Genomic DNA, 144,179 nt, shown 5'->3' with positions numbered 1-144,179 from the left:
CTGGGTATTTATTATGATGGAATATAGGCTGAACTGGATGGACAAATGTCTTTTTTCGGCCTTACTAACTATGTATGTTACTATGTTACTATGTAACTTGCCTCAGAGAAAATCCCCAAAGGAAAGATAGCCCCCCACAAATATTGACGGTGAGAGGAGAGGGAAATAACATACGCAGAAATGAAATCAGATCTTAGCATAGGAGGCCATACTAGCTAGATAGATAGGACAGGACAGGATACTGTGCGGTCAGTATAAAAACTACAAAAATCCACACAGAGTTTACAAAAATCTCCACACCTGACTAAAGGTGTGGAGGGTAAATCTGCTTCCCAGAGCTTCCAGCTAACAGAATAAATCCATACTGACAAGCTGGACAAAACATAGAATGCACAGGACAATTAAGTCCACAACATGTGGACAGAAAAGAGCAAAGCAAGCACTTATCTTTGCTGAACTGGTCAGGATATCAGGGAAATCCAAGCAGAGATGTGAATCCAACCAAGAACAATTGACAAGTGGCACTGGCTGAAGGGAAGGGCCAGGAATAAAAGCCGAGCAGAAAGACAATCAGTGGAAGCAGCTGCAGACTGCTAAATCCAAGGAGCAGCCATTCCACTTAAAACCACCGGAGGGAGCCCAAGAGCAGAACTCACAAAAGTGCCACTTACAACCACCGGAGGGAGCCTAAGAGCGGAATTCACAACAGTACCCCCCCTTGAGGAGGGGTCACCGAACCCTCACCAGAGCCCCCAGGCCGATCAGGACGAGCCAAGTGAAAAGCACGAACCAAATCGGCGGCATGGACATCGGAGGCAACAACCCAAGAATTATCCTCCTGGCCGTAACCCTTCCACTTGACAAGATACTGAAGCCTCCGCCTCGAAAAATGAGAATCCAAAATTTTCTCAACCTCATATTCCAACTCTCCCTCAACCAACACCGGGGCAGGAGGATCAACCGAGGGAACAACGGGCACCACATATCTCCGCAACAAAGATCTATGGAAAACATTATGAATGGCAAAAGAGGCTGGAAGAGCCAAACGAAAAGACACCGGATTGATAATTTCAGAAATCTTATAAGGACGAATAAACCAAGGCTTAAACTTAGGGGAAGAAACCTTCATAGGAACATGACGAGAAGATAACCAAACCAAATCCCCCACACGAAGCCGGGGACCAACACACCGACGGCGGTTAGCAAAACGTTGAGCCTTTTCCTGAGACAACGTCAAATTGTCTACCACATGAGTCCAAATCTGCTGCAGCCTGTCCACCACAGAATCTACACCAGGACAATCAGAAGGCTCAACCTGCCCCGAAGAAAAACGAGGATGAAAACCAAAATTACAAAAGATAGGTGAAACCAAAGTAGCCGAACTAGCCCTATTATTAAGGGCAAACTCGGCCAACGGCAAGAAAGCCACCCAATCATCCTGATCAGCAGACACAAAGCATCTCAAATAGGTCTCCAAGGTCTGATTAGTTCGCTCAGTTTGGCCATTTGTCTGAGGATGAAACGCCGAAGAAAAAGACAAATCGATGCCCATCCTAGCACAAAAGGCCCGCCAAAACCTAGAGACCAATTGAGAACCTCTGTCAGACACAATATTCTCCAGAATGCCATGCAAACGAACAACATGCTGAAAAAACAATGGAACCAAATCTGAGGAGGAAGGCAACTTAGGCAAAGGTACCAGATGGACCATTTTAGAGAACCGGTCACAAACCACCCAGATAACAGACATCTTCTGGGAAACAGGAAGATCTGAAATAAAATCCATGGAAATATGCGTCCAGGGCCTCTCAGGGACCGGCAAAGGCAAAAGCAACCCACTAGCGCGGGAACAGCAAGGCTTGGCCCGGGCGCAAGTCCCACAGGACTGCACAAAAGCACGCACATCCCGCGACAAGGAAGGCCACCAAAAGGACCTAGCAACCAAATCTCTGGTACCAAAAATCCCAGGATGACCAGCCAACACTGAACAATGAACCTCAGAAATTACCCTACTTGTCCATCTATCAGGAACAAACAGCTTCCCCACTGGACAGCGGTCAGGCTTATCAGCCTGAAATTCCTGAAGCACCCGCCGCAAATCAGGGGAGATGGCAGAAAGAATCACCCCTTCCTTAAGAATGCCAACCGGCTCAAGGACTCCAGGAGAATCAGGCAAAAAACTCCTAGAGAGGGCATCAGCCTTAACATTCTTAGATCCCGGAAGATACGAGACCACAAAATCAAAACGGGAGAAAAACAGGGACCATCAAGCCTGTCTAGGGTTCAGCCGCTTGGCCGACTCGAGGTAAATCAGATTCTTATGATCAGTCAAGACCACAATGCGGTGCTTGGCTCCCTCAAGTCAATGTTGCCACTCCTCAAAAGCCCACTTCATAGCCAACAACTCACGATTGCCGACGTCATAATTGCGCTCTGCAGGCGAAAACTTTCTGGAAAAAAAAGCACACGGTTTCATCAAAGAACCATCAGAATTCCTCTGAGACAAAACGGCCCCTGCCCCAATCTCAGAAGCGTCAACCTCAACCTGAAAAGGAAGAGAAACATCCGGCTGACGCAACACAGGGGCAGAAGTAAATTGGCGATTAAGCTCCCGAAAGGCCTCAACAGCCGCAGAGGACCAATTCGTCACATCAGCGCCTCTCTTCGTCAAATCAGTAAGGGGCTTAACCACACCGGAAAAGTTGGCAATGAAACGGCGATAAAAATTAGCAAAGCCCAAAAATTTCTGAAGGCTCTTCACAGATGTGGGTTGAATCCAGTCATGAATGGCTTGGACCTTAACAGGATCCATTTTCATAGACGAGGGAGAAAAAATAAAACCCAAAAAAGAGACCTTCTGAACTCCGAATAGGCACTTAGACCCCTTCACAAATAAAGCATTATCACGAAGGATCTGGAATACCATCCTGACCTGCTTCACATGAGACTCCCAATCATCGGAAAAAATGAAAATATCATCCAAATATACAACCATGAATTTATCAAGATAATTGCGGAAAATATCATGCATGAAAGATTGGAACACAGATGGAGCATTAGAGAGCCCGAATGGCATCACAAGGTATTCAAAATGGCCTTCGGGCGTATTAAATGCAGTTTTCCATTCGTCACCCTGTTTAATACGAACAAGATTATATGTCCCTCGAAGGTCAATCTTAGTAAACCAACTAGCCCCCTTAATCTGAGCAAACAAATCAGAAAGCAAAGGCAAGGGGTATTGGAATTTGACAGTGATCTTATTAAGAAGACGATAATCTATACAGGGTCTCAAGGAGCCATCGTTCTTAGCAACAAAAAAGAAACCCGCTCCCAATGGTGACGAAGACGGCCGAATATGCCCCTTCTCCAAAGACTCCTTAACATAACTCCGCATGGCGGCATGCTCTGGCACAGACAGATTGAAAAGTCGGCCCTTAGGGAACTTGCAGCCAGGAATCAAGTCAATAGCACAATCACAGTCCCTGTGCGGTGCAAGGGAACTGGACTTGGGCTCATCAAATACATCCTGGAAATCCGACAAAAACTCAGGAACCTCAGAAGAGGGGGAAGAGGAGATTGACATCAAAGGAACGTCACTATGTACCCCTTGACAACCCCAACTAGTCACAGACATAGTTTCCAATCCAGCACCGGATTATGTTCCTGTAACCATGGAAAACCCAGTACAACATCATGCAGGTTATGCAACACCAGAAAACGGCAATCTTCCTGATGTGCTGGAGCCATCTACATGGTCATCTGCGTCCAGTACTGAGGTTTATCCTTGGCCAATGGTGTAGCATCAATGCCCCTCAAAGGAATAGGGCTCTGCAAAGGCTGCAAGGAAAAACCACAGCGCCTGGCGAATTCTAAGTCCATTAAGTTCAGGGCAGCGCCTGAATCCACAAATGCCATGACAGAAAAGGACGACAATGAGCAAATCAAGGTCACAGATAAGAGAAATTTAGGCTGTATTGTACTAATGGTAACAGACCTAGCGACTCTCTTATTACGCTTAGGGCAATCAGAGATAACATGAGCCGAATCACCACAGTAAAAACACAGCCTATTCTGACGTCTGAATTCCTGCCGTTCTATTCTGGTCAAAATCCTATCACATTGCTTCCATAAGTATTTTTCTAGTCTGTCGTGTAGCCACAGACCAAGGACCGAATACATCTAGTCCAACGTTGGTGAAGGGAGGTTCAGAACTGAGTCTGTCGGGTGGAAGATTGGCCATCTTCGGATTTTGGAATGTGCCCCGGAGTTTGCGACACATAACACAGTCGAAGATGAGTTTGCTCACTCTTTTCTTAGCTCCAACTATCCATAGTCCAGCTGCCCTTAGGTTTCCTTCAGTGAACAAACGGCCTTGGTGTCTCACCAAGACATGATGATGTTGAATCAGCAGGGTTGTTACGTGATGACGTCCAGGAATTATCACCGGGTGCTTCTTTGAAACTTCTACCTCAGCTTCTTGAAGACGACCACCGACTCTCAGCAGCCCTTCTTGATCGACAATCGGATCGAGCTTCCTCAGCCCACTGACCTCAGGAATGGGTTGTCCCTTGTTGAGGTTATCTATTTCTCCGCCATAGGTTTCTCTTTGTACGGCACAAAGTATTATAACCGTGGCTCTTTCCAGGTCGGGAGCAGTAAACGCAAGCCTGCAGTGATGCCAACCTTTACAACGTCTCTGGCTATCAGGTAGTGCTGACATGTAGGACTGGGTTACATGAAATAGACAAGCTATAGCTCGAACAAGTGACTTCCAGGTGGAGAACCTGCTGAACCGGTGAGATTCGAGGTGGCAGCTTGAAATCTCTGTATGTAGAGCAGACACTTGAGGTCGGATCTCTTCGTCTGCGTCTTGACCCACTAGTTTGAAAGTTTCGGGCCTGCTGATGTGGGACATTCAACGGTACAAAGAGGTAGGACCTGTGAACCATGAAGTGTCCTTCAGATGACTGGGTGCAACGGATCTAGTCGCGTGGTCCGCAGGATTGTGGTGAGTAGGTACGTAGTGCCACTGATTAGGGTCGGTGGATCTTCTTACCCGAAGTACCCGGTTGCTGACGTAGACGTAGAAGCGTCGTGTCTCGTTACAGATGTACCCCAGTACCACCTTGCTATCGGTGTAGAACTCTGCATCCTTGATCTTGAGGCTCATCGCATCCGAGATCAGTTCGGCCAACTCAACTGCGAGGACATCAGCACAGAGTTCCAGTCTGGGTATTGTGTGTTCACGAAGTGGCGCCAATTTCGTCCGGCTCATAACGAACCCGATATGGCATTGTCCGCTTATGTCTGTGGATTTGAGGTACGCTACTGCTGCAATCGCTTTGACTGATGCATCACAGAAAATACAAAGTGTTTGCGTTTTGACCTCTGTGGATGGCACAGGAGCATACGGTCGTTTCACACGAAGGTTGGTCAGGGCTTCAAGAGACTTCCTCCACTCTGCCCACAGGTCAGCCTTTCCCGCTGGAAGTGGATCATCCCAATCAGTAGTGTCTTGGGTGAAGTCCCTGAGCATCAGCTTCCCTTGGATGGTTACTGGAGCTACGAACCCCAAGGGGTCGTATAAACTATTCACGAAGGAAAGAACTCCTCTGCGAGAGAAGGGTTTCTCATCTTTGCTGATCTGAAAGGTGAAGGTATCTGTCTTCAGGTCCCACAGCAATCCAAGGCTCCGCTGCATGTGAAGGGGGTCGATGCTGAGGTCTAAATCCTTTAGATCACTGGAATAGTCTTCAGAGGGAAAGGCTTCCATCAACTCTCGGCTGTTGGAAGAAATCTTGTGTAACCTTAGGTTAGACTGAGCGAGCATGTCACGAGTCCTCTTTAGTAGACTGATTGCGGCCTCACTTGTCGGTGTGGACTTCAAACAGTCAGCCACGTAAAAATCCTTTTCCACAAAGGACCTGACGTCTGAGCCATACTCTTCTTCACCCTTTTTGGCAGAATGTCGGAGGCCGTAGATTGCGACCGCTGGGGAAGGACTGTTCCCAAAGATGTGTATCCGCATCCGGTACTCTGCGATGTCTTCGTCCGGGTCGTTGTCACGGTACCAGAAGGACCTCAGGTAGTTTCTGTGTTCCTCTTTGACGAGAAAACAGTGGAACATCTGTTGTATGTCAGCCATAAATGCCACTGAATCTCTACGGATACAGAGTAATACTTCCAGAAGTCTGTTGTTGAGGTCTGGGCCCGACAGTAAGACATCATTCAATGACACGTCTTCGCATTTGGCAGTTGAGTCGAATACCACTCTAATTTGACCTGGCATCTTAGGATGGTACACTCCGAAGATGGGCAGGTACCAACACTCCTCTCCGTGTCGAAGTGCAGGTGCAATCTCTGCATGGTTGTTCTGGAATATCCTTCCCATGAAGGTAAAGAAATGTTCCTTCGTCTCAGGTGACTTCTGAAGCTTGTGTCTTAGGGAGATGAATCTGCTGTAGACCAATTCCTTGTTGTTGGGTAGACGTCTCCTCTGAGGTCGAAATGGTAGAGGTGCGACCCAACTATTCGACGTATCCTTGACTATTTGTTCGTCCATGATGTCCAGAAATATCTTGTCTTCTATAGACATCGCTACCTTGTTGTCTTCCTTCGTCCTGTGGAAGACTGTACATCCTATGTGGTCTTGTTCACCTTCACAGGCGTGGTCTTCGTTGATAGGAACTGAGAAAGGGCAAGGTAGGGGAGTGCTGCTCGGTAGTTCCTTTACCAGCAGACTATTGTGACACGGCTGGAAGAGAGATGGACGTCCATTTTCTAGTGTGCTGGTAAGCATACTGTTGACTGAGACCGGCTTGTGTGCTCCTCCTAGACAGACATCTCCTACAATGACCCATCCAAGGTCTTGCCTCTGCGCATATGGAGCATTCCGTGAGCTGTTGATATATTCTCTAGTCTTGTGGACTCGTAGTATATCTCTTCCCAGAAGTAAAGCTATTGGCGCTTCTGGTTCCAACTCAGGTATCAGGTGGTCTATACGCTTCAGGTGGGGGTGATACGTTGCCACCTCTGGTGAAGGTATCTCAGACCTGTTGTCAGGAATCTGGTTGCACTCCAGGATGGTCGGTAGTAACAGACAGGTCTGGCCATCCATGGACTCCACTTTGTATCCGGTTGCTTTCCTCCCCGCCGGGGCCTACAATGTTGAAGTTGTCAAAGAAGATGGACCTGGCTAAAGACCTATTACTTTGGTCATCTAGGATTGCATATATCTTGAGCTCTTTGTCTCTGTGGCCTGTTGGATAGACTCGGACAAGGCAGATTTTTGAGCAGGATCTTCCTCCCTTGAGTCCCTTACAGATCTCCGTACATTGAGAGGTGACCGCAGGGGTGTCTTCGTCGGTGTTCTTCTGTTTCTCATCGTGCTCCTCTGCTTGTGACAACACTCCTGGAGGTGGTCCAGGATGCAAGGCTGTATTGTGATCCGTGCTGCTGCATTCTGCACATTTCACGCTAGCTCCACAATTCCAGGCGAAGTGAGAGGTTGTAGCACAGCATTTGAAGCAGATGTTGTTTTCCTTGAGGAAACCTTTGCGATCCTCTAAAGTCTTCTCCCTGAAGGCTCTGCACTTTAGTAGAGGACGTGGTTTCCTGTGTAGAGGACACTGCTTACTGACATCCTGAGGTTTGCTCTCTTCCGTAGGGGGCTTAGTTGTCTTGTGTGGAGGACCTGTGGAATCAATATCAGTTTTATGGACTGCCACGGGTGTCTTACTGGGTTTGACACCAGGGGTAGTAGAACATGACAGAGTGAAATCAAAACTAGGGTCATTTCTGATCTTGGCTTGCTGGGTGACAAACTCTACAAATACAGTAAAAGGAGGGAATGGTACGTTATGAATTTGTTTATACCGTGAACCATGTATAATCCACCTTTCTTGAAGATTGTAAGGAAGTTTTGTACTATTGGATTGACACCCCTAGCTGTGTCTAAGAATGCCAATCCAGCCAAGTGACCTTCCTTCTGGGCGACCTGTAACTCTATCAATAAATCACTCAATTCTCTAAGTCTTTGATAACCCTTGGGCCCTATCTTAGGGAAATCATCAATTCTTTTGAATAAAGCATTCTCTATTACTTCTACAGACCCATAGCATTCATCAAGTCTTTCCCACACTTTACGTAAACCTATGTGTGGGTATTCTATGTTAATGTCTTAGTCTTTTAGCATGCTCGACCGATTCAGTTCCAAGCCACTTTACCAGGAGATCTAACTCCTCACTACTAGAAAGGTCCAGTCCCTGAATGGCGTTCTGGAACGAAGCTCGCCACGACCTGTAGTTTTCGGCTTTGTCAGTGAACTTTACAAGTCCTTTTGTTACCAGTTCTCGGCGGGCAAAGAACTTTGCCAAGTCTATGGTGGCTTGATCAGTGTTGGTACGAGCCGGTATGTTATAGCCATGTCTAGTGTGTGGTGCATCACCATACCTGTGAGACGCTCTTGGCTTCGGACAGTCTGCATAGTACCTTTCTGGTGAAGAAGATGTCTGAAGGTGAGGTGGGAGCTGTACCTTCTTCTCAGTGGAATGGTAGCTGTGGTCGACTCCTCTTTGTTGGACGTCTTCTTGTTTGTAGTAGCGAAGTTCGGGGTTGGATCGATGATAATCGGCGTAGGCTGATTGTTGTAGTCTATCTAGGGTGTTGTCCATGCTGGAGTGTCGATGAACGTACTCTGCGACGCGCTGAGCTGGATCTTGCTGCTCTAGATCTGTTCTAAGAACGTTGCTGCGTCTCTCATAATCAGGATCCTTCATGGCTTCCAAGTACTCTGCCTTAGCTATTGCAGCTGCTGCCTCTTTGTCTACCATAAGTCTTTCTAGAGACACTTGCAGGCGCGCACCTTCTGCTTCTTGCTCTGCCCGCAAACGTGCGGTTTCAGCCTGCAAACGTGCATTTTCTGCTTCATGCTCTGCCCGCAAACGTGCATTTTCTGCTTCATGCTATGCTTGTCTCAGCTTTAGATGCATTTCTTTCTCGGCGAAGGAAGACCTCGCTTTGGCTGCTTCAGCTTCAGCACGAGCGACAGCAGCCAGCTCTGCTAATGATGACCTGCTAGAGCTTGCTCGTGACCTCGTCTTGAGTGAGGATGTGCTGTTTCGAGACATTGTGCGCTTAGCTGCGTACTGCTGAGTGTTTTGGCGGGAAACTGAGTCTATGTGCGGTGAGCTTCCGCGTGGCGGGAATGATGTAGCTCTTCTTGGCGGGCTGCAGTATAGTTCTGCGGCTGTATAGCGGCTGCTGTAGTACCCAAATGCGGAGCAGTGTGGGTGTTAGCGGTTCCGTACAGTCTGATCAACTACAGCCTGCGACCGGCTATCAGTTTCACTGAAGGCAGCTAATCTGTTCTTACTTTACAAACACCGCCTGCGACTGGCGGTCTCGTTTTCCACTGTTCTGTCTTCCTCCACGTAGGATGCTGTGTGGATTCCAACATACGGCTAAACCTTCATCCACATCCCAGTAAACAGACTGTGTTGATGCTTAAGTCTTATTTATTAGGGTGATGATAACCAAAACTATAACGTTGAACAACAATGGTGGACAGTATTCATAGTGGATGATCGAATAGTGAATGATGTTGATGTACAAAGTGGATGTTCAGTGAATAATCATAGTGGATGACTGATCATAGTGGATGACTGGTGAAAAACTGTAAAGAATAACAGCATTTCAGTATATGCACATACAGGGTGCAATCACATAAATAACTGGGACATTACAGCAAGAATTATACAGAGTGCATTACACAGTAATTCTAACAGCACTGGCCTATTCTATACAAGAATGCATCTATCTACATGCAGAGTACACATTAACCTAACTGCAAGCTGCAAAGCACATCTGCCTAACTATATCTGACTATAGGAGCTGCATAGGGCTTAAATACTAACACAAAACATAAGATGCATTAAACCTTATTAAACGTACCGAGATCCGTTAGGACAGGGGTAAGGAAGTAAGCGAGACAGGAGCACGTGTGCCTCTGTTCAGATCTGAGGAAAAATGGCTACTGAAGCTTGTCTTCCACAAAAAGAATGTGGGCGAGACTCACCCAGAAGACATTGCTCTTAGGAGGGAAAGGTTGGTAAACAACATGAAAAATAGGCAACTGATGACCTCCAGTGGCCACAACTTGAATAACAAGATAATTAACTTTCTGCACATTAAGATGGGCAGAACAGAAACATTTGTTTGGAACTTTGCTGGGTCACTGCCTCATCACTGCATAAGTGTACTACCACTGTACTACACTAGTGATCCCTTACAGTGTCGGACTGGGGTGCCAAGGATCCATCAGTAACATTAACTTTGGGGGGCCCACTTTTCACCTGCATACAAATATTACACTACCCTTGTCACAAATCTACTTCTATCTCTATCTACAATATAATTGTCTAAGGGTCACTTCCGTCTTTCTGTCTGTCTGTCACGGATATTCATTGGTCGCAGCCTCTGTCATGGAAATCCAAGTCGCTGATTGGTCGTGGAAAAACGCGCACGACCATTGCCACGACCAATCAGCGACGGCCATAGTCTGGCAGCGAAATGGCCGCTGCTTTACTGCCCTCTGAGCACTCACACAGGGTTAATGCCAGCGTTAACGGACCGTGGTGTAACGCACTCCGTTAACGCAGCTATTAACCCTGTGTGACCAACTTTTTACTATTGATGCTGCGTATGGAGCATCAATAGTAAAAAGATCTAATGTTACAAATAATAATAAAGAAAGGTTATTCTCACCTTCCGATGTCGCGCGCTGTCCTCGGCAGTGCAAGCGGCAGGTTCCGGTGCCAAGGATGCTATGCGAGAAGGACCTGCCATGATGTCACGGTCATGTGACCGCGACATCATTACAGGTCCTGCGCTCATCCCAAACCTGGGACCGGAAGCGGCCGCGTGCACCGCACACAGGCGCCAGGACTTCAAGGGGCCTTTGGAAGGTGAGTATATGTTTATTTTTTATTTTAAGTCTTTTTAACCACGCATATAGTGCCCACATTGCTATATACTATGTGGGATGTGTTACATACTGCGTGGGCTCTGTTATATACTACATCTCTGTGCTATATACTATGCAGCTGGGCAATATACAACGTGACTGTCCAGTATACTACGTTGCTGTGCAATATACTACGTGCTGTGTGTTATATACTATGTAGCTGTGCAATATACTATGTGGCTGTGTCGGTTCTGTTATATACTACGTCGACTGTGCAATATACTACGTGGCTGTACAGTATACTACGTAGCTATGCAATATACTACGTGCCTCTACAATATGCTATGTGGCTATGTTATATACTACGTGGCTCTGCTATATACTACGTCGCTGACCAATATACTACATAGCTGTGCAATACACTACCTAGCTGTGCAATACACTACGTGACTGTGTTATATACTACGTGGCTGTGCAATATACTACATGCCTGTGCAGTATACAACGTGGCTCTACAATATATACTATGTAGCTATTTTATATACTACGTGGCTCTGCTATATACTACGTGGCTGACCCATATACTACATACCTGTGCAATACACTACGAGGCTGTGTTATATACTTCGTAGCTCTGTTATATACTACGTAGCTATGTTATATACTACGTCGGTTGTGATATATACTACGTCACTTTGCACTATAGTACGTAGCCTGTGCTATATACTACCTACATATTCTAGATTACCCGATACATTAGAATCGAGCCACGATCTAGTTTATTAATAAACTGGGTAGTTTGGTTAATGAATGATGAGATGTTTTTTTCTGTACAGAGTGAATCAAGTGAATTATGCCAAGTACTGCCCATACAGTGAAATTGGGGGCCCAGGTCTGCACAAGGGCCCACCGGGGGATTCCCCTGTTACCCTGTGGGCGAGTCCGAGCCTGATCCCATATATATATAATCTTTAATACATTTGTAGTGCCCTCAGTTTTTTTGTAACTACCCTGTTACACCCTGCTGGGGTACCTCTTTCAGTACCACCCCGTGTTTCAGGAGGTCCACTCTGCTTTGGCTGGAGTCTGAATGAAGGACGCTGGCTGGAATTCCTTGATTACCTGGGAGCATATAAAATATCACTGCTTCTCCACGTATTTCCAGTCTCACAACACTTTATTCACAGGACACAGAATATATCACACAGATACAGAGGGAAGACCAACAGAAAAGCAGCAGGCCAGACATACATTACAAAGGTGGGGGGAGGACAGAAGGGGGATATCTTGTCCCCTCTGCCCAGGGGCGCAGCCTGTGGGCTGATGCATCTCACATGGAACCTATTATACATACATATAACTAAACATATTCTGGGTGCTGAGTGGTTCCGTAACACGGCTCCCCTTTTCAGCGATTGGATCGGCATACACAGTCTGATCCTTAACGGATGGGTTTGGGGATTTCCGAAGTTTATGGGGTTGGTACAAGTTGTTTGTCGACTTAGATCATCGGCGTTACTGTTTTGTTTGCCGGGTCTGTAGTGGATAGTGAAGTCCAGAGGTTGTAGGGCTAAACTCCACCGCAGTAATCTGGCGTTGTCTCCGGAGACCCGATTAAGCCAAACTAGGGGATTATGGTCCATTAGGAGGGAAAACTGTCATCCATACAAATATGGTTGCAACTTTTTGAGTGCCCATACTACCGCCAGGCACTCCTTCTCGATGGCCGCATAGCTTACTTCACGGGGCAGTAGTTTCCGAGTCAGGTAAGCTACCGGGTGTTCTTGGCCGTCCGGCCTGACTTGGCTCAGTACTGCCCCCAATCCAAACATAGAAGCATCTGTGTGAACCAGGAAACGTTTAGTTGGATCGGGTGCAGCCAATACAGGGGTATTGGTGAGGGCGTCCTTTAGCTGGCGGAAGGCTTCCTCACTGTTATGGCTGGCAATCAGGCAACACAGCGTGCAGTAATCAGCGCACATACAGAGATCTGGCAATAACCAAAAACAATAGGACAAGCTCTGAGACGTGGAATCTCTGTAGACTGCAGTACCTAATCTATCCTCACACAACTATAAGCAGCAGTGGATTGCGCCTAACAACTACCTATGCAACTCGGCACTGCCTGAGGAGCTGACTAGCCTGAAGATAGAAATACAAGCCTGACTTACCTCAGAGAAATACCCCAAAGGAATAGGCAGCCCCCCACATATAATGACTGTTAGCAAGATGAAAAGACAAACGTAGGAATGAAATAGATTCAGCAAAGTGAGGCCCGATATTCTAGACAGAGCGAGGATAGCAAAGAGAACTATGCAGTCTACAAAAAACCCTAAAACGAAAACCACGCAAAGGGGCAAAAAGACCAACCGTGCCGAACTAACAGCACGGCGGTGCACCCCTTTGCTTCTCAGAGCTTCCAGCAAAAGTTAATAGCAAGCTGGACAGAAAAAACAGAAAACAAACTAGAAGCACTTATCTAGCAGAGCAGCAGGCCCAAGGAAAGATGCAGTAGCTCAGATCCAACACTGGAACATTGACAAGGAGCAAGGAAGACAGACTCAGGTGGAGCTAAATAGCAAGGCAGCCAACGAGCTCACCAAAACACCTGAGGGAGGAAGCCCAGAGACTGCAATACCACTTGTGACCACAGAAGTGAACTCAGCCACAGAATTCACAACAGTACCCCCCCCTTGAGGAGGGGTCACCGAACCCTCACCAGAACCCCCAGGCCGACCAGGATGAGCCACATGAAAGGCACGAACAAGATCTGGGGCATGGACATCAGAGGCAAAAACCCAGGAATTATCTTCCTGAGCATAACCCTTCCATTTGACCAGATACTGGAGTTTCCGTCTAGAGACACGAGAATCCAAAATCTTCTCCACAATATACTCCAATTCCCCCTCCACCAAAACAGGGGCAGGAGGCTCCACAGATGGAACCATAGGTGCCACGTATCTCCTCAACAACGACCTATGGAATACATTATGTATGGAAAAGGAGTCTGGGAGGGTCAGACGAAAAGACACCGGATTGAGAATCTCAGAAATCCTATACGGACCAATAAAACGAGGTTTAAATTTAGGAGAGGAAACCTTCATAGGAATATGACGAGAAGATAACCAAACCAGATCCCCAACACGAAGTCGGGGTCCCACACGGCGTCTGCGATTAGCGAAAAGCTGAGCCTTCTCCTGGGACAAGGTCAAATTGTCCACCACCTGAGTCCAGATCTGCTGCAACCTGTCCACCACAGAATCCACACCAGGACAGTCCGAAGACTCAACCTGTCCTGAAGAGAAACGAGGATGGAACCCAGAATTGCAGAAAAATGGAGAGACCAAGGTAGCCGAGCTGGCCCGATTATTAAGGGCGAACTCAGCCAACGGCAAAAATGACACCCAATCATCCTGGTCAGCGGAAACAAAACATCTCAGATATGTTTCCAAGGTCTGATTGGTTCGTTCGGTCTGGCCATTAGTCTGAGGATGGAAGGCCGAGGAGAAAGATAGGTCAATGCCCATCCTACCACAAAAGGCTCGCCAGAACCTCGAGACAAACTGGGAACCTCTGTCAGAAACAATATTCTCAGGAATGCCATGTAAACGAACCACATGCTGGAAGAACAAAGGCACCAAATCAGAGGAGGAAGGCAATTTAACCAAGGGCACCAGATGGACCATTTTAGAAAAGCGATCACAGACCACCCAAATGACCGACATTTTTTGAGAAACGGGAAGGTCAGAAATGAAATCCATCGAAATATGTGTCCAAGGCCTCTTCGGGACCGGCAAGGGCAAAAGCAACCCACTGGCACGTGAACAGCAGGGCTTAGCCCTAGCACAAATTCCACAGGACTGCACAAAAGCACGCACATCCCGTGACAGAGATGGCCACCAGAAGGATCTAGCAACCAACTCCCTGGTACCAAAGATTCCTGGATGACCGGCCAGCACCGAACAATGAAGTTCAGAGATAACTTTACTAGTCCACCTATCAGGGACGAACAGTTTCTCGGCCGGACAACGATCAGGTTTATTAGCCTGAAATTTCTGCAACACTCTCCGCAAATCAGGGGAGATGGCAGACACAATGACTCCTTCCTTGAGGATACTCGCCGGCTCAGATAACCCCGGAGAGTCGGGCACAAAACTCCTAGACAGAGCATCCGCCTTCACATTTTTAGAGCCCGGAAGGTATGAAACCACAAAATCAAAACGAGCAAAAAATAACGACCAACGGGCCTGTCTAGGATTCAAGCGCTTGGCAGACTCAAGATAAGTAAGGTTCTTATGATCAGTCAAAACCACCACGCGATGCTTAGCACCCTCAAGCCAATGACGCCACTCCTCGAATGCCCACTTCATGGCCAGCAACTCTCGGTTGCCCACATCATAATTACGCTCAGCAGCAGAAAATTTCCTGGAAAAGAAAGCACATGGTTTGAACACTGAGCAACCAGAACCTCTCTGTGACAAAACCGCCCCTGCACCAATCTCAGAAGCATCAACCTCGACCTGGAACGGAAGAGAAACATCAGGTTGACACAACACAGGGGCACAGCAGAAACGACGCTTCAACTCCTGAAAAGCTTCCACGGCAGCAGAAGACCAATTAACCAAATCAGCACCCTTCTTGGTCAAATCGGTCAATGGTCTGGCAATGCTAGAAAAATTACAGATGAAGCGACGATAAAAATTAGCAAAGCCCAGGAATTTCTGCAGACTTTTTAGAGATGTCGGCTGAGTCCAATCCTGGATGGCCTGAACCTTAACCGGATCCATCTCGATAGTAGAAGGGGAAAAGATGAACCCCAAAAATGAAACTTTCTGCACACCGAAGAGACACTTTGATCCCTTCACGAACAAGGAATTAGCACGCAGTACCTGGAAAACCATTCTGACTTGCTTCACATGAGACTCCCAATCATCAGAGAAGATCAAAATGTCATCCAAGTAAACAATCAAGAATTTATCCAGATACTCACGAAAAATGTCATGCATAAAAGACTGAAAAACAGATGGAGCATTGGCAAGTCCAAACGGCATCACCAGATACTCAAAATGACCCTCGGGCGTATTAAATGCCGTTTTCCATTCATCTCCTTGCCTGATTCTCACCAGATTATACGCACCACGAAGATCTATCTTGGTGAACCAACTAGCCCCCTTAATCCGAGCAAACAAGTCAGAAATCAATGGCAAGGGATACTGAAACTTAACAGTGATCTTATTAAGAAGGCGGTAATCAATACACGGTCTTAGCGAACCATCCTTCTTGGCTACAAAAAAGAACCCTGCTCCCAATGGTGACGACGATGGGCGAATATGTCCCTTCTCCAGGGACTCCTTCACATAACTGCGCATAGCGGTGTGTTCAGGTACGGACAAATTAAATAAACGACCCTTAGGGAATTTACTACCAGGAATCAAATCGATAGCACAATCACAATTCCTATGCGGAGGTAGGGCATCAGACTTGGACTCTTCAAATACATCCTGAAAGTCCGACAAGAACTCTGGGATGTCAGAAGGAATGGATGACGAAATAGACAAAAATGGAACATCACCATGTACTCCCTGACAACCCCAGCTGGTTACCGACATAGAGTTCCAATCCAATACTGGATTATGGGTTTGTAGCCATGGCAACCCCAACACGACCACATCATGCAAATTATGCAGTACCAGAAAGCGAATAACTTCCTGATGTGCAGGAGCCATGCACATGGTCAGCTGGGCCCAGTACTGAGGCTTATTCTTGGCCAAAGGTGTAGCATCAATTCCTCTCAACGGAATAGGACACCGCAAAGGCTCCAAGAAAAATCCACAACGTTTAGCATAATCCAAATCCATCAGATTCAGGGCAGCGCCTGAATCCACAAACGCCATGACAGAATACGATGACAAAGAGCACATTAAGGTAATGGACAAAAGGAATTTGGACTGTACAGTACCAATAACGGCAGAGCTATCGAACCGCCTAGTGCGTTTAGGACAATTAGAAATAGCATGAGTAGAATCACCACAATAGAAACACAGTCTGTTCAGACGTCTGTGTTCTTGCCGTTCTACTTTAGTCATAGTCCTGTCGCACTGCATAGGCTCAGGTTTACTCTCAGACAATACCGCCAGATGGTGCACAGATTTACGCTCGCGCAAGCGACGACCGATCTGAATGGCCAAGGACATGGACTCATTCAAACCAGCAGGCATAGGAAATCCCACCATTACATCCTTAAGAGCTTCAGAGAGACCCTTTCTGAACAAAGCCGCTAGTGCAGATTCATTCCACAGAGTGAGTACTGACCACTTTCTAAATTTCTGACAATATACTTCTATATCATCCTGACCCTGGCATAAAGCCAGCAGATTTTTCTCAGCCTGATCCACTGAATTAGGCTCATCGTAAAGCAATCCGAGCGCCAGGAAAAACGCATCGACACTACTCAATGCAGGGTCTCCTGGCGCAAGAGAAAACGCCCAGTCCTGTGGGTCGCCGCGCAAAAAAGAAATAATAATCAAAACCTGTTGAATAGGATTACCAGAAGAATGAGGTTTCAAGGCCAAAAATAGCTTACAATTTTTTCTGAAGCTCAGGAACTTAGTTCTGTCACCAAAAAACAAATCAGGAATCGGAATTCTTGGTTCTAGCATCGATTTCTGATCAATAGTATCTTGAATCTTTTGTACATTTACAACGAGATTATCCATTGAGGAGCACAGAGCCTGAATATCCATGTCCACAGCTGTGTCCTGAAGCACTCTAATGTCTAGGGGAAAAAAAAGACTGAAGACAGAGCTAAGAAAAAAAAATGATGTCAGGATTTCTTTTTTCCCTCTATTGGGAATCATTGGTGTGGCTCCTTGTACTGTTATGGCTGGCAATCAGGCAACACAGCGTGCAGTAATCAGCGCACATACAGAGATCTGGCAATAACCAAAAACAATAGGACAAGCTCTGAGACGTGGAATCTCTGTAGACTGCAGTACCTAATCTATCCTCACACAACTATAAGCAGCAGTGGATTGCGCCTAACAACTACCTATGCAACTCGGCACTGCCTGAGGAGCTGACTAGCCTGAAGATAGAAATACAAGCCTGACTTACCTCAGAGAAATACCCCAAAGGAATAGGCAGCCCCCCACATATAATGACTGTTAGCAAGATGAAAAGACAAACGTAGGAATGAAATAGATTCAGCAAAGTGAGGCCCGATATTCTAGACAGAGCGAGGATAGCAAAGAGAACTATGCAGTCTACAAAAAACCCTAAAACGAAAACCACGCAAAGGGGCAAAAAGACCCACCGTGCCGAACTAACAGCACGGCGGTGCACCCCTTTGCTTCTCAGAGCTTCCAGCAAAAGTTAATAGCAAGCTGGACAGAAAAAACAGAAAACAAACTAGAAGCACTTATCTAGCAGAGCAGCAGGCCCAAGGAAAGATGCAGTAGCTCAGATCCAACACTGGAACATTGACAAGGAGCAAGGAAGACAGACTCAGGTGGAGCTAAATAGCAAGGCAGCCAACGAGCTCACCAAAACACCTGAGGGAGGAAGCCCAGAGACTGCAATACCACTTGTGACCACAGAAGTGAACTCAGCCACAGAATTCACAACACCTCACACTCTGGGGTACAGGTTACCTGGCGGGGTTGGTTCTTACGGGTCAGATCAGTGAGGGGCTTGACTACGCTGCTGTAATTGGGAACGAATTTCCTGTAATACCCCGCTGTCCCTAGAAACGCCATGACCTGGGTTTTAGTGCGTGGGGTGGGCCATTTGGCTATGGCCTCAGTCTTGGCTGGTTCTGGTCTCTGTTTCCCACTTCCCAAACAGTGCCCTAAATACTGAACCTCTGCTTTGCCCACGTGACACTTGTTTGGGTTCAGGGTGATTCTGGCCTTGTGGATCCTGGGATCCTGTCTAATACTGTCTCTAGGTGACTTAGATGCTCTTCCCATGTCGCGCTGTAGATGACGATGTCGTCCAGGTAGGCACAAGCATAGTCCTGGAGACCATCCAGAAGCCGGTCAGCCAGCCTCTGGAATTTCGTCAGGGCATTCTTCATCCCGAATGGCATAACTCGAAACGAAAATAAGCCGAACGGGGTGACATATGCCGACTTGGGAATAGCATCAGGACTAAGGGGAATCTGCCAGTTGCCTTTGCATAGATCGATGGTGGTCAAATACTTTGCCCCGGCCAGCCGGTCTAACAACTCATCCACACGCAGCATGGGATACGCATCCGTCACTGTTTTCTCATTGAGCTTACGATAGTCTACACAAAACCGTGTAGTCCCATCCTTCTTGGGCACTAACACTACGGGGGATGCCCAGGGACTATCTGACTCTCCAATGACCCCTAAACGCAACATCTCTTGTATCTCTTGTCGCATCCCTTCTCGTACAGACTCAGGGACATGGAAGGGGGGTTGTCGCAGGGGGGTCTGATCCTGGGTCTCAACCTTGTGTTGTGCCAGGCGAGTGTACCCTGGTCTCCCCGAAAACATCCTCTGTCGCTGCCTCAACAACTCCTCTGCCTGCTGTCTCTCCCGGGGGCAAAGTGTACCTGGTCCCATGTTTTAGACTGGGTCCTTTCCCCTAAGACATCAGGCAAGGGAAGTCCGGCTAAATCCTCTGCTTCTGGTGCACAGATGGCCACTACCTCTTCAGGGCGCTCCCGATAGGGCTTCAGCATATTCACGTGGAACATGCGGATAACCATGGGGTCATCACAATCGGCGACATTATAGGTGGTGTCGGCTATTAACCCCACTACCTGGTAGGGCCCCTGCCATGCAGCTTGGAACTTGTTCTGCCTAGTGGGCTCTAACACCAGGACCATCTGTCCTATTTCCAAGATGCGCTCTCTGGCACTCCGATTGTACCATACGCGCTGGCGCCGCTGGGCCACCTGCATGTTCCCACGTACAGCCTGGGTCAGCTCCTGTAGGCGGTCCCGGAATTCCAGCACATAGGGTACAATAGGTACCCCTTCTATGATGCCCTCCCATTCCCAGTGTTCTAGCACTAAGTCTAGGGGTCCCCTTACCCGTCTCCCGTATACCAGTTCGAACGGGGAGAACCCCGTGGATTCTTGGGGCACCTCCCGATAGGCAAACAGGAGGTGAGGCAAGAATTTCTCCCAGTCACTGTAGGTCCTAGTAAAAGTCCCAATGAGTTGTTTTAACGTCCCGTTAAAGCGTTCACACAACCCATTGGTTTGCGGGTGGTACGGGGCGCTTCTAATGGACTTTACGTCGCACAGCTTCCACAGTTGGTTGGTCACCTCTGCTGTAAACTGGGTACCCTGGTCTGAGATAATCTCCCAGGGAAATCCAACCCGTGAGAAAACCTGGAGCAGGGCAGCCGCCACGGTCTCTGCCAGTATGTTAGGTAACGCAACCTCCTCTGGATACCGTGTGGCATAATCTACCACTGTCAATATATACCTTTTCCCTGACAGACTGGGTTTGGCTAATGGCCCTATCAGATCGACCGCTACTCGGCTAAATGGTTCCTCCACAATGGGGAGGGGGCGTAATTTGGCCTTGCATCGATCTCCCCTCTTGCCAATGCGCTGGCAACTGTCACAGGTCTGGCAGTACTAACGAACATCATAAGTTACCCCCGGCCAAAAGAAGTTTTGTGTCAGACGATGCCTGGTGCGACTGACGCCGAAGTGCCTGGCCAAGGGTATGTCATGAGAGATTCGCAGTATCTCCTGCCTATACTTCTTGGGAACTACCAGCTGTCGTTTTATAGTAGGGCTTGTCCCTGTGTGGTGCTGCTCTGTGATCCGGTAGAGGAGTTCCTGATCCATATAAACTGTTCCCCTTCCAGTACCCCTCTCCCCTCTTGTGCCTTCCCACGATATCCCTCCAATGAAGGATCCTCAAGTAACTCCCTCTTAAATTCATCTGAGGTGTCCCAAGAAATGTGCCTGGCTATGGTACTACGTGTAGGGCTGGGATGTCTTACCTGGACCTCCTCTGAGTGTGATTCTGCCTCCGCAGCTCGAGCTTGTCTCTGGGTGGTCACAGGATATGTCTCAGCCAGAGGGGCAACCGAGAAGGCAGACAACATGGGCCCCAAGTCATTTCCCAGCAAGACGTCTGTGGGCAAATCCTCCATCAAGCCGACCTCAACAAGGCCATCCCCAACTCCCCAGTTCAGGTGAATCCTGGCAGTGGGCAGTCGATGTATGGCTCCCCCTGCTACACGGACTGCCACTGTCCGGTCCGTCTTCTTTTGGTCCCGGACGAGATGAGGCTTCACAAGGGTCAAAGTTGCCCCTGAATCTCTTAGTCCCTGCACACGTTTCCCATTAACCCACACGACCTGTCAATGCTGTTGTCGATTATCTGCCCGGGCTGCCTGCACGGGGTCCACTTCATGCAGCACTTCCTCCATCTCTTCCACCCCTTGGTTAGTCGTAGCCCCCAATGTCGGGTCAGCTTCGCCTTGGTAGCAGTGTACAGCGGCCCGGCTGAAGGCAGCTGTTCCCGCCTTTGGCCACTGGGCTTGCTGAGTCCGGTTGGGACATTGTCTTTGCAGGTGGCCCAGCTAACGGCAGGTTTGGCATTGCGTCCCAGGGGAACTGTGGTAGGCCGGGTTTCTAGCTGGTCCCCCTACAATCTTCGGTAATTTGGGGCCCTCCAGGTCCATGGGCGGACCCCTAGTGACCATCTTTGATCCGGACAACTGAGGCCTCCTGGCGTCATAATGCTCATCGGCCAGACGAGCGGCTTCCTCAAGAGTCGTTGGCCGCCTGTCCCGAAGCCATTCCTGTGTCTCGGGGGTTAGTCCATTAAAGAATCGTTCTAACAAGACGAGCTGGAGGACGTCCTCCTTAGTGGTTGCTTGGCTCCCTTGTACCCACTGTAGCAGTGACCGCCGTAATTTACAGGCCCATTCAGCGTGGGTATCGATTACTCGTTTTATACGTCCGCGGTACCTGGTCGGAGGCCAGAGCTCCCCCTGGTCGCTGACTCTCCTCTCTCCGCTCTGCCATCTCCATCTTGGCCAGCTCCACTTTGGTCCGCTCTGCCATCTCCATCTTGGCTAGCTCTATCCTGGTCCGCTCGGCCATCTTTTCCTTCAGATTAGTACGCACATCAGCCATCACCTCTCGTATGATCTCTACTGCAGGGTTTGGGCCATAGAACGCCAGTCTATTCTTTACCTCCCTCTGGAATTCAGTCTCCTCCACGTTCACATTGGGGGGCGCTGCACTGTCGTGTTCCATGATGGCTGCTATCAAATCCACTTTTGTTTTGTTGCTGGCGATTAACCCTCGGGCTTCCACCAGATCTTTTAATGTAGTCCTCTTTAACTTCTGGTAGTTGTTTTCCATTCATTCCTTTTCTCCTGTAGAAGGGGTATCATATCCTGCTGTCTGCCACCAGTGTAACGGGGTCTACCAAGCTGGGGTACCTCTTTCAGTACCACCCCGTGTTTCAGAAGGTCCACTCTGCTTTGGCTGGAGTCTGAATGAAGGACGCTGGCTGGAATTCCTTGATTACCTGGGAGCATATAAAATATCACTGCTTCTCCACGTATTTCCAGTCTCACAACACTTTATTCACAGGACACAGAAAATATCACACAGATACAGAGGGCAGACCAATAGAAAAGCAGTAGGCCAGACACACATTACAATAGCCGCAGGGGGCCGGAGCCTGCCGATATTTACTGTGGGAATTACAAAGGTGGGGGGCGGACAGAAGGGGGATATCTTGTCCCCTCTGCCCAGGGGCGCAGTCTGTGGGCTCATGCATCTCACATGAAACCTATTATACATACATATAACTCAAAATATTCTGGGTGCTGAGTGGTTCCGTAACACGTAACACACCCTCCTGCATCCTGTTGTACTCATATTGCCTTCTCTGATTACAATGATTATTACTTTCTTCGCTGATAAAACCCATTTATATGACCGAGAGTCAGACAATCAGCAAAGCAGGTACAGAAATATAACAAAAGTGATGGCCCTGCCCTTCAGAGCCTACAAATCAGGAAGATATGAGGGAAATTTTTATTTTGAAAAAGAGCCAAAGATCAAAGTCTAGAATAATAAAGTATATGCTGGAACACTCCCTGCAGTCAGTAATATCGGTCACATTTGGTTTTTCAGCTCCTCAGTAGCGTCAGCGATGGCGTCTGCTGACCTGAGACACGAGCTGAACTGCTCCATCTGTAAGGACATTTATACAGATCCCATAACCCTGAGATGTGGACACCGCTTCTGCCGGGTCTGTATTGATGGATTGCTGGATACAGAGGGCGGGTATGGAGAATATTCCTGTCCTGAATGTAGAGCAACTTTTCAGAGGAGGGCTCCACTACAGAAGAACATAGCTCTGTGTAATGTAGTAGAGAAAGTCCTGTCTACTCATCCACATCAGGAGGAGATCACCGGGATCCGCTGCACTTACTGTGTGGACCCTCCTGTACCTGCTGTTAGATCCTGTCTACACTGCGAGGCTTCTCTGTGTGATAAACACCTGAGAGTCCACAGTAAAGAACCAGAACACGTCCTCACTGATCCCAGCACTTCTCTGGAGACCAGGAAATGTTCTGTGCATAAGAAGATCCTGGAATATTACTGCACTGAGGACACTGCTTGTATCTGTGTGTCCTGCAGTTTAGTTGGAGAACACCGGGGACACCGGGTAGAGATGCTGGAGGAGGCCTCTAAGAAGAAGAAGAAGAAACTGAGAAATGTTCTCCAGAAACTGATCACAAAGAGGAAGAAAACTAAGGAAACAGTCCGGAGTCTGGAGGAGCGCAAGAGAAAAGCTCAAGAAAAAGCAGCTGGAGAAGCCGAGAGAGTCACTGCCCTGTGTACAGATATCAGGAGACGGGTGGACGACCTGGAGGAGAAGGTCCTTAGTGACATCTCCAGGCGGGAAGAGGAGGTGTCACTGTCACTGTCTGATGTGATCCAAAATCTGGAAATAAAGAAGGACGAGCTGTCCAGGAAGATGAGACACATTGAGGAGCTGTGTAACATGACGGATCCACTGACTGTCTTACAGGATCCAGACATCGGTGCCTTGTGTGATCCTGAGGAGGAGGGAGGTGATGAGGACACAGGAGGACATGATGGAGGTGATGAGGACACAGGAGGACATGATGGGGGTGATGAGGACACAGGAGGACATGATGGAGGTGATGAGGCCACAGGGGGACATGATGGAGGTGATGAGAACACAGGTGAACAAGATAGAGGTGATCGGGGTGCGGAGCTGATCTCACAAATATCACACACATTATCTGCTATGATAAGAGATCTAAATGTGATCTTCCATATGCAGGATCCTGCAGACATATTACTGGATGTAAACATGGCTGCTAATAATCTCCTTATATCAGACGACCTGAAAACTGCGACCTGGACACTAACAACACAGAATCGTCCAGAAACAGCAGAGAGATTCCAGTATAATCAGGTGATGAGCAGGAGGAGATTTACCTCAGGACGACATTACTGGGATGTGGAGATCAGTAGATCTGTATTGTGGAGTGTGGGGATGTGTTACCCCAGTATAGTCAGGAGGGGGCGTCAGTCGTACATTGGAGATAATAATAAGTCCTGGGGTTTATGTGGAGGAGTGTGGTATAATAACCATTGTTCAGTGAGACATGACTGTAAAGTGATCCAGTTACCTCACCAGATCTCCAGTGATGGGGTCAGGATATGTCTGGATTATGAGGTCGGGCAGTTGTCCTTTTATGCGCTGTGTGACCCCATCAGACACTTACACACCTTCACTGCCGCCTTCACCGAGCCCCTTCATGTTGTGTTATATGTATGTGGAGGGTCTATGAAGATATTGGGGATCAGCTGTGAGGAATGATATGTGATTGGGGGACTGTTCGGCCTATGAGATACAGCAGTTGGAGGGGTCTCTTCTGCGTCCTCATGCTACACGATTATAGTGATTTTCCTATATAACGGTGTAGTGATCACTCCTCTTAAAGGGATCTCCCAGAATGTATAATTTTACACTCTCCCTGTAGTGTAATAACCCTCTATAGTAACCCGGCCTCCAGATCCTGTCTGGTTCATTTCTTCATCTTTTCTGGCTCCATTTCCTCCATAATTGCGTCTCTGCTCAGTGTGAAGATGGCGGTCCTTCCGTGATGACCATGTGACCACTATAAACTACATTTCCCATAACCCCCTGCTCTCCTCAGCTTCTCTGTGATCTGCTAATGGCCCCCGGGGCAGAGATGACGGAAGGAGACTCAGTGCGAAGGATCAATGGAGATCTGTGTGTTAGGACAGACGGGGACTAGAATTCAGCCCTGGCATCTCAAACCACAGAGACCCAGGCGGTCCTCACCACATACCCCAGATTGGGGTCTCTAATACTGATATTACCCTGCCTGGAGGAAATCAAGATTCACCACAAGACCTAGAATTCCAATAATACACTATAAAAATGTAATAATAATAATGGGTGTACATACTTTTATGAATAAAAGAGACAAAAATATTCTATTAGTGAAATCTTTCATGGCTAATCAGAGAACTTACATTTGCAGCTTTCAGAGCACAGAGGTTTCTTCTTCAGGCAGGTTTACAATGTACCACAATATCATGTTTATTGCATACCACAATTATAATAATAATAATAATAATAATCTATATAATTGTCTAAGGGTCACTTCCGTCTCTCTGACCTTCTGTCACGGTTATTCATTCGCTGACTGGTCTCGGCAGCTGCCTGTCATGGCTGCCGCGACCAATCAGCGAGGGGCACAGTCCGATTAGTCCCTCCCCTACTCCCCTGCACTCACTGCCCGGCGCCTGCTCCATAATCCCCTCCACTCACTGCTCACACAGGGTTAATGGCAGCGGTAACGGCCCGCAGTGTAACGCACTCCGTTACCGCTGCTATTAACCCTGTGTGTCCCCAACTATTTACTATTGATGCTGCCTATGCAGCATCAATAGTAAAAATAGGTCATGTTAAAAATAATAAAAAAAACAAAAAACCTGCTATACTCACCATCCGCCGCCTTTCCCGCTCCTCGCCACGCTCCCGGGACCGCTCCATTGCAAGCGGCAGCCCCGTCCCAGGGCTGGTGTGCGAGAAGGACCTGCCATGACGTCACGGTCATGTGATCACGACGTCATCATAGGTCCTGCTCACACCAGCCCTGGGACCGGAAGCTGCCACTTGCAATGGAGCGGTCCCGGGAGCGTGGTGAGGAGCAGGAAAGGCGGCGGATGGTGAGTATAGCAGGACTTCAACGGGCCTTCAGAAGGTGAGTATATGTTTATTTATTTTTTTAAGTCTCTATACTACGTGGCTCTGTGCTGGGCAATATACTACGTGACTGGGCAATATACTATGTGGCTCTGCTATATACTATGTGGCTGGGCAATATACGTGACTGGGCAATATACTACGTGACTGGACAATATACTATGTGGCTGGGCAATATACTACGTGGCTTGGTGTCACGATTCCCCTGACCGCTGTCACCAATGGGTCAGGATTCACACTGTGACCGTCACCCCTACGTCACGGATTGAGGTGACTTTAGGCCAACAGACGGCTATCACATGTGCAGGGGGGGCTTATCTTAGTTATCCCTCCACTCCACGATGTGATGAAACAACACACACAGGGCTATTGACCTCTTAGTTTACAGCAGGGGCTTATTCTAGGTATCCCACTGCTTTTCTATATACCACGAACTGCAGGGATTTATGTATATCCCGCTTACAGTTCCACTTAACACTTGCAGCTCTCTGGCGCCCCCTTACTCTCAGGTCAGATTAGGTACTGCACCCTGGGTAATTAGTCGCCAGAAAGGCTGCCTGCTATGTACTGGCTATTGGGCACGCTGCAGCGACGCGATAACTACTCCCACTCAGGCAGGAACAATAATTATTAATGCCACAGCCGCTACACCATAACCCAAAAGTCTGCACACTTCGCTGCCACCAGCTTCGATTAAACGGGTCCGAAGCTAACCCAACACAGTAGCGTAATTCTCTTCAAGAGACAGGGTACGTTTAGAGCATGGATGAACGAACTAATAAGAAATATTATATCCCATAAAAATAATTAGGCAGTGCTTTATCAAAAATAGTTTATAAAGATGTTACAAATGAGACAATTGCAAATATGTACAAGGGTAATTATAACATAAAGGGAATAAATGAGAAAAACAACACTCACGTGTTCAAAGGATGGCCGGCAACCATACGTCCCAGCTCATTTGGACGTGCTGCTGGCTTCAGAAGAAGATAAGATGTCAGGAAGAAATCTAGCAGAAGGACCCAGCTGGGGATGTGTGCAGCCAGTTATAACTTCAAGGCTGTGACATCACAGAAAGGCTGGCTTATCCAGACCCTCCTCTCTCTACCTTCTGAGTAAACTTTAAACTATTTTCTCTGATTTCTATAACTTCATTACAAAACATGTCAGAGTCCTAACATCCTCATAATTCATCTCGGATTAACGTGGGCATTCTAATGAGATCAAATATGTCCTATCTGGGATACATATTTACAGAGAAATCCCTACTTCTTTACCAGACGGAGTTAGAAGCCCGAGTTTCAAGGGATGGGTAGATACACCGAGTGGGAATACGAATATATATTTTCGTGTTCTTAACGTAAACATGGTGCATAATATCATACAAAAACCAAACAAAGGATCTTTCATGAATTTTGGAGCCATTTTTCCTGTTCTAGCTGGAGGAAGATTCTAACCTGGTCGTAAATACCGTTCGGCCATAAAACTCCCCACACTCTCTGAGAAGGAAAGCCAGGAATTGGCAGCTACAAACTGTTACTCCAAGAAGGGGGGCTTATCCCACGCAGGCTAGCAAGAGAACTACTTAGGATATTTCATACCATATCGTGACACTGGGCAATATACTACGTGACTGGGCAATATACTACGTGACTGGGCAATATACTACGTGGCTGGGCAATATACTACGTGACTGGGCAATATACTACGTGACTGGGCAATGTACTACGTGACTGGGCAATATACTACGTAGCTGGGCAATATACTACGTGACTGGACAATATACTATGTGACTGGGCAATATACTACGTGTCTGGGCAATATACTACGTCGCTGGGCAATATACTACGTGACTGGGCAATATATTACGTGTCTGGGCAATATACTACGTCGCTGGGCAATATACTACGTGACTGGGCAATATACTACGTGGCTGGGCAATATACTACGTGGCTGGGCAATATACTACGTGGCTGGGCAATATACTACGTGACTGGGCAATATACTACGTGGACATGCATATTTTAGAATACCCGATGCGTTAGAATCGGGCCACCATCTAGTGTAATATAACAGACAAATCCCACCAGACCATGAACCAATATTACTAGAGTATAGAGTGATACTGTAATACCGCCATACTAATCATTAACCAAAACTGCCATACTAGGACTGATATCACCACCATAAAGTGACCGTATAATGGTGATATCAGCTCTATACCAGTGCTGTACAGACCATATATGTGTGTACTGTGCGGGATCTCACCGATGCTGTACAGACCATATATGTGTGTACTGTGCAGGATTTCACCGCTGCTGTAAAGAACATATATGTGTGTACTGTGCAGGATCTCACCGGTGCTGTACAGACCATATATGTGTGTACTGTGCAGGATCTCACCGGTGCTGTACAGATCATATATGTGTGTACTGTGCAGGATCTCACCGGTGCTGTACAGACCATATATGTGTGTACTGTGCGGGATCTCACCGGTGCTGTACAGACCATATATATGTGTACTGTGCGGGATCTCACCGGTGCTGTACAGACCATATATGTGTGTACTGTGCAGGATCTCACCGGTGCTGTACAGACCATATATGTGTGTACTTTGCAGGATCTCACCGGTGCTGTACAGACCATATATGTGTGTACTGTGCAGGATATCACCGGTGCTGTACAGACCATATATGTGTGTACTGTGCAGGATCTCACCGGTGCTGTACAGACCATATATGTGTGTACTTTGCAGGATCTCACCGGTGCTGTACAGATCATATATGTGTGTACTGTGCGGGATCTCACCGGTGCTGTACAGACCATATATGTGTGTACTGTGCAGGATCTCACCGTGCTGTACAGACCATATATGTGTGTACTGTGCAGGATCTCACCGGTGCTGTACAGACCATATATGTGTGTACTGTGCAGGATCTCACCGGTGCTGTACAGACCATATATGTGTGTGTACTGTGCGGGATCTCACCTGTGCTGTGCAGATCATATATGTGTGTACTGTGCGGGATCTCACCGGTGCTGTACAGACCATATATGTGTGTACTGTGCGGGATCTCACCGGTGCTGTACGGACCATATATGTGTGTACTGTGCAGGATCTCACCAGTGCTGTACAGATCATATATGTGTGTACTGTGCAGGATCTCACCGGTGCTGTACAGACCATATATGTGTGTACTGTGCAGGATCTCACCGGTGCTGTACAGACCATATATGTGTGTACTGTGCGGGATCTCACCGGTGCTGTACAGACCATATATGTGTGTACTGTGCAGGATCTCACCGTGCTGTACAGACCATATATGTGTGTACTGTGCAGGATCTCACCGGTGCTGTACAGACCATATATGTGTTTGTACTGTGCGGGATCTCACCTGTGCTGTGCAGATCATATATGTGTGTACTGTGCGGGATCTCACCGGTGCTGTACAGACCATATATGTGTGTACTGTGCGGGATCTCACCGGTGCTGTACGGACCATATATGTGTGTACTGTGCAGGATCTCACCGGTGCTGTACAGACCATATGTGTGTACTGTGCAGGATCTCACCGGTGCTGTACAGACCATATATGTGTGTACTGTGCGGGATCTCACCGGTGCTGTACAGACCATATATGTGTGTACTGTGCGGGATCTCACCGGTGCTGTACAGACCATATATGTGTGTACTGTGCAGGATCTCACCGGTGCTGTACAGACCATATATGTGTGTACTGTGCAGGATCTCACCGGTGCTGTACAGACCAAATATGTGTGTACTGTGCAGGATCTTATCGGTGCTGTACAGACCATATATGTGTGTACTGTGCAGGATCTCACCGGTGCTGTACAGATCATATATGTGTGTACTGTGCAGGATCTCACCGGTGCTGTACAGACCATATATGTGTGTACTGTGCAGGATCTCATCGGTGCTGTACAGACCATATATGTGTGTACTGTGCAGGATCTCACCGGTGCTGTACAGACCATATATGTGTGTACTGTGCGGAGTCTCACCGGTGCTGTACAGATCATATATGTGTGTACTGTGCAGGATCTCACCGGTGCTGTACAGATCATATATGTGTGTACTGTGCAGGATCTCATCGGTGCTGTACAGACCATATATGTGTGTACTGTGCAGGATCTCACCGGTGCTGTACAGACCATATATGTGTGTACTGTGCAGGATCTCACCGGTGCTGTACAGACCATATATGTGTGTACTGTGCAGGATCTCACCGGTGCTGTACAGACCATATATGTGTGTACTGTGCAGGTTCTAACCGGTGCTGTACAGACCATATATGTGTGTACTGTGCGGGATCTCACCGGTGCTGTACAGATCATATATGTGTGTACTGTGCGGGATCTCACCGGTGCTGTACAGACCATATATGTGTGTGTACTGTGCAGGGTATCACCGGTGCTGTACAGACCATATATGTGTGTACTGTGCGGGATCTCACCGGTGCTGTACAGACCATATATGTGTGTACTGTGCGGAGTCTCACCGGTGCTGTACAGATCATATATGTGTGTACTGTGCAGGATCTCACCGGTGCTGTACAGATCATATATGTGTGTACTGTGCAGGATCTCATCGGTGCTGTACAGACCATATATGTGTGTACTGTGCAGGATCTCACCGGTGCTGTACAGACCATATATGTGTGTACTGTGCAGGATCTCACCGGTGCTGTACAGACCATATATGTGTGTACTGTGCAGGATCTCACCAGTGCTGTACAGACCATATATGTGTGTACTGTGCAGGATCTCACCGCTGCTGTATGGACCATGTATGTGTGTACTGTGCAGGATCTCACCGGTGCTGTACAGACCATATATGTGTGTACTGTGCAGGAACTCACCGGTGCTGTACAGACCATATATGTGTGTACTGTGCGGGATCTCACCCGTGCTGTACAGACCATATATGTGTTGTGATGCAGTGACCCCTGTAACAGGTAGGGGGCGCTGCATGGTCCCCCCAGTATGCGCACGGAGGCATATTGAGGCCGTGAGAGTGCGTGGCATTTGTGTGCATGGATGTGATAGTGAAACAGCGACTGGTCATGTGATTAATGGACGGTATGTATCGCAGAGGTGGGTGGCCCTGTGATGGAAGCCTGGGTATGTTTTGCTCAAGCAGATCTACTACTGAGGGATTTGTTTACATTGGGAAGGCTTCCAGGTGATTGGAGAGATGGGTGGGTTCAGTCACCTACAAACCCACCCAAAGAGGCGTGTCTGAACACCTAAGATGCTTTTGTGTTGAAGGACCTGTGGTGATGTCACGCTCACCTGACTGGCCATGTGACAGGTACCTGGGTGTGGTTACATTTATATAAAGAGGTGTGTGTAGCACATGGTGAGTGTTTGGGAGTCTGCAAGTGTGGACACACTTCCATGTGTCCTGGCTGGACACTGCAGAGGGGTCCTGTGTGGTCTGAGTGTGCAGACCTGGATGGTACAGGTGCAAGGTCCTGAGAGAAACCTCGGTGTTGGGTGTGCTAGCCCTGAAGAGCACATGGTGGGACTTTGCTACTGTTGGCCTGGGTATTGGACGGTCCCAGCCGGGGATGGACGTCCTGAATAGTACCCGGACTGGCCATCTGTGTGATCCCGAATAACCTGGGTGTTGGGAGGTCCTGGGAGGAGGACTGGATCCCTGAACAGCACGAGGTGAGGACAGGGATCTGCAGAGCCAGAAACAGGTCATGTGTGGTACTGCCAGTGGAAAGCCTGCAGCATTGACAAGCAGGTAATACCATGACATTGGTATGGTCAATTTACGTAGGGTGCTTAACCTTTTAGGCCCCAGGCCTGAAGATTCCCCCCCTCCCCCTTTAAACCATAAGCGGCACTAAAGCCATTGTTGGATAATTTTGGTCACAGCAGCCTTTATTAAACAAACAAATTAACATTACATAAATAACCAATCAATAAATCGGGGGTGGGTCCTTGAAGCTTGAAAATCTGGCGATTAAACAAAAACCTTAACAAACAGTGGACGAACCAACCGTAACTTACTCCCAGCCGTTACCCCCTGGCTCGGGAGCACCAAATCACCCCGAAGGGTGCCATCGTCCACTGAACCCCTGAGGATCAAGCCACCGCTGGCCAAATCTCCCCAAAATCACCAGACCAAATAACCACCACATAAGACCAACTGAGGAATCCATATACCCACGGACCCCCAGCGCAATTTAGCACCAACTTCAAGGACCCCTCCCAACTGCTAGCCACTATGACCCGAAAATAAACTAACCCTTGGAGAAAATAACAAACACAGGGCGGGCGGGACTTCTCCCTGTGCTTCAGAGCGGGAAAGTACCCCGCTCCTCCCCCCTAATGTTATAAACCCCCTAACCATTACCATAGCCACCCCCTCAAATGACTCATTTCACCCACCCCTTTCCTTCCCCAACCCCTGTCATGTTGGCTTCCACTAAGTGCCGCATGGGGGATGGGCGCCTGCTCCAGCTTGCACTGACTGTGTATTTGGCTCCAGAGCGAGCCTGAACATTGGACTCGACCAAGAGTGTATGGTCACAGTCCTGATGGAACAGAGTCACGCTGTGAACATTGTTACTTTGTTTTGCCGTGATATGAAGATTGTTGTTTTGTATTTTCTGCCACTGGGGTTTATGGGGTAATAAACCCAGTTGAACTTTTAGAAGAAAATACGGTCTTGTGTGTTAATCCCGTGCCAAGCGAGTAATCCTCTACCCGTTAGGCTACGTTCACATTTGTGTTGCGTCGGGCGCAGCCGCGGCGACGCATGCGTCATGCGCCCCTATATTTAACATGGGGGGCGCATGGACATGCGTTTTGTGACGCAAGCGTTTTTTTGGGCGCAAGCGTCAGGGCGCAGAGGACGCTGCTTGTTGCATTTTTTTGCGCTATAAAAATGAACGCATGCGTCACAAAACGCTGCGTTTTGCTGCGTTTTTGCGTGCGTTGCGTCGCCGACGCAGCACACAACAACGCAAATGTGAACGTAGCTTTAGTGAGTGCAATCTCACAGTGTGTACTGTGCAGGATCTCACCGTGCTGTACAGATCATATATGTGTGTACTGTGCGGGATCTCACCGGTGCTGTACAGACCATATATGTGTGTACTGTGCAGGATCTCACCGTGCTGTACAGACCATATATGTGTGTACTGTGCGGGATCTCACCGTGCTGTACAGATCATATATGTGTGTACTGTGCGGGATCTCACCGTGCTGTACAGACCATATATGTGTGTACTGTACAGGATCTCACCGGTGCTGTACAGACCATATATGTGTGTACTGTGCGGGATCTCACCAGTGCTGTACAGACCATATATGTGTGTACTGTGCAGGATCTCACCGTGCTGTACAGACCATAAATGTGTGTACTGTGCAGGATCTCACCGGTGCTGTACAGACCATATATGTGTGTATTGTGCAGGATCTCACCGTGCTGTACAGACCATATATGTGTGTACTGTGCGGGATCTCACCAGTGCTGTACAGACCATATATGTGTGTACTGTGCAGGATCTCACCGTGCTGTACAGACCATATATGTGTGTACTGTGCAGGATCTCACCGGTGCTGTACAGATCATATATGTGTGTACTGTGCAGGATCTCACCGTGCTGTACAGATCATATATGTGTGTACTGTGCAGGATCTCACCGGTGCTGTACAGACCATATATGTGTGTACTGTGCAGGATCTCACCGGTGCTGTACAGATCATATATGTGTGTACTGTGCAGGATCTCACCGTGCTGTACAGACCATATATGTGTGTACTGTGCAGGATCTCACTGGTGCTGTACAGATCATATATGTGTGTACTGTGCAGGATCTCACCGTGCTGTACAGATCATATATGTGTGTACTGTGCGGGATCTCACTGGTGCTGTACAGATCATATATGTGTGTACTGTGCAGGATCTCACCGGTGCTGTACAGACCATATATGTGTGTACTGTGCAGGATCTCACCGGTGCTGTACAGACCATATATGTGTGTACTGTGCGGGATCTCACCGCTGCTGTACGGACCATATATGTGTGTACTGTGCAGGATCTCACCCGTGCTGTACAGACCATATATGTGTGCACTGTGCAGGATCTCACCAGTGCTGTACGGACCATATATGTGTGTACTGTGCAGGATCTCACCGGTGCTGTACAGACCATATATGTGTGTACTGTGCGGGATCTCACCGCTGTCGCTGCTGTACGGACCATATATGTGTGTACTGTGCAGGATCTCACCGGTGCTGTACAGACCATATATGTGTGTACTGTGCAGGATCTCACCGGTGCTGTACAGACCATATATGTGTGTACTGTGCGGGATCTCACCGCTGCTGTACGGACCATATATGTGTGTACTGTGCAGGATCTCACCCGTGCTGTGTAACATACATAGTAACATAGTTAGTAAGGCCGAAAAAAGACATTTGTCCATCCAGTTCAGCCTATATTCCATCATAATAAATTCCCAGATCTACGTCCTTCTACAGAACCTAATTGCATGATACAATATTGTTCTGCTCCAGGAAGACATCCAGGCCTCTCTTGAACCCCTCGACTGAGTTCGCCATTACCACCTCCTCAGGCAAGCAATTCCAGATTCTCACTGCCCTAACAGTAAAGAATCCTCTTCTATGTTGGTGGAAAAACCTTCTCTCCTCCAGACGCAAAGAATGCCCCCTTGTGCCCGTCACCTTCCTTGGTATAAACAGATCCTCAGCGAGATATTTGTATTGTCCCCTTATATACTTATACATGGTTATTAGATCGCCCCTCAGTCGTCTTTTTTCTAGACTAAATAATCCTAATTTCGCTAATCTATCTGGGTATTGTAGTTCTCCCATCCCCTTTATTAATTTTGTTGCCCTCCTTTGTACTCTCTCTAGTTCCATTATATCCTTCCTGAGCACCGGTGCCCAAAACTGGACACAGTACTCCATGTGCGGTCTAACTAGGGATTTGTACAGAGGCAGTATAATGCTCTCATCATGTGTATCCAGACCTCTTTTAATGCACCCCATGATCCTGTTTGCCTTGGCAGCTGCTGCCTGGCACTGGCTGCTCCAGGTAAGTTTATCATTAGCTAGGATCCCCAAGTCCTTCTCCCTGTCAGATTTACCCAGTGGTTTCCCATTCAGTGTGTAATGGTGATATTGATTCCTTCTTCCCATGTGTATAACCTTACATTTATCATTGTTAAACCTCATCTGCCACCTTTCAGCCCAAGTTTCCAACTTATCCAGATCCATCTGTAGCAGAATACTATCTTCTCTTGTATTAACTGCTTTACATAGTTTTGTATCATCTGCAAATATCGATATTTTACTGTGTAAACCTTCTACCAGATCATTAATGAATATGTTGAAGAGAACAGGTCCCAATACTGACCCCTGCGGTACCCCACTGGTCACAGCGACCCAGTTAGAGACTATACCATTTATAACCACCCTCTGCTTTCTATCACTAAGCCAGTTACTAACCCATTTACACACATTTTCCCCCAGACCAAGCATTCTCATTTTGTGTACCAACCTCTTGTGCGGCACGGTATCAAACGCTTTGGAAAAATCGAGATATACCACGTCCAATGACTCACCGTGGTCCAGCCTATAGCTTACCTCTTCATAAAAACTGATTAGATTGGTTTGACAGGAGCGATTTCTCATAAACCCATGCTGATATGGAGTTAAACAGTTATTCTCATTGAGATAATCCAGAATAACATCCCTCAGAAACCCTTCAAATATTTTACCAACAATAGAGGTTAGACTTACTGGCCTATAATTTCCAGGTTCACTTTTAGAGCCCTTTTTGAATATTGGCACCACATTTGCTATGCGCCAATCCTGCGGAACAGACCCTGTCGCTATAGAGTCCCTAAAAATAAGAAATAATGGTTTATCTATTACATTACTTAGTTCTCTTAGTACTCGTGGGTGTATGCCATCCGGACCCGGAGATTTATCTATTTTAATCTTATTTAGCCGGTTTCGCACCTCTTCTTGGGTTAGATTGGTGACCCTTAACCCTGCTGTTCTGTTGGTCAAAAATGACCGACTTTGAACTTCAATATTCTTTAAAATATTCAAGATGCGGCTCTGAAACCCGTGGCCGACCGACCCATCCTCATTTAAGTCAATCAACCACAAGTTTCAGAACCGCATCTTGAACACCCCAAAAAATACCAAAGTTCAAAATAGGTCTCCCCAGACCGAACAGAACAGCAGGGTTAATATAGGGTTTTCATTGTTTCTTGGGATTTCACCTAGCATTTCATTTTCCACCGTGAATACCGTGGAGAAGAAGGTGTTTAATATGTTAGCTTTTTCCTCGTCATCTACAACCATTCTGTCCTCACTATTTTTTAAGGGGCCTACATTTTCAGTTTTTATTCTTTTACTATTGATATAGTTGAAGAACAGTTTGGGATTAGTTTTACTCTCCTTAGCAATGTGCTTCTCTGTTTCCTTTTTGGCAGCTTTAATTAGTTTTTTAGATAAAGTATTTTTCTCCCTATAGTTTTTTAGAGCTTCAATGGTGCCATCCTGCTTTAGTAGTGCAAATGCTTTCTTTTTACTGTTAATTGCCTGTCTTACTTCTTTGTTTAGCCACATTGGGTTTTTCCTATTTCTAGTCCTTTTATTCCCACAAGGTATAAACCGCTTACACTGCCTATTTAGGATGTTCTTAAACATTTCCCATTTATTATCTGTATTCTTATTTCTGAGGATATTGTCCCAGTCTACCAGATTAAGGGCATCTCTAAGCTGGTCAAACTTTGCCTTCCTAAAGTTCAGTGTTTTTGTGACTCCCTGACAAGTCCCCCTAGTGAAAGACAGGTGAAACTGTACAATATTGTGGTCGCTATTTCCTAGATGCCCGACCACCTGCAGATTTGTTATTCTGTCAGGTCTATTAGATAGTATTAGGTCTAAAAGTGCTGCTCCTCTGGTTGGATTCTGCACCAATTGTGAAAGATAATTTTTCTTGGTTATTAGCAGAAACCTGTTGCCTTTATGGGTTTCACAGGTTTCTGTTTCCCAGTTAATATCCGGGTAGTTAAAGTCCCCCATAACCAGGACCTCATTATGGGTTGCAGCTTCATCTATCTGCTTTAGAAGTAGACTTTCCATGGTTTCTGTTATATTTGGGGGTTTGTAACAGACCCCAATGAGAATTTTGTTACCATTTTTCCCTCCATGAATTTCGACCCATATGGACTCGACATCCTCATTTCCTTCGCTAATATCCTCCCTTAAAGTGGACTTTAGACAAGACTTTACATAGAGACAAACCCCTCCTCCTCTCCGATTTTTACGATCCTTTCTAAACAGACTGTAACCCTGTAAGTTAACTGCCCAGTCATAGCTTTCATCTAACCATGTCTCGGTTATTCCCACTATGTCAAAGTTACCTGTAGATATTTCTGCTTCTAGTTCTTCCATCTTGTTTGTCAGGCTTCTGGCGTTTGCAAGCATGCAGTTTAGAGGATTTTGTTTTGTTCCAATCTCCTCGCTGTGGATTGTTTTAGAAATGTTCTTACCGCCCTTCTGAGTATGTTTTCCTGGATCTTCTTTGTTCAAGTCTAATGTTTTTCTTCCCGTCCCCTCTTCTTCTAGTTTAACGCCCTCCTGATGAGTGTAGCGAGTCTTCTGGCGAATGTGTGTTTCCCAGGTTTGTTGAGGTGTAGTCCGTCTCTGGCGAGGAGTCCATCGTACAAGTAATTCACACCGTGGTCCAGGAATCCGAATCCTTGTTGTCTGCACCATTGTCTTAGCCAGTTGTTTGCATCAAGGATCCTGTTCCATCTCCTGGTGCCATGCCCGTCTACTGGAAGGATAGAAGAAAAAACTACCTGTGCATCCAGTTCCTTTACTTTCTTCCCCAACTCTTCAAAGTCTTTGCAGATTGTCGGTAGGTCCTTCCTTGCCGTGTCATTGGTGCCAACATGTATCAGAAGAAATGGGTGGACGTCCTTGGAGTTGAAGAGCTTTGGTATCCTATCGGTCACATCCTTGATCATCGCACCTGGAAGGCAGCATACTTCTCTTGCAGTTATGTCCGGTCTGCAGATGGCTGCTTCTGTGCCTCTCAGTAGTGAGTCTCCCACCACCACCACTCTTCGTTGCTTCTTGGCTGTACTTTTTGCTGTCACTTGTTGCTGTGTGCCCTTTTCTTTTTTGCTTGCTGGTATTGCTTCATCCTTAGGTGTGCCATCTTCATCCTCTACAAAGATTTGATATCGGTTCTTCAGTTGTGTGGTTGGTGATTTCTCCATGGTCTTCTTGCTTCTTTTGGTCACATGCTTCCACTCATCTGCTTTTGGAGGTTCTCTGACACTTTTTTCACCTTCTGTGACCAGTAGAGATGCTTCTGTTCTGTCTAGAAAGTCTTCATTCTCTTTGATGAGTTTCAAAGTTGCTATTCTTTCTTCCAGACCCCGCACCTTTTCTTCTAAAAGGGCCACTAGTCTACACTTCTGACAGGTGAAATTTAATTCTTCTTCTGGTCGATCTGTGAACATGTAGCACATGCTGCAGCTCACCATGTAGGTTGTCACATCTGCCATGTTGCTCCTAGATCCTGCTGACTTGCTTGTAATATAGTGATGTTTTCTATTCGCCACGACAGCACCCACTAGAGAGAAAGGATCCGCCCCTAGGAACAGGAAACCTACAGAGATAAAAGGGGCGGCCCCCCTCGATCCTCAGTTGGTTTCCTGTTCCTAAAGGGGAACCCACAGAGAAGACTCTATGGAGTACTAAAAGAAGAGGAAGGTCCACCTGGATGCCGCCTGTCTGTCTCTGATGAGCGACAGGGGCTCCAGGGAGGATAGACAGTCGGGGGTTCCTGCTGGCTCCCCCCTCATCTGCTGCGGCTTGCTGCAAGACAACAATGTTGTCTGCAGGGACGCCGGCGCATGCGCAGTGCAGCTGCGCTCCCTGAACTCCGAGGTCACAGTATCACCTCCGGGGGCGCCGCCATATTAGATTCTGTGAGCGGTTCCTTCCCCCTGAGCCACACTGCAGCGCTGGTAAGATTTAAAAAAAAAAAAGAGAAAACAGCAGGAAGGGGTGTGTGAGGTCCGGCGCTATAAATTACAGCTCAGCTGTGCAGGGGGTGCGTCAGCATGTCGTCCCATGAGGAGGTTTGTGAGCGCCCTGTGGAGGCGTTAGCTGTACCCAGCGAAAATGTCAGAAAGAGAAGTGGTGAACAATCAAAAGTGAGCGACTCCACTGACAAGTCAGGGAGGAGGTCGTCCCGTGGCACACCCCAGGCCGAGCAAAAAAGCCGAGACCCGGTATACAGAGATACTTCGGGGTGAGTGTTTATTTAGCTTCATGGAAGCTTATGTTGGTCTCCTCTCCTTATGTTTTTGTAGGCGAAGAGGACTGGGAACACGAAGCACAAGCAGTGTGTAATATGTACTGAGCCCTTACCTGATGCTTATAGTAAAAAACTGTGCCAGGCTTGTATAGATAACACCTTGCGGCAGGAAGAGTCCGTTAAAATGAATGAGATACGTCTTATGATTCGGAAGGAGCTACAGTCTTTAGGAAGCAGTCCATCCGTGAATATTGAGAGGAGAGGTAGCAGAACATCCTCGCCTAAAGCTGACACGTCGGCAGAAAGTGGGGAGGTTGAGTCAGACATCTCTCAGTTATCGGGTTCCTCAGATGAAGAGGACTATGTCTGTTTTCCTACTGATGGCATAAATAACCTGGTTAAGTCAGTAAGGAGTACTATGGAGTTTTCAGAATCAAGAGAACCTCAAACTCAGCAGGAGGTGATGTTCGCGGGTCTCTCTCAACGGAAGGGCCATGTGTTTCCGGTAAACCAGGCTATAAAGGACCTTGTCAAGAAGGAATGGAGTAAGGGACAAAAGGGGTTTGTACCAGTGTCCTGTAAGAGGCGCTACCCCTTTGATGATGAGGACTTGGCCACCTGGGCTAAAGTACCAAAAGTTGATGCGGCTGTGGCATCTACAGCTCGTCGTTCCTCTTTGCCGGTAGAGGATGCGGGTTCTTTGTCCGACCCTATGGACAGAAAATCTGACGCACTTCTTAAAAAATCATGGGAGGCCTGTGTTACTGCATTTAAACCAGCAATCTCAGCCACATGTACTAGCAGGTCCATGTTCGTTTGGCTGGAACAACTAGATCAAAATATCAGGAGTGGCGTTTCCAGAGAGAAGTTCCGGGCCTCTATTCCGTTGATTAAGGGGACTGCGGCATTTATATCCGATGCCTCAATAGACTCGGCTAGATCAGCTAACCTCTCTAATACGGCTCGTTGGGCATTGTGGTTAAAGAACTGGAAGGGGGATGCCCAGTCCAGGTCTAAGTTGTGTGCCATACCCTGTCAGGGTGAGTACCTCTTTGGAGCTGTCCTGGATGACATACTCACTAAGGCGGGCGAAAGGAAAAAGGGGTTTCCTAATCCCTTTATTCCTTCCTACAGAAGGGCGTTCAGGAAGCCGCCATTTGGAAGGAAAGGAGGCTTTAAAGACCGCTGGAGTAACAGGGAGTTCAGGCAGAAGGGCAATTTGTTCAATAAGCGTCCCTTCAGACCAGCGGATAAGTTCCGAGAACCCTATTCGACCGGTGGGCGGTAGACTACTACAATTTGTTGAACAGTGGAAAGAGATAACGGCTAATACATGGGCCATAAATTTAATTTAGTCAGGTCTCACCTTAGACCTCATCCGGACACCTCCGGATTCTTTTCTTCTTACCTCCCTAAAATCCAGGCCACAGCAAGAGGCACTGGAAACTGAAATCAAGTCTCTTTTGTCCAAACAAGTTCTAATAAAAGTTCCATAATCTCAAATAGGAAAGGGGATTTATTCTCCCTTATTTCTAATAACTAAGCCTGATGGGTCCTTTAGGACTATATTTAATTTGAGGAAGTTGAACACCTTCATAAGACCTAAAGCCTTTAAAATAGAGTCCATTCGGTCAGCCATTAAAAATTTATTTCCCAACTGTTACATGGTGGTACTGGATCTTAAGGATGCTTACTACCATCTGCCTATACACCGGTTACACCAGCAGTTTCTTCGGGTAGCAATTGTAATGGATGGTCAGGTTTGTCATCTACAGTACAGGGCAATGCCTTTTGGTCTATCAATGGCTCCGAGGGTGTTCACTAAATTATTGTTGGAGGTAATGTCCATTTTGCGTTTAAAAGACACATTGGTCATTCCGTATCTGGATGATTTACTAATAGTGGGAATAGACTCCCTACAGTGTGAGCAGAGATTAGAGGAGGTGGCATTTTCCTTACAATCTCTTGGCTGGATTATTAATTGGGAGAAATCCAGACTCCGTCCTGTTACATGTCAAAAGTACCTTGGTCTCCTTTTGGATTCGGTTAATCAAGTATGTTGGCTGCCAGATAATAAAAAAACCTCCATAATTGATAAAGTGAACTTAGCAATCAATAGGCGTAGTATGACTTTGAGAAGCGCCATGTCATTGCTGGGGTCTTTAACTTCTTGTATTCCTGCAGTTGAGTGGGCACAGTTTCATACCAGGCAGCTGCAGAGATTTATATTACAGGAGAGTATTGAAAATCAGGGACGCTTAGATCAGATAGTTTTTCTACTGTCAGAAGTGGTACACTCCCTTACATGGTGGTTGGATTGGGAAAATCTGTCAAAAGGAGTCCTATGGGTAATCACTCCTTCAAATATAGTCACCACAGATGCTAGTCCTGAAGGTTGGGGAGCACATTTTCAGGATCAGGTGGTTCAGGGTCTCTGGTCCATATCAGAGTCTAATAATTCTTCTAATGTTAAAGAGTTAAGAGCTATATATTATTCCCTGCTCCACTTTCTTCCTCAGCTGCGAGGCTCTCACACAAGGGTCCTCTCCGACAACACCTCTGCGGTGGCCTATCTAAACCATCAAGGAGGTACACGGTCATGGAGGTGGCATCAGACATCATGATGTTAGCTGAAAATCATCTGTTATCCTTGTCAGATAAGAGGCATAGACAACTTTCAGGCCGATTTCCTCAGCCGTCACACCCTTCATCAAGGAGAATGGATGCTCAACAGGAGGATTTTCAGATTGATAACAGCCCGATGGGGCATACCTCAGATAGACTTGTTCTCAACAAGGTCCAACCGTCAGGTCAGAATGTTTGCCTCCCTATGCAAACTAGACAATCCAGACATATTCGATGCCATTCAGGTACCATGGACATTCGACCTGGCATATGCATTTCCCCCATGGAATCTATTGCCCATAGTGATAAGAAAGATAAGGGAGGAAGGGGCAAGAGTTCTGTTGATAGCCCCCTTTTGGCCCAAAAGGCCATGGTTTTCATGGCTCAGAGCAATGTCAATTACAGACCCTTGGATTCTGCCTCAGACCAAGGACCTGCTGTCTCAGGGTCCGTTTTTCCATCCTAAGGTGAAGGGCATGAACTTGACTGTCTGGAATTTGAGAGGCAGTTACTAAGTAGGAGAGGGTTTTCTAGTGGGTTAGTAGATACCCTCATGAAGAGTAGAAAGCCTTCTACTACCAAGATTTATGTCAGGGTGTGGAAAAAATTTCTTGAGTTTCATACAACACAAATTTCTTCAGAGGTGCCTATATTTTCAATACTAGAGTTCTTGCAAAAAGGACTAGAGTTGGGACTCTCTGTTAATACTCTGAAAGTTCAGTTTTCAGCTTTAGGGGCCCTCTGCAGTTATGTTGTTGCAGGTGATAGATGGATATCCCGTTTTATATCTGCATGTGAACGGTCAAAACCAATAAATATTCCACAGGTGCCCCAGTGGGATCTATCTTTGGTCCTGGATGCATTGACACAGAGCCCGTTTGAGCCTCTTAATGCGGCCTCATTAAAGAACATTTCATTGAAAGCAATATTATTAGTAGCTTTGGTATCTGCTAGAAGAGTGAGCGATCTGCAGGCGTTGTCAATAGATCCTCCATACTTATCTATAACACCTGATAGGATAGTTTTGAAAACAGACCCATGTTACCTACCTAAGGTGGCCACTAGTTTTCATAGATCCCAGGAGATCGTATTGCCTACCTTTTATAAAGACCACTCATCTCCAGAGGAAGTAAGACTTCATACCCTAGATGTAAAAAGGACTATTCTGGCCTATTTAGAGAGAACTAGGGACTGGAGGAAGAGTAGGGCCCTGTTTGTGTCTTTTCAGGGTAAAACCAAGGGATCCAGAGTCATGAAGGGGACGTTATCTTGCTGGATCAGAGAAGCCATAATCTTGGCTTATAAGGCCAAAGGAAGAGATCCTCCAATGCATGTGGGGGCTCATTCTACAAGGGCCTTGTCGACTTCCTGGGCAGAAAGGGCTTCGCCTGGTACCTTTTATAGGCACTATAGATTAGGCCTATCTGCTGCTTCTGATCTAACCTTTGGGGTTTCGGTTCTTGACTCAGTTAACCCACCCAATCTATAGTCTCTGTAAGGGTACCGTCACACTATACGATTTACCTACGATCACGACCAGCGATACGACCTGGCCGTGATCGTAGGTAAATCGTAGTGTGGTCGCTGGGGAGCTGTCACACAGACAGCTCTCCAGCGACCAACGATGCCGAGGTCCCTGGGTAACCAGGGTAAACATCGGGTAACTAAGCGCAGGACCGCGCTTAGTAACCCGATGTTTACCCTGGTTACAAGCGTAAAACTAAAAAAAAAACAAACAGCACATACTTACATTCTGGTGTCCGTCAGGTCCCTTGCCGTCTGCTTCCCGCACTGTGACTGCCGGCCGTAAAGTGAAAGCTGAGCACAGCGGCTGTGCTTTCACTTTCACTTTACGGCCGGCAGTCAGTGAGTGCGGGAAGCAGACGGCAAGGGACCTGACGGACACCAGAATGTAAGTATGTGCTGTTTGTTTTTTTTTAGTTTTACGCTTGTAACCAGGGTAAACATCGGGTTACTAAGCGCGGTCCTGCGCTTAGTTACCCGATGTTTACCCTGGTTACAAGCGAACGCATCGCTGGATCGCATCGCTAGATCGCTAGATCGGTGTCACACACACCGATCTAGCGATGACAGCGGGAGATCCAGCGATGAAAGAAAGTTCCAAACGATCTGCTACGACGTACGATTCTCAGCAGGATCCCTGATCGCTGCTGCGTGTCAGACACAGCGATATCGTAACGATATCGCTGGAACGTCACGAATCGTACCGTCGTAGCGATCGAAATGTTATAGTGTGACGGTACCCTAATTCTCTCTAGTGGGTGCTGTCATGGCGAATAGAAAATACCGGATTACTCACCGGTAATGCTCTTTTATAGAGCCCATGACAGCACCCATTCACATCCCTCCCTTTTCTTTATATAGTTGCACGTGGTGCCTTTTTGGTGAGGTGTAAATATTAGGAAAATATAGTATAAGGTTGCAAATATATATGTATATACCTGAACCTATTAACTAAAACCTGGCGGTGGTTCCTCCTATTCTCTGTAAAACAACTGAGGAGCGAGGGGGGGGCCGCCCCTTTTATCTCTCTGTAGGTTTCCTGTTCCTACAGGCGGATCCCCTCTCTCTAGTGGGTGCTGTCGTGGGCTCTATAAAAGAGCATTACCGGTGAGTAATCCGGTATTTTTCTATCATAAACAGTGATGATGCAGTAATATAACCCTGATGTTTTCTGTTCTAAACAGTGTTTGATGCAGAAACTGTGTTCAGCCACCGGATGTCACCCTTGAGTAATAGATAAGATAATTACAATGTTGTTGCAGTAACTTTGTTCAGCCACCGGAGGTCACTCTTGAGTTACAGACAAGAAGATTCTGGAAACAGGACAGTTACCTCAGAGAGTTTCTGGGCGTTTGAGAAGAAACAGCGCGGTGATGCAGAGTGGGGAATCCAGATCTTGAGGCATTCCTGTTTTGTACTGTGTGATTTCAAGAAGGCTATTCTTGTGAGTTAACAGAGAAGTGTAACCGGTCACCGACTGTGTAGTTAGCTAGGGATAGCTAGATAGGAATCACAGCCTATTTAACCCCTTCATGACCCAGCCTATTTTGACCTTAAAGACCTTGCCGTTTTTTGCAATTCTGACCAGTGTCCCTTTATGAGGTAATAACTCAGGAACGCTTCAACGGATCCTAGCGGTTCTGAGATTGTTTTTTCGTGACATATTGGGCTTCATGTTAGTGGTAAATTGAGGTTAATAAATTCTGCGTTTATTTGTGATAAAAACGGAAATTTGGCGAAAATTTTGAACATTTCGCAATTTTCACATTTTTAATTTTTATTCTGTTAAACCAGAGAGTTATGTGACACAAAATAGTTAATAAATAACATTTCCCACATGTTTACTTTACATCAGCACAATTTTGGAAACAAAATTTTTTTTTGCTAGGAAGTTATAAGGGTTAAAATTTGACCACCAATTTCTCATTTTTACAACGAAATTTACAAAACCATTTTTTTTAGGGACCACCTCACATTTGAAGTCAGTTTGAGGGGTCTATATGGCTGAAAATACCCAAAAGTGACACCATTCTAAAAACTGCACCCCTCAAGGTACTCAAAACCACATTCAAGAAGTTTATTAACCCTTCAGGTACTTCACAGCAGCAGAAGCAACATGGAAGGAAAAAATGAACATTTAACTTTTTAGTCACAAAAATTATCTTTTAGCAACAATTTTTTAATTTTCCCAATGGTAAAAGGAGAAACTGAACCACGAAAGTTGTTGTCCAATTTGTCCTGAGTACACTGATACCTCATATGTGGGGGTAAACCACTGTTTGGGCGCACGGCAGGGCTTGGAAGGGAAGGAGCGCCATTTGACTTTTTGAATGAAAAATTGGCTCCACTCTTTAGCGGACACCATGTCACGTTTGGAGAGCCCCCGTGTGCCTAAAAATTGGAGCTCCCCCACAAGTGACCCCATTTTGGAAACTAGACGCCCCAAGGAACTTATCTAGATGCATAGTGAGCACTTTGAACCCCCAGGTGCTTCACAAATTGATCCGTAAAAATGAAAAACTCCTTTTTTTTCACAAAAAAATTCTTTTCGCCTCAATTTTTTCATTTTCACATGGGCAATAGGATAAAATGGATCATAAAATTTGTTGGGCAAATTCTCCCGAGTACGCCGATACCTCATATGTGGGGGTAAACCACTGTTTGGGCACACGGCAGGGCTCGGAAGGGAAGGCGCGCCTTTTGACTTTTTGAATGGAAAATTAGCTCCAATTGTTAGCGGACACCATGTCGCGTTTGGAGAGCCCCTGTGTGCCTAAACATTGGAGCTCCCCCACAAATGACCCCATTTTGGAAACTAGACCCCCCAAGGAACTTATCTAGATGCATATTGAGCACTTTAAACCCCCAGGTGCTTCACAGAAGTTTATATTGCAGAGCCATGAAAATAAAAAATAATTTTTCTTTCCTCAAAAATGATTTTTTAGCCTGGAATTTCCTATTTTGCCAAGGATAATAGGAGAAATTGGACCCCAAATGTTCTTGTCCAGTTTATCCTGAGTACGCTGATACCCCATATGTGGGGGTAAACCACTGTTTGGGCACATGCCGGGGCTCGGAAGTGAAGTAGTGACGTTTTGAAATGCAGACTTTGATGGAATGCTCTGTGGGCGTCACGTTGCGTTTGCAGAGCCCCTGATGTAGCTAAACAGTAGAAACCCCCCACAAGTGACCCCATTTTGGAAACTAGACCCCGAAAGGAACTTATCTAGATGTGTGGTGAGGACTTTGAACCCCCAAGTGCTTCACAGAAGTTTATAACGCAGAGCCATGAAAATAAAAATAAAAAAAATTATTTTCTCAAAAATGATCTTTTAGCCTGCAATTTTTTATTTTCCAAAGGGTAACAGGAGAAATTTCACCCCAAAAGTTGTTGTCCAGTTTCTCCTGAGTATGCTGATACCCCATATGTGGGGGTAAACCACTGTTTGGGCACATGCCGGGGCACGGAAGTGAAGTAGTGACGTTTTGAAATGCAGACTTTGATGGAATGCTCTGCGGGCGTCACGTTGCGTTTGCAGAGCCCCTGATGTGGCTAAACAGTAGAAACCCCCCACAAGTGACCCAATTTTGGAAACTAGACCCCGAAAGGAACTTATCTAGATGTGTGGTGAGCACTTTAAACCCCCAAGTGCTTCACAGAAGTTTGTAATGCAGAGCCGTGAAAATAATAAATACCTTTTCTTTCCTCAAAAATAATTATTTAGCCCAGAATTTTTTATTTTCCCAAGGGTTACAGGAGAAATTGGACCCCAAAAGTTGTTGTCCAGTTTCTCCTGAGTACGCTCATACCCCATGTGTGGGGGTAAACCACTGTTTGGGCACATGCCGGGGCTCAGAAGGGAAGTAGTGACTTTTGAAATGCAGACTTTGATGGAATGGTCTGCGGGCGTCACGTTGCGTTTGCAGAGCCCCTGATGTGCCTAAACAGTAGAAACCCCCCACAAGTGACCCCATTTTAGAAACTAGACCCCCCCAAGGAACTTATCTAGATATGTGGTGAGCACTTTGAACCCCCAAGTGCTTCACAGACGTTTACAACGCAGAGCCGTGAAAATAAAAAATCATTTTTCTTTCCTCAAAAATGATGTTTTAGCAAGCATTTTTTTATTTTCACAAGGGTAACAGGAGAAATTGGACCCCAATAATTGTTGCGCAGTTTGTCCTGAGTATGCTGGTACCCCATATGTGAGGGTAAACCACTGTTTGGGCACACGTCGGGGCTCGGAAGTGAGGGAGCACCATTTGACTTTTTGAATACAAGATTGGCTGGAATCAATGGTGGCGCCATGTTGCGTTTGGATACCCCTGATGTGCCTAAACAGTGGAAACCCCTCAATTCTACCTCCAACACTAACCCCCCACACCCCTAACCCTAATCCCAACTGTAGCCATAACCCTAATCACAACCCTAACCACAACCCTAATTCCAACCCTAACCCTAAGGCTATGTGCCCACGTTGTGGATTCGTGTGAGATTTTTCAGCATCATTTTTGAAAAATCCGCGGGATTTCCAGTGTTTTTTGTGTGGATTTCTCCTGCAGATTCCTATTGAGGAACAGGTGTAAAACGCTGCGGAATCCGCACAAAGAATTGACATGCTGCGGAAAATACAACGCAGCGTTTCCGCGCTGTATTTTCCGCACCATGGGTACAGCGGATTTGGTTTTCCATAGGTTTACATGGTACTGTAAACCTGATGGAACACTGCTGCGAATCCGCAGTGGCCAATCCGCTGCGGATCCGCAGCCAAATCCGCACCGTGTGCACATAGCCTAATTCTAAAGGTATGTGCACATGCTGCAGAAAACGCTGCGGATCCGCAGCAGTTTCCCATGATTTTACAGTTCAATGTAAACCTATGGGAAACAAAAATCGCTGTACACATGCTGCAGAAAAACTGCACGGAAACGCAGCGGTTTACATTCCGCAGCATGTCACTTCTTTCTGCGGATTCCACAGCGGTTTTACAACTGCTCCAATAGAAAATCGCAGTTGTAAAACCGCAGTGAAATGCGCAGAAAAAACACGGTAAATCCGCCATAAATCCGCAGCGGTTTAGCACTGCGGATTTATCAAATCCGCAGCGGAAAAATCCGCAGAGGACCAGAATACGTGTGCACATACCGAAACCCTATCCCTAACCCTACCCCTACCCCTACCCCTAACCTTACCCCTAACCCTACCCCTACCCCTACCCCTACCCCTAACCCTATTCTAACATTAGTGTAAAAAAAAAAAAAATTCTTTATTTTTTTATTGTCCCTACCTATGGGGGTGACAAAGGGGGGGGTGTCATTTATTATTTTTTTTATTTTGATCACTGTGATAGATTATATCTCAGTGATCAAAATGCACTTTGAACGAATCTGCCGGCCGGCAGATTCGGCGGGCGCACTGCGCATGCGCCCGCCATTTTGGAAGATGGCGGCGCCCAGGGAGAAGACGGACGGACCCCGGCAGGATCGGTAAGTATGATGGGGTGGGGGGGGATCGGAGCATGGGGGGTGGATAGGAACGCGGGAGGGGTGGAATGGAGCACGGGGGGGTGGAATGGAGCACGGGGGGGTGGAACGGAGCACGGGGGGGTGGATCGGAGTGCAGGGGGGGGGGTGATTGGAGCACGGGGGGTGATTGGAGCACGGGGGTGAGCGGACAAGAGCACGGGGGGGAGCGGAGCACAGGACGGAGGGGAGCGGGGCAGTGTACCGGACAGATCAGAGGGCTGGGGGGGCGATCGGTGGGGTGGGGTGGGGGCACATTAGTGTTTCCAGCCATGGCCGATGATATTGCAGCATCGGCCATGGCTGGATTGTAATATTTCACCAGTTATAATAGGTGAAATATTACAAATCGCTCTGATTGGCAGTTTCACTTTCAACAGCCAATCAGAGCGATCGTAGACACGGGGGGGGGGGGGGTGAAGCCACCCCCCCTGGGCTAAACTACCACTCCCCCTGTCCCTGCAGATCGGGTGAAATGGGAGTGTCACGATTCCCCTGACCGCTGTCACCAATGGGTCAGGATTCACACCGTGACCGTCACCCCTACGTCACTGATTGAGGTGACTTTAGGCCAACAGACGGCTATCACATGTGCAGGGGGCTTATCTTAGTTATCCCTCCACTCCACGATGTGATGTAAAACCACACACAAGGCTATTGACCTCTTAGTTTACAGCAGGGGCTTATTCTAGGTATCCCACTGCTTTCAATATACCACAAACTGCAGGGATTTATGTATATCCCGCTTACAGTTCCACTTAACACTTGCAGCTCTCTGGCGCCCCCTTACTCTCAGGTCAGATTAGGTACTGCACCCTGGGTAATTAGTCGCCAGAAAGGCTGCCTGCTATGTACTGGCTATTGGGCACGCTGCAGCGACGCGATAACTACTCCCACTCAGGCAGGAACAATAATTATTAACCCCGCAGTCGCTTCAGCATCGCTCAACAGTCTGCACACTTTCGCTGCCACCAGCTTCGATTAAACGGGTCCGAAGCTAACCCAACACAACAGTAACAGTAGCGTATTTCCCTTCAGAGACTTAGGGTACGGTTTAGAACAGGAGAACGAACTAATATATAATAGTATATCCCATTAAAAATTATTAGGCAATGCTTTATCAAAAATAGTTTATAAAGAGGTTATAAATGAGACAATTGCAAATATGTACATGGGTAATTATAACATAAAGGGAATAAATGAGAAAAGCAACACTCACATGTTTAAAGCATGACAGGCATCCAGGCTAGTGGAGTTTTTCCCATACGTCCCAGCTCATTGGGACGTGAGCAGGGCTCTTCCAGGACAGGACAAGAAATCCAGCAGCAAGTGTCTCCTCAGAGCCTGCCAGACACTTAAAACATTAAGGCTGTGACATCACAGAAAGGCTGGCTTATCCAGACCCTCCTCTCTCTACATTCTGCCTAAACTTTAAACTATTCTCTCTAGTTTCTATAACTTCACTACAAAACATGTCAGCGTCCTAAAAAGCTCATCATTCATCTCAGATTAACGTGAGCATTCTAATGAGATCAAATATGTCCTATCTGGGATACATATTTACAGAGAAATCCCTACTTCTTTACCAGCTGGAGTTAGAAGCCCAAGTGTCATGAGATGTGTAGCTACACCGAGTGGGACTACGAATATATATTTTCGTATTTCTAGCTTAAATCGTTTGCCTAATATCTAACAAAAACTAAACAAAGAATCTTTCATGAATTTTTGGAGCCACTTTTCCTTATAGCTGAACAAGAGCTTACACAGGAAATGCCAGTCGTAAATTCCATTCGGCAATAAAACCTCTCTTCCCCCATACTCTCAGAGAAGGAAAGCCAGGAATTTGCAGCTACAAACTGTTACTCCAAGAAGGGGGGCTTAGCCCACTCAAGCTAGCAAGAGAACTACTTATGATTTTTCATACCATATCGTGACAGGGAGTTAACCCTTTCACCCGATCTGCAGGGACGCGATCTTTCCATGACGCCACATAGGCGTCATGGGTCGGATTGGCACCGACTTTCATGACGCCTACGTGGCGTCATGGGTCGGGAAGGGGTTAAGTACACTCTTGCATTAAGAATTGCATACGAACTAATGGAGACTGTGTGGATTCCTGTGCTTCACGATTCTGGCTGTGGGATATTCCTGGAATTATTTGTGAACTTTAAGGGTATGTGTCCACGTTCAGGATTACATCTGGATTAGCTGCGGATTGAACGCTGCGTACAACCGCAGCGTCCAGATGTTACAGCATAGTGGAGGAGATTTTATGAAAACCCATCTCCATATCAAATAAAGTGCATATAAACAGATGTTCAACAGCGAACGTAAGCTGTTGTGAATTCTGTGGTCAAGCTCCCTCCTGTGGTCATGAGTGGTACTTCGGCTGGTTCTGTCTATGAACTTCCTTTGGTGGATGTGAGTGGTACTGCGGCTTCTGAGTTTCCTTCCTCAGGTGACGAGGTTAAGTCGTTAGGTGCTGCTCTATTTAACTCCACCTAGTGCTTTGCTCCTGGCCTCCAGTCAATGTTCTAGTATTGGTCTTGCTCCAGGGGCGGACACAGACAGCTTGGGGCCCCTGTGCAGGAAATGTGTTTGGGCCCCCCACATGCGGAATCACCGCATCCTATACATTGGACTGTGATATTTATCTTGTGGAGACTGAGCGTCTCCGCAAGATAAATAGACATGCTACAGTCTAGAAAGATGTGCCGCATGTCCGTCTCTGCAGGGAAGCTGCGGGTGCCGCTGCATACATAGTGGACATTGGATTCCTTGAAATCTCATGCACTATGCTGTAACATCAGGAGCTGCGGACTGGATGCTGCGGATGTACAAAGCGTCCAATCCGCAGAGTTTACTGACAGTGGAAACATACCCTTATATGTGTCTATGTATTGTACCTGTGTGTTTAATGCAACAGATACAGTATATGTGAAAAAGTCTTCACTGGGGGATGGGCTCAGGGGTCAGTCCCAGCCTGGATCTGATACTGCAGTGATGACTGGAGTCCCGTCAGAGAATACACCCAGTGATTTAGTGACTGTGTTCCTGAGCTCTGAGCTCTCTGGTCCCTGCTGTGTGTGGATGAAAATCCTACACTGACCAGAGAACACAAAGCTCCGGGGTCACAGTCAGTAAATCTCTGCTTCTAGTCTCTGACTGCTGCCCCTGCCTCCTCTCTGTACTCTGCAAACAATCCGTCACATTCAGACCGTTCTTTACCTCCTGTTCAGGGAGTGATTGAGGTCCTGCACACAGCTGCAGCTTCCTTCCAGGCATGAGTGTGCAGACGCCGTTCTGCACAGGCTGGAAGTGTGTGCAGGGAGAAGGTGCCAGACAGGACGAGCCGGGAGGAGGAGCAGCTGTGAAGAAGACCTCTGCGCACGGATCCCATCCTGAAGCTGCACGCCGGCAGCTTCCTGTCTCGCACAGCCGCAGCACGGAATGATGTCATTCAGCTGAGCCACTGCTGTCTGTGTGAGAAAGGAAGCTGGAAGCATCCATTCCCTGCAGATCCATTGCCATTTTCTCTTGCAGGCAGCGGAGCTGCAGGGATTGCTCCATGCCTGCCGCACATGAGGGCAATCTGGCCAGGGGGCCCCTGGAGCCTCGGGGCCGGATAGACTGGCCAGATTGCCCTCTATATTAGCCGCCCTCAGGGGTGAACCTAGCCTCTCTGCTGCCTGAGGCGAACGGAAAAATGGCGCCCCCCCCCCCACAGTCCCTGCCTCACTGCCTGTGCACACACATCCCTCCACCCGGTAATCGCCGCTCGCAGTAGCATACCAGCAGAGGTGTATCTAGGGTTTCTGGCACCAGGGACAAGAATTCATTTTGGTGCCCCCCCCTCCGCCAAGGACATATGTGATTTGCACACTCAGTCATGTACCCACGAGCTCCTCTCCCTAATGCTCTCAATGTTCAGTGAAAAACTGAGAGAAGCAGAAGAGAAGCTCGATGTCACAGGACCATAAGTCTGAAAGTCGCATATGAGTGACGTGTCCATGTGACGACTACTGGAACCTGCAGAGCTGAATCCTGACATCGCAGCTTCTGAATTCTCACAACGCATGCACTGCACACTACTAGGATTCTCCCTCGCCGGTGAACAGTCATGTCAGCACAAGCATGTGATTTGTATACTTCTGACCACATTCTGACTAGACATGCCCGGCCTCGCTCAGTTCATTTTCAATGACGGAGGCTACACATGTCTAGTCAGCACATGACCGCATGTATGTAAATCGCCAGCACAAGAGAATCCTGACAGCGTGCAGTGCGCACTGTGAGAACTCAGAAGTCTGCAGTCACAAAGAATGACTGCAGACTCATCACAAGCCTAGACATCCCCTTTAAAGCTCCTAACATGAGAATTGGTTAGTATCACAAATAACATTTACATCCAGGTACCTTATAGATGACGTCGTCTCTGGAGCCGTTCTTCTTTTCTTCATCTTGTCCAGATCCCATGATGAGTTTTCTCATCCACAGCCGTCTCTGCAGACTTCCATCTTCTCCGCTCTTTTGCAGAAAGTCTCCACAAGATGCCCTTAAAGATACAAGTGTCATTATAATGCTCCGGAATAAAAAATTGCCCCTCACGATATTGTCTGCACAAAATGACCCCCCACACTGTCCCTCTTATGGTACATGCTCTTCACACTGACCTCTCCTTTCTATACCGGTCCCCTCTTCACACTGTCCTCTCACACTGTGTCCCCCCTATAGGGCCCAGTATTTATACTCCATATTTATACTCCATCCTCCCACCCTGCGTGCATGGCTCCCCCATCCTTCTCCACTGCGTTCACGGCTCCCGTAATTCCTTCTCCCCTGCGTTCACGGCTCCCGTAATTCCTTCTCCCCTGCGTTCACGGCTCCCGTAATTCCTTCTCCCCTGCGTTCACGGCTCCCGTAATTCCTTCTCCCCTGCGTTCACGGCTCCCCCATCCTTCTCCCCTGCGTGCTGGGCTCCCCCATCCTTCTCCCCTGCGTTCACGGCTCCCCCATCCTTCTCCCCTGCGTTCACGGCTCCCCCATCCTTCTCCCCTGCGTTCACGGCTCCCCCATCCTTCTCCCCTGCGTTCACGGCTCCCCCATCCTTCTCCCCTGCGTTCACGGCTCCCCCATCCTTCTCCCCTGCGTTCAAGGCTCCCCCATCCTTCTCCCCTGCGTTCACGGCTCCCTCATCCTTCTCCCCTGCGTTCACGGCTCCCCCATCCTTCTCCCCTGCGTTCACGGCTCCCCCATCCTTCTCCCCTGCGTTCACGGCTCCCCCATCCTTCTCCCCTGCGTTCACGGCTCCCCCATCCTTCTCCCCTGCGTTCACGGCTCCCCCATCCTTCTCCCCTGCGTGCTGGGCTCCCCCATCCTTCTCCCCTGCGTTCACGGCTCCCCCATCCTTCTCCCCTGCGTTCACGGCTCCCCCATTCTTCCCCCCCTGAGTTCACGGCTCCCCCATTCTTCTCCCCTGCGTTCACGGCTCCCCCATCCTTCTCCCCTGTATTCACGGCTCCCCCATCCTTCTCCCCTGCGTTCACGGCTCCCCCATTCTTCTCCCCTGCGTTCACGGCTCCCCCATCCTTCTCCCCTGCGTGCATGCCTCCCCTATCCTCCCACCCTGCGTGCATGGCTCCCCCATCCTTTTTCCCTGTCATACTTACCTCTCACCGCGCAGCACAGAACAGAACTTCCTTCCTGGCATCTCTTCTGCAGCGTCTTCCTTCCTGTCTTCAGCGGTCACATGATAGCGCTAATTAAGGTAATGAATATTCGCATATTCATGACCTTAAATGTGCGGTACCATGTGACCGCTGAAGACAGGACGCGCTGCCGGCGCTGGGACGCAGTTGCAGCCACCGCTGGAGGAAGGTGAGTATTACGTCTTCAGGGAGGGGGGGCGGGAAGGAGGGAGGAGGGGGGGCGGGAAAGAGGGAGGGAGGAGGGGGGTGGGCACTTGACCCCGGAGTTTTATTAAAAAAAAAAAAAAACTAGCAGCGCAAGTCCAGTTAGTCAAATCGCCTAATGGTAGCAGCGTTCCTGGCTGCCCTGCAGGGGCCCCCCAGAGCCTCCGGGCCCCGGTGCAGCTGCACCGGTTGAACCGGCGGTATGTCCGCCCATGTCTTGCTCTCTCCTGGATCGTTCCTGTGGCCTGTCTCTCCTGCATAAGCTAAGTTTTGCTTGTGTTATCTTGTTTGCTATATTTTCTGTCGAGCTTGCTATATTGGTTTTTCTCGCTTGCTGGAAGCTCTGGGACGCAGAGGGAGCACCTCCGTACTGTTAGTCGGTACGGAGGGACTTTTTGCGCCCTCTGCGTGGTTGTTTGTAGGGTTTTGTGTTGACCGCAAAGCTATCTTTCCTATCTTCGGTCTGTTCAGTAAGTTGGGCCTCACTTTGCTAAAATCTGTTTCATCTCTGTGTTTGTATTTTCATCTCAACTCAGTCATTATATGTGGGGGGCTGCCTTTTCCTTTGGGGAATTTCTCTGAGGCAAGGTAGGCTTGTTTTTCTATCTTAGGGCTAGCTAGTTTCTCAGGCTGTGCCCGAGGCGCCTAGGACTGGTCAGGAGCGCTCCACGGCTACCTCTAGTGTGGTTTGATAGGATTAGGGATTGCGGTCAGCAGAGTTCCCACGTCTCAGAGCTCGTCCATTGTTATTGGTAACTGTCAGGTCACTTTGTGTGCTCTTAACCACTAGGCCCATTGTGGTTCTGAATCACCAGATCATAACAGTAAACAGTGTCATATAATATCTGCCTACTAGTCAACAAATGTATACAACATAATTACATAGACATTGCATATATACTAAAGTAACATACCAACTTGTAATAGATCTGATGATCGCTGCCATGTAGCTGAGCCGATCAAGTTGTGCCAGCTTCTAGCTTCCCATGGACGCTATTGAAGCATGGCAAAAGTTAAAAAAATGTGAAAAAAAATAAAAAAAATGTGAAAGTTTAAATCACCCCCTTTCGCCCCATTCAAAATAAATCAATAAAAAAATTGAAACGCCAGAATTACTTTTTTGGGTCGCCGCGACATTGCATTAAAATGCAATAACGGGTGATCAAAAGAACGTATCTGCACCAAAATAGTATCATTAACCCCTTAACCTCACTAACACACCCCTCCCCCTGTCTGACCACAACCTACTGACATTCTCGTCCCTCTCCTCTCCTAGTGTGCAACCCCCACTCCACAAACTCACTCACCCTCGCAGAAATCTCAAACATCTCAACTTACAATCACTCTCTGAGTCCCTTCTCCCTCTCACAGACATAGCCTCCCTTCATGACACAGATGCTGCTGCCACTTTTTATAACACCACAATAACAACAACACTCGATTCGGCCACCCCACTCATGCATAGTAAAACTCGTACAATTAACAGGCAGCCCTGGCTGACCAGCCTGACCAAAGAATTGAGACGGGCTTCCAGGATTGCTGAGCGGAGATGGAAGCGATCCCACTCTGCCGACCACTTCACTGCATACAAGCAGTCCCTCGCCAGCTTCAAGTCTGCGCTCACTGCCGCAAAACAAACTTACTTCTCATCCCTCATATCCTCCCTGTCCCACAACCCTAAACAGCTTTTCAACACTTTCAATTCTCTACTCCGTCCCCCAGCACCTCCTCCCTCCCCCCTCATTTCTGCTGATGACTTCGCCTCTTTCTTTAAACAGAAGATCGATACGATCAGAGAAAGCTTTGGCCCACAGCGCCCACTGCCCCTCTTAGCTGCTCAACCCTGCTCCTCCAAAACCAGCTTCTCCACCATGACAGAAGATCAGCTCTCCACCCTCCTGTCAAGATCACACCTCACCACCTGCACGCTTGACCCGCTCCCATCCCACCTCATCCCTAACCTTTCCACGGTCTTCATCCCAACCCTAACGCACCTCTTCAACCTCTCACTCACAACAGGTGTCTTTCCCTCATCCTTCAAGCATGCCAAGATCACACCCATCCTCAAAAAGCCCTCCCTCGACCCATCCTCTGTGTCTAGCTATCGCCCAATATCTCTTCTCCCTTATGCCTCCAAATTGCTGGAGCAACACGTCCATCTTGAACTGTCCTCCTACTTCTCCTCCTGCTCCCTCTTTGATCGGTTACAATCAGGCTTCCGTTCCCATCACTCAACTGAAACTGCCCTAACTAAAGTCACCAATGACCTACTAACTGCCAGGAGCAAGCGACACTACTCTGTCCTCCTTCTCCTGGACTTGTCTTCTGCCTTTGACACTGTAGACCACTCCCTTTTGCTACAAATCCTCTCATCCCTTGGCATCACAGACTTGGCCCTTTCCTGGATCTCGTCATATCTGACAGACCGAACATTCAGTGTCTCCCTCCCCCACACCACCTCCTCACTTCGCCCCTTGTCAGTCGGTGTTCCTCAAGGCTCTGTTCTAGGACCCCTACTCTTCTCCATCTACACTTTCGGCCTGGGACAGCTCATAGAATCCCACGGTATGCAGTACCATCTCTACGCTGACGACACGCAGATCTACCTCTCCGGACCTGACCTCTCCTCCTTGCTTACCAAAATCCCGCACTGTCTGTCTGCCATTTCAGCCTTCTTTTCTGCTCGCTTTCTACAACTGAACATGGACAAAACAGAATTCATCATCTTTCCCCCATCTCGCTCTACCCCTCCACCAGACCTATCCATCAATGTCAATGGCTGCTCACTATCCCCAGTCCCACACGCCCGGTGCCTCGGGGTGATCCTCGACTCTGCCCTCTCTTTCAAGCCACATATCCAAGCCCTTGCCTCCTCCTGTCGTCTCAAACTCAAAAATATTTCCCGGATCCGTGCTTTCCTTGACCGCAACACTGCAAAAACGCTAGTGCATGCCCTTATCATCTCCCGCCTCGACTACTGCAACCTCCTACTCTCTGGACTCCCCTCTAGCACTCTGGCACCACTCCAATCCATCCTACACTCTGCTGCCCGACTAATCCACCTGTCCCCCCGCTATTCCCCAGCCTCTCCCCTGTGTCAAGCCCTTCACTGGCTTCCTATCGCCCAGAGACTCCAGTTCAAAACCCTCACACTGACATACAAAGCCATCCACAACCTGTCTCCTCCATACATCTGTGACATGGTCTCCCGGTACCTACCTACACGCGACCTCCGATCCTCCCAAGACCTCCTTCTCTACTCCCCTCTCATCTCTTCTTCCCATAACCGCATCCAAGACTTCTCCCGTGCTTCCCCCATACTCTGGAACTCTCTACCCCAACACATCAGACTTGCGCCTACCATAGAAACCTTCAAAAAGAACCTGAAGACTCATCTCTTCCGACAAGCCTACAGCCTGCAGTGATCCTCAACCTACTGAACAGCCGCACAGCCAGCTCTTCCCTCTCCTAGTGTATCCTCACCCACCCCCTGCAGACTGTGAGCCCTCGCAGGCAGGGTCCTCCCTCCTTATGTACTCGTGTGCCTTGTTATCTGCTCATGTTTAATGTATTTGTCTATATTTGCCCCGTATTCACATGTAAAGCGCCATGGAATAAATGGCGCTATAAAAATGTATAATAATAATAATAATAATACCCCCAAGGGTGGTTTGCACGTTTTGGATTTTTACAATTCTGACCACTGTCCCTTTATGAGGTTATAACTCTGGAACGCTTCAACAGATCCCAGTGATTCTGACATTGTTTTCTCGTGACATATTGTACTTCATGATAGTGGTAAAATTTCTTTGATATTACCTGCGTTTATTTGTGAAAAAACGGAAATATGGCGAAAATTTTGCAATTTTCCAACTTTGAATTTTTATGCAATTAAATCACAGAGATATGTCACACAAAATACTTAATAACTAACATTTCCCACATGTCTACTTTACATCAGCACAATTTGGGAACCAAAATTTTTTTTTGTTAGGGAGTTATAAGGGTTAAAAGTTGACCAGCAATTTCTCATTTTTACAACACCATTTTATTTTAGGGACCACATCTCATTTGAAGTCATTTTGAGGGGTCTATATGATAGAAAATACCCAAGTGTGACACCATTCTAAAAACTGCACCCCTCAAGGTTCTCAAAACCACATTCAAGAAGTTTATTAACCCTTCAGGTGTTTCACAGGAATTTTTGGAATGTTTAAATAAAAATTAACATTTAACTTTTTTTCACAAAAAATTTACTTCAGCTCCAATTTGTTTTATTTTACCAAGGGTTACAGGAGAAAATGGACCCCAAACCTTGTTGTACAATTTGTCCTGAGTACGCCGATACCCCATATGTGGAGGTAAACCACTGTTTGGGCGCATGACAGAACTTGGAAGCGAAGGAGCGCCATTTGACTTTTTAATGCAAAATTGACTGGAATTGAGATGGGACGCCATGTTGCGTTTGGAGAGCCCCTGATGTGCCTAAACATTGAAACTCCCCACAAGTAACACCATTTTGGAAAGTAGACCCCCTAAGGAACTTATCTAGAGGTGTGGTGAGCACTTTGACCCACCAAGTGCTTCACAGAAGTTTATAATGCAGAACCGTAAAAATAAAAAATCATTTTTTTTTCACAAAAATTATCTTTTCGCCCCCAATTTTTTATTTTTCCAATGGTAAGAGAAGAAATTGGAACCAAAAAGTTGTTGTACAATTTGTCCTGAGTACGCTGATACCCCATATGTGGGGGTAAACCACTGTTTGGGCGCATGGGAGAGCTCGGAAGGGAAGGAGCGCCGTTTGACTATTCAATGCAAAATTCACAGGAATTGAGATGAGACGCCATGTTGCATTTGGAGAGCCACTGATGTGCCTAAACATTGAAACCCCCCACAAGTGACACCATTTTGGAAAGTAGACCCCCTAAGGAACTTATCTAGACGTGTGGTGAGCACTTTGACCCACCAAGAGCTTCACAGAAGTTTATACTGCAGAGCCGTAAAAATAAAACAAAAATTTTTTCCCACAAAAATTATTTTTTAGCCCCCAGTTTTGTATTTTCCCGAGGGTAACAGGAGAAATTGGACCCCAAAAGTTGTTGTGCAATTTGTCCTGAGTGCGCTGATACCCCATATGTGGGGGGGAACCACCGTTTGGGCGCATGGGAGGGCTCGGAAGGGAAGGAGCGCCATTTGGAATACAGACTTAGATGGAATGGTCTGCAGGCGTCACATTGCGTTTGCAGAGCCCCTAATGTACCTAAACAGTAGAAACCCCCCACAAGTGACCACATATTGGAAACTAGACCCCCCAAGGAACTTATCTAGATGTGTTGTGAGAACTTTGAGCCCCCAAGTGTTTCACTATAGTTTATAACGCGGAGCCGTGAAAATAAAAAATCCTTTTTTTTTCCCACAAAAATTATTTTTTAGCCCCCAGTTTTGTATTTTCCCAAGAGTAACAGGAGAAATTGGACCCCAAAAGTTGTTGTCCAATTTGTCCTGAGTACACTGATACCCCATATGTTGAGGTAAACTCCTGTTTGGGCACACGGGAGAGCTCGGATGGGAAGGAGCACTGTTTTACTTTTTCAATGCAGAATTGGCTGGAATTGAGATCGGACGCCATGTCGTGTTTGGAGAGCCCCTGATGTGCCTAAACAGTGGAAACCCCACAATTATAACTGAAACCCTAATCCAAACACACCCCTAACCCTAATCCCAACGGTAACCCTAACCACACCTCTAACCCAGACACACCCCTAACCCTAATTCCAACGGTAACCCTAACCACACCTCTTACTCAGACACACCCCTAACCCTAATCCCAACCTTATTCTCAACCGCAATTGTAATCCAAACCCCAACCCTAACTGTAGCCCCAACCCGAACTGTAGCCTTAACCCGAACTGTAGCCTTAACCCTAACTGTAGCCTTAACCCTAACTGTAGCCCTAACCCTAGCCCTAACCCTAATGGGAAAATGGAAATAAATACATTTTTTTTAATTTTTTTTATTTTTCCCTAACTAAGGGGGTGATGAAGGGGGGTTTGATTTACTTTTATAGCGGTTTTTTTAGCGGATTTTTATGATTGGCAGCCGTCACACACTGAAAGACGCTTTTTATTGCAAAAAATATTTTTTGCGTTACCAAATTTTGAGAGCTATAATTTTTCCATATTTGAGTCCACAGAGTCATTTGAGGTCTTGTTTTTTGCGGGACGAGTTGACGTTTTTATTGGTAACATTTTCGGGCACGTGACATTTTTTGATCGCTTTTTATTCCGATTTTTGTGAGGCAGAATTACCAAAAACCAGCTATTCATGAATTTCTTTTGGGGGAGGCGTTTATACCGTTCCGCATTTGGTAAAATTGATAAAGCAGTTTTATTCTTTGGGTCAGTACGATTACAGCGACACCTCATTTATATCATTTTTTGTAATGTTTTGGCGCTTTTATACGATAAAAACTATTTTATAGAAAAAATAATTATTTTTGCATCGCTTTTTTATTTTTTTGCTGATGTTGCTGTATGGTGGCTCGTTTTTTGCGGGACAAGATGACGCTTTTAGCGGTACCATGGTTATTTATATCCGTCTTTTTGATCGCGTGTTATTCCACTTTTTGTACGGCGGTATAATAAAGCGTTGTTTTTTGTCTCGTTTTTTTTTTCATACGGTGTTTACTGAAGGGGTTAACTAGTGGGACAGTTTTATAGGTTGGGTCGTTACGGACGCGGCGATACTAAATATGTGTACTTTTATTGTTTTTTTTAAAATTTAGATTAAGAAATGTATTTATGAGAATAATATATATATTTTTTTTCATTATTTAGGATTTTTTATTTTTTTTTATTTTTTTTGCACACTTGTAAAAAAAATTTTGAACTTTTTTACTTTGTCCCAGGGGGGGACAATACAGATCGGTGATCTGCCAGTTTGCACAGCACTCTGACAGATCACCGATCTGTCTCAGAGTGCTGCAGCGTTACCAAGTGCCTGTTCTGAGCAGGCACTTGGTAAGCCACCTCCCTCCCTGCAGGACCCGGATCCGCGGCCATCTTGGATCCGGGACTTGCTGCAGGGGGGAAGGTTCAAGGTAGGAGACCCCCGGAGCAACGCGATCACATCGCGTTGCTGCGGGGGTCTCAGGGATGCCCGCAGGGAGCCCCCTCCCTGCGCGATGCTTCCCTGCACCGCCGGCACATCGCGATCATGTTTGATCGCGGTGTGCCGGGGGTTAATGTGCCGGGGTCGGTCCGTGACCGCTCCTGGCACATAGTGCCGGATGTCAGCTGCGATAAGCAGCTGACACCCGGCCGCGATCGTCCGCGCTCCCCCCGTGAGCGCGGCCGATCGCCTATGACGTACTATTCCATCCTTGGGAAGTAAGGCCCACCCCACATGGACGGAATAGTACGTCTAAAGGTAGAAAGGGGTTAAAAATGCCAGCTCAGCATGCAAAAAATAAGCCCTAAACCGACCCCAGATCATGAAAAATGGAGACCCTACGGGTATCAGAAAATGGCGCAATTTATTTTTTTTAGCAAAGTTTGGAATCTTTTTTCACCACTTAGATAAAAGAACACCTAGACATGTTTGGTGTCTATGAACTCATAATGACCTGGAGAATAATAATGGCTGGTCAGTTTTAGCATTTAGTGAACCTAGTAAAAAACCAAGCAAAAAACAAGTGTGGGATTGCACTTTTTTTTGCAATTTCACCGTACTTGGAATTTTTTTCCCATTTTCTAGTACATGACATGCTAAAACCAATGATGTTGTTCAAAAGTACAACTTGTTATTGGGAAAAAAAAACAACTTGTTTCGCAAAAAATAAGCCCTCACATGGCCATATTGATGGAAAAATAAAAAAGTTATGGTTCTGTGAAGGAGGGGAGCGGAAAACGAACCCGGAAAAACAGAAAATCCCAAGGACATGAACAGGCGCGGGCTGTGCCGGGTGGCAGAAATGCATATGCCCCCTGGCCCGGTGTCTAAGCAGCTGCACAGGGCCGCTGGAGGACTGGCAGTGACTAATACATAGCGCACCTGTAGTGCGCGGTGGTGTCATCCCGCCAGCAGCCCTGACATGCAGGCTGCAGGGGTATGTGATGAGCAAGCTCCTATGCGCCACTACCACTCTGAGGGAGAGAGCCAGCAGCCAAGATGAAAGGTCAGCATACTGGCCTGTTTGTGCACGGAGCTCCGGCTTCTCCTGCTCTTATCTGCTATCCTGGCAGAGAAGGAGAGACGGGGGAGGTGCCGGGACAGTGCAGAGCTGTGAGCAGGAGAAACTGAAGAGCTGCACATGGACATCAGCCGCCCCTGCACCACAAAGGAGAGTGTGTGATGTGTGTATGAGGAGTGTGTGTGTGTATGTGTGTGTATGAGAGTGTGTGTGTATGAGTGTGTGTGTATGAGGAGAGTGTGTGTGTGTGTGTGTGTGTGTGTGTATGAGGAGTGTGTGTATGAGGAGAGTGTGTGTGTATGAGGAGAGTGTGTGATGTGTATGAGGAGAGTGTGTGTGTGTATGAGAGTGTGTGTGTGTATGAGGAGAGTGTGTATGTGTGTATGAGGAGTGTGTGTGTGTATGAGGAGAGTGTGTGTGTGTGTGTGTATGAGAGTGTGTGTGTATGAGGAGAGTGTGTGTGTGTGTGTATGAGGAGTGTGTGTATGAGGAGAGTGTGTGTGTATGAGGAGAGTGTGTGAGGAGTGTGTGTGTGTGTGTGTATGAGGAGAGTGTGTGTGTGTATGAGAGTGTGTGTGTGTATGAGGAGAGTGTGTATGTGTGTATGAGGAGAGTGTGTATGTGTGTATGAGGAGAGTGTGTGATGTGTGTATGAGGAGAGTGTGTGAGTGTGTATGAGGAGAGTGTGTGTGTATGAGGAGTGTGTGTGTATGAGGTAACTGATGTGTGTGTGTGAGCTGCGTGCGTGTGTGTGTGTGAGCTGCGTGCGTGTGTGTGTGTGAGCTGCGTGCGTGCGAGCTGTGTGCGTGTCAGAGTGGGGCTGTGCGTGTGTGCGTGTCATTATACAGTGGGGCTGTGTGTGTTTGTGTGTCATTATACAGTGGGGCCGTGCGTGTGCCTGTCATTATACAGTGGGGCCGTGCGTGTGCCTGTCATTATACAGTGGGGCTGTGCGTGTGCCTGTCATTATACAGTGGGGCTGTGCGTGAGCCTGTCATTATACAGTGGGGCTGTGCATGTGCCTGTGTCATTATACAGTGGGGCTGTGCATGTGCCTGTGTCATTATACAGTGGGGCTGTGCATGTGCCTGTGTCATTATACAGTGGGGCTGTGCATGTGCCTGTGTCATTATACAGTGGGGCTGTGCGCGTGTCATTATACAGTGGGGCTGTGCATGTGCCTGTGTCATTATACAGTGGGGCTGTGCGCGTGTCATTATACAGTGGGGCTGTGCGTGTGGGTCATTATACAGTGGGGCTGTGCGTGTGTGTCATTATATAGTGGGGCTGTGCGTGTGTCTGTCATTATAGAGTGGGGCTGTGTGTGTGTCATTATACAGTGGGGCTGTACATGTGCATTATACAGTGAGCTGCGTGTGTGTGAGCTGCGCGCGTGTGTGAGCTGCGTGCGTGTGTGTGTCATTATACAGTGGGGCCGTGCGTGTGCCTGTCATTATACAGTGGGGCTGTGTCATTATACAGTGGGGCTGTGCGTGTGTGTCATTATACAGTGGGGCTGTGTATGTGTGTGTGTCATTATACAGTGGGGCTGTGTCATACAGTGGGGCTGTGCGTGTGTGTCATTATACAGTGGGGCTGTGTATGTGTGTGTGTCATTATACAGTGGGGCTGTGTCATACAGTGGGGCTGTGCGTGTGTGTCATTATACAGTGGGGCTGTGTATGTGTGTGTGTCATTATACAGTGGGGCTGTGTCATACAGTGGGGCTGTGCGTGTGTGTCATTATACAGTGGGGCTGTGTGTGTGTCATTATACAGAGGGGCTGTGTGTGTCATTATACAGTGGGGCTGTGTGTGTGTCATTATACAGTGGGGCTGTGTGTGTGTCATTATACAGTGGGGCTGTGTGTGTGTCATTATACAGTGGGGCTGTGTGTGTGTGTCATTATACAGAGGGGCTGTGTGTGTCATTATACAGTGGGGCTGTGTGTGTGTGTGTCATTGGTGTATTCACTCTGTCATTCTTTGGACTGCAGACTTGTGCTTCTCACATTGCTGGCAGTGCTGTGGTAATTTGGCGGGTGTGTGGCTGTAAGTTTGTGATTTGCATACATGCGGTCACATGACGACTAGACTTGCATGGCCTAATGCAACTGTATTGAACAAGGCCCAAAACAGTCTAGTCGAAATGTGGCTGGGAACATATATATCGCATGCTTGCAGTCACAAGACCACCTGTTGCCGACACTAGAGAATCTTCACAGCGCACGATATGAGGATTCACACATAGTGTCTGTAGACATGTAGCATAAGATCCGACAACCCCTTTAAGGATGAGCCGCTACTCATGGGCCACTGCTGTGTGCTTGCTCCCCAGGCCAAAATTTGCCAGTCAGCCCCTGGACATGAAGGGGTTAAGGGGTCCTCTGGGGTGATGTTATGGCAGCTAGATGGTGTAACATCCCACAGGTGAAGTATATCCCCAGGGCTCCCGGTGTGTAGATGGAAGATGGTGAATGGTGCAGTAAAGAATGAGGACACAGGTTTGCAGTCTCTTTACATGGTTTACTGAAGATTTCAGCAGCCACAGTCCATGGCACCAGATCACAGGGCAGGCAGGGTCCGGCTGTCTTGGAAGTGAATCCAGAGTCCCCTTTACCAGGCAGGTAACTCGAGCCTTTTTACAGGGACACTAGCACACCCCGGGCTCTATGTGTTACTGTGTCTCAGGTGTGTGTGGCGGACAGGTAACTTGCAGTTCAGCTGTAAATCCATCTGAAGTGGTTAAATAATTTTACAAGCAGGAGCCTGCTAATGCAGCCGCCCCTGCCTGTAAAATCTGGAGAATGATTAGAAAGCATGGGAATGTAGCTTTCGGTGCTGTGACTTGCGGTGCTGTGCCCCCTGTTGACATAACCTCAGATGAACTCGAGCGTGGGAAAATATTCAGAAAAATTCCAACGCTCGAGTTCATCTGAGGTCATACCAGCAGGGGGCGCAGCACCGCAAGTCTAGGTAGCTACGTTCCCCTGCTTTCCAATCATTCACCAGATTTTACAGGCAGGGGCGGCTGCATTAGCAGGCTCCTGCTTGTAAAATTATTAATATCTGCCCTCAGTCACTGGCTTTCCCACACTGGCGGAGAAAATTGCGCGGGAGCCCACGCCAATTTTTTCCGTGAATTAACCCTTTATTTTAATAGCTAGAGCCCCCAAATTTTACACAGACACTTGGAACATTATTAGTGAGGAATATGTACAAACATAAGGGATATGAAATAGTTTACTGTATGTAACCATGTCTCATATCCTGTCGGGTTTAGGAAGGAGATGGCAAAAGCCGGCAATTGAATTACCGGCTTTTAAGCTATCTAGCGCTGCATTAAATATATATATATATATATATATATATATATATATAATCTCACTGACCTATATATAGACTGTATATATGTTTTCATGAATATTTGAGCCCATGGATCCATTGCATGTCCGTTTTGCAAGCCGGCGAGAAAATATCGCAGTACGGAGGCCATACGGATTGCATACAGAGGTTTACATGTGCAAAATACGCTGACACACCCTGCCTACGGATGACATACAGATCACTATTTTGGGAATATTTCTGCGTATAACGCATGTAAAATACGGACTGTATTTCCCTACGCTGAGTGTGACGCCGGCCTTAGAGTCCCTTACAACCTTGGTGTTCCGGCTACCGGTTATCTGCGCTTCAGGGGGAGACAGCTTGTTCGCAGCTGGTCTCCCCTGATATTCCTCTCCTGTGCTTCGCTCTTCCTCACGCTCACTGAACGATGTTCTTTCTTTCTGTATTATCTGCTTTTCCAGGGGCTGTAGTACCTCGGACTACAGGCCCCTTCAGACCTTCTGACACTCCAAGTTGGTCTGCTCTCCTCTATCTCTCTGACAATCTAATCTCACTTTCCCTCCAAACTACAATCAGGGGCGCCGCTACAATGTGGCAAGTTGAGGACTTTGCCTCAGGCGGCACTGCCTTCAATGAAGAGAGGGGGCGGCAGATTCTGCCGCTGTAGTAACTGAATTTGCGTCGTAGGCTCCCAACCTGAATGGCCGAATCCCCTCATCCAGCCCTCCCCCGGCTCATGTGACCGGTCACGTGATCGTGACATCATCACAGGTCCTCAACCTGAAGTCACTCCTCTCCTGCCTCTGCTGGGGCTGCTCATAGAAGGCTGTTCTGTGTGCACAGGACCTGTGACGACGTCACCGATGGGAGGAGTCAGGGGTCACATGATCAGTGGCCTCAGTGTATTCAGGACTCTGCTGTGTTGGTTGTCATGGTGCTGGAAGAGAGTAAGCTTATGTGTGGGGTCAGGAGGGGTTTAAAGTGTGGATGTGGTGGAGCCATGTGTGTACGGAGCGGAGCCGTGTGTGTACGAGGTGTACGGAGCAGAGCCGCCTGTGTACGAGGTGTGCGGAGCAGAGCCGCGTGTGTGCGAGGTGTGCGGAGCTGAGACGTGTGTGTGTACGGGGCGTACAGAGCGGAGCCCTGTGTGTACAAAATGGAGCCCTGTGTGTACAAAGTGTGTGAAGCTGTATGTGTACGGAGCAGAGCCATGTGTGTACGGAGCGGAGCCGTGTGTGTACGGAGCAGAGCCGCGTGTGTACGAGGTGTGCGGCGCAGAGCCGCGTGTGTGCGAGGTGTGCGGAGCTGAGCCGCGTTTGTGCGAGGTGTTCGGAGCTGAGACGTGTGTGTACGGGGTGTACAGAGCGGAGCCCTGTGTGTACAAAGTGTATGAAGCTGACCCGTGTATGTGTACGGAGCAGAGCCGTGTGTGTATGGGGGGGCGCCATTTTGCAGTTCACCTCAGGCAGCAGAGAGGCTAGGTTCACCCCTGACCACAATATATATAGGGGAGTCACCTGGGAATAGAATCAAAAGCTCCCCCTTGTGGCTTGGAGTGTGAACATGTTGTGTGCATTGTGATTACCTGATGAGAGTTATCCTTCATCGCTTCCAGGTGTAACATCACTCTCCCCGTGAGGAAAGCAATGCTACTGTGACGACCAGGCCCCTGGGGCGCCACACATACTAACAGCAACAGGTAAAAAAGACTTCAGACAAGCTGAAAGCACATATGCCTCTAAAGAAGCCAAGATGGAGACTGAGACACAGGGGGAATTAGAAGGAAGTAACATGACACCCAGCAGAGGGAGACAGGGAGCCAGAAGGGACAAACTTTATGGAAAGGGAGGATTTCAGCTATGCAAAACACAGGAACACATAGCAACAATAAACAATATGAGAGACTGCAATACAGCATGTAAAATCTATAGGACAGTCTGTAAAATGTTTCATTCATGGGACATAACAAGGCCTGTAATTGATATCATAGGTAGACCACAATTATGAGAGTCAAAATGAGAAAACAAATCCAGAAAATCACTTTGTCTGATTTTTTTTTTTTTTTTTTTTTTCAAGATTTATTTTGCAAATTATGGTGGAAAATAAGTATTTGATCACCTAAAAATATGCAAGATTTCTGGCTCTCACAGACCTGTAACTTCTTTAAGAGGTTCTTCTGTCCTCCACTCATTACTTGTAGTGATGGTTCCTGTTTGACCTCGTTATCAGTACAGGTCCTTCTCAAAAAATTAGCATATAGTGTTAAATTTCATTATTTACCATAATGTAATGATTACAATTAAACTTTCATATATTATAGATTCATTATCCACCAACTGAAATTTGTCAGGTCTTTTATTGTTTTAATACTGATGATTTTGGCATACAACTCCTGATAACCCAAAAAACCTGTCTCAATAAATTAGCATATCAAGAAAAGGTTCTCTAAACGACCTATTACCCTAATCTTCTGAATCAACTAATTAACTCTAAACACATGCAAAAGATACCTGAGGCTTTTATAAACTCCCTGCCTGGTTCATTACTCAAAACCCCCATCATGGGTAAGACTAGCGACCTGACAGATGTCAAGAAGGCCATCATTGACACCCTCAAGCAAGAGGGTAAGACCCAGAAAGAAATTTCTCAACAAATAGGCTGTTCCCAGAGTGCTGTATCAAGGCACCTCAATGGTAAGTCTGTTGGAAGGAAACAATGTGGCAGAAAACGCTGTACAACGAGAAGAGGAGACCGGACCCTGAGGAAGATTGTGGAGAAGGACCGATTCCAGACCTTGGGGAACCTGAGGAAGCAGTGGACTGAGTCTGGTGTGGAACATCCAGAGCCACCGTGCACAGGCGTGTGCAGGAAATGGGCTACAGGTGCCGCATTCCCCAGGTAAAGCCACTTTTGAGCTACAGAGAAGCAGCACTGGACTGTTGCTAAGTGGTCCCAAGTACTTTTTTCTGATGAAAGCAAATTTTGCATGTCATTCGGAAATCAAGGTGCCAGAGTCTGGAGGAAGACTGGGGAGAAGGAAATGCCAAAATGCCTGAAGTCCAGTGTCAAGTACCCACAGTCAGTGATGGTGTGGGGTGCCATGTCAGCTGCTGGTGTTGGTCCACTGTGTTTCATCAAGGGCAGGGTCAATGCAGCTAGCTATCAGGAGATTTTGGAGCACTTCATGCTTCCATCGGCTGAAATGCTTTATGGAGATGAAGATTTCATTTTTCAGCACGACCTGGCACCTGCTCACAGTGCCAAAACCACTGGTAAATGGTTTACTGACCATGGTATTACTGTGCTCAATTGGCCTGCCAACTCTCCTGACCTGAACCCCATAGAGAATCTGTGGGATATTGTGAAGAGAAAGTTGAGAGACGCAAGACCCAACACTCTGGATGAGCTTAAGGCCGCTATTGAAGCATCCTGGGCCTCCATAACATCTCAGCAGTGTCACAGGCTGATTGCCTCCATGCCACGCCGCATTGAAGCAGTCATTTCTGCCAAAGGATTCCCGACCAAGTACTGAGTGCATAACTGAACATTATTATTTGTTGGTTTTTTTGTTTGTTATTAAAAAACACTTTTATTTGATTGGATGGGTGAAATATGCTAATTTATTGAGACAGGTTTTTTGGGTTATCAGGAGTTGTATGCCAAAATCATCAGTATTAAAACAATAAAAGACCTGACAAATTTCAGTTGGTGGATAATGAATCTATAATATATGAAAGTTTAATTGTAATCATTACATTATGGTAAATAATGAAATTTAACACTATATGCTAATTTTTTGAGAAGGACCTGTATATAAGAATCCTGTCCACAACCTCAAACATTCACACTCCAAACTCCACTATGGTGAAGACCAAAGAGCTGTCAAAGGACACCAGAAACAAAATTGTAGCCCTACACCAGGCTGGGAAGACTGAATCTGTAATAGGCAAGCAGCTTGGTGTGATGAAATCAACTGTGGGAGCAATAATAAGAAAATGGAAGACATACAAGACCACTGATAATCTCCCTCGATCTGGGTCTCCACGCAAGGTATCACCCCGTTGGGTCAAAATGATCACAACGAACTAAAATGAACGGTGAGAAAAAATCTCAGAACCACACGGGGGACCTAGTGAATGACCTGCATAGAGCTGGGACCACCGTAACAAAGGCTACCATCAGTAACACAATACGCAGCCAGGGATTCAGATCCTGCAGTGCCAGACGTGTCCCCTTGCTTAAGCCAGTACATGTCCGGCCCCTCTGAAGTTTGCTAGAGAGCATTTGGATTACCCAGAAGAGTATTGGGAGAATGTCTTATGGTCTCATGAAACCAAAGTAGAATTGTTTGGTAGAAACAAAATTCGTGTTTATAGGAGACAGAATGCTGAGCTGCATCCAAAGAACACCATACCTACTGTGAAGCATGCGGGTGGCAACATCATGCTTTGGGGCTGTTCCTCTGCAAAGGGACCAGGACGACTGATCCGTGTACATAAAAGAATGAATGGGCCATGTATCGTGAGATTTTGAGTGCAAACCTCCTTCCATCAGCAAGGGCATTGAAGATGAAACATGGATGGGTCTGTCAGCATGATAATAGTCCCAAGCACACCGCCAGGGCAACGAAGGAGTGGCTTTGTAAGAAGCACATGAAGGTCCTGGAGTGGCCTAGTCAGTCTCCAGATCTCAACCCCATAGAAAATTTTTAGAGGGAGGTGAAAGTCCGTGTTGCCCAGCTACAGGCCCAAAACATCACTGCTTTAGAGGAGATCTGCATGGAGGAGTGGGCCAACATACCACCAACAGTATGTGCCAACCTGGTGAAGACTTACAGAAAATGTCTGACCTCTGTCATTGCCAACAAAGGATGTAGAACAAAATATTGAGATGAACTTTTGTTAATAATAATAATAATAATTTTTATTTATATAGCGCCAACATATTCCGCAGCGCTTTACAAATTATATAGGGGACTTGTACAGACAATAGACATTACAGCATAACAGAAATACAGTTCAAAACAGATACCAGGAGGAATGAGGGCCCTGCTGCTCGCAAGCTACAAACTATGAGGAAAAGGGGAGACACGAGAGGTGGATGGTAACAATTGCTATAGTTATTCGGACCGGCCATAGTGTAAGGCTCAGGTGTTCATGTAAAGCTGCATGAACCAGTTATTACTAGCCTAAGTATGTAGCAGTACAGACACAGAGGGCTATTAACTGCATAAAGTGTATGAGAACATGATGCGAGGAACCTGATTGTTTTTTTTTTTTTTTTAAATAGGCCACACAGGGATCGTTAGGTTAATGCATTGAGGCGGTAGGTATTAATAACCAAATACTTATTTTCCACCATAATTAGCAAAATAAATCTTCCAAATCAGACAAGGTGATTTTCTGGATTTGATTTCTCATTTTGACTCTCATAGTTGTGGTCGACCTATGATGTCAATTACAGGCCGCTCTCATTTTTTAAGTGGGAGAACTTTCACAACTGGGGGCTGACTAACTACTTTTTTCCCCACTGTATCACCCCATTGCTGCCAAGAGATCAACAGTGCATTAAAACCTTTATCTAATTGGTTTCTTATAAATAGTACAACATGCTATACAGTCATTATTAGTAAAATTGGAGAGGTAACGCTGGTTGCAAGTTTCTCTTGACCTGGGGGGTCACACGTTTAGCAAAAATTAGTGGAACATAGGCAGAGGTGTATCTAGCCTTTCCTGCACCCGGGGCAAAGGATCAGTTCGGCGCCCCCCCCTCCCCCACAGTATAAGGGGCACAAATCTGGACAGTATGGGGGCACAAATCTGGACATTATGGTCCATACTGTCCAGATTTGTGCCCCCATACTGTCCAGATCTGTGCCCCCTTTTGGACAGTATGGGGGCACAGATGTGGACAGTATGGGGGCACAGATGTGGACAGTATGGGGGGCACAAATCTGGACATTATGGGGGGCACAAATCTGGACATTATGGCCCATACTGTCCAGATTTGTGCCCCCATACTATGCAGATTTGTGCCCCCTATGGGGGCACAGATCTGGACAGTATGGGGGCACAGATCTGGACAGTATGGGGGCACAGATGTGGACAGTATGGGGGGCACAGATCTGGACATTATGTGGGCACAAATCTGGACATTATGGCCCATACTGTCCAGATTTGTGCCCCCATAATGTCCAGATCTTTGCCCCCATACTGTCCTGATCTGTGCCCCCATCACAGTCATCAGACTCATTCTCACAACAGTGAGTGAGTCTGACAGTCTCGTGATATACCCAGTTTGCAACTTGCCCCTGCCCTGGCCGCTGCTGAGCGCTCCCTCCCGGGCTCCCCCTCCACCTACAGTGAGTGACTACAAGTAATACTACACACGAGCACTGACTGCACGACGACACGCCTGAACCCCGAACGAACGAACCAAGTCTCAGTCACCGGTGCAGGGGCGCAACGAACGACCAGCAGTTATGAAGCAGCCTGCCTGTGTGAGATGTGTCACAGTGAGTCACACGCTCAGTCAGACTGTGACGTTAGCCGCAGCCGCTGCTGGCGCTTCCCTGATGCGGAAGTCAAGTGCCAGCCAGCAGCGGTCAGTGCCTGTGCCTCTCAGCGGTTGTCAGGGGGCGGGGCGCAGCCGGCCAGGTGCTTAGACTGAGAAGGAAGGGGCTCCTTCCTTGAAGCAAGCGAACCTCCAGCGGCCGGCGGGTACTGTCTAACTCACTGTACTAGCGCAGCAGGCAGCACGCACAGGCACACATTACACGCCATGGGATTATCTCACTGCGGGGGGGCGGGCCGCGGGCGGCAGAATGTGCCGGGCACCGACGAGGAGCCTGGCTTTTAACAGCTGCAATGCTGCATCACATCATCAATTCAGGCGGCCCTGCTGGTGCCCCCTGTCAGCTGCGCCCGGGGCAAATGCCCCGCCTGCCCTCCCCTGGATACGCCACTGAACATAGGGAAATCACGCCACCTGTAGATTTCTCTTTGCCTGAAGGGGAGGGGGGTAAAGGCCTTAGGAGAGGATACCACTTTAAAGTGCAAACTAGAAAGGAGAAAAAAGACAAAACATTTTTAACCCCTTTCTGCCATTAGACGTACTATTGCGTCCATGTGGGGTGGGCTTTACTTCCCAAGGACGCAATAGTACGTCATATGCGATCGGCAGCGCTCACGGGGGGAGCGCCGCCGATCGCGGCCGGGTGTCAGCTGTTTATCGCAGCTGACATCCGGCACTATGTGCCAGGAGCGGTCACGGACCGCCCCCGGCACATTAACCCCCGGCACACCGCGATCAAAGATGATCGCGATGTGCCGGCGGTACAGGGAAGCACCGCGCAGGGAGGGGGCTCCCTGCGGGCTTCCCTGAGCCCCCCGCAGCAACGCGATGTGATCGCGTTGCTGCGAGGGTCTTACCTCCCTCCCTCCCTGCTCCAGGCCCGGATCCAAGATGGCCGCGGATCCGGGTCCTGCAGGGAGGGAGGTGGCTTCACAGAGCCTGCTCAGAGCAGGCACTGTGAAGCAGCCTGCACTCCTATCAGATCAGTGATCTGACAGAGTGCTGTGCAAACTGTCAGATCACTGATCTGTGATGTCCCCCCCTGGGACAAAGTAAAAAAGTAAAAAAAAAAAATTTCAAATGTGTAAAAAAAAATAAAAAAAAATATTCCAAAATAATGAAAAAAAAAATAAAAATATTATTCCCATAAATACATTTCTTTATCTAAATAAAAAAAAAAAAACAATAAAAGTACACATATTTAGTATCGCCGCGTCCGTAACGGCCCGACCTATAAAACTGGCCCACTAGTTAACCCCTTCAGTAAACACCGTAAGAAAAAAAAAAAAAAAAACGAGGCAAAAAACAACGCTTTATTATCATACCGCCGAACAAAAAGTGGAATAACACGCGATCAAAAAGACAGATATAACTAACCATGGTACCGCTGAAAACGTCATCTTGTCCCGCAAAAAACGAGCCGCCATACAGCATCATCAGCAAAAAAATAAAAAAGTTATAGTCCTGAGAATAAAGCGATGCAAAAATAATTATTTTTTCTATAAAATAGTTTTTATCGTATAAAAGCGCCAAAACATAAAAAAATGATATAAATGAGGTGTCGCTGTAATCGTACTGACCCGAAGAATAAAACTGCTTCATCAATTTTACCAAACGCGGAACGGTATAAACGCCTCCCCCAAAAGAAATTCATGAATAGCTGGTTTTTGGTCATTCTGCCTCACAAAAATCGGAATAAAAAGCGATCAAAAAATGTCACGTGCCCGAAAATGTTACCAATAAAAACATCAACTCGTCCCGCAAAAACCAAGACCTCACATGACTCTGTGGACCAGAATATAGAAAAATTATAGCTCTCAAAATGTGGTAACGCAAAAAATATTTTTTGCAATAAAAAGCGTCTTTCAGTGTGTGACGGCTGCCAATCATAAAAATCCGCTAAAAAACCCGCTATAAAAGTAAATCAAACCCCCCTTCATCACCCCCTTAGTTAGGGAAAAATTAAAAAAAATGTATTTATTTCCATTTTCCCATTAGGGCTAGGGTTAGAGTTAGGGCTAGGGTTAGGGCTAGGGTTAGGGCTAGGGTTAGGGCTAGGGCTAGGGCTAGGGTTAGGGCTAGGGCTAGGGTTAGGGCTAGGGTTAGGGCTAGGGTTAGGGCTAGGGTTAGGGCTAGGGTTAGGATTAGGGTTAGGGCTAGGGTTAGGGCTAGGGCTACAGTTTGGGTTGGGGCTAAAGTTAAAGTTAGGGTTTAGATTACATTTACGGTTGGGAATAGGGTTGGGATTAGGGTTAGGGGTGTGTCAGGGTTAGAGGTGTGGTTAGGGTTACTGTTGGGATTAGGGTTAAGGATGTGTTTGGATTAGGGTTTCAGTTATAATTGGGGGGTTTCCACTGTTTAGGCACATCAGGGGCTCTCCAAATGCGACATGGCGTCCGATCTCAATTCCAGCCAATTCTGCGTTGAAAAAGTAAAACAGTGCTTCTTCCCTTCCGAGCTCTCCCGTGTGCCCAAACAGGGGTTTACCCCAACATATGGGGTATCAGCGTACTCAGGACAAATAGGACAACAACTTTTGGGGTCCAATTTCTCCTGCTACCCTTGGGAAAATACAAAACTCGGGGCTAAAACATATTTTTTGTGGGAAAAAAAAAGATTTTTTATTTTCACGGCTCTGCGTTATAAACTGTAGTGAAACACTTGGGGGTTCAAAGTTCTCACAACACATCTAGATTAGTTCCCTGGGGGGTCTAGTTTCCAATATGGGGTCACTTGTGGGGGGTTTCTACTGTTTAGGTACATTAGGGGTTCTGCAAACGCAATGTGACGTCTGCAGACCATTCCATCTAAGTCTGCATTCCAAATGGCGCTCCTTCCCTTCCGAGCTCTGCCATGCGCTCAAACGTTGGTTTCCCCCAACATACGGGGTATCAGCGTACTCAGGACAAATTGGACAACAACTTTTGGGGTCGAATTTCTCCTGTTACCCTCGGGAAAATACAAAACTGGGGGCTAAAAAATAATTTTGGGGGGAAAGATTTTTTTTTTTAATTTTCACGGCTCTGCGTTACAAACTGTAGTGAAACACTTGGGGGTTCAAAGCTATCACAACACATCTAGATGAGTTCCTTAGGGGGTCTAGTTTCCAAAATGGTGTCACTTGTGGGAGGTTTCTACTGTTTAGGTACATTAGGGGCTCTGCAAATGCAATGTGACACCTGCAGACCATTCCATCTAAGTTCTCATTCCAAATGGAGCTCCTTCCCTTCCGAGCCCTCCCATGCGCCCAAACAGTGGTTCCCCCCCACATATGGGGTATCAGCGCACTCAGGACAAATTGGACAACAAATTGTGGGGTCGAATATCTCCTTTTACCCTCGGGAAAATACAAAATTGGGGGCTAAAAAATCATTTTTGTGGGAAAAAATTTTTGTTTTATTTTTACGGCTCTCCATTATAAACTTCTGTGAAGCCCTTGGTGGGTCAAAGCGCTCAGCACACATCTAGATAAGTTCCTAAGGGGGTCTACTTTCCAAAATGGTGTCACTTGTGGGGGGTTTCTACTGTTTAGGTACATTAGGGGCTCTGCAAACGCAATGTGACACCTGCAGACCATTCCATCTAAGTCTGCATTCAAATGGCACTCCTTCCCTTCTGAGCCCTCCCATGTGCCCAAACAGTGGTTCCCCCCACATATGGTGTATCATCGCACTCAGGACAAATTGGGCAACAAATTTTGGGGTCCAATTTCTCCTGTTACCCTCAGGAAAATACAAAACTGGGGGCTAAAAAAATAATTTTTGTGGGAAAAAAATTTTGTTTTATTTTTACGGCTCTGCATTATAAACTTCTGTGAAGCACTTGGTGGGTCAAAGTGCTCACCACACCTCTAGATAAGTTCCTTAGGGGGTCTACTTTCCAAAATGGTGTCATTTGTGGGGGGTTTCAATGTTTAGGCACATCAGTGGCTCTTCAAACGCAACATGGCGTCCCATCTCAATTCCTGTCAATTTTGCTTTGAAAAGTCAAACGGCGCTCCTTCCCTTCCGAGCTCTCCCATCCACCCAAACAGTGGTTTACCCCCACATATGGGGTATCCGCGTACTCAGGACAAATTGTACAACAACTTTTGGGGTCCAATTTCTTCTCTTACCCTTGGGAAAATAAAAAATTGGGGGCAAAAAGATAATTTTTGTGAAAAAATATGATTTTTTATTTTTACGGTTCTACATTATAAACTTCTGTGAAGCACTTGGTGGGTCAAAGTGCTCACCACACCTCTAGATAAGTTCCTTAGGGGGTCTACTTTCCAAAATGGTGTCACTTGTGGGGGGTTTCAATGTTTAGGCACATCAGTGGCTCTTCAAACGCAACATGACGTCCCATCTCAATTCCTGTCAATTTTGCATTGAAAAGTCAAACGGCGCTCCTTCCCTTCCGAGCTCTCCCATCCGCCCAAACAGTGGTTTACCCCCACATATGGGCTATCAGCGTACTCAGGACAAATTGTACAACAACTTTTGGGGTCCAATTTCTTCTCTTACCCTTGGGAAAATAAAAAATTGGGGGCGAAAAGATAATTTTTGTGAAAAAATATGATTTTTTATTTTTACGGTTCTACATTATAAACTTCTGTGAAGCACTTGTTGGGTCAAAGTGCTCACCACACCTCTAGATAAGTTCCTTAGGGGGTCTACTTTCCAAAATGGTGTCACTTGTGGGGGGTTTCAATGTTTAGCCACATCAGGGGCTCTCCAAACGAAACATGGCGTCCCATCTCAATTCCAGTCAATTTTGCATTGAAAAGTCAAATGGCACTCCTTCGCTTCCGAGCTCTGCCATGCGCCCAAACAGTGGTTTACCCCCACATGTGGGGTATTGGCATACTCAGGACAAATTGTACAACAATGTTTGGGGTCCATTTTCTCCTGTTACCCTTGGTAAAATAAAACAAATTGGAGCTGAATTACATTTTTTGTGAAAAAAAGTTAAATGTTCATTTTTATTTAAACATTCAAAAAATTCCTGTGAAGCACCAGAAGGGTTAATAAACTTCTTGAATATGGTTTTGAGCACCTTGAGGGGTGTAGTTTTTAGAATGGTGTCACGCTTGGGTATTTTCTATCATATAGACCCCTCAAAATGACTTCAAATGAGATGTGGTCCCTAAAATAAAATGGTGTTGTAGAAATGAGAAATTGCTGGTCAACTTTTAACCCTTATAACTCCCTAACAAAAAAAAATTTTTGTTCCAAAATTGTGCTGATGTAAAGTAGACATGTGGGAAATGTTACTTATTAAGTATTTTGTGTGACATATCTCTGTGATTTAATTGCATAAAAATTCAAAGTTGGAAAATTGCGAAATTTTCATAATTTTCGCCAAATTTCCGTTTTTTTCACAAATAAACGCAGGTACTATCAAATAATTTTTACCATTGTCATGAAGTACAATATGTCACGAGAAAACAATGTCAGAATCACCAGGATCCATTGAAGCGTTCCAGAGTTATAACCTCATAAAGGGACAGTGGTCAGAATTGTAAAAATTGGCCCGGTCATTAACGTGCAAACCACCCTTGGGGGTAAAGGGGTTAACAATCACACATCAAATAACATGCAAATTAGAAACTGTTAAAAACCATACAGGAGGGAAGATGGTATATTCCATAAGGATATATCCCAAAAGGGACTTTATAAATAGGGAGCAAAATTAAGTGACTCGTTTAAACCGTCTGGTGTCATCGTTCCCAATGTAATGATCCATCTCAGTTCACACTGGGCTAAGAGTTGCCTGAAGGAACAGGAAGGAATAGAAGACAGCTAGCAGCCATGCCCCCATGTGGCCCAGCACACATAGTCAAACATCAAACCGGTAATTGACATGTTTCATCTGCTTATATCTTTTGTACTTCACCTATGTTTCTATAACTGATCATTGTATATATTGTATATATAATTTAACCTTGGGCTGCGCTTTTATCTAGATCTATGCATCCACACGTTTGTGTCCGTGTTCTCAGTTTAATTTTCCATGCTATAGGGTCTGGTTTCCGGCCCAATATAATCCCATTAACAGACAAGCCTTATATCTAATGAAGAACTGCTGGCAGTCCTACTGGGTTGACCAGGCACTATTTTACTGGTACTGGTGAAAGGGGCATCTCAGCCTGTCAGGGTTGTGCGCGACTGTGGTGCCACGTTAACGACTGTGTGGGCCACATTCTCTCACACTCCGTTCCTCCCTGGGCCTGTGTAGACAGGGGGTTTCTGTGTAAAACTGTGCCAATCTGACCTTATATGTTCCCAGGGGGTGTGGAACATCATGTTGGTGCAGGTGAGGAGACTGTATCTTGTGATCCCTCCAACGTAATAGTGACCTCAGGCATGGTGGTGACGGTTCATCGCAATTATTTTATATGGAGGACTATGGGGAGTGCATTATCCTATATGGAGGACTATAGAGGGTGCATTATACTATATGGAGGACTATAGGGAGTGCATTATACTGTGCGGAGGACCATGGGGAGTGCATTATTCTACATGGAGGACTATGGCAAGTGCATTATCCTATATGGAGGATTAGGGAGTGCATTACACTATATAGAGGACAATGGGTAGTGCATTATAATATATACAGGACTTTGAAGAGTTCATTATCCTCTATGGAGAAATATGGGGACTGCATTATACTATATAGAGGACTAGGGAGTGCTTTATACTATATGGAGGACTATGGGGAGTGCATCATACTACAATGCTCAAAAAAATAAAGGGAACACTAAAGTACCACATCCTAGATATCTCTGAATGAAATATTCCAGTTCCAAATTTTTATTCATTGCATAGTGGAATGTGTCCATAACAATAAAACATAACAATTATCAAAGTAAATCAAAATGAATATCCCACGGAGGTCTGGATTTGGAATGATGCTCAAAATCAAAGTGGAAAATCAAATTACAGGCTGATCCAACTTCAGTGGAAATGCCTCATGACAAGGAAGATATGGTCAGTATTGTATGTGGCTTCCACGTGCCTGTATGACCTCCCTACAAAGCCTGGGCATGTTCCTGATGAGGCGGTGGATGGTCTCCTTAGGGATCTCCTCCCAGACCTGGACTAAAGCATCCACCAACTCCTGGACAGTCTGTGGTGCAACATGACGTTGGTGACTGGAGCGAGACATGATGTCCCAGATGTGTTCAATCGGATTCAGGTCTGGGGAACGGGCGGGACAGTCCATAGCTTCAATGCCTTCATCTTGCAGGAACTGCTGACATACTCCAGCCACATGAGGTCTGGCATTGTCCTGCATTAGGAGGAACCCAGGGCCAACCGCACCAGCATATGGTCTCACAAGGGGGCTGAGGATCTCATCTCGGTACCTAATGGCAGTCAGGCTACCTCTGGCGGGCACATGGAGGGCTGTGCGGCCCATCAAAGAAATGCCACCCCACACCATTACTGACCCACTGTCAAACCGGTCATGCTGAAGGATGTTTCAGGCAGCAGATCGCTCTCCACGGCATCTCCAGACTGTGTCACGTCTGTCATATGTGCTCAGTGTGAACCTGCGTTCATCTGTGAAGAGCACAGGGCGCCAGTGGCGAATTTGCTAATCCTGGTGTTCTGTGGCAAATTCCAAGTGTCTGGCAAAATTATTATTATTATTATTATATGGTGTTGGGCTGTGAGCATAATCCCCATCTGTGGATGTCAGGCCCTCAGAAAATCCTCATGGAGTCAGTTTCTGACCGTTTGTGCAGACACATACACATTTGTGGCCTGCTAGAGGTCATTTTGCAGGCCTCGGCAGTGCTTCTCCTGTTCCTCCTTGCACAAAGGCGGAGGTAGCGGTACTGCTGCTGGGTTGTTGCCCTCCTGCGGCCCCCTCCACATCTCCTGGTGTACTGGCCTGTCTCCTGGTAGCGCCTTCAGCCTCTGGAAACTACGCTGACAGAGACAGCAAACCTTTTTGGCACAGCTTGCATTGATGTGCCATCCTGGATGAGCTGCACTACCTGAGCCACTTGTGTGGGTTGTAGAGTCCGTCTCATGCTACCACAAGTGTGGAAGCACAACCAACATTCAAAAGTGACCAAAACATGAGCCAGAAAGCATTGGTACTGAGATGTGGTCTGTGGTCCCCACCGGCAGAACCACTCCTTTATTGAGGGTGTCTTGATAATTGCCAATAATTTCCATCTGTTGTCTATTCCATTTGCACAACAGCATGTGAAATTCATTGTCAATCAGTGTTACTTCCTAAGCGGACAGTTTGATTTCACAGAAGTTTGATTCACTTGGAGTTAGATTCTGTTGTTTTAAGTGTTCCCTTTATTTTTTTGAGCAGTGTATATGGATGACTATAGGGAGTGCATTATACTGTATGGAGGACTATGGGGTGTACACTATCCTATATGGAGGACTATGGGGTGTACACTATCCTATATGGAGGACTATGGGGAGTTCATTATCCTATATGTAGGACTATGGGGAGTGCATTATCCTATATGGAGGACTATAGGGAATGCATTATACTGTACCGAAGACTATGGGGAGTGCATTATACTATATTGAGGATTATGGAGTACATTACACTATATAGAGGAATATTGGGAGTGCATTATAGTATATGAAGGACTATGAGGAGTGCATTATCCTATATGGAGAACTATAGGGAGTGCATTATAGTATATGAAGGACTATGAGGAGTGCATTATCCTATATGGAGAACTATGGGGAGTGCATTATAGTATATGAAGGACTATGAGGAGTGCATTATCCTATATGGAGAAAAAAACAGGATTCATAAAAAATAACCTTTATTAATATATACTACTAAAACACTCTAATCATTAAAACACAATAACAGAAATGTGCCTATATGGTCCTAGAGCGACACTATGCTTTGTCCTACCTGGCAGCGGGGGTTGGCACCCTAAATTACGCTTGGCGCCCCCACTCCACGGCGGCTCGCCCTCAGAATCCCTAGAGATCCCTACGATACAGAAAACCTGGAGCAACCTAATAAATGCCTAACGGACAAACCCTACCTGACAGTGGAGGTTGGCACCCTACTTTGAAACGGTTGGCGCCCCCACTCAGCGTCGACTTACCCTAGGATCCCTCAAAAAATCCCTACAATGGAGATAAAGATCAGAAAAATGTCCCAATACACCCTGATAACCACAAAAATAAATAAAAAATGTGAAACAAAAACATAAAAAAAATAACCTAACCAGATAATGTAGTGTAATAGAGAGATCAGTATATCACAGATTGGGCTTCAGTCTACAAAATCGGATATGCCCAGCTAGCAAATGGTATATCAGGATGCAGTAAATAAATCTCACATCATCAAAAAAAAAATAAAGATTAAAGATACTCATCTGTGAGCTGCGGCACGAGAACCCGAAATCCGGGTGACGCCATAGGAGATGATGATACAGAGATGACAAAAGCAGCACTCGATCAAAATCTTATCCCCAAAACAATGCCCGATGCGTTTCCCCCCCCATTGTTGCAAGGGGGTTCATCAGGGGTCAGCAGCACGAGTAATCCAAGCTGTGGAAAGACTCACCCAAAGCCCATTTAAAAACCGGGCTTACCGGAAATGAAAGCAGCGTGTCAGACGCGCCAGCTAGCCGTAGTCACATAGTGATGACGTAACAGTCGCTCGAGACTTGGAACGCAACAATGCGCTCCATACCCGAAAGATGAATCGCGCATGCGTCAAGGCGCGGTAACATAGTGGTGACGTAATAGTCGCGACTTGGAACGCAACCATGCGCTCCATACCCGAAAGATGAATCGCGCATGCGTCAAGGCGCGGTAACATAGTGGTGACGTAACAGTCGCGACTTGGAACGCAACCATGCGCTCCATACCCGAAAGGTGAATAGCGCATGCGTCAAGGGACGGTAACATAGAGATGACGTAGCGGTCGCTAGAACAATGGAGCGCACTAATGCGTTCCACACCAGAAAGTTAAGACGCACATGCGCCAAAATGGAAATCATGTGACACGCGCTAGCAGACTAAGGTCTCATCCCAATAGCATAATGGTGGTTAGGAAGAAAAAGGGAAGACACACGAACATAATAACAACAAAATGCCAAGGCATGGGTCCCTCGGTCATGACATAATAGTCACCTTGGAAAGTGGAGCGCTAATGTGCTACAAAATCCTCAACATGGAATAGACCGATAACATACATAATAAATAGAGACCCAATTCACATGTAATTTTGTAGCTAGAATGATGTTAAATTAAGGCTAAAGGAGAGCAAGGTACAGACGTAAATGATAAATGAACACAAAAAAGTACCATCACAGCAAAAAACACAAAAAGATGACACGAGACAAAACATAAAAAAATGAAAAGAGAAAAAGATATATACTAAGATATAACACATCATAAATAGTGATGAATAATACATTAATGTATAAATATACATGGCATACATAGAAGTTTTCATAATAACCAGAACAAAAACAAGAAAAAGGTGACTAAATAAAACTAGTAAAGGTCAATTGTTCGTTGAGACCAAGGGGGCTCATGGATCTCAATAAATAGATCCACCTTGTCTCACGTTGTAGAATCCTCTTGTCCCAATCGCCCAGCCTCACTGAGGGGGGGATCACCTCAATAGCCCTAAACAGAAGACAATTAGGGTCACCACCATGGTCATGATTAATATGTCTCGCAATAGGTGTGTCCCTGCCGTGTCTGATGTCGCCAAGGTGTTCACCAATTATTGTTTCTGCACCCTTTATTATTAAGGGACAAGTCTGAGTCATTACGGGGCTTCTTGTGACGATAACACTGTTATAATTATCGGTCCTTTGCCCCTTTTTCAAATTTGGCACTTCACACTTTATTATTGCCGTGGGTACTTGCATTATCGGAGATTGATATAATAGCCTTTTTTTGTCCATATGAGGGGGCCTTTTGGGCAAATTCTTTAAACATTTGTATATTGCCTGTTCGGCTAGAGACGATTGTGTCTCGCTAACATAATCATATACTGATTAACTTTATGATATAAATGTGTCCCCCTATTGGATATGTTATCATCTTTTTTATTTTTTTTTTGATGATGTGAGATTTATTTACTGCATCCTGATATACCATTTGCTAGCTGGGCATATCCGATTTTGTAGACTGAAGCCCAATCTGTGATATACTGATCTCTCTATTACACTACATTATCTGGTTAGGTTATTTTTTTTATGTTTTTGTTTCACATTTTTTATTTATTTTTGTGGTTATCAGGGTGTATTGGGACATTTTTCTGATCTTTATCTCCATTGTAGGGATTTTTTGAGGGATCCTAGGGTAAGTCGACGCTGAGTGGGGGCGCCAACCGTTTCAAAGTAGGGTGCCAACCTCCACTGTCAGGTAGGGTTTGTCCGTTAGGCATTTATTAGGTTGCTCCAGGTTTTCTGTATCGTAGGGATCTCTAGGGATTCTGAGGGCGAGCCGCCGTGGAGTGGGGGCGCCAAGCGTAATTTAGGGTGCCAACCCCCGCTGCCAGGTAGGACAAAGCATAGTGTCGCTCTAGGACCATATAGGCACATTTCTGTTATTGTGTTTTAATGATTAGAGTGTTTTAGTAGTATATATTAATAAAGGTTATTTTTTATGAATCCTGTTTTTTTTGGTTTTTTTGAGCTTGAAAGGGTTCTAGAATATATTTTTGTTGGTTTTTTCTCCTATATGGAGAACTATGGGGAGTGCATTATACTATATAGAGGACTAGGGAGTGCATTATACTGTGTGGAGTACTATGGGAAGTGCACTATCCTATATGAGTCCCTTCTCCCTCTCACAGACATAGCTTCCCTCCATGACACAGATGCTGCTGCCACTTTTTATAACACCACAATAACAACAACACTCGATTCGGCCGCCCCACTCATGCATAGTAAAACTCGTACAATTAACAGGCAGCCCTGGCTGACCAGCCTGACCAAAGAATTGAGACGGGCTTCCAGGATTGCTGAGCGGAGATGGAAGCGATCCCACTCTGCCGACCACTTCACTGCATACAAGCAGTCCCTCGCCAGCTTCAAGTCTGCGCTCACTGCCGCAAAACAAACTTACTTCTCATCCCTCATATCCTCCCTGTCCCACAACCCTAAACAGCTTTTCAACACTTTCAATTCTCTACTCCGTCCCCCCGCACCTCCTCCTTCCCCCCTCATTTCTGCTGATGACTTCGCCTCTTTCTTTAAACAGAAGATCGATACGATCAGAGAAAGCTTTGGCCCACAGCGCCCACTGCCCCTCTTAGCTGCTCAACCCTGCTCCTCCAAAACCAGCTTCTCCACCATGACAGAAGATCAGCTCTCCACCCTCCTGTCAAGATCACACCTCACCACCTGCACGCTTGACCCGCTCCCATCCCACCTCATCCCTAACCTTTCCACGGTCTTCATCCCAACCCTAACGCACCTCTTCAACCTCTCACTCACAACAGGTGTCTTTCCCTCATCCTTCAAGCATGCCAAGATCACACCCATCCTCAAAAAGCCCTCCCTCGACCCATCCTCTGTGTCTAGCTATCGCCCGATATCTCTTCTCCCTTACGCCTCCAAATTGCTGGAGCAACACGTCCATCTTGAACTGTCCTCCCACTTCTCCTCCTGCTCCCTCTTTGATCGGTTACAATCAGGCTTCCGTTCCCATCACTCAACTGAAACTGCCCTAACTAAAGTCACCAATGACCTACTAACTGCCAGGAGCAAGCGACACTACTCTGTCCTCCTTCTCCTGGACTTGTCTTCTGCCTTTGACACTGTAGACCACTCCCTTTTGCTACAAATCCTCTCATCCCTTGGCATCACAGACTTGGCCCTTTCCTGGATCTCGTCATATCTGACAGACCGAACATTCAGTGTCTCCCTCCCCCACACCACCTCCTCACTTCGCCCCTTGTCAGTCGGTGTTCCTCAAGGCTCTGTTCTAGGACCCCTACTCTTCTCCATCTACACTTTCGGCCTGGGACAGCTCATAGAATCCCACGGTATGCAGTACCATCTCTACGCTGACGACACGCAGATCTACCTCTCCGGACCTGACCTCTCCTCCTTGCTTACCAAAATCCCGCACTGTCTGTCTGCCATTTCAGCCTTCTTTTCTGCTCGCTTTCTACAACTGAACATGGACAAAACAGAATTCATCATCTTTCCCCCATCTCACTCTACCCCTCCACCAGACCTATCCATCAATGTCAATGGCTGCTCACTATCCCCAGTCCCACACGCCCGGTGCCTCGGGGTGATCCTCGACTCTGCCCTCTCTTTCAAGCCACATATCCAAGCCCTTGCCTCCTCCTGTCGTCTCAAACTCAAAAATATTTCCCGGATCCGTGCTTTCCTTGACCGCAACACTGCAAAAACGCTAGTGCATGCCCTTATCATCTCCCGCCTCGACTACTGCAACCTCCTACTCTCTGGACTCCCCTCTAGCACTCTGGCACCACTCCAATCCATCCTACACTCTGCTGCCCGACTAATCCACCTGTCCCCCCGCTATTCCCCAGCCTCTCCCCTGTGTCAAGCCCTTCACTGGCTTCCTATCGCCCAGAGACTCCAGTTCAAAACCCTCACACTGACATACAAAGCCATCCACAACCTGTCTCCTCCATACATCTGTGACATGGTCTCCCGGTACCTACCTACACGCGACCTCCGGTCCTCCCAAGACCTCCTTCTCTACTCCCCTCTCATCTCTTCTTCCCATAACCGCATCCAAGACTTCTCCCGTGCTTCCCCCATACTCTGGAACTCTCTACCCCAACACATCAGACTTGCGCCTACCATAGAAACCTTCAAAAAGAACCTGAAGACTCATCTCTTCCGACAAGCCTACAGCCTGCAGTGATCCTCAACCTACTGAACAGCCGCACAGCCAGCTCTTCCCTCTCCTAGTGTATCCTCACCCACCCCCTGCAGACTGTGAGCCCTCGCGGGCAGGGTCCTCCCTCCTTATGTACTCGTGTGCCTTGTTATCTGCTCATGTTTAATGTATTTGTCTATATTTGCCCCGTATTCACATGTAAAGCGCCATGGAATAAATGGCGCTATAAAAATGTATAATAATAATAATAATAATAATAATATGGACGACTATGGGGAGTGCATTATCCTATATTGAGGACGATGGGGAGTGCATGATACTGTATGGAGGACTATGGGAAGTGCATGATACTATATGGAGTACTATAGGGCAGAGGTCCCCAACTCCAGCCCTCAAGGCCCACCAACAGGTCATGTTTTCAGGATTTCCTTTGCATTGCACAGGTGATGCAATTATTACCTGGGCAAGACTAAGGAAATCCTGAAAACATGACATATTGGTGGGCCTTGAGGACTGGAGTTGGGGACCCCTGCTATAGGGAGTGCATTATCCAAGATGAAGGACTATTGGGAGTGCATTACACTATATGGAGGACTGGGAGTTGCACTATACCATATGGAGTACTATGGGGGCTGCATTATGCTATATGCAGGACTATGGCTATAGGGAGTGCATTATCATGTATGGAGGACTATGGGGAGTGCATTATACTATATGGAGGAGTGTGGGGAGTGTATCATACAATATGGATTGCTATGGGGAAAGCATTATACTACATAGAGGGCTATGGGTAGTGCATTATACTATATGGTGGACTATGTAGTGCATTATACTATATGGAGGACCATATGGTGCATTATACTGTAAGGAGGCTGTCAGGACACAACATCACCCTGGCCACTGGTACAGGGGTGAATAATTAATTATGTCAGATGTATTGTTCCCTTGTTCAGTAGGTCAAGAGACATGAGCCATTGTTTCAAATGAGTCTCTAAAGGTACCGTCACACTAAGCGACGCTGCAGCGATACCGACAACGATGTCGACCGCTGCAGCGTCGCTGTTTGGTCGCTGGAGAGCTGTCACACAGACGGCTCTCCAGCGACCAACGATCCCGAAGTCCCCTGGTAACCAGGGTAAACATTGGGTTACTAAGCGCAGGGCCGCGCTTAGTAACCCGATGTTTACCCTGGTTACCAGCGTAAACGTAAAAAGAAAAAAAACACTACATACTTACATTCCGTGTCTGTCCCCCGGCGCTGTGCTTCTCTGCACTGTGTGAGCGCCGGACAGCCGGAAAGCACAGTCAGTGCAGAGAAGCACAGCGCCGGGGGACAGACACGGAATGTAAGTATGTAGTGTATGGGTTTTTTTACGTTTACGCTGGTAACCAGGGTAAACATCGGGTTACTAAGCGCAGCCCTGTGCTTAGTAACCCGATGTTTACCCTGGTTACCAGTGAAGACATCGCTGAATCGGCGATGTCTGCGGGAGTCCAGCGACGAAATAAAGTTCTGGACTTTCTGCGCCGACCAACGATGGCACAGCAGGATCCTGATCGCTGCTGCCTGTCAAACTCAATGATATCGCTATCCAGGACGCTGCAACGTCACGGATCGCTAGCGATATCGTTCAGTGTGACGGTACCTTAAGTTGACTCTAGTCATTTACAGTTCCCTTGTTCAGTAGGTCAAGGGACATGAGCCATTGTTTCAAATAAGCCTATAAGCTCACTCTTGTTGTATGTTAATCTGCAAAATGCCTGCTGATTACATATTATTTACATATTGTATCAGTACTAGTATACACACCTTGGAGGACAAATATGGAGCTTAATTGAACAAACAATGAAAGATTACCTCCCTCCTCTTATCCACAATCCATTGGAAGAATGCTCTGAATAAGAGCTGTGGAATAGATAGACTCTACAGGACATCAGCGAAGGAACCATGGCTCCAACTAGTGGAATATAGATCTGATCCACTGTCGATCACTGAACTCACAAACATATTTGGAGAACCCACGTTGGGACAATTTGGTCACCTGGCGACATACCTCACTGTACTCGTTCAGCTTCCTAAGCCTGCTGCTACCTCCTCTCTGTGGGTGTTTCCCAAAAGCGGGGTGATACTCGTTGGGGTAATTGGCCCTAGATGCCCCAAAGTCGCAGATGTTCTAATTTGTGGCGAGCTAACGGAAAGGTGAGACTCTGTCATTTGCACCATCTTGTGTACTTGCTGAGACTGTACTATATGTTATTGATTGCTGGCGATCCAATAAAGTATTACCGCAGTGTGTTACCCTCACTCTGTGTTGTCTGAGTAGTATTCTGCCCACCAGAAAGGAGTGCGGGCGTTCAGTGGGATGAGCCCTGGCCCATGAGTTCTTTCTAAAGACAGCCAGGCCAGCAGACGAGAGCACCCACTGACCCTCGTGTCTCCACAGAGACTACTTATATGGGACCATCATACACTGTGGAGGCTACTGAGGGGGCTATCGTACATTGCGGGTGCTATCATATAGTGTGGGAGCTAATGTAGGGCCATCATACAGTGTGGGGGCCATCAAACAGTTTGAAGGCTACTAAGGGGTCAGTATACTGTGTGGGGGCTTCTATAGGGTTTTGGGTCATTATACTGTGCAGAGGGGATCTATACAGGAGGAAGACTCAGAACATTTTTAAATGTTAAGTGGGCACTTATTGTTATATGGGCACTCAGGTAATTGTGACTGTAAAAGGCACACAGAGGCATTATTACTTTCTAGGGGGCAAAATGTGGGCACTGTTTTCTAGGGCACGTGCACAGGGCATTATTATATTCTAGAGGTTTGTTTACCATCTAGAGGGCACACAGTAAGTGCAGTAATAGGGACACATATGGCAGGAGAGGCTCATTATTGGGGTATCAGCAGGATAAGGAGTCTGAGAGAGGTTGGTGATAGGTGGGGACAATGCTGGAAATGTGAGAAGTCAAATGTGTCTTTGTTGTAATCTCTGCAGCCGAGTCCTGGCTGGACGAAGTTGTCATGTCGGTCTGGGCCAGATGGAAAAGACGGGAAAAGTGAATGACGCCACCAGAAACAACGTCACCTGTAAGTCACCATCTGTAACTGTGTTGTGATCTCTTACATGTTCTGCAGGACTGGTATCTACCACTATATATGATCACCATATCGCAGTAATATCAGTGCTGGTTTTTGCATAGAGATTTTTTTTAGTAACAGCACGGTCATCTGCTGAGGTTCTCCTATTAGGGTGTGCCACCATAGTTGTAATCGTGGTTACCTGGTTAGGGTCCCACTCAGACCCCACACCCCCTACACCTTGCAGCCAGTAACATCGGTCACATTTGGTTACTCTCCTAAGTAGCGTCAGCCATGGCTTCTGCTGATCTGAGAGACGACCTGGACTGCTCGATCTGTCTGACCCTGTATACGGATCCTGTAACCCTGAGATGTGGACACAACTTCTGCCGGGTCTGTATTGATCAATTCCTGAATACACGGGACAAGTCTGGAGTTTATAATTGTCCTGAATGTAGAGAAGAGTTTCAAGAGTGACCGGCACTGATAAGGAACATAACTCTACAAAATGTATCAGAACATCTCCAGTCTACTCAGCCACATCAGGAGGAGATCACCGGGATCCGCTGCACTTACTGTGTGGAATCTCCTGAACCTGCTGTTAAATCCTGTCTGTTATGTGAGGCATCTCTGTGTGAGAAACACCTGAGAGTTCACAGCAAAGGACCAGAACACGTCCTCACTGATCCCAGCACTTCTCTAAAGAATAGGAAATGTTCTGTCCATAAAGAGCTCCTAAAGTATTACTGCACTGAGGACGCTGCTTGTATCTGCGTGTCCTGCAGTTTGGCCGGAGAACATCGGGGACATTGGATGGAGATGCTGGAGGAGGTCTCTGAGAAAAAGAAGAAAAAAACAGAGAAATGTTCTCCAGAAACTGATCACAAAGAGGAAGAAAACCGAGGAAAGAGTCTGGAGTCTGGAGGAGCGCAGGAGAAAAGCTCAAGAAAAAGCAGCTGGAGAAGCCAAGAGAGTCACTGCCCTGTTTATAGACATCAGGAGACGGGTGGACGACCTGGAGAAGAAGGTCCTGAGTGACATCTCCAGGCGGGAGAAGGAAGAGTCACTGTCACTGTCTGATGTGATCCAGAAGCTGGAAATAAAGAAGGACGAGCTGTCCAGGAAGATGAGACACATTGAGGAGCTGTGTAACATGACTGATCCACTGACTGTCTTACAGGATCCAGACACCGGTGACTTGTGTGATCGTGAAGTGGAGGAAGGTGGTGAGGCCACAGGAGGACATGATGGTGGTGATGAGGACACAGGGGGACATGATGGAGGTGATGAGGACACAGGAGGACATGATGGAGGTGATGAAGACACAGGAGGACATGATGGAGGTGATGAGGACACAGGAGGACATGATGGAGGTGATGAGGACACAGGAGGACATGATGGAGGTGATGAGGACACAGGAGGACATGATGAAGGTGATGAGGACACAGGAGGACATGATGGAGGTGATGAGGACACAGGAGGACATGGAGGTGATGAGGACACTGGAGGACATGATGGAGGTGATCGGGGTGCGGAGCTGATCTCACACATATCACACACATTGTCTGATATAATAAGAGATATAAATGTGATCTTCCATGTTCAGGATCCTACAGACATATTACTGGATGTAAACACGGCTGCTAATAATCTCCTTATATCAGACGACCTGGACACTAATAACAGAGAATCGTCCAGAAACATCGGAGAGATTCCAGTATAATCAGGTGATGAGCGGGAGGAGATTTACCTCAGGACGACATTACTGGGATGTGGAGATCAGTGTGTCAGGGCTCTGGAAGGTGGGGATGTGTTACCCCAGTATAGACAGGAGGGGGCGCCAGTCACGCATTGGAGATAATAACAAGTCCTGGTGTTTACATGGAGAACTGGGGTATAATAATCAGTGTTCAGTGAGATATGACAGTAATGATATCCCGTTACCTCACCAGATCTCCAGTGATCGGTTCAGGATATATCTGGATTATGAGGCCGGGCAGTTGTCCTTTTATGAGCTGTGTGACCCCATCAGACACTTACACACCTTCACTGCCGCCTTCTCCGAGCCCCTTCATGCTGCGTTATGGTTATATAAAAGTTCTATAAAGATATTAGGAAAGCTGTGAGAAATGATATCTAATTGGTGGACTATTCAGCCTATCAGATTCAGCAGTGTTAGGGATCTCTTTAGCCTTCTTACACAATTACAGTGATTTTCCTACATAACAGTGTATTGATTGTTTCTCTTAAAGGCGTTCTCGTAGAATTTATTATTTTATGCAAACATCACTGATCACTGCCACACCGGTTATGCTGGATGATGACGCCGGCCACATAATATTCATCACAGACTCTTTACATCGGTCTCACCTTTGTGCCATCATGGAGGAGTTGGACATGCTGCTAATATTGATCAGGACACATCAAAACACAAAACTACAGAAGAAGGAAAGGAAAAGGAGATAAGACTTGTCTGTGGCCACCATTGAGACCATTCCCTTGTTGGAGATTTCTCATTGTTTTTCTCCGGTGTTCCTGTTATCACTTGCGTTTGGACCAAAGTTGCTGTCATTGATTGAAAATTGCTTCGGTTTAATAAGTGTAAGGCCGGAGGGTGCGCTGCGTGAAAACATATATATAGTCTATATATATACATACAGTATATATATATGTCATTGACACATATATATATATATATATATATATATATTTATATTTCATAGAGAGTTAGATAGCAGAATAGCCGATAATTCAATTGCCGACTTTTGCTAAATCATTACTGAACCCGACAGGATATGACACATGGTTACATACAGTAAACCATTGCATATCCATTATATTTTATATATTCCTCACTAATAATGTTAGTAGAGTGTGTGTGCAAAATTTTGGAGCTGAAGTTGTTAAATTAAAGGATTAATTCACGGAAACAAATGGCGTGGGCTCCTGTGCAATTTTCTCCACCAGAGAGGGAAAGCCAGTGACTAAGGGCAGATATTAATAATACTAATTTTTATTTCCATTTATTTTACAATTCTGAGGGGGTTTGTACAGACAATAAAAATATAACAGAATAACACATCATTCAACAGATACCAAGAGGAGTGAGGGTCCTGGTGCTCGCAAGCTCCAATCTACGGGCTGAATCTGCTGATATTAGCAGGATTAGCCATCGGTTGAGTTAACCCCTTAATCCCATATGATGTACTATCCCATCGAGGTGACCTGGGACTTAATTCCCAGTGACGGGATAGTACGTCATATGCAATCGGCCGCGCTCACGGGGGGAGCGCGGCTGATCGCGGCCTGGTGTCAGCTATCGCAGCTGACATCCGGCACTATGTGCCAGGAGCGGTCACGGACCGCTCTTCGCACATTAACCCCCGGAACACTGCAATCAAATATGATCGCAGCGTTCCGGGGGCATAGGGAAGCATCGCACAGGGAGGTGGCTCCCTGCGGGCTTCCCTGAGACCCTCGATACAAGGCGATGTGCTCATCTTGTACCGAGCGTCTCCTCCCTGCAGGCCCCGGATCCAAAATGGCCACGGGGCTGCATCCGGGTCCTGCAGGGAGCTGGCATACAAGTGCCTGCTCAGAGGAGGCGCCTGTAAGCCTGGAGCAGTGCACATCAGATCCCTGATCTGACACAGTGCACAGCAAAGTGTCAGATCAGCAATCTGTCACTATATAGTGATGTCCCCCCTGGGACAATGTGATAATGTAAAAAAAAAATATTTAGATGTGTAAAAAAAAAAAAAAATTCCTAAATAAAGAAAAAAAAATATTGTTCCCATAAATTCATTTCTTTATCTAAATAATAATAAAAAAACAATAAAAGTACACATATTTAATATCGCCGCGTCCGTAACGACCTGACCTATAAAACTGTCCCACTATTTAACCCCTTCAGTGAACACCATAAAAAAAAAACGAGGCAAAAAACAACGCTTTATTATCATACCGCCAAACAAAAAGTGAAATAACACGCGATCAAAAAGACGGATATAAATAACCGTGCTACTGCTGAAAATGTCATCTTGTCCTGCAAAAAATGACCCACCATACATCATCATCAGCAAAAAAATAAAAAAGTTATAGTCCTCAGAATAAAGCGATGCAAAAATAATTATTTTTTTCTATAAAATAGTTTTTATCGTATAAAAGCGCCAAAACATAAAAAATGATATAAATGAGGTGTCGCTGTAATCGTACTGACCCGAAGAATGAAACTGCTTTATCAATTTTACCAAACGCGGAACGGTATAAACGCCTCCCCCAAAAGAAATTCATGAATAGCTGGTTTTTGGTCATTCTGCTTCACAAAAATCGGAATAAAAAGCTATCAAAAAATGTCACGTGCCCGAAAATGTTGCCAATAATAACGTCAACTCGTCTCGCAAAAACAAGACCTCACATGACTCTGTGGACCAATATATGGAAAAATTAGGGTTAGGGCTAGGATTAGGGCTAGGGTTATGTCTAGGGTTAGGGTTGCGGTTAGGGTTGGGGCTAGGGTTAGGGTTGGGGCTAGGGTTAGGGCTACAGTTAGGGTTGGGGCTAAAGTTAGGGTTAGGGCTGGGGCTAACGTTAGGGTTAAGGTTGGGGCTAAAGTTAGGGTTAGGGTTGGGGCTAAAGTTAGGGTTAGGGCTACAGTTAGGGTTGGGACTAAAGTTAGGGTTAGGGCTACAGTTAGGGTTGGGGCTAAAGTTAGGGTTGGGGTTTGGATTACATTTACGGTTGGGATTAGAGTTAGGGGTGTGTTGGAGTTAGGGGTGTGTTTGGGTTAGGGTTTCAGTTACAATTGGGGATTTCCACTGTTTAGGCACATCAGAGCTCTCCAAACACGACATGGCGTCCGATCTCAATTCCAGCCAATTCTGCGTTGAAAAAGTAAAACAGTGCTCCTTCCCTTCCGAGCTCTTCCGTGTGCCCAAACAGGGGTTTACCCCAATATATGGGGTATCAGCGTACTCGGGACAAACTGGACAACAACTCTTCCAATTTCTCTTATTACTCTTGGGAAAATAAAAATTTGGGGGGCTAAAAAAACATTTTTGTGGGAAATTTTTTTTTTATTTTCACGGCTCTGCGTTATAAACTGTAGTGAAACACTTGGGGGTTCAAAGTTCTCACAACACATCTAGATAAGTTCCTTGGGAGTCTAGTTTCCAATATGGGGTCACTTGTGGGGGTTTCTAATGTTTAGGTACATCAGGGGGTCTGCAAATGCAACGTGACGCCTGCAGACCAATCCATCTAAGTCTGTATTCCAAATGGCGCTCTTTCCCTTCCGAGCTCTGCCATGTGCCCAAACGGTGGTTCCCCCCACATATAGAGTCTCAGCGTACTCAGGACAAATTGGACAACAACTTTTGAGGTCCAATTTCTCCTGTTACCCTTGGGAAAATACAAAACTGGGGGCTAAAAAATAATTTTTGTGGAAAAAAAAAGAATTTTTATTTTCACGGCTCTGCGTTATAAACTAGTGAAACACTTGGGGGTTCAAAGCTCTCACCACACATCTAGATAAGTTCCTTAGGGGGTCTACTTTCAAAAATGGTGTCACTTGTGGGGGGTTTCAATGTTTAGGCACATCAGGGGCTCTCCAAACGCAACATGGCGTCCCATCTCAATTCCAGACAATTTTGTATTGAAAGGTCAAACGGCGCTCCTTCCCTTCCGAGCTCTGCCGTGTGCCCAAACAGTGGTTTACCGCCACATATGGGGCATCAGTGTACTCAGGACAAATTGCACAACAACTTTTGGGGTACAATTTCTTCTGGTACCCTTGGGAAAATAAAAAATTGGGGCGAAAAGTTCATTTTTGTGAAAAAATATATTTTATTTTTACGGCTCTGCATTATAAACTTCTGTGAAGCACTTGGTGGGTCAAAGTGCTCACCACACATCTAGATAAGTTCCTTAGGGGTTCTACTTTCCAAAATAGTGTCACTTGTGGGGGGTTTCAATGTTTAGGCACATCAGTGGCTCTCCAAACACAACATGACGTCCCATCTCAATTCCTGTCAATTTTGCATTGAAAAGTCAAACGGCGCTCCTTCCCTTCCAATATCTGCCATGCTTCCAAACAGTGGTTTACCCCCACATATGGGGTATCAGCATACTCAGGACAAATTGGACAACAACTTTTGGGGTCTAGTTTCTTCTCTTACCCTTAGGAAAATAAAAACTTTGGGGGGAAAAGATCATTTTTGTGAAAAATATGATTTTTTATTTTTACGGCTCTGCATTGTAAACTTCTGTGAAGCACTTTGGTTGGTCAAAGTGCTCACCACACATCTAGATAAGTTCCTTAGGGGGTCTACTTTCCAAAATGGTGTCACTTGTGGGGGGTTTCAATGTTTAGGCACATCAGTGGCTCTCCAAACGCAACATGGCGTCCCATCTCAATTCCAGTCAATTTTGCATTGAAAAGTCAAATGGCGCTCCTTCCCTTACGCGCTCTGCAATGCGCCCAAACAGTGGTTTACTCCCACATATGGGGTATCAGCGTACTCAGGACAAATTGTACAACAACTTTTGACATCCATTTTCTCCTGTTACCCTTGGTAAAATAAAACAAATTGGAGCTGAATTAAATTTTTTGTGAAAAAGTTAAATGTTAATTTTTTTTAAACATTCCAAAAATTCCTGTGAAACACCTGAAGGGTTAATAAACTTCTTGAATGTGGTTTTGAGCACCTTGAGGGGTGCAATTTTTAGAATGCTGTCACACTTGGGCATTTTCTATCATATAGACCACTCAAAATGACTTCAAATGTGATGTGGTCCCTAAAAAAAATGGTGTTGTAAAAATGAGAAATTGCTGGTCAACTTTTATCCCTTATAACTCCCTAACGGAAAAAAAATTTGGGTTCCAAAATTGTGCTGATGTAATGTAGACATGTGGGAAATGTTACTTATTAAGTATTTTGTGTCACACATCTCTGTGATTTAAGGGCATAAAAATTCAAAGTTGGAAAATTGCGAAATTTTCACCATATTTCATTTTTTTCACAAATAAACGTAGGTAATGTCAAAGAAATTTTACCACAGTCATGAAGCCCAATATGTCACGAGAAAACAATGTCAGAATCACCGGGATCCGTTGAAGCGTTCCAGAGTTATAACCTCATAAAGGGACAGTGGTCAGAATTGTAAAAATTGGCCCAGTCATTAACGTGCAAACCACCCTTGGGGCTTAAGGGGTTAAGATAATCATGAGCGACTGTTGTTATAATCTATCGTTTCATAATCTTGTCCTGTGAACAGGCTGCCGATCACCTGATGAATAAGCAAAATGCTCGTTGATCGGGTGAAATGATTTTTTGTGCAGCACAAAAGATCATCATTCTCGGCGGTGTATTGTCCTGTGCAAACAGGAATCGCGATGCTCGAAATTAGTTGCCAGAGACATTTCGCAGTGGCTTTCTCTCCGATTCCCTTTGAAAATACATGATAACTCAACTGAGCTGAATATTATTGTGTAGGGGGAGTCAGGAGAGATATCAGAAGGCCAAATGAGCCCTTGACCACCAGTTATCTACTGTATGTCCAGCCTAAGCTTATTGCAGTACTTATTAAAAGGAATGGGATATACAAAAAAAACTCAAAGTTCAAGAATTAAAATTATTACCTGCCTAAAGATATGTAATTAGCAAAAATTAAAAAACTTTCCTTTCTAATTATTGATACAATCTCCTAAGAATGGTAGAGTCAGGTGAAGTTGGACTCTTTAATGTTTCCCTATTGGCTGCTTTGTGAGATGTCCGGCTTCTGAGATTGGAGGATACTATTTTGGGTGGGGGATTGTGCATCATGTAAACACAGGGGAGATCTGTGCTGCGGTCTTACTTAATGTTTGAAGTAAACGCTGTCAGAGACATCTCTTCTGTATGGCATGGAAGCTGCTTTCTCCATCTGTATTTACTAAAAGATTCATATTAACCATTTATAAGCTGTTATCACCTACTATAGTAATTCAGCACTTTAGAAACAGCAACATCCTTCTTTTGTATAAGTTACTCTTTAGAAGCAGATACGTCCTCTTCCTGCACATTATCCTTTAGATTCAGTTATGTCCTCCTCCTGTAGGTGATCATTATTATTGCTCATTTGCATATGATTTCAAACACAGAATTTTCCAAACTGAAAAATGGATTTCAATAATTAAGGAATGGTCTTAACTAGCATGAAAGCCCCTGTGCAAGCATGCCATTAGTTCGAGGTAGAAAATCTTGACCGTTTCCCTTTAAATTAAAGTGAAAACTGCATCATTGTAATACAGAGGGAATACATCTGATTTTCTAATGATATATATTTGAGAAAAGTCTTGTAAATTTCTTCAACTGTAACTTTTTGTACTTTTCTCAAAATCTGAAATGTCCGCATTAAAATTTTTTTATATTATTCTGCCTTGAATAAATACGGTAAATAATATTTTGCTTAAAAATTCTAAAAACAAAATTCTAATTCTGCACTGTTGCTGTATTAGAAATCTTTACTTTTCCCAGGACCTTTCTGTATGCAAACTGTGCACATTAATGTATCTTCAGAGTTTATTTTTTTTTATTTTGACATTTGCAGCAGTTTCCATTCATTTTGTTGATCACTTCTGTGTGACTCTACCTTACCAGTGACGTCTTGCTCTGCTTTACACTCGTCATCGATGGAGCTCCCCGCAGATAATTCCTAATGGACGGAATTTTATGTTACATTACTAACATGAGAAAACAGCGAATTTGTAACAAAAAAATATTTTTATTTACTTATCAAACAAATTTTTATTTTTAGGAAATCTACTAAAGAGGAGACTAAAAGAATAATACTAAATAATACTAAATAAATAATACTAAATTAGAATAAAAGCTAAAACATGTAAAATGTATCAAAGCATTGTCATTGGGTGTTGTGTGAAGGTATAAAAGTAACTTAGTGATTTCATCAATCAATTAATGTACCGTACTAAGGAAAATGATTATTTATTTGGAATATTCATCTATGTCACAATTGTCAGGTAGTAATTAAAATTTTATTAAACTTCTTATACCATGATGTTTTTCTGTTGTTTGTTTGCTGCCTAATTAACTCCTTAGTGATCACCAATTTGCCTTTTTACGTCAATCATTTATAGTTTTTATTCTAATTAATACAACTATGTTTGAAGCTGTATCAGACGCCTGGCATTGATTGGAGATAACTCTGATCCTGGCATTTTAACCTCTTAGATGCCACGGTCAATGTTGACTGTAGCCTCGAAGTGGTATTTGTGACGCTAGTCGCTACTCACAAACAAGCAGTGAGGCTGGATAGTCAAGAGCGCCGGGGTCCGATACCAAGAGGGCTCGTCCTAAAATAAAGGGATAAGACAAAGGCGTGGTCAGGTCACAGTCCAAAGTCAGAATTCAAGACAAAAGGGCAAGGCAAATGGATGGTAAAGGCAAGGTCCAAGGTCAGTCAGTGATGAACAAATACAGTAACACAAAGAACAGAGAAAGCGCACACTGGCACTAATTGTCATGGTATCCCCATAATTGCGCTATACATTGCTCATATAAGTCAATGTCTAAAGAATACCATGTATTGCTCAAATACTGCACTGCCATCCCCAGATAATACTGTCATATATGGCTCACATATGATCAATACACTGCTGAAATAATACGTAATACTAGACCTAGAAACTACTGTCATATTACAACTGAACTTTAAAACTAAACTTTTCTGTTAATCAAGTTTACAAACAGCATTTTCTTAGCTAAGCCTCTTAAATATTAGCAAAAAGGCGCAAAACATGAACTTATAAGAGAAGTCATCGACCGTACTCGCTTCTTGGCTTCCACGATACATAGACAAATATCATCACTGATGTATGGTCACAGATATAGTTCATCAGCTTGCAATATAATAATTGGAACTGAACCTAGACTTTCATAAAAAAAAGAAAAAAAGAAAAAAAAATTTTAACGTGTGAAAAAATCTCAAAGCTTTTCACAAAAAGTAGACTGAGAACAAAGGCCAGTAAGATGCTAAAATGATAAAAGTTAATTATTCGGTCAGTGGTGACAGGTAAAGGAGTTCCGCGGCTGATCGCACATGTGAGGGAAAAGCATAGCGGCAATGCACAATATCTTACCTTTGCTGGGATCGAAAGGGTTACTCTGCCTGTTCAAGGAGGTGATTGGAACAACTTGCTTCTTAGACGTGAGGCCAGGTGGATCATGCGCAGTAATGCGCTGGGTCCACTTGGCTTCAACGATCGTGTGGACATGTCTATCTTCTTGTAATCTTATACGCAATAGGCTGCAGTTAGACAGCATGCGAATCTGAATCTATGCCGATGTTGTGGGTAATGATATTGTTGTTTTCACAGTGTATAAGATTATTCCAGGCCTTTGGAAACAGTTTCTATGTTTTTAATTGTGCTTTTTATTTTTGTGTATTTCGTGATTTGTGGGAGGGTTTGGTGGTGGGAGGTGTCATGGCCGGCACACTATTTCCGTTGTCTAACCCGAACACAGACTGACCCGTAGAAGCGCAGGCACAGCGCGAAACGGCCGTCGTCCCCCCTAGCTCACACGAGCTTTGGCTCTTGTTCCCCCGGCCATGATTTTTATCTGGAGTTGATATTAAATAAAGGATTTCTGCTGGAAGACTGGTGAGTGCCTTCATCTCTTTTTTCTTCTTGAGAAACTTTGGTTCAAAGACTGTTTTTCGGAAAGAGCACCCGAAGTCGCATAAGATTACGGCAATTGGAGAGTGAAATTCTATGATATTTTGCACCTGCATTTGGTCAAGTGAGACCCGAGTGGTGGGACAGTGCCGCTCATTTTTTTTTTTTTTGGATCACATGATAAAAGTTAAGCCTTGAGCTATAACAACAACCGACTGAAACTCAAAGGTATACCGCGATAATGTCATGTATGGAGACTCAAGGTTAGTAAAGTAATTAGCGAGAAACAATATATAAAGTAAAAGTTTAACCCTTTGGGAGTCAAGACAGTAAGATCCGCCACATCCCTCGCATCCCAATACTTGAGAAGATCAAAGGTGCTTTGGAAATATATCTGTGTCAAGATGGGACCTAGCACACTAGTGACGGCCAATCTGCCGCTCCTGATCCTCACAGGTTCTGGTGGCTGGTGGCCGCCACTATGAGCTCAGTCACCGGTAGACGACGGAGGAGGAATCGAGAGATTGTTTAAGACATCATAGTGAATTATGACAACTACCTGGCTCCAATAGATAAAGCTGATGGTCAGGCAAGAGGGTCTGAGTTGGGTCCTCAAGTTTTAGGTTCTAGTCATTCGTACATTTGCGGTGGTAAAGGCCGTGGGATTCTCCTTTTCACACCAGCCAATTGTTTTGAACTTTCCTGGATTGTCCCGAATTTTCAGACAAAATCTCAGAACGTAAAGGGAATCCCAGACCGAAAAAGCGGAGTGGATGTGTCACGTTTGTTACCGGCAGGGATGAGGGTTGTTCCCTCAACAGAATTGCTACTATCTATACACTATGTTAAGTACATACGTTTATCCATATATGTAATATGACAAAGGGCACATTTGCTAGTACGTAAATAGGGCCATTTTTATTTTGAGGGAAAAAGGCCAAAGCCACCCAGGATTAATTAGTGATCTGAATATTTGGGAGCTGATTTACAGTATTAAGCGTGTAGTATATGGCAGCATTATGGTGTGTTCTTTGCATACTGCATATTATTTTACCACTATCTGGTGTTATTATAGTGGTTGTTATGGCTACACGGATTGTTTGTTCATCAGAAAGGATAAAACCCCTTCTAACGAAGCTAGATGTGAAACGCGCGTCAGGGGGCACATGGTGATCTATGACTGACGGTGGGTTCTATGCTTTCCTTCCAAATTGCTCTTTTGGAGCTGTGGATTCTCTTTGATTATGGGACAATGATTAACATGCACTGGGCATGTTACTCTTATTACCGCCTGTGACTGCACAGGTCTGTACCCCTCTTCTGATTACATTTTGAACTGTGAGTTATCAATGGTTTATTATGCAGCTTTATGACTTTGATGCACTTTGCACCTTATTTCTATTATTCTATGTGTAGAAAAAATAAGAGTATTTTATTGGCCCATGTGCGACGTTTCAGTCCAAAGTGTGGACCTTTCTCAAGCCACACTTTGGACTGAAACGTCGCACATGGGCCAATAAAATACTCTTATTTTTTCTACTGGAGTGTTGCCTTCATCTTTCTGGACAATAGCATGAGGTTTGGTATATACCTGGAAGGATTTTTTGCACCCTCTGTCTTCTTTTGGTGCTGCTTTTTGTTTTCTTTTTCTATATTATTCTATGTGACCATAGAGATTCCTGTTTATGGGTTTCACAGCTACAGGTGATGTCTCCTAATTGACGGGTAGCAGATTCCTTCTTTCCATATACGCACATTTATGAATGGGGAACATACATACTATTGTTATTATTGGAAAGATGTGAGTTTTACTCAATTATTGTCATTTATTTGGGCATCCTCTCTTATAGTGTCACCTGGTTTATTATTATTGTGGTGTATTATTAGGTAGCTTTACTAACCGTCCATTGATGTCTGTTCTACAATGAATTATTACACTCAACATTGTTATGGACACTTTTATTTCTCTATTTAGTAGAATTCTATATACGTCTCTAATGATCGTTTAGTGACTTCCCAGGCTACTATTTTTCACTATACTGTCAGGAACAATAGTGATATGATTCAGCTATGTAATTGTGTATCACGTGTTGTCATTGATTTTTTCCATGTCATATTTTTCCGCACTCACTTGGATTTTAATGTTTTCATTCATTTCCTCTGTCATTCAGTAAAGATTATTTATGTTTATACCTTTTCTTTAGGGGTCTTTCGTCTTTATTGGATTTGTTCTGTTTGTGTATGACGGCCTATTACTCTTAGGACCTCTTTGGCCTCCGTGTTTCCTATTCTGATTCGTCCTGACGTCACACCCTGGTCTCAGGCAGTAGGACTTTTGTAGGGTTTTGGTCAGTAGTCTACCGAAATGGCCACTCAACCAAGGTCCTGAGAATCTTTTGGCTCAACCTATATGTAACCCTACCAGAATATCATCTTATATTCTCTGCAAAGACAAAAAAATTATACTTCTAAAATTATGGATTAAAAAAATCCATAATTTTGACTTTTGATCCAGAACATCAACAAATCATACGCAAGTCCCTCACACACATCATCTCACTAGAGATAAACTCCATCCACATCTCCCTGGATATTAGATCCTTAAACATTCTTTATCTCATCTCTTTACACTTCACCCTCCATTTTCCCGTGCTGTCACCTTCTTCTCTAACCAATTATTTTCCTTTGGCCATAAATTCCATAGCACTGTACAGACATCATCATCACTGTCCCCATGAGGACTCACAATATATATTCCCTATTAGTATGCCTTTGGAACGTGAGCAGAAAACCCGCGCAAACTCGGGGAGACCATCTAAACTCATTGCAGATGTTAGCTTAGGTGGGATTTGAACGGCGGACCCCAGTGCTATTAAGCAGATCCCTCCCGCACATCATACACATTAACCCCTTCATGACCGGGGGATTTTTCGTTTTTCCGTGTTCGTTTTTCGCTCCCCTCCTTCCCAGAGCCATAACTTTTTTATTTTTCCGTCAATTTGGCCATGTGAGGGCTTATTTTTTGCGGGACGAGTTGTACTTTTGAACGACATCATTGGTTTTAGCATGTCGTGTACTAGAAAACGGGAAAAAAATTCCAAGTGCGGTGAAATTGCAAAAAAAGTGCAATCCCACATTGGTTTTTTGTTTGGCTTTTTTGCTAGGTTCACTAAATGCTAAAAATGACCTGCCATTATGATTCTCCAGGTCAGTACGAGTTCATAGACATTTAACATGACTAGGTTATTTTTTATCTAAGTGGTGAAAAAAAATTCCAAACTTTGCTAAAAAAAAAATAAAAAAAATTGCGCCATTTTCCGATACTCGTAGCGTCTCCATTTTTCGTGATCTGGGGTCGGTTGAGGGCTTATTTTTTGCGTGCTGAGATGACGTTTTTAATGATAGCATTTCGGTGCAGATACGTTCTTTTGATCGCCCGTTATTGCATTTTAATGCAATGTCGCGGCGACCAAAAAAACGTAATTCTGGCGTTTCGAGTTTTTTTCCCGCTACGCTGTTTAGCGATCAGGTTAATGCTTTTTTTTATTTGATAGATCGGGCAATTCTGAGCGCGGCGATACCAAATATGCGTAGATTTGATATTTTTTTTATTGATTTATTTTGATTGGGGCGAAAGGGGGGTGATTTAAACTTTTATGTTTTTTTTATTTTTTTTCACATTTTTTTAAACTTTTTTTTTTAACTTTTGCCATGCTTCAATAGCCTCTATGGGAGGCTAGAAGCAGGCACAGCACGATCGGCTCTGCTACATAGCAGCGATCTGCTGATCGCTGCTATGTAGCAGAATTGCACGTGTGCTGTGAGCGCCGACCACAGGGGGGCGCTCACAGCGACGGGCAATCAGTAACCATAGAGGTCTCAAGGACCTCTATGGCTACAATGGAGACGCATCGCCGACCCCCGGACATGTGACGGGGGTCGGCGATGACGTAATTTCCGGCCGCCCGGCCGGAAGCGGTAGTTAAATGCCGCTGTCTGCGTTTGACAGCGGCATTTAACTAGTTAATAGGTGCGGGCAGATCGCGATTCTGCCCGCGCCTATTACGGGCACATGTCAGCTGTTCAAAACAGCTGACATGTCCCGGCTTTGGTGCGGGCTCACCGCGGAGCCCTGCATCAAAGCAGGGGAGCCGGCATCGGACAGTATAGTACGTCCGATGCCGGCAAGGGGTTAAGTAATGTCGACCGCGACCATCGATGTCTAATGTTCATGGGAGCCTCTCAACACCCTCACCCCAACATCATTTGATAAGGATCCGAAAAACATAAATAGTGGCTAGCACCTACAGTCATGGCCGAAAGTGTTGGAACCATTGAAATTGTTCCAAAAAAATGAAGTATTTCTCCCAGAAAATTATTGCAATGACACATTTTGTTATACACATGTTTATTTCCTTTGTGTGTATTGGAACAGTACAAAAAAACATAGAAACAGCCAAATTGGACAACATTTCACACAAAATCCCCATAATGAGCTGTATACAATGGTTGGCACCTTTCCAAAATTGTGCTTAAACAAGTATGTGATGCTTGTTCACACTCACCTGTGGCAAGTAACAGGTGTGGGCAATATGAAAATCACATCTGAAACCAGATAAAAAGGGGAGACGTTGAGTCAATCTTTGCATTGTGTGTCTGTGTGTGTAACACTAAGCATGGAGAACAGAGAGAGGAGAAGAGAACGGTTGTCCCAATACCTACAATGCACAGATTCTCTTAGCACATGGCACTTTACACAGTATTTTATATGTTGTATTTTCTATTCTATAATGAGATAGGAGGTATTGACCCCAATACTTCTCATGGTTTGACAAGTTTTGTATTTAGTTTTGTGTTGTTCTGCACTTTTAAATGTTTTTAATGGATTATTGGTTTGTTATTCCGCATTGATTATTTGTACTGACTCACCTAATAAAATATATTGTTATAATCTGATAAGGATCTGATTTGTCAGATTTTGGACCACTGATCCATTTGTGATCGGCTATATAAGCCATGACCAGAGGAGTCCAGCGGTGGCTCCATTAGGGTTTGTGCACACAGCATGTTTTATGCACTGCTTCAAGGCTTTAGAAACCTGAAGAGGCTCAAAAAGGCTGAACATATGCACAGCAAGGTGCGATTACATCACTATGTTCATTATTTTTATAATTTCTTTAGGTTTTGAATGGACCCTTCAGAAAAAGACATCATATGCACATACCTTCATAGAGAAAACAACAACGCTCGGCAGAGGGAGTTCACCTGTGTATGGAGGAGTCGGGAGAGAAAGCTACAGGGTGACTCTAGCCACTACTCACAGATAAGCGGTGAGGCTGGGTAGTCAAGAGGTCTGAGGTCAAAAGCCAAGAGGGTACGTCATAGACAGAGCGGTGAGATAAAGGCATAGTCAGGAAAAGGTTCGAGGTCAATATTTCAAGAAGGTAGATCACAACAAATGGGGCTAGGCAAACAGATGGTCAAGACAAATCCTAGGTCGAGCATCAAAGATCAGAATACATTACTAGGAGCACAGAGCAAGAACACATCTCATGCTATAATTGGCAGCAATCAAGGGCAGAGAACTGGTTCAATAGCCAGGTAATTACTATGGACAAGTAACAAGCAGCAGTCATGACTGCTGGGGTCTCCTGAAGGCTCCCATGGCTCCCATCCTAGTCCTCCCGTGGCGATGAGCACGTTAACGGAACACCCAACCCGATTTAACAATTTACACACTGCAATCAGGAATTGATTGCAGAATCTAAGGGATTAACCTTCCTTCGTCCTTGCTCCATTCATCAGGACCCAACAAGTCATTATTATTGTAGGAAGCATTTCTGTAGCATAGTCAGACACATACACACAAGATGAAAAGAAGGAATGCGATACGCACAAGGAAACCTCCATTTTAGGAGGAAAACTCAAAGGTTCAATTCAAATGGTGAGGTCAAAGGATTATTCTCATCATCTATTATTAGGGATTGCACCTCTGCCGGCTTCGGGGGAGCGCAGGGAAGATGAGTATAATTTTTTTTTTTTAGTATACATTAAAGAACAGTGGCAAAATGAAGAACATATACCAAGATGGGAGGATAAATATACCAGGATTGGGCCCAGGATAAGGGACATTTATATCAGGGTGAGTGATATATATATATATATATATATATATATATATATATATATATATATATATATATATATATATACAAGGATGGGGGATATATATATATACCAGGATGGGGCCCAGGATAAGGGACATATACCAGGATGGGGCCCAGGATAAGGGTCATTCAAACCAGGGTGACAGATATATATACAAGGATGAGGGATATATATGTCTGGATGGGGCCCAGGATAAGGGACATCTATACCAGGGTGAGGGATATACAGTATACACCAGAATAGAGCCCAGGATAAGGGATATGTATATCAGGATAGAGGACGTACTGGTATATATACCAGGATGAGGGATATATATAACAGGATAAGAGACATATACCAGGATGGATGACGTACAGTATATTACAGGATGGAGGGCATATATATACATATGATTTGTAAGAACAAAGAAACCAAGAAGAAAGAAGATGGCTCCTGTCTGTTTTCCAAAAAGTTCAAGCAGTAAGCTGTGGCATAATTAATAGGCATGTGTGACAGGAGACTTACACCTACTACATGTGATAACCATCTTTTAGAAGGCCTCTACATAGAGGAGAGAACCGCTGACTGATAAATGTCTTTCAAGAATGTTTTCAAAATGTCCTCTTCAATGCTAAGGATAGTTAAAGTAAGAACGGACCATTCCCTACCTCTCTAACATTATACATGGTGGTCCGGGACTGCTGAGTGGGGTCGGCCATTGTCTCTTCTTAGTGCAGCTTACCTCAGACGCTGACCAGCACTTCTGTTTATATAATGACTGTAGGGGGAGGGGCATGTGAGCACATCAGGCCATCAGCCTCCTCCAATAGGAAAGCAGCTTTCCCATGTGAGGTGTTTTCCTATTGGAGGAGGCTGATGGCCTGATCTGCTCACATGCTCCTCCCCCTGCAGCCTCTGTATGGATATAAGCGCTGGTCGGTGTGTGAGGTAAACGACACTGACAAGAGAAAATGGCCGACATCTTTCATTCTGGGAGTTTTCGGCCTCTTCGCTGGTCATGTACCTGAGGCTTTTATGAGGTATTGTCTTATGCTGGAAATGTCCCCACTCCTGTATACTTTTCACATTACAGTAATCTCTTATTATAACCCACGGGTTTGTGTATTGTTCTTATTCATTGGCGGAGAGCCCACCCAGCGGGATGTCGCACAGTATTAGTAGGGTCTTCTTCAGAATGACAATCATTTGCGATGTCTGGTTCATGTTAGCAAATATATTAAAGGGAACCTGTCACCCCGTTTTTTGAGATTGAGCTATAAATACTGTTAAATAGGGCCTGCGCTGTGTGTTCCTATAGTGTATGTAGTGTACCCCGATTCCCCATGTATGCTGAGAAATAACTTACCAAAGTCGCCGTTTTCGCCTGTCAATCAGGCTGGTCAGGTCGGGAGGGCGTGGTGACATCGCTGGTTCTTCCTCAGCTTTACGTTGGTGGCGTAGTGGCGTAGTGGTGAACAAGCAGCGCGCGATCTGCGCTGTCATCCCTTTCGTCGGTGGGGGCGGCCATCTTCCTGGGGCCGCGCGTGCGCAGATCGAGTGCTCTGCTGCACGGGGCTTCAGGAAAATGGCCGCGGGATGCCGCGCATGCGCATTAGAGATCGCGGCGGCCATTTTCCCAAAGCCGAGATGCAAACTCGGCTTTGGGAAAATGGCCGCCGCGATCTCTAATGCGCACGCGCGGCATCTCGCGGCCATTTTCCTGAAGCCCCGTGCAGCAGAGCACTCGATCTGCGCACGCGCGGCCCCAGGAAGATGGCCGCCCCCACCGACGAAAGGGATGACAGCGCAGATCGCGCGCTGCTTGTTCACCACTACGCCACTACGCCACCAACGTAAAGCTGAGGAAGAACCAGCGATGTCACCACGCCCTCCCGACCTGACCAGCCTGATTGACAGGCGAAAACGGCGACTTTGGTAAGTTATTTCTCAGCATACATGGGGAATCGGGGTACACTACATACACTATAGGAACACACAGCGCAGGCCCTATTTAACAGTATTTATAGCTCAATCTCAAAAAACGGGGTGACAGGTTCCCTTTAATGAGGACTCTTAGCAAATCGGTAGATGAAGACCCTGGGAACACCTTCTACATGCTGTCACCAGGCTGGTGAGGGAAAAAAAGGTGGCGCCTGACTGTTTCTTGAAATATTCATAAAGTAAGACGTGGCCTAAATATAAGATGCAGAGATGAAAAGAGAATTAATATCTCTTCATATTTTGATATAAGACCGGACAACTTTCTACTTGATATAAAGGGTCTAGGTATGATAATAGAATCCTAGAATATTAGAGCTGGAAGAGACCCCCGGGGTCATCGTGTCCCACCCCCCGCTCAATGCAGGAGTCACTAAACCATCTCAGACATGTCTGTCCAGCCTCAGTGTGAAGACTTCCATTGAAGGAGAACTCACCACCTCTCATGGCCGCCTGCTCCACTCATCGATCACCCTCACCGTAACCTTTCTAATATCTAATCTGTGTCTTCTCCCTTTCAGTTTCATCCCATGGCTTCTTGTTCTTCCATGTGCAGATGAGAATAATGATGATCCCTCTATATAATGTTATACATGGTGGTCTGAGACTGCTGAGAACTAGCGTTAAAGAGGGGTCTGCGTGGCTGGGATGGTACATGCAGGTAACTTGCTGTATAGTGTCAATATATGTGTGTATATACAATGATGCACACTTTGGGTTTAGCACCACCCTTCCTCTAGTAATCTGGTGTGCACCACAATAAGTGTTCCACCATGATCACTCCCTAAATTAGATTTTAGATGTCCCTTTCCTAGTGTCATATTATTTGTGCAGAACTATCCAGACACCTATGAAAATCACTCTACACCAGTGTCTCTCAACTCCAGTCCTCAAGACCCCACAACAGGTCATGTTTTCAGGATTTCCTTAGTATTGCATAGGCGATGGAATTAATGCTTGAGCAGGTGATGAAATTATCACCTGTGCAATACTATTGAAATCCTGAAAACATGACCTGTTGTGGGGGCTTGAGGACTGGAGTTGAGAAACACTGCTCTACACATTTTCTGGGGTTTGTGTTTCACTGTAATATTTCTTACATTGCGCCCCTAGTGGTGGCTATAGAATTGTGTCTGTGGTAGACATAAATATATGTATGCAGTGAGCTCCCCCTAGAGGCAGAAGTATAACTGTGCATGTAGTGAGCTCTTTTTATTGAACGGTGTCTGTACAGTAGTGTAGCTGCGGGGGGGGGGGGGATGACAGAAGGGGCCCCTGACTCTGAAGTGCCCACTCAGAGCGACTGCCACTCTCAGCTGTATCAGCGTGCTGCACGATAGTGTGTGGGGACTATTAAACGGGTCATAATACAGTGTGGGGGCTACTAAGAGGGCATCATACAGTGTGGGGGCTGCTAAGGGGGTCCATCGTACATATCATACAGTGTGTGGGCAACTAAGGGAGCATCATATAGTTTATGGACATTGTACTGTGTATAAGGGAACTTTTTGGCCCATCATACTGTGTATAGGGGAGCTATGGGGACATCGTAATGTGCATAGAGGAGCAGTGGGTATATCATACTGTGTATAGGTGAACTGTGGTGTATTATACTGTGTACAGAATAGCTGTGGGGACATTATACTGTGTGTAGAGGAGCTGTAGGGGCATTATACTGTGTATTGGGGAGTTGTGGGGACATCATATTGTGTAGAAGGGAGCTGTAGAAGTCTCATACAACTAAATTCAGTGAGCTCCATCTAGTGGAGGCCACATAAATCTGTATGTAGTGAGCTCCCTCTAGTGTTGACTGTATAAATCTGTATGTAGTGAGCTCCCTCTAGTGTTGACTGTATAAATCTGTATGTAGTGAGCTCCCTCTAGTGGTGGCTGTATAAATCTGTATGTAGTGAGCTCCCTCTAGTGGTGGCTGTATAAATCTATATGTAGTGATCTCCCTCTAGTGGTGGCTGTATAAATCTGTATGTAGTGAGCTCCCTCTAGTGGTGGCTGTATAAATCTATATGTAGTGATCTCCCTCTAGTGGTGGCTGTATAAATCTGTATGTAGTGAGCTCCCTCTAGTGGTGGCTGTATAAATCTGTATGTAGTGAGCTCCCTCTAGTGGTGGCTGTATAAATCTATATGTAGTGATCTCCCTCTAGTGGTGGCTGTATAAATCTGTATGTAGTGTGCTCCCTCTAGTGGGGGCTGTATAAATCTGTATGTAGTGAGCTCCCTCTAGTGGTGGCTGTATAAATCTGTATGTAGTGATCTCCCTCTAGTGGTGGCTGTATAAATCTATATGTAGTGAGCTCCCTCTATTGGTGACTGTATAATCTGTATGTAGTGAGCTCCCTCTAGTGGTGGCTGTATAAATCTGTATGTAGTGAGCTCCCTCTAGTGGTGGCTGTATAAATCTGTGTGTAGTGAGCTCCCTCTAGTGGTGACTGTATAATCTGTATGTAGTGAGCTCCCTCTAGTGGTGACTGTATAAATCTGTATGTAGTGAGCTCCCTCTAGTGGTGGCTGTATAAATCTGTATGTAGTGAGCTCCCTCTAGTGGTGGCTGTATAAATCTGTATGTAGTGAGCTCCCTCTAGTGGTGACTGTTTAATCTGTATGTAGTGAGCTCCCTCTAGTGGTGGCTGTATAAATCTGTGTGTAGTGAGCTCCCTCTAGTGGTGACTGTATAATCTGTATGTAGTGAGCTCCCTCTAGTGGTGGCTGTATAAATCTGTATGTAGTGAGCTCCCTCTAGTGGTGACTGTATATATAAATCTGTATGTAGTGAGCTCCCTCTAGTGGTGACTGTATAAGTCTGTATGTAGTGATCTCCCTCTAGTGGTGGCTGTATAAGTCTGTATGTAGTGATCTCCCTCTAGTGGTGGCTGTATAAGTCTGTATTTTGTGTGCTTCCTTTAGTGGTGACTGTATAAATCTGTATGTAGTGAGCTCCCTCTAGTGGTGGCTGTATAAATTTGTATGTAGTGAGCTCCCTCTAGTGGTGGCTGTATAAATCTGTATGTAGTGATCTCCCTCTAGTGGTGACTGTATAAATCTGTATGTAGTGATCTCCCTCTTGTGGTGGCTGTATAAATCTGTAGGTAATGAGCTCCCTCTACTGGTGACTGTGTAATTATGTATGATCTGTGTCATGTCTTGGGGCCAAAGTGACTAATGTAGTAATATAATTTGAAGATGCCACTGATTTTTCGGTTTATAAAATGTAGTCACGTTTTGTTGAATAAAGCTTCATCTTGATCTCTGCTTTGACGCAGTGGTTACAGCGCCAGTGAATAGACCAGAGACACTGCGTGTAAACAGAGGCGGAGGAGAGTGTATATATAGAGGCCCCTATATTTATTAATAGAGCCGTCTGTTCTTGCAGATATGGAGCGTGGGAATAATATTCTGCTCTGCCATCTAAACATTTGGACTCTTGGCCGACGGCCCTCAATTTTTTAACTCTTTGTACGTGTTCAGAAGCACTCATCAACAAGTCATACTATACTTGTATCTGTTAGTAGGAAAACTGGGTAAAAGATTTTTAAATTTATGTAGAATTCTCCTATTTGCAATTTGCCACTTATTGATGCAAGATAACATCATTACGGCACCCCCTTTAAGTAATTTATCCTTCATTTATGCAATAAGGAATTGTCCTGTAAGCTTAAGCTATTTTTTTTTATGTTCTAGGTTTAATATGTATTTTCTATTATAGTGGCTGCACAGTGCAGTTCCCCTTTAAGTAATCTTCCGGGTTTGGTGCTGCAGGACTCTGCTTGCTCTGAATGCTGCTGCAGGATTCCACTCATTCTAGATGCTGCTGCAGGATTCCGCTTTCTCTGGATGCTGCTGCAGGGTTCCGCTCGCTCTGGATGCTGCTGTAGGATTCCGCTCGCTCTGGATGGTGCTGCAGGATTCCGTTCGCTCTGGATGCTGCTGCAGGATTCCGCTTGCTCTGGATGCTGCTGCAGTTTTCCACTTGCTTTGGATGCTGCTGCAGGATTACGCTTGCTCTTGATGCTGCTGCAGAATTCGATTTGCTCTGGATGCTGCTGCAGGATTCCGCTCGCTCTGGATGCTACTGTAGGATTTGGCTCCCTCTGGATGCTGCTGCAGGATTCCGCTCGCTCTGGATCCTTCTGCAGGATTCCACTGGCTCTGGATTCTGCTGCAGGATTCCGCTCGCTCTGGATGCTGCTGCAGGATTCCGCTTTCTCTGGATGCTGCTGCAGTTTTCCGCTTGCTTTGGATGCTGCTGCAGGATTCCGCTTGCTCTTGATGCTGCTGCAGGATTCTGCTTGCTCTTGATGCTGCTGCAGAATTCGATTTGCTCTGGATGCTGCTGCAGGATTCCGCACGCTCTGGATGCTGCTGCAGGGTTCCGCTCCCTCTGGATGCTGCTGCAGGATTCCGCTTGCGCTGGATGCTGCTGCAGGATTCCGCACGCTCTGGATGCTGCTGCAGGGTTCCGCTCCCTCTGGATGCTTCTGCAGGATTCCGCTTGCTCTGGATACTGCTGCAGGATTCCGCCCGCTCTGGATGCCGCTGCAGGATTCTGATCGCTCTGGATGCTGCTGCAGGATTCCGCCCGCTCTGGATGCCGCTGCAGGATTCTGATCGCTCTGGATGCTGCTGCAGGATTCCGCCCGCTCTGGATGCCGCTGCAGGATTCTGATCGCTCTGGATGCTGCTGCAGGATTCCGCCCGCTCTGGATGCCGCTGCAGGATTCTGATCGCTCTGGATGCTTCTGCAGGATTCCGCTCGCTCTGGATGCTGCTGCAGGATTCCGCCCGCTCTGGATGCCGCTGCAGGATTCTGATCGCTCTGGATGCTGCTGCAGAATTCCGTTCGCTCTGGATGCTGCTGCAGGATTCCGCTTGCTCTGGATGCTGCTGCAGTTTTCCGCTTGCTTTGGATGCTGCTGCAGGATTCCACTTGCTCTTGATGCTGCTGCAGAATTCGATTTGCTCTGGATGCTGATGCAGGATTCCGCTCACTCTGGATGCTGCTGTAGGATTCGGCTCCCTCTGGATGCTGCTGCAGGATTCCTCTTGCTCTGGATGCTGCTGCAGGATTCCGCTCGCTCTGCATCCTTCTGCAGGATTCCGCTGGCTCTGGTTTCTGCTGCAGGATTCCGCTCACTCTGGATGCTGCTGCAGGGAATCCGCTTTCTCTGGATGCTGCTGCAGTTTTCCGCTTGCTTTGTATGCTGCTGGATTCCGCTTGCTCTTGATGCTGCTGCAGGATTCCACTTGCTCTTGATGCTGCTGCAGAATTCGATTTGCTATAGATGCTTCTTCTGGATTCCGCACGCTCTGGATGCTGCTGCAGGGTTCCGCTCCCTCTGGATGCTTCTGCAGGATTCCGCTCGCTCTGGATGCTGCTGCAGGATTCCACCCGCTCTGGATGCCGCTGCAGGATTCTGATCGCTCTGGATGCTGCTGCAGGATTCCGCTCGCTCTGGATACTGCTGCAGGATTCAGATCGCTCTGGATGCTGCTGCAGGATTCCACTCGCTCTGTATGGTGCTGTAGGAGTCCGCTCGCTCTGGATCCTGCTGCAGGATTCCGCTCGCTCTGGATGCTGCTGCAGGATTCCGCTCGCTCTGGATGCTGCTGCAGGATTCCGCTCGCTCTGGATGCTGCTGTAGGATTCCGCTCGCGCTGGATGCTGCTGATGGATTCCACTAGCTCTGGATGCTGCTGCAGGATTCAGCTCACTCTGGATGCTGCTGTAGGATTCCGCTCGCTCTGGATGCTACTGCAGGATTCCGCTCACTCTGGATGCTGCTGTAGGATACCGCTCGCTCTGGATGCTGCTGTAGGATTTTGCTCGCTCTGGATGCTGCTGCAGGATTCCGCTCGCTCTTGATGCTGCTGCAGGATTCCGCTCGCTCTGGATACTGCCGTAGGATTCCACTCGCTCTGAATGCTGCCTTAGGATTCCGCTCGCTCTGGATGCTGCCATAGGATTCCGCTCGCTCTGGATGCTGCTTCAGGATTCTGCTCGCTCTGGATGCTGCTGTAGGATTCCGCTCGCTCTTGATGCTGCTGCAGGAATCCGCTTGCTCTTAATACTGCTGCAGGATTCCGCTCGCTCTGGACACTGCTGCAGGATTCCGCTTGCTCTGGATGCTGCTGCAGTTTTCAGCTTGCTTTGGATGCTGCTGCAGGATTCCGCTTGCTCTTGATGCTGCTGCAGAATTCGATTTGCTCTGGATGCTGCTGCAGGATTCCGCTCCCTCTGGATGCTGCTGCAGGATTCCTCTCGCTCTGGATGCTGCTGCAGGATTCCGCTTGCTCTGGATGCTGCTGCAGGACTCCGCTCGCTCTGGATGCTTCTGCAGGATTCCGCTCGCTCTGGATGCTGCTGCAGGATTCCGCTCGCTCTGGATGCTGCTGCAGGATTCCGCTCGCTCTGGATGCCGCTGCAGGATTCCGCTCTCTCTGGATGCTGCTGCAGGATTCCGCTCGCTCTGGATGCTGCTGTAGGATTCCGCTCGCTCTGGATGCTCCTGTAGGATTCTGCTCGCTCTGGATGCTGCTGTAGGATTCCGCTTGCTCTGGATGCTGCTGTAGGATTCTGCTCGCTCTGGATGCTGCTGTAGGATTCCGCTCGCTCTGGATGCTGCTGCAGGATTCCGCTCCCTCTGGATGCTGCTGCAGGATTCCTCTCGCTCTGGATGCCGCTGCAGGATTCCGCTTGCTTTGGATGCTGCTGCAGGACTCCACTCGCTCTGGATGTTTCTGCAGGATTCCGCTCGCTCTGGATGCTGCTGCAGGATTCCGCTCGCTCTGGATGCCGCTGCAGGATTCCGCTCGTTCTGGATGCCGCTGCAGGATTCCGCTCGCTCTGGATGCCGCTGCAGGATTCCGCTCGCTCTGGATGCCGCTGTAGGATTCCGCTCGCTCTGGATGCTGCTGTAGGATTCCGCTCGCTCTGGATGCTGCTGTAGGATTCCGCTCGCTCTGGATGCTCCTGTAGGATTCTGCTTGCTCTGGATGCTGCTGTAGGATTCCGCTTGCTCTGGATGCTGCTGTAGGATTCTGCTCGCTCTGGATGCTGCTGTAGGATTCCGCTCGCTCTGGATGCTGCTGCAGGATTCCGCTCCCTCTGGATGCTGCTGCAGGATTCCTCTCGCTCTGGATGCCGCTGCAGGATTCCGCTTGCTTTGGATGCTGCTGCAGGACTCCACTCGCTCTGGATGTTTCTGCAGGATTCCGCTCGCTCTGGATGCTGCTGCAGGATTCCGCTCGCTCTGGATGCCGCTGCAGGATTCCGCTCGTTCTGGATGCCGCTGCAGGATTCCGCTCGCTCTGGATGCCGCTGCAGGATTCCGCTCGCTCTGGATGCCGCTGTAGGATTCCGCTCGCTCTGGATGCTGCTGTAGGATTCTGCTCGCTCTGGATGCTGCTGTAGGATTCCGCTCGCTCTGGATGCTGCTGCAGGATTCCGCTCGCTCTGGATCCTGCTTCTGGGCTCAGACGTGATGGTTTTATAGAAGCTCAGGATGATACATGGACCAGGCAGGGGCTGATAGGAAGAGAGCAGGGAAGGGGAGGGGGTGCAGAGCAGGGAATCTCTGCAGAGTGGGAGGAGGGGGCTCCACAGTGGAATCCCCAGAATACCAGATCATTACATTGAAGAGGGAGAAAGGACAAAGGCAGTAAGAGAAGAGCAGTGACAGGAGGTGACACAGAGCAGGTGCCAGGAGGGACCCCAGTAAGTTGCAGAGGGGCGCAGTCTGCTGTTTGGGGCCCCTTCTTGCACCATGAGCTTCCACAGGCCGCCCTTGGGTCTTGGGGAAGATGCCAGGGTAAGAGATTCCCCCCAAAAACAGCAAGACTTCCGAGGGTCCGCCATCCTGCACCAGCAGAGACGCCTGAAGCAAGCCACCCAGTTCGTTCACAAGGATTCTGCAGATCTGCTGCCCCTCGATCAGCTGCGGAGACTTGGGACCTCCAAGGACCTGGTAAGTGGAGTGGTGGCTAAGAGGGCAGCGAGCTTAACCAGAGGGTACGACTGCAGATTCTGGTATTGCAGGGACCATAAATATTCTGCAATGGTCGGTGATGGATCAGTGGGGAAGGGGCGATCAGTGCGGATCGGTGGTAATGGCACATACCGTCGAATAGATGTTAGGTATTATGAGATGGATCAGTGGTAAAAAGTCATATATTTATTTTTTTTTTTAAATTACCGAAAAGGATCAGTAGTAAAAGGTCACAGTACGCTTCACTTATTAACCAGAGATGGATCAGTGGTAAAGGGCCACAGTATGGTTCACTTAGTAAGTATAGATAGATCGGTGGTAAAGTGTCACAGTACAATTCCCTTACTAACCATAGATGGATCGGTGGTAAAGTGTCACAGTACAATTCAGTTATGAACCAGAGATGGATCAGTGGTAAAGTGTCACAGTACAATTCCCTTATTAACCAGACATGGATCAGTGGTAAAGGGCCACAGTACAATTCCCTTATTAACCAGACATGGATCAGTGGTAAAGGTTCAAAGTACGGTTCACTTATTAACCATAGATGGATCGGTGGTAACAGGTCATTGTATGGTTCCCTTATTAACCAGAGATGGATAAGTGGTAAAGCATTGTAGCATGGTTCACATATTAATTATCAAAGGGATCAGTAGAAATAGGTCACAGTACAGTCAACTTATAAACTAGAGATGGATTGGTGGTAAAGGGTCACAGTACAATTCACTTATTAACCAGAGATGGATCAGTGGTAAAGGGCTACAGTACAATTCACTTATTAACCAGACATGGATCAGTGGTAAAGGTTCAAAGTACGGTTCTTATTAACTATAGATGGATCGGTGGTAAAGGGCCACAGTACAATTCACTTATTAACCAGAGATGGATCGGTGGTAACAGGTCACAGTATGGTTCCTTTATTAACCAGGGATGTATCAGTGGTAACAGGTCACAGTACAGTTCACTTATAAACTAGAGATGGATTGGTGGTAAAGGGTCACAGTACGATTCACTTATTAACTGAACATGGATAAGTGGGAAAGCGTCATAGCGTGGTTTAGATATAAATGACCAAAGGGATCAATGATGGAGGCTCTCAGTATGGTTCACATATTACCTATACATGGATCAGTGATAAAGTGTCACAGCGTGGTTCACATATATACCTAGAGTAATCCGACCACAGTTCAATTCGCATATTAACTGGGGATGGATCAGTTGTAAAGAGTTACAGTGAGATTCATATCATATAATACCTAGAAATGGATCAGTGGTAAAGTGTCTCTGTAGGATTTAAATATTTGCCATAAAGAAGAATCAGAAGTATAAGTTCAAGATATAAACTACCGTATCAGTCACTGATATTTTTGGGGAGATGTCAGAAATGTATTTTTTCATATTTTGAACTTTTTTTTTATTATTATTATCACTTGAACAAATGTAAAGAAACAATTTAGAGGAAAAAAATTATGTTTTTCATTTAATTGATAATAATTCTGCACATACAGTGCAACCTTGAGATGGATCAGTGGTAAGGGGTTAAAGTATTCTATACATATAAGTATCCATACACTTTATTCATTGATAAAGAGACACAGTACAGATTAGATATTAAGAGATGGCTAAGTGGTAAAGGAACCTAGTACAGTCCAAATAATATGTATTATGTGTTGGATCAGTGATAAAACAATACTGGTTAAATATTAAGCTACAAGGAACAGATCAGTAGTAACATAACCTAATACAATTAATACAAATGGAATATTTGGTAAAGCCAAATGGTACTGGATAAATGTTAAATCTCAAGAGCTGGATCAGTGGTAAAGGAGTTACATAGCAGGCACAATTTTGGAGGGACATGGCGATAGGTAATTTGCAAGACAACATTCCCAAAAATATTCATAATTAGGCATAGGCAGATTTGTAGTAAATCAGATATATGATTTAGTCATAAATGTGTACTGGGATGAGGTGGATCAGTGGTTAAGGTTTACCTACAGGTACCAAATAGGTAAGAGAACTTACTGTAAGAACTATGATCACAAAGTGACTTTATTATAAGTGCATTGTGGGAAAAAAATGCTAAAAAGTCAACGCATGCAAAAGTGGATCAGTGGGTAAATGTGAAACATTCCCAGTGTTGTCATTCTTATAAGCTTTGTGTTATTGGTTCAGCAACCTCACAGCGTGATCCAGCGACGTCTCATGGGAGGAAGTCCAGTTAAGGAAACCAGCGAATTAGCACAAGTCCCCCAGCTGTGTGGTCAGGGAGTCCCACCTGTGGAGACAAGACCACCCAAGCTGCACAATGAAGACCCACGTCCAATTCCAAGTGAGCTGCTATCTACCAAACAACCTGAGGATGCGGAGGAGGAGGGCTGGAGAGGACATGTCCTGCTGGTCCCCTGTAAGGTGAGGTACAAGTTTTATTCTCATCAAATCTCTGGTTACAGCGTTAGATTTCCCAGCAGACAGTAAAGTGAGATTCTTTAGCTTGATTTTTTAAATCTGCTGTACTGACATCTAGTGGCCGCTATAAAAACTGCAATGTGACGCCGTTTGATAATAATAGCGCAGTTACTACCTCCGTACTGTAGATGGCGCTGTTCATTTACTATCTTAGTACAAATGTCTGCAGAGATACATTAGCCGATTGGCTCGGTGAGTAAATGCTTCATAAGAAATGAATATGTTTCTTATCTACCAGTACTATATGCCTTTAAATTTACAGGTTGGCACCTGGGACATTTGTGCCACGTTGTCCACTGAACGTCAAGAAAACCTCATCTCCAAAGCCTGCGTGGAAAGACTGGGGTAAGAGCGGCCGCACAGGAAAGGACATAGATGCCATATTTACACACGGCACCAAGATGAGTTGCTTATATATAAAAGTGGACATTCCCTTTAAATCCTAGGCTTAAAGTGGCTCCCAAGATTCATTGAGGCAGATTTATGATAACGGTCCTTGTTGCCTGTAGCAACCAATTACAGTGCAGCTTTCATTTTACCCGAGCTGTGTAAAAAATCAAAGCTGCGCTCTGATTGGTCGAAAGTGGGAAACAGGGACAGTTATAATATCTTGCATATCAATCCAGGTTACAGTCCGCAAACGGTCCGGGGGAGAAGATGGTGGTGGACGTGGCCCTGGGCGGAGACGTGGCCCTAGGCGGAGCGGCGGCACGGACCTGCCAGGCCGTGATCGTGGGTAAGAGTCGCCATCAATCTCCAGTATATAGATATATATATGGATGGTGGATCCACGTCTCCATGACAACAAGGGATCTCTCAGTGGTGCAGCCTCAGGCTTTGGGCCTGTTACATCGAGTGATTATAAAATAACTTTATTTTGTGCTTTTTTTTCTTCCAGATGACGACACCATTGACTTTTCCATTGGACTGGAGATGCTGATATCTTTAAAGGTACGTTTACTGGGGTCTTAATGGGGTTGTCCACTTTTAGGGACTTTTTGTTTTCTGCATACGTTTTGCACCGTTTGCCTTTTAGGGCCTCTGCGTTACTATTTCTGGCTGCTGAATGAGTAAACTGAGGCTCCATCAGTGAGCTCATTCTTTTATTCTGTCTTTTCAACTGATTTATGACCGCAGACCGCATCATAGTTGAATGTTGAGGGAAACCAGCTGCCATTAAAAGTCAACCGGGGCAAAATGTTTAATGAAACGCAATAGCAAAAATTATTTTTACCCTCAAATGCATGCATTTAAGTAAAAAAAAAAAGTGGAGAACCCCTTTAAGAGGGGCTACACCGATGCCCTCTATTTCCTCATTCAACCCCCTTCCAGGCTTGCATCGACCTGGAACATGGCGTCCTGAAGACCCCAACCCAAGACGTATGGTTCAGGACCGCCCCAGCCCAGCGACCCACGGCGGAGAAGATGATCGACACCGTGAGCGATCTCAGTGATCAGTAATCTGCCACCTACTGGTCTGATGGAAGAACTACAAGTGCAAGTTAAAGCACAACTGCTCCTAACATCCACTGTGACGCAGCTGCTCCAGGAGCGCCAAGAAGCATTTTATAGCGAGTTCCTCCCCTTTTAGGGTCTGGGAATCCGGACGGTTGGAGGGGGGCTTCTGTACTCTTTTGTAATGCTGGTATGTCTCCGTCATTTTACTAGCCATGTTCCGGGGTTTATCTTCATCGCTCCATTTGCTTTGTTCCAAGAAAATAATTGCACCTTCTGTGGTCGCCCATTGCGCCCCCTGCTGCTCTTTATAAAGAAGAATTCTGCTTTCTGTATTATGATGACATGTCGACTCTTTGTGGAGGAAAGCGATAAATGATCGAAGCAAAAAGGGGGCACAGAGGGGAAGAAAGAGTTAACCCCTCTTATTAGACCACTATGTAGACAAAGAGACTGCTCTGTAGATGATGTGACCCTGCTGTTGGCTTGCATGGTGTACATTTATTACCCATCCCCGTGCGTGGTGGTAATGACCGCCAAGCACGGGGCATGTGAGACAATTATACTGTATAGAAGACTATGTGGGGCCAGTATACTATATGGAGAACTATGTGAATCCCATTATACTGTATGGCGGACTGTGTGGGCCTATTAGACTGTATGGATGACTATATGGTGCCATTATACTGTATGGAGGACTATGTGGGGCCATTATACACTATGGAGGACAATGTGTGACCATTATACTGTATAAATGACTATGTTGCCCATTATACTGTATGAAGGACTATGTGGGGCCCATTATACTGTGTGGAGGACTATGTGGGGCCCATTATACTGTATGGAGGACTATGTGGGGCCCATTATACTGTATGGAGGACTATGTGGGGCCCATTATACTGTAGAAACGCCTGTGTGTCACCCATTATATTGTATGAAGGACTATGTGAGGCCATTATACACTATGGAGGACAATGTGTGACCATTATACTGTATAAATGACTATGTTGTCCATTATACTGTATGGAGGACTATGTGGGGCCCATTATACTGTATGGAGGACTATGTGGGGCCCATTATCCTGTATGGAGGACTATGTGGGGCCCATTATCCTGTATGGAGGACTATGTGGGGCCCATTATACTGTATGAAGGACTATGAGGGGCCCATTATACTGTATGGAGGACTATGTGGGGCCCGCAACTTTGTCCAAGCTTTTAATTTTGTCTCTGTATATTTGAGTTTGACTTCCCTGCTGTAAATGATGTGACCACTGTATACACTGTGACTGCTCTATAGACGATGTGACATCTCTATAGACGATGTGACCGCTATGTAGATGACATGCTGTGACCATGGTTGCCTAGTAACCAAGTGACTAACTGTCTTGTTGCCCACCGTGTGCTTACATAACACAGCCAGTACATTAGACTGCCTGTCCTGGCTGCACAGACTTGTTTTAGTCTGCTTCCACCTTAGATACAGTGCCTGATGTCGGCTGCTTGTAGTTGCGATGCTTCCTGTGCTCGCATGTTGTACATTATTACCAATCCCCCGTGCGTCGCGGTAATTACCAGGTTTATGAGATGAATTTCACTCTGTTCCCATAGAAGGAAGAAGATTGAAAACATAAAGTGAGGAGGAGACATCAAATGAGCTGGAGGGAGCAGTGAGCGCAGGATAATGTCCTGATGTATCAGCACCGGAGGGAGCAGTGAGCGCAGGATAATGTCCTGATGTATCAGCAGCGGAGGGAGCAGTGAGCGCAGGATAATGTCCTGATGTATCAGCACCGGAGGGAGCAGTGAGCGCAGGATAATGTCCCGATGTATCAGCACCGGAGGGAGCAGTGAGCGCAGGATAATGTCCCGATGTATCAGCACCGGAGGGAGCAGTGAGCGCAGGATAATGTCCCGATGTATCAGCACCGGAGGGAGCAGTGAGCGCAGGATAATGTCCCGATGTATCAGTACCGGAGGGAGCAGTGAGCGCAGGACAATGTCCCGATGTATCAGCACCGGAGGGAGCAGTGAGCGCAGGATAATGTCCCGATGTATCAGCACCGGAGGGAGCAGTGAGCGCAGGACAATGTCCCGATGTATCAGCACCGGAGGGAGCAGTGAGCGCAGGACAATGTCCCGATGTATCAGCACCGGAGGGAGCAGTGAGCGCAGGATAATGTCCCGATGTATCAGCAGCGGAGGGAGCAGTGAGCGCAGGATAATGTCCCGATGTATCAGCACCGGAGGGAGCAGTGAGCGCAGGATAATGTCCCGATGTATCAGTACTGGAGGGAGCAGTGAGCGCAGGACAATGTCCCGATGTATCAGCACCGGAGGGAGCGGTGAGCGCAGTATAATGTCCCGATGTATCAGCACCGGAGGGAGCAGTGAGCGCAGGATAATGTCCCGATGTATCAGTATCGGAGGGAGCAGTGAGCGCAGGATAATGTCCCGATGTATCAGTACTGGAGGGAGCAGTGAGCGCAGGATAATGTCCCGATGTATCAGTACTGGAGGGAGCAGTGAGCGCAGGATAATGTCCCGATGTATCAGTACTGGAGGGAGCAGTGAGCGCAGGATAATGTCCCGATGTATCAGCAGCGGAGGGAGCAGTGAGCGCAGGATAATGTCCTGATGTATCAGCACCGGAGGGAGCAGTGAGCGCAGGATAATGTCCTGATGTATCAGCACCGGAGGGAGCAGTGAGAGCAGGATAATGTCCTGATGTATCAGTACTGGAGGGAGCAGTGAGCGCAGGATAATGTCCTGATGTATCAGTACTGGAGGGAGCAGTGAGCGCAGGATAATGTCCTGATGTATCAGTACTGGAGGGAGCAGTGAGCGCAGGATAATGTCCTGATGTATCAGTACCGGAGGGAGCAGTGAGCGCAGGATAATGTCCCGATGTATCAGTACCGGAGGGAGCAGTGAGCGCAGGATAATGTCCTGATGTATCAGTACTGGAGGGAGCAGTGAGCGCAGGATAATGTCCTGATGTATCAGTACCGGAGGGAGCAGTGAGAGCAGGATAATGTCCCGATGTATCAGCACCGGAGGGAGCAGTGAGCGCAGGATAATGTCCTGATGTATCAGTACCGGAGGGAGCAGTGAGAGCAGGATAATGTCCCGATGTATCAGTACCAGAGGGAGCAGTGAGCGCAGGATAATGTCCCGATGTATCAGTACCAGAGGGAGCAGTGAGCGCAGGATAATGTCCCGATGTATCAGTACCGGAGGGAGCAGTGAGAGCAGGATAATGTCCTGATGTATCAGTACCGGAGGGAGCAGTGAGCGCAGGATAATGTCCCGATGTATCAGTACCAGAGGGAGCAGTGAGCGCAGGATAATGTCCCGATGTATCAGTACCGGAGGGAGCAGTGAGAGCAGGATAATGTCCTGATGTATCAGTACCGGAGGGAGCAGTGAGAGCAGGATAATGTCCCGATGTATCAGCACCGGAGGGAGCAGTGAGAGCAGGATAATGTCCTGATGTATCAGCACCGGAGGGAGCAGTGAGCGCAGGATAATGTCCCGATGTATCAGCACCGGAGGGAGCAGTGAGAGCAGGATAATGTCCCGATGTATCAGCACCGGAGGGAGCAGTGAGCGCAGGATAATGTCCTCATGTATCAGTACCGGAGGGAGCAGTGAGAGCAGGATAATGTCCCGATGTATCAGCACCGGAGGGAGCAGTGAGCGCAGGATAATGTCCTCATGTATCAGCACCGGAGGGAGCAGTGAGCGCAGGATAATGTCCCGATGTATCAGTACCGGAGGGAGCAGTGAGCGCAGGATAATGTCCTGATGTATCAGTACTGGAGGGAGCCGTGTTACCGTCACACCAGTCCTCCTCAGCACCCTCCAAGTACTGGATCCCGGGGTCCAGCAACCACAGAGGGTCGTACTATTAGGAATAAGCTGGATCCTTGTCTGTCCCTCCACCATGCTTTACACTGCAGCTCTACATTATTTAGACATAGTGAAGACTCCGGCTTAGCTCCATTGCCTGTTGCAGCCTGAAGTCGACCCCCGTTTTATCAGTGGCTCGTGCTCCCGTTCCGCCCCTCCTCCATGCTATACACTGCAGCTCTGCTCTATTACCACACAGCTATGATCAATGGCTCCAGTTTACCTCCATTACCTATTGGAATCTGCTGTAGTGTGAAGTCTGCCTCCATCACAAGCTGCCGATCGTCCCCATTACGTCCGCCATGCTTTACACTCCATCTTTGCTCCATTAGGACACCATTCTATACAGCAACATCGGTTTTGCAGCGACAGGTGACATTTTAGTAACCATCTTTTCTCCTGTGCCACCTATAGCAATATCAGTCACTTAGGACGGTGGGAAAGCAGAAAAGCGGCCATATTGGTTGTCCGCCATCTTTCCTGTAAACACATAGAAATGACTCGCAATGTCTCCTGCTCAGCGTCCGTCTAATCTCTCTTAGATGAAGGGTAATTAGGAGCCCCAGGGGCCCGTCCTGCTGTGTGATGTGGTGGGGCTCCCATCTCCTGTGACCACCTCTGATGAATGTTCTTTAATCAATGTTCCCCTCCCCCACCCAACAGTGTTTATGAGAGGAGCGGCGCCTGCCTGGCAGGTCTGTCACTGATGACGGGTGATAATAAGCAGCCTCAGACCCATCAATAAATCCTACTGTCCGAGGGGGACGGCATATTTTACAGAGCGATATACAGCGAGCTTCCAATAATCGTCATCCCTGGAACCTAGCTGCTGCAGAACCTCATTTGCTGGGTCTTAATATAGCATTATACTTTTTTTTTTTTTATAGTCATGGCTGCTCAGAGACTTGTAATATTCTTATTATACAGTAGAGGGCGCATTATTCCATATAACTGCAGACCTATCCAGTGGAAGAGCACCTGCGCCATCTGGTGCCTGACAAGTGGAACTGCAGCAATACTGGAAGTAGCTAACAGCACCACCTAGTGGTCCTATCTGAGAATGCAGCAAAAGGAAATAATCCTTGACTGCGGAATAGGGTGCAATGATGGGTGTAATTATCTGTGTGGGTGCAGTAAGCGGCCACCGTGTCACCGACAGAAAATCAGGGCCGAATTGGGGAAATATGTGGAACAAGGAGGAGCCCCGTAATACATATAATTCTTTATTAAGTATTTACAGAAAAAAATCAAACAAATTAGGAAATAACCCAGAAAAAACCCAAAAACCTAAAAGAGTCGCGGCCTCGAGATTCAAGTCAGGTTCGGGGCTCCGCGAAACAAATCGGGGCCCCAACATGGGGCCGATGCATGAAGAGGATAAAAACATAGAACCTTGAGGGTGTAAAGAAACAACGTCCAACCCGAGAGCGCCCCCCGGCGGTGCCTCGCTGTGCGAGCGGCCGGTGGGCGCAGAAATCCTGAGATATAATGAGTGAAGGCTGGAATGAAGAAAGTAGGGAGGCCGCTGCCGGACCCCCCGCATATACCGTCTCCCCCTCTGCGGTCGGGGCCCCGCTACGCCTCCGAGGTGCCGTTTCCTGTCGCTTCCTCGCTTATTTCCAGGTCATCGGACGGTGGCGGCTCCTTTGGAACTTTTACAGATTCCTGCAGTAAAACAAACAAGGAAGACGGTGAGTTAATACAGAGCAACTTTTTCATTTTTTTTCCCCATTGCTGACCTCACGGTTGAGGGTTTGTTACCATTGCATCCAGCCTGGACAATGCTCTGTGAGCTAAATAACCCAAAGCGCAAAATTACTTTCCTGCGCTGACACTTCGTTACAATGTATCAGTCTGGAGTGACTGCTCAGGTGGCAGAGCCGCGATATGTATCCGGTCAGGGCCGCTCACCTTCTCCTCTTGCTCCGCCAGCCGCTGGAACATGTTGGCGTAGATCTTCTTCTCCCGCTGGTGCTGCTGCCGCATCCGCTGCTGGCACTGGGTGAGCTGTGCCCGCGCCGCCTTGTTCCCCGGGTACAGCTGGATCACCTTCATCAAGTCATCCTTGGCCGGCTCCAGCTCGTTCACCCCCATGTACGCCTCCGCTCTGCGGAACAGGCCCTTCTCGTTGTTGGTGTCGTAGTCCAGCGCCTGATGGAGGCAGGGTGGGGAAGAAAGGGTTAAACAAGTCTCAAGACACACCAGAATCCCTTATTAAAAGGGGTCCTCACCAACTTCACAGAACTTTCCACCGATTACCTTGTTGCAGTGCTCCAGGGCCGGCCGGTGCTCCCCCACCTTCAGGTAGCACGCCGCCAGGTTCAGAGAGGCCGCCAGCAGCAGAGACCTTGACTTCTCCATCTCTTCCTCGGAGAGTCCGGACTCGTGCTCCAGCCACTGCATGATCTTCTTGTACTGGATGATCGCCTGGCGGTAGCGGCCGACCTGGTAGAAAAAGTTTGTTTTAGGTCACAATTCCTGAGCCCACCTGCCCCCGACATACGCTGCATTGTTTGGGGATATTTCTCTCCAGATGTCGACCCGTTGATGGACAGGTAGTTGTTCGAAGAAGGAAGCGGAGTCAAAAGAGAGCAGAGGCGTTAAGGAACTATCGGGTTATTTAGGGTTAATGGATCTGTCCGAAATTGCGTGCAGTCTTCAGTGGAGTCTTGGCAAAGTATCGTGGTGCCTGGTGCATATTCCACTACACCAGGGGTGGGGAAACTTTTTGCTGCCACGGGCAATTTGGAGATTTTTACTACCATCATTCGGGGGCCATCCAAAATCAACTAGAAAATGACCGTGTTATATTTGGTCAAAGTAATTAACTCCACCCTAATGTGACGGCTAGAACAGCTTCAATTTGCCGGGTCTGGAGCATATACATCATGTAGGAGATGCAGGGGCTGGAGCATATACATCATGTAGGAGATGCAGGGCCAACGAGCATATACATCACGCAGGAGACGCCAGGGCTAGAGCATATACATCACACAGGAGAAGCTGGAGCATATATATGACGTAGGAGATGCCGGGGCTGGAGCACACGCATCACGCAGGAGAAGCCAGGTCTAAAGAATATACATCACAACACCAGGGTTGTAGTGTATATGCTTTACGCAGTATATGCCGGGGCTGGAGTATATATGCTTTACGCAGTATATGCCGGGGCTGGAGTATATATGCTTCACGCAGGAAACACCAGGGCTAAAGCATATACATTACGCAGTATAGGCCGGGGCTAGAGCATATACATCACGCAGGAGACGCTGTGGCTAGAGCATATGCATCGTGCAGGAGACGCCGTGGCAGGGGTATATATGCTTCACGCAGGAGACGCTGGGACTGGAGTATATAGGCTTCATGCTGGAGATGCCGGCGGCTGGAGCATATACATTACTCAGTATACGCTTGGGCTAGAGCATATACATCACACAGGCAACGTAGGGGCTAGAGCATATACATCACACAATATGGGCTGGAGTATATATGCATCATGCAGGAGATGCCTGTGCTGGAGCATATACATTACACAGTATATGCTGGGACTAGACCAGATACATCACACAGGAAACGCCAGAGCTAGAGCATATACATCACACAGGAAACGCCGGGACTGGAGTATATAGGCTTCATGCTGGAGATGCCGGCGGCTGGAGCATATACATTACTCAGTATACGCTTGGGCTAGAGCATATACATCACACAGGCAACGTAGGGGCTAGAGCATATACATCACACAATATGGGCTGGAGTATATATGCATCATGCAGGAGATGCCTGTGCTGGAGCATATACATTACACAGTATATGCTGGGACTAGACCAGATACATCACACAGGAAACGCCGGGATAAAGCATATACATCACGCAGTATGGGCTGGAGTATATATGCGTCATGTAGGAGACACCGGGGCTGGAGCATATACATCACATAGGAGATGTTGAGGGCACATGCACCAAAGGAGGGGCTGGGGGCACAAAAACAAGAGGGGCCGGGGCTATCGGTGGTGGGACCTGAGCACACAACCCCCCCCCCCCCCATCCTTCCCCGCAAAGTACCTCAGGGCACTGGACCTGGCCAGCATCAGGACATAATCCGTCATTGACGGCGTCCGTTTTTGCAGCCTGAGCACTGTGGTCTCCAGGAACCTACCCAGGGGCCGGGAAAAAGGACATTGGGGACCGTGTACAGAGGTTTGATTGATTGACCCTGCCCCAAAGTCTGTGAATTTCGTTCGGTACTGGCAATAGGAGGCACTTTCTCTTGGGCTGGTTGGGGCAGACAGCAGAATTTTGAATGCAGCTCTGGGTGTGACTGCAGTAAAGGACGTAAGGAATGTGTGTTAGACGGACCTTGAAGTATTGTGTTCCTCGCTCCTTCACCAGCGCCCCCTGCTCCAGCTTCTCCTCAGAGTTCATCTCCCAGGATTCCTTGGCCTGAGGAAGAGAAGTGTTATCATGAACAAACATGGCTGCTTTCTTTTAAAACAGCGCCACCATGCCTGAGGGTTGTGTCTGGTATCGCAGCAATACCACACACAACCTGTACACAGGAGCGGCGCTCTTTTTCTTCTGCTACACCGCCCCTTTAATTCTAAAGTCACCCCCCCCCCAGGATTATATACCAACCTTCTCAAAGCTCCTAAGTTTGACTTCGTATTGTAGCTCCGCATTAGGCGGGACGAGAAACGGTTCATAACCTTCGCTGCCGAAGCCGTACCTAGAGACCAACAGTGGCATAAAGCAAAAATGCTGCAAAACAGTATGTTACTTTATGGCCACTGGCCCTTTAAATCCACTCACTTCGGCTTGAGGTACAGCACGGCCTCCTCTCCCTTCTCCATCTGTTGCAGCGCAGTCTCCACACCCGGGGGGATTCCAAGACCCTCGCCCTCTCCAACCTCGAACCGCAGGTCTCGCTCATCAAACACACGTCCATCGTGAGACCCCTGAAGATTCACTATAATGTGACAAGGCAGAGCGGAAACCATCAGCAAGCAGGTCTACTGCTATATGGTTACCATTGAGGTCCATGCTGATGGTCTCCCGGTTGTAGTCTCTGGTCACTATACATTAGCTCACATAATTGAGCCCCTCAAACCGTCCAGCCGGTGGGCACCAAGCCGTACAGCCAGTGGTTTTATAACCAGGTAAAAAAAAATTAAAAGGAAACCATCATCAGGCAGATATATAACCGACTTGCTGACAGTTTCCACATATGGACGGTCAGAGAGCACTCACACTCTACCACCGCGCCCTCGTTGGGTTTGGAGTATCCTTCGCCCTTCACTCTGATCCTCCGGATGATTCCTCCATCTTCTTCTGTGGACAGATCTTCACCTTGGAAATCGAAAAGTTCGATCTGTGAGCACAAAAAAAATTTAAGAGGAAAAGGGTGTGAAGACTTCTGCAACGAGGCCCCTCCTACCAACGCACTATTCTACCCAGAGGCTGGCATTATCCTCTCCCCTGCCCTAGACCACCAGGGAGGCTGGCATTATCCTCTCCCCTGCCCTAGAACACTAGGGAGGCTGGCATTATCCTCTACCCTGCCCTAGACCACCAGGGAAGCTGGCATTATCCTCTCCCCTAGACCACCAGGGATGCTGGCATTATCCTCTACCTCAGACCACCAGGGAGGCTGGCATTATCCTCTCCCCTGCCCTAGACCACCAGGGAGGCTGGCATTATCCTCTCCCCTGCCCTAGACCACCAGGGAGGCTGGCATTATCCTCTCCCCTGCCATAGACCACCAGGGAGGCTGGCGTTATCCTCTCCCCTGCCATAGACCACCAGGGAGGCTGGCATTATCCTCACCTCTGCCCTAGATCACCAGGGAGGCTGGCATTATCCTCTCCCCTGCCATAGACCACCAGGGAGGCTGGCATTATCCTCACCTCTGCCCTAGATCACCAAGGAGGCTGGCATTATCCCTCCCCTGCCCTAGACCACCAGGGAGGCTGGCGTTATCCTCTCCCCTGCCATAGACCACCAGGGAGGCTGGCATTATCCTCACCTCTGCCCTAGACCACCAGGGAGGCTGGCATTATCCCTCCCCTGCCCTAGACCACCAGGGAGGCTGGCATTATCCTCTCCCCTGCCATAGACCACCAGGGAGGCTGGCATTATCCTCACCTCTGCCCTAGACCACCAGGGAGGCTGGCATTATCCTCTCCCCTGCCCTAGACCACCAGGGAGGCTGGCATTATCCTCTCCCCTGCCATAGACCACCAGGGAGGCTGGCATTATCCTCACCTCTGCCCTAGATCACCAGGGAGGCTGGCATTATCCTCTCCCCTGCCATAGACCACCAGGGAGGCTGGCGTTATCCTCTCCCCTGCCCTAGACCACCAGGGAGGCTGGCATTATCCTCTCCCCTGCCATAGACCACCAGGGAGGCTGGCATTATCCTCACCTCTGCCCTAGATCACCAGGGAGGCTGGCATTATCCTCTCCCCTGCCATAGACCACCAGGGAGGCTGGCATTATCCTCTCCCCTGCCCTAGACCACCAGGGAGGCTGGCATTATCCTCTCCCCTGCCATAGACCACCAGGGAGGCTGGCATTATCCTCACCTCTGCCCTAGATCACCAGGGAGGCTGGCATTATCCTCTCCCCTGCCATAGACCACCAGGGAGGCTGGCATTATCCTCACCTCTGCCCTAGATCACCAAGGAGGCTGGCATTATCCCTCCCTTGCCCTAGACCACCAGGGAGGCTGGCATTATCCTCTCCCCTGCCCTAGACCACCAGGGAGGCTGGCATTATCCTCTCCCCTGCCATAGACCACCAGGGAGGCTGGCATTATCCTCACCTCTGCCCTAGATCACCAGGGAGGCTGGCATTATCCTCTCCCCTGCCATAGACCACCAGGGAGGCTGGCATTATCCTCACCTCTGCCCTAGATCACCAAGGAGGCTGGCATTATCCCTCCCTTGCCATAGACCACCAGGGAGGCTGGCATTATCCTCTCCCCTGCCCTAGACCACCAGGGAGGCTGGCATTATCCTCTCCCCTGCCCTAGACCACCAGGGAGGCTGGCATTATCCTCTCCCCTGCCCTAGACCACCAGGGAGGCTGGCATTATCCTCTCCCCTGCCCTAGACCACCAGGGAGGCTGGCATTATCCCTCCCCTGCCCTAGACCACCAGGGAGGCTGGCATTATCCTCTCTCACCTGCCCTACACCACCATGGAGGCTGGCATTATCCTCTCCCCTGCCCTAGACCACCAGGGAGGCTGGCATTATCCTCTCCCCTGCCCTAGACCACCAGGGAGGCTGGCATTATCCTCTCCCCTGCCCTAGACCACCAGGGAGGCTGGCATTATCCTCTCCCCTGCCCTAGACCACCAGGGAGGCTGGCATTATCCTCTCCCCTGCCATAGACCACCAGGGAGGCTGGCATTATCCTCTCCCCTGCCCTAGACCACCAGGGAGGCTGGCATTATCCTCTCTCACCTGCCCTACACCACCATGGAGGCTGGCATTATCCTCTCCCCTGCCCTAGACCACCAGGGAGGCTGGCATTATCCTCTCCCCTGCCCTAGACCACCAGGGAACAACCATCTCACCTCAAATGTGAGCACAGAATTAGGGGGTATTTTGGGGGGACTTCCAGACGCCCCGTACGCATACTCTGGCTTACAGGTGATGGTGCAGATCTCCCCAGTTGTCATAGTGGCCACAGCGATGTCCCAGGACCTTATCACCTGCCCTAGGGGAAAAGGAGGAAAAACCATCAGATCCCCTGTCTGTGGGGCTATGTGCACGCTGAGCAGCAGGGGGCGCTGTCACACATCGCAGAGCAGGGGTCGGCCATTATTAGCCATTAGGTGGCGCCGCTCAGTCCCTGCAGATCGCACCTTTCCCCAGGTCAAAGGTAAACTTGTCCTTTCGGTCTCTGCTGGAGTCAAACTTGGTCCCATCGAGCAGCCACCCCGTGTAATGGACGCTGACTTTGTCGCCAATCATCGGCCTCTCGCCTCTGATGCCCTCCCTTTTGATTGTCTGTGGAAAAAATAAAAAAATAAATAAAAATGAAAAAGAACTGAGACCATGAAATCATCATCAATTATTGCAGAAAACCTGTCTGGTCCTAAAACTATTCACAGCTGAGGGTTTGTTGCAGTTGTGTCCAGTCACCACAGATCTCTTCTGTCCTGCTTGTTACAATGTGTCACAGGTTTGATCCAATCTCAACATTTCTTTGTAGAAAGTCAGAAACGACCCACAAAGACCGACCCGTGCGACTCCCTGCTGGGAAATGTAGTTCACCGGCAGATTTGGGAGTCTGAAATTGACACCTGTGGTCTTCACAGAGACGTTGGCTTTACTTCTATCCAACTGGTAATGTCCATAACAACCACCAGAGGCGCTCCAGAGCCTAACCGTGCATAAGTAATCACCCCCCATGTGCACCCACCAAAATATTCCTGAATAACCCCGTACTGATCCTGAGTTACCTCCTGTATTATACCCCAGAGCTGCACTCACTATTCTGCTGGTGCGGTCACTATGTACATACATTACTGATCCTGAGTTACATCCTGTATTATACCCCAGAGCTGCACTCACTATTCTGCTGGTGCAGTCACTGTGTACATACATTATATTACTGATCCTGAGTTACATCCTGTATTATACCCCAGAGCTGCACTCACTATTCTGCTGGTGCAGTCACTGTGTACATACATTACTGATACTGATCCTGAGTTACCTCCTGTATTATACCCCAGAGCTGCACTCACTATTCTGCTGGTGCAGTCACTGTGTACATACATTACATTACTGATCCTGAGTTACATCCTGTATTATACTCCAGAGCTGCACTCACTATTCTGCTGTTGCAGTCACTGTGTACATACATTACATTACTGATCCTGAGTTACCTCCTGTATTATACCCCAGAGCTGCACTCACTATTCTGCTGGTGCAGTCACTGTGTACATACATTACATTACTGATCCTGAGTTACCTCCTGTATTATACCCCAGAGCTGCACTCACTATTCTGCTGGTGCAGTCACTGTGTACATACATTACATTACTGATCCTGAGTTACCTCCTGTATTATACCCCAGAGCTGCACTCACTATTCTGCTGGTGCAGTCACTATGTACATACATTACATTACTGATCCTGAGTTACATCCTGTATTATACCCCAGAGCTGCACTCACTATTCTGCTGATGCAGTCACTGTGTACATACATTACATTACTGATCCTGAGTTACCTCCTGTATTATACCCCAGAGCTGCACTCACTATTCTGCTGATGCAGTCACTGTGTACATACATTACATTACTGATCCTGAGTTACATCCTGTATTATACCCCAGAGCTGCACTCACTATTCTGCTGGTGCAGTCACTGTGCACGTACATTACATTACTGATCCTGAGTTACCTCCTGTATTATACTCCAGAGCTGCACTCACTATTCTGCTGGTGCAGTCACTGTGTACATACATTACATTACTGATCCTGAGTTACCTCCTGTATTATACCCCAGAGCTGCACTCACTATTCTGCAGGTGCAGTCACTGTGTACATACATTACATTACTGATCCTGAGTTACATCCTGTATTATACCCCAGAGCTGCACTCACTATTCTGCTGGTGCAGTCACTGTGTACATACATTACATTACTGATCCCGAGTTACATCCTATATTATATCCCAGAGCTGCACTCACTATTCTGCTGGTGCAGTCACTGTGTACATACATTACTGATCCTGAGTTACATCCTGTATTATACTCCAGAGCTGCACTCACTATTCTGCTGGTGCAGTCACTGTGTAGGTAATGTACATAACATTACTGATCCTGATACCAGGAGAATAGAGAGTGCAGCTCTGGAGTATAATACAGGAGGTAACTCAGGATCAGTGATAGAATGACCTCTCCTCTCTGCTTCACACCTGAATGCACTTTGTAGCACATATATTGCATAGCACGAGTCTGCAATGACTTTAGTCTGCTGTGTGTATCCTATAAGTGTGAAGATTAATGTAGAATTAAAACCAGGAGGGAACTGAAGGTAACTGGACACAGTCACTGTAAACAATGTTTCTGTTTGTTTTCACTCTCACCCCTATAATTCTTCACTTGCTGCTAACTCCCCTAATCCCTACACCTAGTAAGGAAATGTTCATCTCTTCTTCAATCCTCCACATCCATGTCGCCACCTCCTCAGAACTGTTCCTCAACATACAATCCTCTGTCTCCAAACACATACAGACCCCTCATGCCCTCTCCTGCTCCCACCTGCTAACACTTTCTCTGCTGGTGACATCTCTCCAAATCCTGGTCCTCCTCACCACATCCCCACAGTCAGTTCTACCTCCCATCCACGCTGCATCACAAATTTCCGTAACCTCTCTAACCTTATACCCATTCACCCAGCCCCCGCTTCCCCAGTCCCACTAACAGGAGCTCTATGGAACGCTCGCTCTGTCCGCAACAAGCTTTCCTACATCCATGATCTTTTTGTTACTACCAAACTTTCCTTCCTCACCATCACCAAAACCTGGCTCATCCCCTCTGACACAGCCTCTCCTGCTTCACTTTCGCATGGTGGCTTCCACCTTTCTCACACACCCTGTCCCAGCAGCAAGCATGGCGGAGGAGTTGGTTTTCTCCTGTCAGATAACAGCTCCTTCACCCCAATCCCACTGCCACCTTCTGTTACCCTCCCTTCCTTTGAGGTGCATTCTGTGCGCATCTACTCCCCCTCCAACTGGCTGTCATTTACCGCCCCCCAGGGCCAGCCACCACCTTCTTTGACCACTTCACCACCTGGCTACTTAATTTCCTTTCTGCGGACATCCCCACTATCATCATGGGCGACTTCAACATCCCCATTGACACTTCCCTCTCAGCTGCCACTAAACTTCTATCTCTCACTTCCTCCTTCGGCCTCACTCAATGGTCTTCTGCAGCCACTCACAAAGATGGTCACACACTGGACCTCATCTTCACAAGCCTCTGCTCTCTATCTAACCTCTCTAACTCACCTCTTCCTCTTTCTGACCACAACCTACTCACATTCTCTTCCCTCTCCACTCCTTGTCTACAATCCCCACTCCACAAACTTGCACACCCTCGCAGAAATCTTAAACACCTACACCTTGATCTACACTCCCTTTCTGAATCCCTCCTCTCTTTCACAGACATAAGTTCCCTACACAATGCGGAGGCCGCTGACGCTCTATACAACACCATAATAGCTGTAGCTTTGGAATCTGTTGCCCCTCTCACACATACCACAGCTCGGAAAATCAACAGACAGCCCTGGCACACCAGCCTGACCAAAGAACTGAGGCGAGCTTCCAGGGCTCCTGAGCGCAGATGGAAAAGATCCTACTCCAACGAGCACTTCATCGCATTCAAACAGTCCCTCACTACTTTTAAGACCACACTCGCCACAGCAAAACAAACCTTCTCATCTCTCATATCCTCCTTGTCTCACAACCCTAAACAGTTATTCAACACCTTCAACTCTCTCCTCTGTCCCCCAGCACCTCCTCCCTCCCCACTCATCTCAGCTGAAGACTTTGCCTCATTTTTTAAGCAGAAGATTGAGAACATCAGAGACAGTTTTAGTCAACAACCCCCAGAGCCCTTCCTCCCAACTACCCAGCCCTCAACCTCCAAAACCAACTTCTCCACCATTACAGATCGACTCTCCACTCTACTCTCAAGATCGCATCTCACCACCTGTGCACTTGACCCGCTCCCATCCCACTTCATCACCAAACCTCACCACAGTCTTCATCCCAACCCTAACCCATCTCTTCAACCTATCACTAACAACTGGTGTTTTCCCCTCAAGCTTTAAACATGCCTCCATCACACCTATCCTCAAAAAGCCCTCTCTTGAGCCATCCTCTGTATCTAGCTATCACCCTATATCACTTCTCCCCTTTGCCTCAAAACTACTGGAACAACACGTCCATCTTGAACTGTCCTCCCATCTATCTTCCTGCTCCCTCTTCGACTGCTTACAATCAGGCTTCCGGTCACACCACTCCACTGAAACTGCCCTACCCAAGGTCACCAATGACCTACTAACTGCCAAGAGCAAGCGACACTACTCTGTCCTCCTCCTCCTGGACCTGTCCTCTGCCTTTGACAGAGGACCATTCTCTGTTGCTGCGGAACCTCTCATCCCTTGGCATCACAGACTTGGCCCTATCCTGCATCTCATCATACCTAACAGACCGGACATTCAGCGTCTCCCACTCACACACCACCTCCTCACCTCGCCCCCTATCTGTCGGGAGTCCCGCAAGGTTCAGTCCTAGGGCCCCTGCTCTTCTCCATTTACACCTTTGGCCTGGGACAGCTCATAGAATCTCACGGCTTTAAGTATCACCTCTATGCTGACGATACACAGATCTACATCTCTGAACCAGATATCACCACCCTACTAACCAGAATCCCTCAATGTCTGTCCACTATTTCATCCTTCTCCGCTAGATTTCTAAAACTTAACATGGACAAAACCGAATTCATCATCTTTCCCCAATATCACTCGACTCCCCCAAACGACCTATCCATTACAGTAAATGGCTGCCCACTCTCCCCAGTCCCACAAGCTCGCTGCCTCGGGGTAATCCTTGACACTGATCTCGCCTTCAAACCACATATCCAAGCCCTTTCCACTTCCTGCCGCCTTCAACTCAAAAATATTTCATGGATCCGTACATTCCTAAATCAAGAGTCTGCAAAAACCCTAGTCCATGCCCTCATCATCTCCCGCCTTGACTACTGTAACCTCCTGCTCTGTGGCTTCCCCTCTAACACTCTCGCACCCCTCCAATCTATTCTAAACTCAGCTGCCCGACTAATCCACCTGTCCCCCCGCTATTCCCCGGCCTCTCCCCTCTGTCAATCCCTTCACTGGCTCCCCATTACCCAGAGACTCCAGTTCAAAACCCTAACCATGACGTACAAAGCCATCCACAACCTGTCTCCTCCATACATCTGTGACCTCGTCTCCCGGTACTTACCTGCACGCAACCTCCGTTCCTCACAAGATCTCCTTCTCTACTCCCCTCTTATCTCCTTTTCCCACAATCGTATACAAGATTTCTCTCGCGCATCCCCCCTACTCTGGAACCCTCTACCACAACATATCACTCTCGTCTACCATCGAAACCTTCAAAAAGAACCTGAAGACCCACCTCTTCCGACAAGCCTACAACCTGCAGTAACCACCGATCGACCAAACTGCTGAACGACCAGCTCTACCCTCACCTACTGTATTCTCACCCATCCCTTGTAGATTGTGAGCCCTCGCGGGCAGGGTCCTCTCTCCTCCTGTACCAGTTATGACTTGTATTGTTCAAGATTATTGTACTTGTTTTTATTATGTATACCCCTCCTCACATGTAAAGCGCCATGGAATAAATGGCACTATAATAGTATTAAGAATAATAATGTATGTACACAGTGACTGCACCAGCAGAATAGTGAGTGCAGCTCTGGGGTATAATACAGGATGTGACTCAGGATCAGTAATGTAATGTATGTACACAGTGACTGCACCAGCAGAATAGTGAGTGCAGCTCTGGAGTATAATACAGGCTGTAACTCAGGATCAGTAATGTAATGTATGTACACAGTGACTGCACCAGCAAAATAGTGAGTGCAGCTCTGGGGTATAATACAGGAGGTAACTCAGGATCAGTAATGTAATGTATGTACACAGTGACTGCACCAGCAGAATAGTGAGTGCAGCTCTGGAGTATAATACAGGCTGTAACTCAGGATCAGTAATGTAATGTATGTACACGGTGACTGCACCATCAGAATAGTGAGTGCAGCTCTGGAGTAATAAATGTAACCTTTGTATTAGCTTTATGCCACTGTTCACATGTTCAGTATTTGGTCAGTATTTTACACCAATATTTGTAGCCAAAACCCGCCGTGGGTCATACTACAGGTTGGTGCTCGTGTTTCTATTATACTTTTCCTCTGATTGTTCCTCTCCTGATTTTGGATCACACACACTGTGGCAATTACATAAGATCACATGTGACCGAGGAGGTGCGGGGGGTCGGGGGTCTCGCTGCCCCCTCAGACACTGGGATCTGCAGCAGACGTTGCACCATGTGAATCCTGCAGATCTGCAGTAAACAGCATTGTGTAACGTCAGGCGGTGGCCTGGATCTGCAGCATCAGCCATTACACCATCCGAGAGGACGGCACCACTTACCTTCAGGACCCCCTGATCCCCTTTGGGGCTGATGTCTATTTCCTCCATGCTGGTGTCCTGGACTTCCTGCTCCATCATCTCCTCTGCTGTCATAGTGCAAAAGCCCAGAGGTGCGACACTCTGCAGCCCGGAGACCTGGGAGTGCAATGCTCTGCAGACCAGGGAGTGCAATGCTCTGCAGACCAGGTGATCAGGGAGTGCAATGCTCTGCAGACCAGGACCTAGGAGTGCAATGCTCTGCAGCACCAGGTGACCTGGGAGTGCAATGCTCTGCAGCCCAGGACCTAGGAGTGCAATGCTCTGCAGCACCAGGTGACCTGGGAGTGCAATGCTCTGCAGCACCAGGTGACCTGGGAGTGCAATGCTCTGCAGCACCAAGTGACCTAGGAGTGCAATGCTCTGCAGCACCAGGTGATCAGGGAGTGCAATGCTCTGCAGCACCAGGTGATCAGGGAGTGCAATGCTCTGCAGCACCAGGTGATCAGGGAGTGCAATGCTCTGCAGCACCAGGTGATCAGGGAGTGCAATGCTCTGCAGCAGGCAGTGTGCTCTGTCTCTGGATCTGCAGGCCACAGAGCAGCTCCCCCTGCTCACCGCCCCCAGCACTGGCTGCAAAGGAAGAGGAGGAGGAAACTTCCAGATCTGCTAGAAACTTCTACCGGGGAGAGGAGGAGCCTATGGCTGTGACATCATGCAGAGGCGGGGTCACAGTCAGACCCCTCCCCCTTGTGTGATACATTGCATTCTGTAAGAGAAACAACATAACAATCTTGTAGCCATGACACCGATTAATGCAGAATGCAGCGCTGCAGACGATCAAAGTAACAAATGTGCACAGTGAGGGACGGCCGGGAACCAAAGACGAGATCGGAAGAAAAGCGGAGAAAGCTGAGCGACCTCCACAGCCCGTTCTCACATCCGCACTTTTCGCACACGTCACCCAGCTTTCCCGAGCACCTGATAGTCACCCTCCTTGCATTCTGGCCTGACCCCCAATTCTCAAGTAATAATAAGGGACTCAGTGCGAACAAATAACCCTTAAAAATACATTTTAATTGAAAAACTCTAAAATCACACCAAAAAGAAACCTTAGTGCACAAATGGTGACACAAAAAAAGGCAAACTATATGTTATAAGTGACTGTGCTGAAAGGTCAAGTGACATGCAGTCATAACTACTCCCACAGACCACCACTATCCCCTCACACACACCAAGATGGCACCCTAAACCTGATATTTGGGGCCCCCGCTCCTCGGTGGCTGACCCTCACTTACCCTGTAGGCCCAGCACTAACGTGTCTACAGGTAGCCTGGACTGGACAATGAGCAGCTAGGCTATAAGTGGGGAAGGGATGTTGGACACCACGTGATAGAAAAGGGAGATGTTACTTATCAATCCAATGCATTGTGATGTGCAATGCTTGTATGCCTCTGCCTCGACGCGTTTCTCCTTTGGTTCTTCATCAGGAGCCTAAGGTTTATATATGAGAGGTACAGGTGCTGGAGAATAACCAGAAGCCCATGGTGGTGTCCGCTGGTAGGTAGGGATGTGCGAGTGGACACGTAGGGCGTCCTAGTCCGTGTCACCATTTGGGCACTAAGGTTTATTTTTGGTGTGATTTTTAGGCGACAGGTTATAAAGGGTCTCGCCAGACCCCTCGCTCCTTCAGAGGAGGGCGGATGATTCGATTCAATTTTTCCAGGCTTACCCTCATTTTTGATCTGGGTCCTTTGAGAGAAACAATATGGCGTCATCTTACCGAACATCCTTCAAGCGTTCCGTGAACGTGGTACATCCATAATTCAGGGAGATGTTGCGCTGCTGTTGGTCGCCTGCTGCCTAGAATTTTGCAATTTTATCCACACATGTGAATCGGCTCCCGATGATGGATACATCCATGGATTCTTGGAAACTTGGATTTTATGGAAAATATTCTACTTCCATGGTCACGTGATGCTTCCTGATATGGAGTTACGCCGGCTGCCTTCGGGGCAGATGTCTTCACATTTCATTGATTAGCTCCTTTTTGGTACCGAGGACATACACAGTCACGCTTTGCCCTTCCAATACTGTCAGCTACTTGTTAATTACTCTGTATACACTCCATGTCTGCTCTCCATCAGATAACCTGCTTCAATTACCTGATCACAGCAGGGGGTGCAGGCCGTGTTCCCATGCCCTCAGCCTTTGATCCGAATAACTCATAACTCCAGGTATGACAAGAAGGTTAGTAGGGGATATTTTGGTTGGGGGGGTTCACAATCCTTGACCTGAGCCAAAGAATGTGGTGGACCACCACAATGTTGCTTTAGGTCTGAGCAGAATAATCGAGACAAAGCAAAAATACCTGTGAGGGCAAGCTGCTCTGCGAGATCCAACATCACAGTTGTAGGAGCCTTGGCATCAGAATTCTGGACAGGTAATAACAGCCTTTGGCGACCAAAGGGGCAGCAAAAGGCAAGCTTTCTGCTTCAAGCTCAGACTTAGTCAAGGATACCACACGTTTTATCCAGGAGTCCATGAGTGGAGAGAGTGGGAGAGGAGGAAAAGGCCATGACGAGATCCGCTGGAAAAAGGAAACAAAAATTTTCCACATTACATTGTTTGCCAGAAATGTCCATTTGTGCTTGTCGAATACCTCTTAGATCCTCGCTGAACTTGGTGAGGTTCAAGAAGCATTATTATTATTTTTTATTATTATTATACATTTTTATAGCGCCATTTATTCCATGGCGCTTTACATGTGAATACGGGGCAAATATAGACAAATACATTAAACATGAGCAGATAACAAGGCACACGAGTACATAAGGAGGGAGGACCCTGCCCGCGAGGGCTCACAGTCTGCAGGGGGTGGGTGAGGATACACTAGGAGAGGGAAGAGCTGGCTGCATCTAACAACTCTTCTGAAGGACAACATCTTTGCTGGAGACGAGACCATGAAATCTCTCGAGGCCCGTCAGACCGCTGACTCGCTCTGCCAAGTGGGTGCAGAGTAGCTAGTGGGCCCAACTCAATCTGGGTAGTGGTCAGAATACTGGGGCGGTTGTCGGCATAGGTAGTTGCTCCATAACTTTGACAAAGGTCTTGGATATCTGATCAGTTTGGGCACTGGTTGGGGCACAGTAACAGCCCATGAAGTAGAGGGGCACTCTCATCGCAGGCTGTGGGGGACTTCTGAGCCGGAGCAAGAGGGAAGCCATGTGAGAGCAAGCAGCGCAGGTCGGAGTGGTAGGCCCAACGTAGGGCGCAGGCAAAATGGTGACCAGGGAGATGGGCTTGAGTGCATGGTTCTCTTTGAGAGGAACAGAGCTGATGCCAGTAGGGGGGAGTGGAGACACAGCATTGTATCTTAATTAACCCGGCGTCTGTTTTTATCAAACCTAGAAGAATAGACTGTTATCTATATGTTGGCTTTTGAATTTAAGCATTTCTTTCTGGCTGGTCAAGAAAACAGACTTTTGTTTGTGTAAGCCTGTAATATTGACTTGTAAGCTGATATTTGATATAACATATTTTGCTCTTATCCTTGATGACTAGTGATATGCTAATTATGCATTGGGTAGCCCAGGTAGTTTGTTGATTTTTAAAATAGAGAAGGAAAATCTATACAAATAGATTACATAATCAAACAAGGTGACTTGGTCGTCACCATTCTTCCCCTTATCTGTGATGATGGACTGATGGACACTGGTTAAACATAAAAAGAGGTGATATGCCTCTGAGAGACAGAGAGGCTAAGAGAGAGCCAGAGATTCTGCCAAGACATCCAAACATCCAGGGAATCCTAGAGGATTGCTGCCAGTATTTCATGGCCCCATCACGAGAGATGCGGATCTATCATTCTACAGGAAACAACCTAGAGTACCTTGGTTGTGGTTGGAAAAATACAGATCTGCTCCATTGAGCATTGCTGAACCATGGATACGTTTAGAGGAAGCCAGGATTGGGACCCACCAGTCGCTTGGCTACATGGAGATGTTCAGAGAAGCCAGGTTGTGACTCATAGGTCTACTGGCTTTGTACCGCAATGGGTTGTCATCTTCCTAAGCTTGTCGTTACCTCCTCTCTATGCATACCACATGTGGAGTAGTCAACCCTGGAAGATGAAGCCAGGTTGTGACCCTCTGGTCAACTGGCCTTGTACCTGAATGGACTGTCAGCTTCCTAAGCTTGTCGATACCTTCACTCTGTGCATGCTACAGGTGGGGTAGTTGATCCTGGGAACTCTGAAGTAACAGCTGCCATTATCCCAGCGGGCCAGCGGAAGGATGAAACTCTGAAATGTCCACCATCTTGGGGAATTTTGTTGGGACTTTTCTACGTGATATCTTCCTGTTTTGTGGTTCAATAAAGCATTGTCACACTGTTTATCCCTCACCCTGTGCTGTCTGAATAGTGTTCTGCCAATGTTAAAGGGAGAGCGGGTGTTCGGCGCAAAGATCTCTGGTCCATGCGGTTTCTGATAGCGGACCTGGGGTGCCCGTCGACCCCTGTGACTCTATAGGAGGTAGCGGGTGCTGTTGGGATATAGCAAGCGTTGGTTCAGTAGGGGCAGATTTGGGGGAATCCCTCTTATCAAGGAGGACCTGGAGCAGAGGATGTCCGCGCCATCGCTGGGGAGCACGCTGAGGCTGCATGAATCGGGAACTGAGCGGACAGGGAGGATGGCGGCGCCCAAGGAGAAAGGAAGGGGCGGGCACGGGCTTAAGTGTAGGACGTGGCCCAGCTCCAGTGGGAACGCCAAGGAGCCATGGAGGAGCCTTTCAGAGCCTAAATTAGAGGCTTAGTCCCAGCAGAGGCGATGGAGAGTCATGAAAGAGCCGGATACGCTGCAGCAGAAGCCAGGACCAAAAGAAGAGATCTGGCTCCGACAGGGACAGAGGAGGCTGCTTGATGGCGCCAGAAAGAGACCAGGAAAAAAGACAAAGGGCCCGAAATGAAAAAAACCATGGTGAACCTGCGGAACGCAGCGGAACGCAAGGAAGGAGCTACATCCGCCTTCCTGAAGAGGCGAGACCTCAGACCCTCTTCGCTCCACACCACACTCTGGGGGGGACGAGTGGGCAGGAG

At 46.9% G+C, this 144,179-nt stretch overlaps 3 protein-coding genes, 1 long non-coding RNA gene and 1 pseudogene across 8 annotated transcripts; 3 read left to right on the top strand and 2 right to left on the bottom strand.

Annotated features, from left to right (window-relative positions):
* The first annotated feature begins 23,113 nt into the window (after nucleotides 1-23,113).
* LOC138675039 (E3 ubiquitin/ISG15 ligase TRIM25-like) lies at nucleotides 23,114-25,463 on the top strand. Its single transcript, XM_069762993.1, has one exon. It carries the CDS (start codon nucleotides 23,130-23,132, stop codon nucleotides 24,834-24,836), a length of 1,707 nt encoding a protein of 568 aa, XP_069619094.1. The 5' UTR covers nucleotides 23,114-23,129; the 3' UTR covers nucleotides 24,837-25,463.
* Nucleotides 25,464-90,519: 65,056 nt separating this feature from the next.
* Nucleotides 90,520-92,691, top strand: LOC138673839 (E3 ubiquitin-protein ligase TRIM39-like; annotated as a pseudogene).
* Nucleotides 92,692-99,226: 6,535 nt separating this feature from the next.
* Nucleotides 99,227-107,786, bottom strand: LOC138675038 (uncharacterized). Its single transcript, XR_011320636.1, has 3 exons — nucleotides 107,716-107,786; nucleotides 105,466-105,505; nucleotides 99,227-99,577 (listed from the first exon to the last, which is right to left on the bottom strand). It is a non-coding gene; the product is annotated as an uncharacterized lncRNA (long non-coding RNA).
* Nucleotides 102,397-121,306, top strand: NRIP2 (nuclear receptor interacting protein 2). Of its 5 annotated transcripts, none has more exons than XM_069762990.1 (8): nucleotides 102,397-102,478; nucleotides 106,082-106,230; nucleotides 109,567-109,706; nucleotides 119,223-119,459; nucleotides 119,779-119,861; nucleotides 120,143-120,252; nucleotides 120,415-120,467; nucleotides 120,849-121,306. In XM_069762990.1, exons 2-8 carry the CDS (start codon nucleotides 106,089-106,091, stop codon nucleotides 120,975-120,977), a joined length of 894 nt encoding a protein of 297 aa, XP_069619091.1. In that variant the 5' UTR covers nucleotides 102,397-102,478; nucleotides 106,082-106,088; the 3' UTR covers nucleotides 120,978-121,306. The 5 variants fall into 5 exon arrangements, with proteins under 5 accessions (XP_069619091.1, XP_069619088.1, XP_069619090.1 ...); XM_069762987.1 differs by having other exon boundaries at nucleotides 102,472-102,604; XM_069762989.1 differs by lacking the exon at nucleotides 102,397-102,478 and adding an exon at nucleotides 102,549-102,701.
* Nucleotides 121,307-126,092: 4,786 nt separating this feature from the next.
* FKBP4 (FKBP prolyl isomerase 4) lies at nucleotides 126,093-139,327 on the bottom strand. The gene is made up of 10 exons (XM_069762986.1): nucleotides 139,107-139,327; nucleotides 132,748-132,892; nucleotides 132,457-132,599; nucleotides 130,127-130,247; nucleotides 129,689-129,845; nucleotides 129,515-129,605; nucleotides 129,239-129,322; nucleotides 127,142-127,327; nucleotides 126,794-127,033; nucleotides 126,093-126,547 (listed from the first exon to the last, which is right to left on the bottom strand). The coding sequence occupies exons 1-10, from the start codon at nucleotides 139,197-139,199 to the stop codon at nucleotides 126,458-126,460; spliced, it is 1,350 nt and encodes a 449-aa protein (XP_069619087.1). The 5' UTR covers nucleotides 139,200-139,327; the 3' UTR covers nucleotides 126,093-126,457.
* Between the last annotated feature and the right edge of the window lie 4,852 nt (nucleotides 139,328-144,179).

Source organism: Ranitomeya imitator, chromosome 4 (genome assembly GCF_032444005.1).
Source record: "Ranitomeya imitator isolate aRanImi1 chromosome 4, aRanImi1.pri, whole genome shotgun sequence".
Taxonomy (NCBI): domain Eukaryota; kingdom Metazoa; phylum Chordata; class Amphibia; order Anura; family Dendrobatidae; genus Ranitomeya; species Ranitomeya imitator.
Note: the sequence above shows the minus strand (reverse complement) of the source record. Positions and strands in the feature narration are given on the sequence as shown.

Bases quoted from the DNA above. Each gene is read 5' to 3' on its own strand.
- LOC138675039 (XM_069762993.1), top strand. From the start codon at position 23,130: ATGGCGTCTGCTGACCTGAGACACGAGCTGAACTGCTCCATCTGTAAG.
- NRIP2 (XM_069762990.1), top strand. From the start codon at position 106,089: ATGGACCCTTCAGAAAAAGACATCATATGCACATACCTTCATAGAGAA. The intron at 106,231-109,566 runs GTGAGGCTGGGT...TCTCCCTTTCAG, and splicing joins CCACTACTCACAGATAAGCG to TTTCATCCCATGGCTTCTTG. The intron at 120,253-120,414 runs GTAAGAGTCGCC...TTTTTCTTCCAG, and splicing joins CTGCCAGGCCGTGATCGTGG to ATGACGACACCATTGACTTT.
- FKBP4 (XM_069762986.1), bottom strand. From the start codon at position 139,199: ATGACAGCAGAGGAGATGATGGAGCAGGAAGTCCAGGACACCAGCATG. The intron at 129,323-129,514 runs GTTGGTATATAA...TCTCTTCCTCAG, and splicing joins AACTTAGGAGCTTTGAGAAG to GCCAAGGAATCCTGGGAGAT. The intron at 126,548-126,793 runs GTGAGCGGCCCT...GTTTTACTGCAG, and splicing joins TGGCGGAGCAAGAGGAGAAG to GAATCTGTAAAAGTTCCAAA.